General features: G+C 55.2%; 5 protein-coding genes, 3 long non-coding RNA genes and 13 other non-coding genes across 22 annotated transcripts; 13 read left to right on the top strand and 8 right to left on the bottom strand.

Annotated features, from left to right (window-relative positions):
• Positions 1–20,134: 20,134 nt before the first annotated feature.
• On the top strand, positions 20,135–22,665 carry LOC103167360. Its single transcript, XR_005660706.1, has 5 exons — positions 20,135–20,280; positions 20,372–20,424; positions 21,262–21,396; positions 21,674–21,771; positions 22,536–22,665. It is a non-coding gene; the product is annotated as an uncharacterized LOC103167360 (long non-coding RNA).
• LOC114816292 lies at positions 21,454–21,588 on the top strand. The gene has a single exon (XR_003764057.1). It is a non-coding gene; the product is annotated as a small nucleolar RNA SNORA9 (small nucleolar RNA).
• Positions 21,997–22,136, top strand: LOC114816293. The gene has a single exon (XR_003764058.1). It is a non-coding gene; the product is annotated as a small nucleolar RNA SNORA9 (small nucleolar RNA).
• Positions 22,666–25,724: 3,059 nt separating the features above from the next.
• Positions 25,725–44,101, top strand: MYO1G (myosin IG). The gene is made up of 22 exons (XM_029077314.2): positions 25,725–25,985; positions 27,670–27,878; positions 28,276–28,369; positions 29,196–29,361; positions 30,139–30,192; positions 32,584–32,679; positions 33,359–33,475; positions 34,318–34,524; positions 34,824–34,969; positions 35,713–35,827; positions 36,353–36,523; positions 36,703–36,773; positions 37,310–37,384; positions 38,276–38,408; positions 40,191–40,357; positions 40,624–40,831; positions 41,193–41,416; positions 41,644–41,788; positions 42,832–42,936; positions 43,139–43,252; positions 43,362–43,516; positions 43,907–44,101. The coding sequence occupies exons 1-22, from the start codon at positions 25,891–25,893 to the stop codon at positions 44,061–44,063; spliced, it is 3,024 nt and encodes a 1,007-aa protein (XP_028933147.1). The 5' UTR covers positions 25,725–25,890; the 3' UTR covers positions 44,064–44,101.
• Positions 44,102–45,080: 979 nt separating this feature from the next.
• On the top strand, positions 45,081–45,152 carry TRNAC-GCA. Its single transcript has one exon. It is a non-coding gene; the product is annotated as a tRNA-Cys (tRNA).
• Positions 45,153–47,436: 2,284 nt separating this feature from the next.
• On the bottom strand, positions 47,437–47,508 carry TRNAC-GCA. Its single transcript has one exon. It is a non-coding gene; the product is annotated as a tRNA-Cys (tRNA).
• Positions 47,509–48,023: 515 nt separating this feature from the next.
• Positions 48,024–48,095, bottom strand: TRNAC-GCA. The gene has a single exon. It is a non-coding gene; the product is annotated as a tRNA-Cys (tRNA).
• Positions 48,096–48,650: 555 nt separating this feature from the next.
• TRNAC-GCA lies at positions 48,651–48,722 on the bottom strand. Its single transcript has one exon. It is a non-coding gene; the product is annotated as a tRNA-Cys (tRNA).
• An 802-nt stretch (positions 48,723–49,524) lies between these two features.
• TRNAC-GCA lies at positions 49,525–49,596 on the bottom strand. The gene has a single exon. It is a non-coding gene; the product is annotated as a tRNA-Cys (tRNA).
• A 595-nt stretch (positions 49,597–50,191) lies between these two features.
• Positions 50,192–50,263, bottom strand: TRNAC-GCA. The gene has a single exon. It is a non-coding gene; the product is annotated as a tRNA-Cys (tRNA).
• Positions 50,264–50,777: 514 nt separating this feature from the next.
• Positions 50,778–50,849, top strand: TRNAC-GCA. The gene has a single exon. It is a non-coding gene; the product is annotated as a tRNA-Cys (tRNA).
• Positions 50,850–52,257: 1,408 nt separating this feature from the next.
• TRNAC-GCA lies at positions 52,258–52,329 on the top strand. Its single transcript has one exon. It is a non-coding gene; the product is annotated as a tRNA-Cys (tRNA).
• Positions 52,330–52,913: 584 nt separating this feature from the next.
• Positions 52,914–52,985, top strand: TRNAC-GCA. Its single transcript has one exon. It is a non-coding gene; the product is annotated as a tRNA-Cys (tRNA).
• A 1,082-nt stretch (positions 52,986–54,067) lies between these two features.
• Positions 54,068–54,139, top strand: TRNAC-GCA. The gene has a single exon. It is a non-coding gene; the product is annotated as a tRNA-Cys (tRNA).
• A 1,618-nt stretch (positions 54,140–55,757) lies between these two features.
• Positions 55,758–55,829, top strand: TRNAC-GCA. The gene has a single exon. It is a non-coding gene; the product is annotated as a tRNA-Cys (tRNA).
• Positions 55,794–72,845, top strand: LOC120638772. Its single transcript, XR_005660710.1, has 3 exons — positions 55,794–55,829; positions 64,624–64,628; positions 72,835–72,845. It is a non-coding gene; the product is annotated as an uncharacterized LOC120638772 (long non-coding RNA).
• Positions 60,535–64,423, bottom strand: LOC103167989 (cathelicidin-6-like). The gene is made up of 4 exons (XM_029078183.1): positions 64,228–64,423; positions 63,708–63,812; positions 63,002–63,073; positions 60,535–61,439 (listed from the first exon to the last, which is right to left on the bottom strand). The coding sequence occupies exons 1-4, from the start codon at positions 64,393–64,395 to the stop codon at positions 61,284–61,286; spliced, it is 501 nt and encodes a 166-aa protein (XP_028934016.1). The 5' UTR covers positions 64,396–64,423; the 3' UTR covers positions 60,535–61,283.
• LOC103166107 lies at positions 69,488–70,804 on the bottom strand. Its single transcript, XR_003763723.1, has 4 exons — positions 70,644–70,804; positions 70,420–70,524; positions 70,117–70,188; positions 69,488–69,716 (listed from the first exon to the last, which is right to left on the bottom strand). It is a non-coding gene; the product is annotated as an uncharacterized LOC103166107 (long non-coding RNA).
• Positions 72,846–75,238: 2,393 nt separating the features above from the next.
• LOC100081342 (cathelicidin-6-like) lies at positions 75,239–80,634 on the top strand. Its single transcript, XM_029078000.1, has 5 exons — positions 75,239–75,262; positions 77,649–77,927; positions 78,455–78,565; positions 79,531–79,614; positions 80,427–80,634. The coding sequence occupies exons 1-5, from the start codon at positions 75,254–75,256 to the stop codon at positions 80,535–80,537; spliced, it is 594 nt and encodes a 197-aa protein (XP_028933833.1). The 5' UTR covers positions 75,239–75,253; the 3' UTR covers positions 80,538–80,634.
• Positions 80,635–82,338: 1,704 nt separating this feature from the next.
• LOC114816237 (antibacterial peptide PMAP-36-like) lies at positions 82,339–84,684 on the bottom strand. Its single transcript, XM_029078332.2, has 4 exons — positions 84,506–84,684; positions 84,119–84,226; positions 83,035–83,115; positions 82,339–82,695 (listed from the first exon to the last, which is right to left on the bottom strand). The coding sequence occupies exons 1-4, from the start codon at positions 84,638–84,640 to the stop codon at positions 82,603–82,605; spliced, it is 417 nt and encodes a 138-aa protein (XP_028934165.1). The 5' UTR covers positions 84,641–84,684; the 3' UTR covers positions 82,339–82,602.
• A 10,296-nt stretch (positions 84,685–94,980) lies between these two features.
• Positions 94,981–111,865, top strand: CDC25A (cell division cycle 25A). 2 transcript variants are annotated; one of them, XM_029077308.1, is made up of 15 exons: positions 94,981–95,270; positions 96,910–96,995; positions 98,301–98,343; positions 99,224–99,260; positions 99,748–99,840; positions 100,929–101,048; positions 101,751–101,885; positions 102,399–102,473; positions 103,300–103,473; positions 105,249–105,344; positions 105,644–105,706; positions 105,817–105,915; positions 106,991–107,121; positions 108,054–108,165; positions 110,395–111,865. In XM_029077308.1, exons 1-15 carry the CDS (start codon positions 95,131–95,133, stop codon positions 110,533–110,535), a joined length of 1,545 nt encoding a protein of 514 aa, XP_028933141.1. In that variant the 5' UTR covers positions 94,981–95,130; the 3' UTR covers positions 110,536–111,865. The 2 variants fall into 2 exon arrangements, with proteins under 2 accessions (XP_028933141.1, XP_028933140.1); XM_029077307.2 differs by lacking the exon at positions 100,929–101,048.
• The last annotated feature ends 13,125 nt before the right edge of the window (positions 111,866–124,990 follow it).

The raw sequence follows: 124,990 nt of genomic DNA, 5'->3' as shown, positions 1-124,990 counted from the left end.
CCGGGGAGGGGAGAAAGAGTGGCTAAGGAAAGACAGTGATGCTAGTTTTGTTTTTTGGGGTACGTGACAAGCACTGTACTGAGCACCGGGGTGGACATAGGCTAACCAGGTCAGACTCCGTCCCTGCCCCACGTGGGGGTCCCAGCCTACAACCCAAGCGTGCTCTGTTGTTTTAGATCAGAAACAGAGACCAAAGTGTAGAAAATGGTTAAATACCATAATAATAACTATTATAATAATTACAATAATTACGGTGTCTGTTAAGCGCTTACTCTGTGTGGAGCGCCGTTCTACGCCCAGGGGTAGACAAGAGTTATTCAGGTCGGACACAGGCGGACCCGGGACTTCCAGTCTAAAGAGGAGGGAGGACAAGTCTTGAACCCCCGTTTTCCAGCCGATGATCGGGAGGCCCAGAGAAGGGACGTGACTTGCCCAAGGTCACACAGCCGGGGATGTGGCAGGGTCGGATTAGAACCCAGGTCCTCCGGCTCCCAGGCCCGGGCTCTTTCCACTAATAATAATGATAACGTTGGTATTTGTTAAGCGCTTACTATGTGCCAAGCACTGTTCTAAGCGCTGGGGTAGATACAGGGTCATCAGGTTGTCCCACGTGAGGCTCACAGTCTTCATCCCCATTTGACAGATGAGGGAACTGAGGCACAGAGAAGTGAAGTGACTCGCCCACAGTCCCACAGCTAACAAGTGGCAGAGCCGGGATTCGAACCCATGACCTCTGATTCCCAAGCCTGGGCTTTTTCCACTGAGCCACGCTGCCTCACTAGCTCTTTCCACGTTGCTTCTGGGGGGAAGGGAAGGGAAAATCTGAAAAAGAAACAAAGGGGCTGATTGGGAGTGGGGGTTGGGGGAGATAGAAGGGAGGGAGTTAGTAGCCTACATCCGAGAAAGTTTGTAATAATAAAAATAATAATAATTATGGTGCTTGTTAAGTGCTTACTCTGTGCCAAGCACTGAACCAAGCACTGGGGTGGATACAAGCAAATCGGGTTGGACCCAGTCCCTGTCCCACGTGGGCTCACGGTCTCAATCCCCATTTTATAGAAGAGGTCACCGAGGCCCAGAGAAGCGAAGTGCCTCGCCCAAGGTCACACAGCAGACAATAATCATGTTGGCATTTATTAAGCGCTTACTATGTGCAGAGCACTGTTCTTAGCGCTGGAAGTGGTGGAGCCGGCATTAGAACCCATGACTTCCGGACTCCCAGGCCCGGGCCGACTGAGGTCCACATCAGAGGAGTCTTCAAAAACCCAACTCCACCTAGGCTGGGTTTCTCGTGTCGCCGTCGTCGCCGTTGACGTCTCTCAAACTTGGTAAACCCCGGGACGGTTTTTGGCTTGCATTAAAACGGCAACGGAAAAAAAAAAATCACTGCCCCCAGAGCTCCCTTCTCAGTTTGTAGTGGCAGGCGGTTTCTGCTGTGAAAAGAAAGAAAAAAAGAAAACTCCCCTCCCTTGATTTACGGTCTGTAGCTTTCCCTCTCCGCCAAGGCCGAGCCGACTACCCTTTGACCCCGGAGCCCCAGGGATAAACCAGCTTGGGCGCGTTCGCACAAAATCCCTTCCCTTCCTGTCCGGCCTTCCTGCCAAAAATACAGAAGTTTACATCAAAAGATTCCGCAGCTCCCTCGGCAGGCTGCAGTTACACTCACCCCAAAGAGGGGGGAATAAAAAGAAAAACGTGGAAGCAGCTGGCTTGTTCCGGGAGCCAAAGGGACGTAAGACGACGCTGCCTGGGCCAGGAAGCCTCCGAGGACGGAGGCGCCTGGATTTTGCTCCGAGTTTGGCCCTTGGGCGTACCCTGCCCCGGCCCGAGCGGGATCCATCGCTGACCAGAGGGGCCCTGCGATCAACGGACCGTCACCACCATCTCGGGGAAGCACGGATATCATGAAAAAACTCCAAAAGAGCCACCCCACCTTTAAAATCGAAATGTACGCAACCCCTTGTATCGGGGGAACTAGAAAGCTCCGATTTCCCCAAACCCTAGAAAGTGGGCGCGTACTAACAAATGCTGGAGGAGGAAGAGGGAAGATTTCCACCTCACTGCCTCTTTGCCATTTGAAGTGAACCACCCTACATAGGTTGGCACAAGAGTTCTTCAGACATTAGATCTCCATAACATCCATGTCGATCGACCAATGGGTATTTACTGGGTTCTTACTGTGCACGGAGCACTATACTGAATGCTTGGAAGAGTACAATCCAACTCACATTCCCTGCCCACAACAAGCTCACGGACCAGAGGGGGAGACCGACATTAATATAAATAATTTATGTATATGTACGTAAGTGCCGCGGGGCTCGGGAGCGGTTCACGAATACCAATGCCCACAGGGCCCGGATCCGTGAGCAAAACTAGCAGCTAAATAATTTTCCCGGGATAGACGCACACAAACACGTCACAGAACCGAAATACAGCATTTCAGTCACTGCCGAAAACTCCGACTAACGCTGAAAAAAATCCCACCTAAGGCCCGTGCGTCGGATTAAGGATCAAACAGCGGAACGTTGTTTTTTTGTTCTAAACGGAAACTAAAATGTCCTCTTGGTCAGTCTGCTTAACCATCAGGATTATTAGTGCACATATCTATAATTCTATTTATCTAGTTTGATGTTATTGATGACTGTCTACTTGCTTTGTTCTGTTGTCTGTCTCCCCCGCTTCTGGACCGGGAGCCCGGACTGTCTCTATCTGTGGCCGAACTGTACTTTCCAAGAGCTTAGTACAGTGCTCTGCACACAAGAAGCGCTCAATAAATACGATTGAATGAATTCTTCTAAGGGAGTTCAGGAGGCCGCACTCCCAAACGTGCAGTCATCTGCATTTTTCCCGGTTTTTCAGAAGTGAGCGAGCAGCCATTCGGCGGTAACATAGTAAGCGCTCAATAAATACGACTGATGAATGAATGAATGAATGGAACGAGACCCCTGGAAGCACGGCGGCTGACCCCCCACCCTCTTCAGGCCCCTCGCCAAGCGGAACGAGGGGCCAGGTGAGGTCTGACTCTTTCTCCACCCCGGTGTCCCGGGGAGACCGGCTCGAGCAGAGATGAAAAGCCGCCTCAGCGCCGGCCTGCAAAATGGGGATTCGATCCCCGTCCTCCCTCCGAATTAGAAGCAGCGTGGTCTAATAATAATAATGTTGGTATTTGTTAAGCGCTTACTATGTGCAGAGCACTGTTCTAAGCGCTGGGGTAGACACAAGGGAATCAGGTTGTCCCACATGGGGCTCACAGTCTTAATCCCCATTTTACAGATGAGGTCACTGAGGCACAGAGAAGTGAAGTGACTTGCCCATAGTCACACAGCTGACAAGTGGCGGAGCCGGGATTCGAACCCATGACCTCTGACTCCAAAGCCCGTGCTCTTTCCACTGAGCCACGCTGCTTCATAACGTTGGTATTTGTTAAGCGCTTACTATGTGCAGTGCGTTGTTCTAAGCACTGGGGTAGATACAGGGTAATCAGGTTGTCCCATGTGAGGCTCACAGTCTTAATCCCCATTTTACAGATGAGGTCACTGAGGCACGGAGACGTTAAGTGACTTGCCCACAGTCACCCAGCTGACAAGTGGCAGAGTCGGGATTCGAACCCACGACCTCTGACTCCAAAGCCTGGGCTCTTTTCACTGAGCCATGCGGCTTCTCTAGTCTAGTGGGTAGAGCCTGGGCCTGGATTCGCATCCTGGCTCTGCCACTTGTCTGCTGGATGACCTCGGGCAAGTCACTCACTTCTCCGGGCCTCCGTTTCCTCATCTGTAAAATGGGGAGGAAGAGTGGGAGCCCCACGTATGAGAGGGAATGGGTCCAACCTCATCTGGTCGTATCCACCCCAGTGCTAGAGCCTGGCACATAGCTAGCGCCTAAACAATACCAGTATTATTTATTAGACTGGGAGCCCCATGTGGGACAGGGACTGTATTTGACCTGATGATCTTGTATCTAGCCTAGAGCTTAGAACAGTGCTTGGCACATAGCGTTCTACAAACACCATCATTATTATTTTTCAGACTCTCAATCACCTTCCTAAAAATGAAGGGGAGGCTGAGTTGATATTTGGACCTTATTCTCCCTAACGCTCAGTACAGTGCTCTGCCCACAGTAGGCACTCAATAAATCCCATCGATTGGCTGAAGCGGCAGATTCCCCCAAGCCACCCGGAGGTCTTGATGGCAGAGTCATCAAGCAATTCAGGACTGAGGGCTAGACCGATCTTATTTATATTATAAACACGTATTATTTATATTATTGTAAAGACTATATACTCTGGGCTGTGAGCTCGTCGTGGGCAGGGAATGTGTCTATCGACTCTGCGGTATTGTGGTCTCCCAAGCGCTCAGTACGACGCTTTGCACGCAGTAAGCGCTCCATAAATCTGATGGATCGACTGATTAGCTCTCCAAGTCAGACATTAAATTTAGCTAATTGCTACAAATAAAAGCAGAGCTTCATCTCCACCCATCGGGACACATCCCCCTTTGTTCTATCCCAAGCTCTGGCACCGGTCCAGTGGGGAGAGAACAGCTCTGAGACTCCAGAGAACTGGGTTCCCGAAGTGTCTACCAACTCCGTCGTACCGGACTCTCCCAAGCGCTCAGTACAGTGCTCTGCACACAGGAGGCGCTCAGTAAAAGCCACTGAGAGATCGATCGATCGATTCTAGTCCCGCTCCTGCCCGTAGCTGGTTTTACGCGGTCGAAGACCACCCGGGGGCTTTGCAATAGACAGCTCCCCTCGCCCACTACTTTCCTTGCCCCTCCGGGGGATGGTGACTGGCAGGCAGAAGAGAGTGCCCAGGGGCGCTTGGCAAGCCCCCGGCACCGAAAAACCCAAACCGAATCCTCGGTGCAAGTTCTTGGGCCTTCAGCATCCTAAGGAATGACGACGTCTTTAACAGAGGCTCCGCCGGGGGTTTCGGAAGGAAGGCCCCTCCCGCCCCTGCCCCGAGAGACGTTTTTTCTGTTACCTCTCCAGGTATGACTCAAAAAGGCTCATCTCCATGGAAGCGTTTCCACTTTTGACTGCTTTCGTTGCCCAGCCATAACCGAAGGACAATAGGCTCCGAACACACAATCGCCTCAGCTCCGGTTTAATCGGGGAATAAAAAAAATTGGGCGGCGGGTGATTTGTCTCCGGGTATTTGAAAAGCGTTCTACACACAATGGGAAAGAAAATTTCTAAAAGGAATAGACCATTTCCTTCCAGCTTTTCCACTGCAGAACTTGACATAATCGCTCCCGAGTATTTAGGCCAGGGTAATACTTCAGTTGCTTCGATTTTCTCACAGCCGCTGAGAGTTGGGAAGTGATAACACCAGTAAGCGCTCAATAAATAGGACTGAATGAACACCAGACCCCCACCCTACGAAGCGGCCCCGGGATAGGGGAGGGGTCCTGGAGCTGCTTTTGCAGAAAAGCATCTTATCTTACACGCTCTGGGGGTCGAGGCAGAACCCCAAACACGGATAGTTTCTGTAAATGGCGGCCATAAGCATCCGCCCGCGTCCTGCATGAATCGATCAATCCATCCTATTTACTGAGCGCCAACTGGGCGCCAGACTGAGCGCTTAGGAGAGTCCAAGCAACAGAGGTGGTTGTCACAGTTCCCTGCCCACAGCGAGCTTACAGTCTGAAGTCAGTGAACATCTCTAAGCCATCTCTTTGGTGTAAAACTCCCCGGTAACGTATTTTGCCTCCTCGAGGACAAACCTCCTCGGCGCTGTACGTCTGGGGATGGAATTAAATGGGCACAAGGTTCAGATGATGTCACCCGCCCCCGGGGAATCAGTCATTTCATTCATTTAATCGTACTTATTGAGCACCTACTACGCGCACTGTACTAAGCGCTCCCTAACTGCTTACTGCTCTGGAAAACAACACACGCTTTGGTTACCCAAAAAATCAACTCTAAACCTTGCCCACAAGCACGACTGATATTTCAGCACAAAAGCGTGAGGTCATTTTAAGGTGGCTTTCAAATATTTGCCACTAATAGGCTTAAGAGCATCCGCTTGGGGTTTTATTACAACCACTTGTCTTTTGTCTGACGCCTCTGACCCGGCACCGTGTCCGGCGGCCCTCTTTTCGGCAAAGGAGGGCAGAGGAGAAACTACAGGCTACGCAGGGAGTTTTTCTTCGAGGCATTTTTGAAATCCTTCTTCATGTAAGCCGAGGACAAAGGAGGGGGGCCAAAAAAAAAGTCATTTCGTATTTCAATATTCATGAAGTGCAGAAATTTTCAACTTGGAACCCCAGGCGACAAAGTTCTGCTGCTTTTCAAGATACTGTCTTGAAGTTGCTGAAGTCAATTTCAAAAGCTTTAAATTACACACACCACCTTCCTATCCACCCACTGTAACTATTTTAGAACAACATCAACAACAGCGCCAGTTTCTCAGGTACCTCAGACACCCAAAACCAGATGATAACCGTAATCAGATACTCATTTCGCCCTGAATTTTTAGATCGAGACTGTTTTACTAGCCTGAAATTAAATGTTCTGAGGTAAACCCTTCAAAACACTTGTTGAAATAAAAAACGGCAAAACATCGGTTCTATACAGTTAACAATCCACCTTAGGCTTTCCCAAGCCTTATCTCCCTGTGCTGCTGACTCTCATAATTCGGAGGTAATTTCTGTCTTCTAGACCCACCTCCCTTCCTTTCTCTTCTCTAGACTGTAAGCTCCTTGGGGGCACGCAACGTATCTACCAATTTGGTTACCCTGCCCTCTCCCAAGTGCTTAGTACAGTGCTCGGCACACAGTAAGTGCTCAATTTCCTCTTCCATCCCAGCACGTCCTCTAACGCCAACCCTCTCTCTCCCTCCTGCGTGACCCTTCCACCTGGCTCCGTCCCCTTCATTCACCCCACTCTCCGCCCCACGGCGTTTATGTCCATGATTTATTTTAATGTCCGTCTCCCCCTCTAGACTGTAAGCTCCCTGTGGGAAGGGTACGCGTCACCTAACTCCGTTATCTTGGCCTCTCCCAGGCGCTTGGTGCAGTGAGCGCTCGATAAACGCCACCGATGACTGACTTCTCCCCCTCTTTCCTAAAATGAGCAATCCTTGCCCTCCGAGAAAACGTTCAGCGCCATGTCCGAACGCTACCAGACTGGCAGGGCCTGGGAGTAGTTCTCACGATCGCTTCGTAAACAAGCCCCAACAGGAAAACTACATTTTGTGAAGGAGCCGACCTGCAACGAGCCCTTCCCCGTCGTGGTAATAATGTTCGAAGTTCGGCTTCAGCAGAATCGGCCCCTTTCGTTCTCCATCTCCTCACCCGCACCTGCCCGAGTTAATTCATTCGCTCAGCACCTACTGTGCGCAAAGCACTCTACTAAGAGGTTGAGGGAGGACAACAGAATAACAGATACAGTCCCTGCCCTAGTAGCAACAAGGCTCAGTGACAGGAATCGGTCAACTGCCCTACCCCAAGCTTCAACCAATATCCTGCCAGTTGGTGAAAAGTTATCTTTACAGAGTGAGGGTACGTTTAGTTGGATTTGCCAGGAGGAGGGGAATTCAGAGGATTTGTCCAGCCGGACCGGTGGCTCTCTCCAAAATTACCTCAGCCGCTCTCCGCTTCCTCCCCTGCTTACGGAACCCACGACCAAAATAGAAAGCCAAAGTCCTGACTTCCTACGGGGGTCACCGGACGGGAAGATATCAATCCCGAACATTTGAAACCCATCATCCATTGTTCTCTTTCCTAGCACAATCTCACAAATAACTGCCTTTACAGATCAGTCTCGTGGGGGGTGAGGGAATTAACATTTCATCATGGGGGCTTTGACATCTAAGCAAAGAACTTCTCCCTCCCCTTTATCTTTTTTTGAAAAGCTTCCTGGGAAGGGGAAGGATAAGTGGCTTGGCCTAGTTCATTCATTCATTCCATAGTACTTACTGAGTGCTTACTATGTTATACAAGAGACTATCCCTGCCTACTGACGGTCTTCAGTCTAATCGGGGGAGACGGACAAAAACACGACAACTTCATCACGATAAATAGTATCAAGGGGATGGACACCTCATTAACAAAATAAATAGGGTAATAGGGCCAGAGCCCAGACCTGGGAGTCACAAGGACCTGGGTTCCGATCCCGGCTCCGCCACGTCCGCTGTGAGATCTTGGGCAAGTCATAACTTCTCTGTGCCTCAAGCTACCTCATCTGTAAAATGGGGATTAAGACAATAAGGCCTTATGGGACATGGATTGCGTCCAAGCTAATTAGCTTGCCGGCACTAGAAATGGGGATTAAAGTGGGGATTAAATCCTCGTTCTATTTAGAAAATTAGCCCCATGAGGGACAGGGACCATGCCCGACCTAATTAACTCGTACCTACCCCAGCGCTCAGAACAGTGTCAAACACCTAAGAAGCACTTAAATGCCATTATTAAATGATTCTTTACGGGCAAAGGGGTAAATCTGCTTTTCTCAGAGGGGTTGGGACTTTCTGGAAAGTTGAGGAAGAGGGAGTAATAGTATTTATCAAGCACTTATTGCACACTGGGCACTGTTCTAAGTGCTGGGAGAGAATAACCAGGTGGGAATTAGACCAGGTCCCTGTCCTCAAGGGGACTGTGGTGGGCGGACCCCAGGTACGGAATGATGAAACTCTGAATAGAGGTTGGTGGTGACGGCCTCACGGTGGAAAGGCTGGCAGAGGGAAGAAAACTGGGATATAGGAAAAAGGGGACGGGATCAGAGTCCAGCTCCTCCACTGGTCTGCCGGGCGACCTCAGGCAAGACACCTTGCGTCTCTGGGCCTCTGTTCCGTTGCCTGTAAAATGGGGATTAAGACTGTGAGCTCGTGGGACGGGGACTCTGTCCGACCTGATGACCCTGTAACTATCCCAGCGTTTAGTACGGTGCCTGGCACATAGTGAGAGCTTACCAAATCATAAAACGCGAGCAAGCAGACACCACATCGGGGGAACGCAATGTCTGGAATGCGGAGAAGGTACCGAGTGGATTTACAGATTCGGCCAACCGAGGGATTGAAAGCCCTCGATCGATCAGTGGTATTTATCGAGCGTCGTGAGCACGGCACTGCATTAAGCGGTTGGCGGAGTAGGTCCAGTCGGCAGACATGAGCCTCGCCCGCCTCGGCGGCTCAGGCTATAGAGACGAAGGCCGACGGTCATATTTCCGCTCGCGTCCGGACCCGCAGCGAGCTCTAGCACCCAGCACATTTCCAGGGGTTGGCAGTCACACTGGACCCAGCCGGATCCCTGGGCATCTGGAATGGCCCTCGAGACTCGGAGCACCGTGGGGGGCGGGGACGATCCGATCCGTCTGGATTGCACTTACCCCGGCGATTAGCACATAGTAAACGCTTAACAAGTACCATAGTTATTAGTTTCCCCGCCTCACTCGGGTAAGGAGGGTGAGAATCCTTCAATCCCCAACAACCTGGGGCGCAGAGGGAGAACCGCAAAAGGGGAAGGGAGACTAGGGGTAAGTGAAAGAGACAGAGGTTAGGATAAAGAGCTCCGATGGAGAAAAAGAAGATATTTAGGTTAAATGCTAAGTATTATGTGTCCTCTAGGTCCATTAGAGAAGCAGTGTGACCTAATGGAATGAGCCCGGGCCTGGGAGTTGGAGGACCTGGGTTCCAATCCCAACTCTGCCATCTGCCTGCTGTGGGACCTTGAGCCAGTCGCTTCACTTTCCTGGCCTGTTTCCTCATTTGGAAAATGGGGATTAAGACTGTGAGCCCCATGGGGGACAGGGATAGCATCCAACCTGATTGCTTGAATCCACCCCAGTGCTTAAACTTAGTAAAGCGCTCGGCACATAGTAAGCACTTAAATACCACCATTATTATTATGAGAATTGGCACATCCAGGTTCTAATCTTAATCTAATCTAACTGCTGTGCAACCTCGAACCAGTCGCTTTGCTTTCCCGTGCCTCAGTTTCCTCAACTGTTACAGGGAGATTAGGTTCCTGTTCTCCTACCTGCTTCGAATGTGAGCCCCATGTGGGACAGAGACCTCGTCTAACCTAATTATCTTGGATCTACCCCAAAGCCTGGCACATATTAAGCTTGGAAAAAAAACATTGTTGTTCTTCATCCAGGGCAGTTTCCAAGGGAAGATTAATCATCAGGGCATTTCAGCGCTTACTGGGTGTAGAGCGCTGAACTGAGCACTTGCACTGTCCTAGCATTAATATACATTAAAAGCGGCGTGGCCTAGTGAATAGAGCATGGGCCTAGGAGTCAGAAGGACCTGGGTTCTAATTCTGCACTACATGTCTGCTGTGTGACAAGTCACTTCACTTCCTCTGTGCCTCAGTTCTCTCATCTGTAAAATGGGGATTAAGACTGTGAACCCCATGAGGGACAGGGACTGCGTCCACCCTGATTAGCTAGTATCTATCCAAACACTTAGAACACCGCCCGGCACGCAGTAAGGGCTTAAATACCACTAAATAGTGAAAGAAGGAAAAGATTAGCGTGTATCTACCCCAGTGCTTAGTACATATTAAGCACAAATACCATAAAGACCATTAGAACCCCAACTTGGTTATATTGTACTCTCCTAAGAGCTTAGTACAGTGCTCTGCACAAAATAAATCCTCAATACGATCGATTGACTCGAGAATCTCCAGTGGCACCTAACCGAATTGCACCGTTTCCATTTCTGCTTATGTTTCTTTCCTTAAGCGCCCAAATCAGGGTCTCTTTGCTTTCACCTCAACTAACCTCCCTCTTCCCCTCGCTCCTTCCCTCCTCGGAATTTCTTTTAAGATCTGACTCCTCCACTCGGATGCACGCTGCTCCCGGTCTCGGTGGTCTCCTGCCTCGACGGAGCTCGTCGTGAACGACAGGGATCGCAGGCCCCGCGAACCGGAACCTAGTTTCCCCTCAGTCGCTTAGTTCCGCTTGGTTTGAAATGTCCGTGGGCTTCAGAGGGGAGCGTGGAGTCAGGGAAGGGATGAATTAGACCGTCGCTGAGGCTCCCTGAGCTCTATATTTACATACTTCTATGATTTACATACTTCTATGAGAAAGAAAATTCCACTTTGCCAAGAAATTAAATGGGTTTAATGAAAGTGAAATTAAGGATTTCAAACGTTTCATAAAGGAGTCGATTCAAAATGGAACCAGCTGCGAAGGAGCGATAACCATAACAGTCTGAGGTAGACGGAGAAGCGGCGTGGCCTGGTGGAAGAGCCCGGGCCTGGGAGTCCGAAGATTTGGGTTCTAATCCCGGCTCTGCCACCTGTCTGCTGTGTGACCTGGGGCAAGTCACTTCACTTCTCTGTGCCTCAGTTTCCGCATCTGTAAAATGGGGACTCAAAACCTGTTCTCCCCTTCATTCGATCATATTTGAGTGTTTACTGTGTGCAGAGCACTTTACTACTCTCCCTAGACCGTGAGCCCCATGTGGGACGGGGACTATGTCCAACCTGATTAACTTATATACAATCCCAGCGCTCAGAACAGTGCCTGACAATGTCTAACAATTACCATTATTATAAATATTAAGTTATCATCTAACTCTCGGGCAATATCTCAGCTCCAATATCTCGTCTTTAAGGGTTACTGGACCTAAGAAGAAGCCTTACGGGACAAAAGACATGGGAAAAAACTGTGCACTCTTGATTCATCCATTAATTATTTCACCAATCCTAAGAATGAAGGTGGCTTGATGACGGTTCTACGTAGGCACACGGTACCGAGTCACGGCCCACCTATTCTAGCACAGGTTTTCTGCTGCGAGTGGGTGGTCTTTTGGGAACACAACTCCCGCGTTACAGAAGAACGCACCGTTCAGGCTAATGCCAGAGAAATCCCTACTATTCCCCTCTAAGCCCCCCAGAGCCCTCTCCGATCGTCAGCGCCCCTCCCCCCTGGGGTCAGGGACCCTCCCAATGCTTAGTACAGTGCTCTGCACCAAGCGCTTAACGTCATCGCTACTACTCCTTCTAAAAGTAGCTTAACGCGGTTCTGACGGCACATTTCCAAATCCTCCTCCGCGGATCACGAAAACACTTCACTTCTTCAAAAGGATTATCCCATTTTTAAGACGGAAAGAGGGTTTTTTTTTAGGAAATAAAATGCCCAAATCGGGCTTTCTTCCTCAGCAATGTGGCGCTGTGAACCAGGTCTTTTCTTCAGCCCCGTTTGGGAAAAACGAAGAGCCAAATTTCACGAGCTAAGGATGACTCCGCAACGAACGAAGAAGCGCTTCTGAAATGCCCAGTTTGGTTCGATCCGCATAATGTTTAGCACGTACATTGGGTACATATTTCTCAGAAATGTTTCTGGTGTTCTTTGCTGCCATCTATGTGATGGCTATTGCAGGTAAGAACAAGACACCACCCCCAAACTTCATCCAACGTGTTACAGGTGTGTTATCGGACATCCAAAGAGAACAAACTTGGTTAATAACATCTGGGTCAAATTTTTCCGGGGATTAGGCGACTACATTTTTTTCCTCCAGTGCGGAGCTTCTCTCCTAACGTAGGGTTTACAGATACCCCTAGGATAGAATACACGATCGCCATCGACCTGGTGTATTCCAAGTTATGGCCTTAGTGAGAAGTCTGGGTTTTTAATGAGGTTTTTGGCAAGATCGGCGGTAATTATAAATATACACGATTCTGGTTATGTTACTTGAGCAAATGAAACGTGGAGGACAAGCCATCCAGAAACTATCAAGAAACCCTTTGAAGCAAGACACTGACAGATGCCCTGAAACTTCGGTTGGGTTGCGGGGGGAGAGCGAGGGGTCTATCTGAAATGGGCTGCCCCACACAGAAAAGTACTTTAAAAAAGAAAGCCGTCATAAGAAGAGGCAGAACAAATATACGACGTAGAGAAGCAGCGTGGCTCAGTGGAAAGAGCCCGGGCTTGGGAGTCAGAGGTCATGGGTTCGAAGCCCGGATCTGCCCCTCGTCAGCTGGGTGACTGTGGGCGAGTCACTTCGCTTCTCTGGGCCTCAGTGACCTCATCTGTAAAATGGGGATTAACCGTGAGCCTCACGTGGGCCGACCCGATGACCCTGTATCTACCCCAGCGCTTAGAACAGTGCTCTGCACATAGTAAGCACTTAACTACCAACATTGTTATCTGCATGCGTATGAATGTTCACAGACAAAACAATGGAAACTACAGGAACTCAAGCAACACAAGATGAAAAGTTTACTTCAAGCGACTTTATATTTTATTACCACCACCCATCCCCCAGAGCTGGTCATTCAGCTGTTGGTATATTCCCTGGCTGAACCCATCTCTCCAGTCCCACAATTAGCGACATCCTGGGAATGTGACTGTCAGGGCTCAGGCGACGCCAACTAAGCTCCCGCCTGGAGTGCCGAAATATTTTACAATCCTCCAAATCCCTCACCTGGGAGCCTATGACAAGCCAACGGCCCACACCAAATGGGTCGGAAGAGCCTCACTCAGCTTGGACCAAAGATCGAGGCTAACAGCAGCTTTTTAGAAATGAACCTTTTACCCATTTGGCTCTTACCAAGCCGCGCATTTTTCAAGGACCCCCCCCAACCTTCGACCACCCCTTTCTCTGCCCCCCCCCCGGGTGGGTTTTCTGGTTATCGAAGAACCGCCAGCTCTCACACGCTGGAGGCGAGGCCAGCTAGATTGAAAGTTGTCTCGATTTATATACATTATATACAATGTACGTGCATCATATGCAGTGTACCCGCATCATCACCATAATAATAATAATGTTGGTGTTTGTTAAGCGCTTACTATATGCAGAGGACTGTTCTAAGCGCTGGGGTAGTTACGGGGGAATCAGGTTGTCCCACGTGGGGCTCACAGTCTTAATCCCCATTCTCCAGATGAGGTCACTGAGGCCCAGAGAAGTGAAGTGACTCGCCCACAGTCCCACAGCTGACCAGTGGCAGAGCTGGGATTCGAACCCATGACCCCTGACTCCGAAGCCCGTGCTCTTTCCACTGAGCCACGAATGTACATGCAGCATATGCAATGGACACGCATTACATGCAATGGACACGCATTACATGCAATGGACACCCATTACATGCAATGTACGCGCATTGCATGCAATGTACGCACATTGCATGCAATGCACGCGCATTACATGCAATGCACGCGCATTACATGCACTGTATATGCCTTATATCCAATTTATATGCACGTTTATTAGACAGTTCAAGGAGACGGTGTTTAACCCTTGGGTGTGGGTGGGATTTCTCCATGCAAATTGCCCCCCAATCTTGTCTGGCCTCAATTCCCGATCGGTCCACTCCAAGCGCTTCGCCCAGGGCTCCGCACACCGCAAGGGCTCCCTGAAGAGATGAATTTCCTCCGCTTCCCAGGGTTTCCCCCGTAGCCCTTCCGAACCGTCGGCTCCTTTCACCTTGCCCGCTTCGGTTCCCTCACTGACGCCTCGGGGTTCCGGCGCTGCCGACTCCCCCTTCAGAAAGGCTTGACTGGAAGAACCCCAAGCGTCGCCTCTCCATCTTACCTCGCGCCTCTCCGACGATTTCTTCCGGGCGTCGTCGTCGTCGTCCCCCCTCAGCCCTTCCCGCCTCCGACCGGGGGGTCGTCGCCTCTTACCTTCTTCCCTTTCTTGCCCTCCTCCTCCATGTCTCTCTCGGGCGGCGGCGGCGGCGGCTCCTCCTCCTCCTCCTTCCTCCTCCCCGGGGCATCCCAGCCGCGGCTCGGCCGCCCCCGCGCCCCCCGCCGGCTACATGCCCCCTCCGGGCCCCCTCAGCCCCGACCGGCCGCCGCCTCGCCGGGGACAGGCCCCTCCCCCCCCGCCCGCCCGCCCGCCCGCAGCCCCGCCCCCTCCCGCCAGGAGCCAATAGAAACCGCCGCCTCCAGCGCGCGCCGCCCCCTCCCGCCAGGAGCCAATAGAAACCGCCGCTTCCAGCGCGCGCCGCCCCCCCCTCCCGCCCTCCGGGAGCCAATAGAAACCGCCGCCTCCAGCGCGCGCCGTCCTCTCCCCCTCTCTGGGCGCGCGCGGCCCCTCAGCAAGAGCTCGCGGCGCCGGCCTCGGCAGCAACTTTTCAATCCTACCGCCATCTTTGGGGCGTAGACTTCCCAGCGGGCCCCGCGCGCCCGGGAGGACTGACGTCAGTCCTCCCCCGCCGACGCTCAGGTTGCCATGGTTAGGACGTGAGGGAACAGGATGAGGGGGGCATCTGCCAAGCGCTTACTGGGTGCCAAGCACCGGTCTAAGCGCCGGGGATCAGGTGGGCCCACGTGAGGCTCCCAGGCTTCATCCCCATTTTGCAGATGAGGTCACTGAGGCCCAGAGAAGGGAAGCGACTTGCCCAAAGTCACCCAGCTGACAAGCGGGATTAGAATGATAATCATGTTGGTATTTGTTAAACGCTGACTATGTGCAGAGCACTGTTCTAAGCGCTGGGGGAGATGCAGGGTCATCAGGTTGTCCCACGTGAGGCTCGCAGTTAATCCCCATTTGACAGATGAGGTCACTGAGGCCCAGAGAAGTGAAGTGACTCGCCCACAGTCACACAGCTGACAAGGGGTGGAGTTGGGATTCGAACCCATGACCTCTGACTCTCCAGCCCGGGCTCTTTCCACCGAGCCACGCTGCTTAATACAGTCGATGATAGTATGATGGCTACTATTTTAATAATAACGACAGTGTTTGGTCAGCGCTTACTATGGGCCAAGCACTCTTCTAAGCGCTGGGGGTAGATACAAGATATTGTTTTAATAATAATAGTGGTGTTTGTTAAGTGCTTACTACGTGCAGAGCACTGTTCTAAGCGCTGGGGGGATACAAGGGGATCAGGTGGTCCCCCGTGGGGCTCACGGTCTTCATCCCCATTTGACAGATGATGGAACTGAGGCCCAGTGAAGTGACTTGCCCAAACTCACACAGCTGACAAGCGGCGGAGCCAGGATTAGAACCCATGTCCTCTGACTCCCCAGCCCAGGCTTTTTCCCCTAGCCATGCTGCTTCTCTATTATTGTTTAATAATAATGATGGTATTTAATAATAATAACGACAGTATTTTTAAGTACTATTTTAATAATAATTCTGGTGTTTGGAGTTGGGGTAGATACAAGGTATTCAGGTTGCCCAGGTGGGGCTCACAGTCGTCATCCCCGTCTGACAGATGAGTTCACTGAGGCACAGAGAAGTGAAGTGGCTTGCTCAAGGTCACACAGCAGACATGGGTGGAGTCGGAATTAGAACCCAGGACCTCTGACTCCCAAGCTCGGGCTCTTTCCACTAAGCCGTGCTACTTCTCTAGCGTAGTATAGTTTTATATAGTTATAGTATTCTCTCCCAAGTGCTTAGTACAGTGCTTTGCACGAAGGAGAAGCAGCATGGCCTAATGGCTAGAGTCCAGTCCTGGGAGTCAGAAGGTCACGAGTTCTAATCCACACACCATCACTTGTCTGCTGTGTGACCCTGGGCAAGTCACTTCATTTCCCTGGGCCTCAGTTCCTCCTCCGTAAAACGGTGATGGAGTCCGTGACCCCCACGTGGGACAGTCCCGATTTATTTGTGTCCGGCCGAGGCTTAGTGCAGTGCCTGCCACTTAGTAAGCGCTTAAAAATTCCATCATCATTATTAATACATGATATTGATTGAGTTCTAGGCTGTATTCTCCCTCCCCCTCTAGACTTTAAGGCCCCTATTGGATATGTCTACCAACTCTTGTCTTCGCCCAAGCGCTTAGTACAGTGCTTTGCACCCAGTAAGCGCTCAATAAATACCATTGATTGATTGATTGATTGATTGAGTGGAACGGGCGCCTCTGGACAGGCTCAGGGCGCCCCCTGCTGGTCGAGCCCGTCTACTGGACGTGCCTTGCAGTGGTATTTGTTAAGTCTTTATTATGTGACAAGCACTGTACTAAGCGCTGGGGTAGGGAAGCAGCATGGCGTAATGGATAGAGCACGGGCCTGGGAGTCAGATAATCATAATAATATTTGTTAAGTACTTACTATGTGCCAAGCACTGCTCGAAGGTAGATACAAGTTAATCAGCTTGTCCCACGTGGGGCTCCCAGTCTTAATCCCCCTTTTACGGATGAGGGAACTGAGGCCCAGAGAAGCGAGGTGACTTGCCCAAAGCCACACAGCTGATAAGTGGAGGAGCCGGGATTAGAACCTACGTCCTCTGATTCCCAAGCCTGGGCTCTTTCCACTGAGCCCCGCTGCTTCTGGTCATGGGTTCTGATTCCGACTCTGCCACTTGTCTGCTGTACGGGCTTGGGCAGTCACTTCACTTCTCCGTGTCTCAGTCACCTCATCTGGAAAATGGGGATTAAGATTGGGAGCCCCTTGCAGGACAGGGACTGTGTCCAACCCAATTTGCTTGTATCCACCCCAGCTCTCGGATCAATTCGCTCGTATCCCCCACCAGCGCTCAGAACAGTACCTGGCACATAGTGAGCGCTTCACAAATACCTCAGTTATTATGATTATAAGCTCTGCCACTTGTCTGCTCTATGACCTTAGGCAAATCGCTTCATTGCTCTGTGCCTCAGTTATCTCATCTGTCAAATGGGATGAAGACCGTGAGACAGGGACTGGGTGCAAGATGATTATCTGGTATCTATCCCAGCACTTAATACAGTGCCTGCCACATAAGTGCTTAAATATCATTAAAGAAACAAAAACTCCTAGGGTTCCTTTGGGCCTCTGCTGGGGTGGGAGGAATAATTAATTAATTATATCTTATTTGTGCAAATCCCCCCCCCCCCCAGAAGGATAACCGATGAGGCGACAGCAGGAAGCTTAAACCAAAGCCTGCCAAGCGGTGTGCTTAATTTGAAAGGAGAACGGTGCCAGCTCTCAAGTGATTATGTAATTTGACATTTTAAGTCTGCAGTGACTTTGAAAATGTGGTGGTCTAGTTGTCATTATCCCCAGTGACAAGAACATCACTGGATTCGGAGGTTGTCGTGCTCAGAGATCTGCCAGGCAAAGCAGCCTTCGGTTTCTCTCTGGTTCCACGTCACTGAAATATGGGACAGCTTTGACTCATCTCCAGACAGACCTTTCCGGACAGATGAGGAGAGGGACAGTCCCCTATCAATCAATCGATCAATCAGTGGTATTTATTGAGCGCTGACTACAAGATCATTGTTGTAAGACTGATACGTGTTGCTGGAGCATCCGTTGTGCCTGTTTATTGTTACAGTGAACTCTTCCAAGTGCTTCGTACAGTGCCTTGCACGCAGTAGGCACTCAATAAATACGATTGAATCTTCATAGCCCTAGAAGGAACCCTTGAAAATGTTTAGCCGGGTGGGAGATCACACTCGCCACTTCTGGGCCACTAGGGTTGGTCAGTGTCCAGGAGGACAGGGATGAAAGGAAAAAGTATGGCCTTGGGGAAAGAGTCGGGGCCTGGGAGTCAGAGGATCCTGGGTTCTACTTCCAGCTCCACCAAATGTCTGCTGTGTGACCTGGGGCAAGTCCCTTCACTTCTCTGTGCCTCAGTTCCTGCAACTGTAAAATGGAGATTGCTAGAAAATAAGAATTATAATTATGGTATTTGCTAAGTGCTTACTATGTGCCAAGCACTGTTCTAAGTGCTGGATAGACTCAAGGTAATCAGGTTGGACACAGTCCTTGTTCCACATTAGGGCTCACAGTCTTAATCCCCATTTTCAGATTTGGTAACTGAGGCCCAGAGAAGTTAAGTGACTTGCCCAAGGTCGCACAGCAGACAAGTGATGGAGTCGGGAATAGAACCCAGGCCCTCTGCCTCCCAAGCCTGTACTCTTGCCACTGAGTCACACTCTCCCTCTTACTTAGATTCATTCATTCAATTGTATTTATTGAACGCTTACTGGGTGCAGAGCACTGTACTAAGCGCTTGGAATGTACGATTTGGCTACAGATAAAGACAATCCCTACCCGATGACGGGCTCACAGTCTAAGCGAAAAATAAATGGTGGTATTTGTTAAGTGCTTACTATGTGCAAAGCACTGTTCTAAGCGCTGGGGGGGATACAAGGTGATGAGGCCGTCCCACGTGGGGCTCACAGTTTTTATTAATAGTAATAATAGTGTTGGTATTTGTTAAGCGCTTACTATGTGCAGAGCACTGTTCTAAGCTCTGGGGGAGATACAGGGTCATCAGGTTGACCCACGTGAGGCTCACAGTCTTAATTCCCATTTTACAGATGAGGTCACTGAGGCCCAGAGAAGTGAAGTGACATGCCCACAATCACCCAACTGGAAAGCGGCGGACATGCGATTAGAACCCATGACCTCTAACTCCCAAGCCCGGGCTCTTTCCACTAAGCCACAACTTAGATGGCAAGCCATGTGTGGGATAAGGACTCTAAACTAGTTGTGGGCAGGGGATGTGTCTGTTTATTGTTACAGTGTACTCTCCCCTGCGCTTAGTACAATGCTTTGCACACAGTAAGCACTCAACAAACACTACTGAATGAATAAATACGACGCAACGAACGAAAGGGGACTGTGACCTGAATATCTTCAATCTTCCCCAGCTCTGTAAACAGTGCCTGACCCGAAGTAAGTGCCTACCAAACTCCACTGTGACTAGTAAGCGCTTAACAAATAACAACATTATTATTAGAAAAGCAGCATGGCTCAGTGGAAAGAGCCCGGGCTTGGGAGTCAGAGGTCATGGGTTCGTATCCCGACTCTGCCCCTTGTCAGCTGTGTGACCGTGGGCAAGTCACTTCACTTCTCTGTGCCTCAGTTCCCTCATCTGTAAAATGGGGGTTAACTGTGAGCCTCACGTGGGACAACCTGATTACCCTGTATCTACCCCAGCGCTTAGAACCGTGCTCTGCACATAGTAAGTGCTTAACAAATACCAACATTATTATTATTGTTCTCTATGCCTCAGTTTCCCTCTTCTGTAAAATGGGGATGAAGACTGTGAGCCTCACGTGGGAAAACCTCATTCCCCTGTATCTCCCCCAGCGCTTAGAACAGTGCTCTGCACGTAGTAAGCCCTTAACAAATACCGACATTATTATTATTACCATTATTAATAATAGCAACGGTAATAATGAGAAGGGCAATAAATCCCAATTGTTTTCAAAAAAAGAAGAAAGCAGGCCCGGCGCGGGAAACCAAAGCACGCATGCGCAGCCCGCCCTCAAGGGCGGGGATTGGCGTGATGACGTCAGACGCCGGCGGGGCGGGAAGCGCGGTGGAGACCTGGCCGCTGCGGGAGTTGGAGGGTCATTTTGGGAGGAGGTCTTTAATCCGCATCCATCCTTGATGCCGGTGATTTCCCGCCGACTGCTGCCTCAGGATAAGGATCGGGGGGCGGCCGCGGACCGGGTAGGACCTTCGGCCCCGCATCGAGGGTCTGGAGGGCCACGTGGTGCGGGTGCCCGGTCGCCCCCGCTCATTTGTTCTTGCCCCCTCCTAGGTGCCAGCGATGGAGGAGCCCTCGAAGCCACCCGGATGATGCCTGCTAGCCTGGTGAGCGCCTGGATGCGGGTGCCAGGGAATCCCCTGGCATTGCCCCAGCTTAAAATACTCCCCGCCGGCTCGTGGGTAATAATGTTGGCATTTGTTAAGCGCTTACTATGTGCAGAGCACTGTTCTAAGCGCCGGGGGAGATAGAGGGTCATCAGGTGGTCCCACGTGAGGCTCACAGTGAATCCCCATTTTACAGATGAGGTCACTGAGGCCCAGAGAAGCGAAGTGACTTGCCCACAGTCACGCAGCTGACACGTGGCAGAGCCGGGATTCGAACCCATGACCTCTGACTCCCAAGCCCGGGCTCTTTCCACCGAGCCATGCTGCTCGGTGTGAGTTCCCATTAACTGTGGGCCATAGTGGGTCAGCAGCCCCCTTGAACCCATTCACCCGTGGATCTAGGCTGAGCCCTGCCTGCCCTACCAGCGCCCCTCCCCGCCCCCCCGGATTTTTGTGTTATCTCTTAAGCGCTTAATGCAGGCACTATACTAAGCGCTGGGGTTAGATACCAGGTAATCCAAATTGGACAGAGTCCACGTCCCACGTGGGGCTCCCAGTTTTAATCTCCGTTTTACACAAGAGACCACAGAGGAGTGAAGTGACTCGCCCGAGGTCACTCAGCAGCAGAGCCGGGATTAGAACCCGGGTCCGGGCTCTAGCCACCAGGCCACGCTCTACCTGTTTGAACCCGGGCTGCCTGGTGCTACAGAGACAGAAATAATAATAATTGTGGTATTTAAGCGCTTACCGTACTAATAGCCGGGGCTGCTACAAGCAAATCGGGTTGGACACAGCCCCTGGCCCACTTGGGGCTCAATTTCAATCCCCATTTAACAGACGAGGTACCTGAGGCCCGGAGAAGCAACGTGACTTGCCCAAGGTCACACAGCAGACATGCGGTGACGCCGGAATTAGAACCTACGACCTTCTGCCTTCCAGGCCCGTGTTCTGTCCATTACGCCATGTGGTTAGGTAAGGAGTAGTGGGGAGGGGGGCGTGGGGATGGATCCGGGCTGAAAAGCCCCTTTCTCGCAAGCCTACCAGCATGTCTCGGCCTGACGTGGCCCTGGGTATTCCTTTGGTGCTTGCCAGAGCAGCCTTGGGGTGGTTTGAGGCTTCTCCCTGCCCCCTTCCAGGGAGAGGTTATAGAAATCTCAGACAATCGTTTATCCTCCTGGGACCCTCCCCTTTATAAATCATGATGGTATTTGTATGGTATTTATCTGAACCTTTCCTTTATTCCCTGCAGGTGCTGAACACCTAATACCACAGCCTCAATCTCCCAGCCCAATTGCTTTTCCCCCCAAGCCTCCCGGCCCCTAACCCTAAAGACCGTCGTTGTTTCGGGTCAGTCCCTCCTCTTTCTCCCCTCCTGTAAATAGGAGGTGGGTCGTCCCAGACCGGGTGGATCAGGGCCACGGGCTCTCCAAACGATCATATTCATTGAGCGTTTACCGTGTGCAGAGCGCTGTACTGAGCTCTTGGGAGAGGACGATATGACAGAGTCGGTCGGTGCGTCCCCCTGCTCGTCTGGGGTGGGGGTGGCAGGAGGGACCAGCACAGAGATGTGCTGCGCGAGGCTTCCAGCATACCAGAGTCCCTCCTCTGTGACCCTGAGCATTCCTGAAGCGCTTGCCACAGTAGCCTTGAGATGGTTTGAGGCCTTGCTCTGCTCTACCTTCGGAGCAAGGTTATAGGAATTTCAGGCACTAGTAAAGTTTGGGTCCCTGGAGGTGCTGGTGGGCTGAGACGTTTGGGCTGCCAAGGCCTCTTGGTTGGCCAGGAGATAACTAGGGTACTTGTCGAAGCGCTTATAATGTGTCAAGCACTGGGGCAGAGTCCCTGTCCCATAGGGGCCTGCAGTCTAAGTAAGAGGGAGGGCAGGCGTTGAATTCACGTTTTTCAAAGGAGGAAACCGAGGCACAGTGAAGTGACCTGACCAGAGTCACACAACAGGCAGAGTCGGAATTAGAACCCAGATCCTTGGCTCCTAAGCTTGGGCTCTTTCCACTGGGAATGACTCAGACTCCTCCATCTCTTGGGTAGTGGGATAAGAGTGGTGAATTGAGGCCTTGGATTCGACAATCTGATCGCTTTTTTTTTTTTACCAGGTGGGAGACCTGCTGACCTGCTTAGGTGGAGAGAAGATCGAGCAAGCCGTCTTCTAGTGACACAACTCCTCCAGGCTTCCGGACGAGTCGGTAATAAGCACAGAAGACAATAAACAATTGCTAAACCATTGCTGGCTTTCTGGTTTTCCTTTCTCTAATCAATCGATCAGTCGGTAGTATTAAGTATTTTGTCCAGTGCACCGTATTGAGTGTAACTAAACTGTAAGCTCATTCTGGAGAGGTAACGTGTAGTTTCCCAGTGGTTAACGTGATCCCTCCCTGCGAGGGACTTACGGTCTAAGGGCGGACTGGCACAAAAATAAATTCCCGATAAGGGGAGCAATTCGAGGTTCAGCTCCCTTGGAAATGACATCTTCTCGGGAGGGTGGGGTGGAGGCTTGCGTTTCCCTGGGACGGGAGGGGGATGTTTGTGACGGGGAGGAGGAACTGCTCAGCAAGAGGTTTGCTGCCAGACGGTTTTGACTAATATGCCAGTTGTGGTCGAGATACCGTGAGCCGGGGGCCGTCCAACCTGATTATCTTGAATCTTCGTGTTTAGTAAGCGATCCCGGCCACCCCTAGGACAGTAGATGTCATTTGTTAGCTTACTATGGCTGTTCTAAGCGCTGGGGTAAGTACTGGCTAATGAGGAGCACAGTCCCTGTCCCACTTAGGGCTCACAGTCTTAATCCCCATTTTGCAGATGGGGTAGCTCAGGCACAGAGAAGTGAAGTGACCTGCTCAGGGTCACACAGCGGATAAGTGGTCCTCCGGATTCACTGCCATTTGAATCCTGGTGTGTGGGAGTGAGTCACCCTTGCGACTCCCGTCCCCGTCTCTCACCTCTTCCCCCCCCCCTTGCCCAATCCGGATTTCCCTTGAACTTCCCCTTCTCTTGAGGGTTGCCAGCTCCTCGGCCCTTGCCCTACACCAAAGACATCGAGGCCTAAGGGTCAGGAACTGACCAGAGGGCTTATGCACTGTCTCATTGCTTTAGCTTGGAGCCCCAGTGAAGCGGTGTGACCTAATGGAAAGAGCCTGGGCCCGAGAGTTGAAGGATCTAATAATAATCATTGTGGTATTTTTTAAGCTCTTACTATGTGCCAGGCTCTGTACTAAGCGCTGGGGTAGGTACCAGGCAATACATCGATTCATTCCTGTGTCAAATGGGGTTGGATACAGTCCCCCTCCCACATGGGGCTCACAGTCTTAATGGCCATTTTATAGATGAGGTAACTGAGGTGTGAAATAACCCGCCTGAGGAAACTGAGGTGTGAAGTGACTTGTCTAAGGTCACAGAGGGGTCAAGTGGCGGAGCTGGGATTAGAACCCAGGTCCTGACTCCCAGGCCTGTACACTATCCCCTAGGCCACACTGCTGCTCTGGAGCACTGGACCTGGGTTTTAATCTCTCCGCTAGTTGTCTGCTGTGTGACCTTGAGCCAGTCACTTCACTTCTCTGGTCCTCAAGTTACCTCCTCTGAAATGGGGATTGATACCGCGAGCCCCACGTGGTACGTGGACTGTGGCCTGTTGGATTAGCTTGTATCGAATCCAGCACTCAGTACAGTGTCTGGCACATACTAAGCTCTAAAAAATACTTCACGGACATGTACTCCCACCTACAATCTAGTCGATCCGTCAGTCAATCGCATTTAATAACGTTGGTATTTATTGAGCGCTTGCTGTGTGCGGAGCACTGTACTAAGCACTGGGGAGAGTACGATACAACAATGTAACAGACACATTCCCTGGCCTCAACGAGCTTAGAGTATAGAGGGGGAGACAGACATTAACCACTGTACATGTACTAGAAAAAAAAAAACCCAAAAGCCACCCACATACTGAAAGTCAGATCTGTTCCTTGCCTGTAGCCCACAAGAAAAACCCCTGCTCTCAAGTATCTCTGTCCCCTCCGTAGTCCTACACTACTTGAAGGCTGTTGGAAGCTCCGTCGAGGTCTGCAGAGTGACCTTGGGCAAGTCATTTCACTTCTCTGGGCCTCGGTTCCTTTATCTGTAAATCGGGGTGAAGACCACGAGCCCCCTTTTTTTATTGCCATTGTTCTCGTCTGCCCGTCTCCCCCGATTAGACCGTAAGCCCGTCAAAGGGCAGGGACCGTCTCTATCTGTTGCCGATTTGTACATTCCAAGCGCTTAGTACAGTGCTCTGCACATAGTAAGCGCTCAATAAATACTATTGAATGAATGAATGAATGAACATCTTAAGTGGCATCTACCCCGGCGCTTAGCTCAGTACAGTGCCTGGCACGTAATGAGCGCTTGACGGTTACCATCAAGAGCAGAAGTCTAAGGCGGGCTGTTAGGGGAGGGGCTCGAATTTCCGGGGTTTGCGGCCAGGCACGGGTAATTCTAAGGCATGACGGCAGAGGGAATAAGGGAGGGGGCGACCAGCGCGGCCCAGCCCAAACCAGAGCGGGCCATCCGGGCGTCTCTCTCGTTGTGGGCTCGGCCAGTGCCCCTGCTCCCCATGCCCGGCCTCACCCAATACCCACAGTCCCCGCTCCCGGCCCCTCGGGGACTACAGTGATCTCTGCCTCGACCGTTGATTCCTCTGGGCCACACATCCACCTCCCCTGGTGCCTCAGTTTCCCCTCTGTGAAGTGAAGGGAGGCACTGAGGCTTTCGAAGTGACCCCCCACCCAGGGCCTGCTGCTGAAGTAATTAGGGGATAAGAAATGGGGGGGCACCTCACCCCCCAGCCTCCCCTGTGCCCAAGGCAGCAGGGGAAGGGGCGGGCAGGAAGTGCCAGTTCTCTATGGCACCTGGAGGTGGAGGGGAGAGGAGCGGGGCAAGGAGATTTCAGCCCTGGGACTGGGATGGGGTGGGGCTGGGGTGCCTTGGGCTGGACTAGCACCCCCTTCCCCTTTTCTCCCCTCCACAGGAGGGCCCCAGACCACCCTCGTGGGACGTGGGGAAGTATAAGGGTTAGAGGCGAGGCCCTCTGTTTCCGGAGCTGTGGAGGGAAGGGAGAAACTGAGGCCCAGAGAGGAGATGAGTCTCCCCTGGGAGTCGGTCAGGTTGTGGGGGTGGGGGGGGACCATGCGTTCACCATCCCGCCCACCCATCATAGCTGAGGGTAGGAAGCAGGAAGCAGGCTCAAAACACCTCGAGGTGGAGGCGGGGAGCCCCGAGACAGACAACCCACTTCCTCTCTGACAGAAGGCCCGGGCATCCAGTCTCCCCGCGAGCTCCCCGGTGGTCCGCAGCCCGGTACCCCACCAACCACCTGGGCCCCCGGACCTAGTCCCCGCCACAGGATCTCTGCGGGAGCTCCCCTTGCCCCCCCGACCGCCCCGCCCTCGGCCCCGGCAGAGAGGCCCCCAGCCCGACGGCATGGAGCAGGAGGAGGGTCCCGAGTTCGGCAAACAGGACTTCGTCCTCCTGGACCGGGTCACGATGGACGACTTCATGGAGAACCTGAAGCTCAGGTAGGACCCTGGAGGGGCTGGGGAAGGGGGCGGGAGAGAGGGGAAGGAGCTGCGGGGGGGGGAGGGTCCACCCCACGAGGGCTCACCCGAAGTCCCAGTCCTCCCACCAGCCGCGGTGGCTCCGAGCCCCTCCCTAGAGGACCTGGGGGGAGAAACGGCACCGCCAGGGACGGTTCACCGGCCGGCTCCAGCTCCCCCAGCCTCTGCCCGCCTCTTCCTCGAATCCGCCAAGCCCGGGGTCCGGCCCCCACCCCCCTGCTGCAAAGGTGGGGGCCCAGAGGGAACCTGCCTGCCTTTCCCGCCCCTCCCCTTGACCCGGGTTGTCACGCCGAGGCCGTCGTCCGGACCCTGGACAACATCCCCTCTCCGCCACCTTCCTCAGGGAGGATGCCCTGCCTGCCTTGACTGCGTACGGACGTGTGTGCTTCTGACCGTGTATATGGGGTGCGTCCGGGGATGCGTGTGCCACTGTCTGTGGCTGTTCACCTGGAGGAAGGAGCACCAGAGTGTGGCTGGCACGTGGATGGTGGAAGAAGGGGCAGGCTGGGACGGGGTCCCTGACCAGGGGAAGGTTTGATGGCTTGGGGATGAGTGGGGAGAGGTGTGGGGGACTTCGGATGTCCCCGGAAGTTTCTTCTCCTCCCGACCGCTGTCGTCCCCAGCCCACCCCCGGTCCCCAGCCCCGGCTCCCTGGGCTGGATGGAGGGAGCCCCAGCCCGGCTCCCAGCCCGTCCTTTCCTTCCCTCGTTCCCTCTCTCCCTTCCCGGGAAGGGGCCAGGGGAGCATGGACGGGGAGGGGCTGAGGGCTGGCTAGGCCCAAGGATGGATGGGTGGTGGTGGGAGCGGGAGGGGGCTCTGGGAATGAGGCTGGGCAGGGAGGGAAGACCGAGAGCCCATTCGTTCTCCTGGCGGGGGGACAGAGGGGCTCTCTGTCTGCTGTGGGGCTGGAGATCTGTGCTCAGAAGGTGCAGATGAGGGTGCTGCGTTGCCTGGGGTGTGGATGTCCTGGTGTCCGGGGTGGAGGGCCGACTGATACCCCGGGAGACGAGGGACCTCTTATCTGGGGTGAGGGTGCTCTCGACCTGGGTGATGAGATACTGGTGCCCGGGGAGACGGGCACTGGTCGCAGGGAAAGGACATCCTGGTGCCCGGATTGAGAGGTGCCTGGTGCCTGGGATGATGGGATGCTGGTGCCCCGGGTGAGGGTGGGGGCCTGTGCCTCAAAGTGATGGGTCCCGGTGCCTGGGAAAGGACATCCTGATGCCCGCGTTGAGTGCCTGGTGCCTGGAGTGATGAGGTGCTGGGTCCCTGAGGTGTGGGTGTTCTGGTGCCCGGGTTGGGGGTGTCTGCCGATGGGGGTGACGAGATATCGGTGCCCAGGGTGAGGATGTCCTGGTGCCCAGAGCAATGAGGTACCGATCCCCGGGATGACGATTATGATGATTATCGTACTTCCATTCATTCAGTCGTATTTATTGAGCGCTTACTGTGTGCAGAGCACAGTACTAAGCTCTTGGGTGCTTGTTAAGCCCTTACTATGTCCCAAACACCGTTCTAAGCACTGGGGTAGATACAGGTCCATCGGCTCGGACACGGGGCTCCGAGTCTAAGTGGTACCCGGGGCGAGGGGGCCGGGCCCCAGCTGCCCTGATCCGCAGGAGTGAGAGCATCCGGTTGCCCCCAGGTTCGACAAGGGCCGGATCTACACCTACATCGGGGAGGTGGTCGTTTCGGTCAACCCCTACCGGGAGCTGCCCCTCTACGGGCCGGAGGTCATCGCCCGCTACCAGGGCCGGGAACTCTACGAGCGGCCCCCGCACCTCTACGCCGTGGCCGACGCCGCCTACAAGGCCATGAAGCGCAGAGCCAAGGACACCTGTATCGTCATCTCAGGTCAGGCAGGGGACCACCCCCCCCCACACCTCGCTCCATCCTGCTCCCCCCAAAACCCACTCCTCATCCTCCCACCTCTCTGCTCCTGCTCCTCCTCCTGCCTCCGCCGCCTTCCTACTGATCCCCCAGGCGCAAACACTCCCTTCCCAGATGCCCTGCTGCTCCCCGAGGGTCAGAGGTCACAGTGGGGCCTCTCAGGGACGGACATTCATTCTTCACACATCTGTAATTTCCCCACCTGCCGTTTCTTTTCATGTCTTTCTCCCCCTTGAGATCATCAGCTCCTCGCGGTTAGGTCTCACGTCTACCCACTCTATTATACTGCGCTTTCCCAAGCGCTCAGTACAGCGCTCTGCACACGGCGAGCGCTCAGTAAGTACCACCGATGGATTGATAGGGGAGAGCGGGGCCGGGAAGACGGAAGCCAGCAAACACATCATGCAGTACATCGCGGCCATCACCAATCCCAGCCAGAGGGCCGAGGTCGAGAGGTGAGTCAGCCCACCCACTCGCCCCACGGGCACCCGTCCGAGGGGACTCCCCAGAGCCGGCTGCGTCGCTGTCCTGGGAACTCCCGACTCCCTCTCCCTTCTGCGTCGTCCGCGCGCTTGGATCCGCGCCCTCTGGGCCCTTGGAATTCACCCCGACCTCAGGACCGTGGCACTTAACGTCCATGTCTATAAATAACTTCTTTCTTTATTTTTAAAATAGTATTTGTTAAGCGCTTCCTATGTGCCAGGCACGGTTCTAAGCGCCGGGGTGGATACAAGGTGATCAGACCGGACACAGTCCCTGTCCCCGTGTCGCAGTCTTAATCCCCGTTTTAAAGACGAGGTCACCGAGGCGCAGAGGAGTGAAGCGACTTGCCCGAGGTCACCCGGCAGACGAGTGGCCGAGTCGGGATTAGAACCCAGGTCCTTCGGACTCCCAGGCCTGGGCTCTATCCACTAGGCTGTGCCGCCTCTCCGACTAGCACTGTCAATATTTGTTGATAATAACAACAAATTATCTCCTCCCCTAGACTGTAAACTCCTTGCGGGCAGGGAACGTATCTATCAACTCTGTGATATTGGACTCCCCCAAGTGCTTAGTACGATCATTCATTCAACGGTATTTATGAGGCGCTACTGTGTGCGGAGCACTGTACTAAGCGTTTACAGTGCTCTGCACACAGTAAGCTCTCGATAAACACCATTGATCGACTGATTGATAGAGCGGGGCTGTATCCCCACCCCCTCCAGAATCTCCCCCGACAAGCGAGTGAGCCCAGCCCCCTCTAACCAACCCACCCCCACCCCCCGGCCTCGCCGTCCCCAGGGTGAAGGACGTCTTGCTGAAATCCACCTGCGTGCTCGAAGCCTTTGGAAACGCCCGCACCAACCGCAACCATAACTCCAGCCGCTTCGGCAAGTACATGGACATCAACTTCGACTTCAAAGGTGACCCCACGGGCGGACACATCCACAGCTATCTGCTGGAGAAGGTGAGACTTCGTCCGGCTCGGGGAGGACCCGGGGCCAGGGGGCCAGGTGGAGTGAGACCCTCCCCGCCCACAGTCTGAACTGGGTGTCCAACGCGGGAGGAGCCCCACGCTGGACACGGACGGGAGAGTCAGGCAGTGGTATTTATCCAGCGCTTACTAGGTGCGGAGCACTGTACTAAGCGCTTGGGAGAGTACAGTATAACAATAAGCAGACACATTCCCTGCCCACAGTTAACTCAGTCTCTGAAGAGTGGAGAGAGGAAATGGGCATCTTGTCCGGGGAGACCAGACAGACGCAAATAACCCCATTCCACAGAGCCATCCCAATCAATCAGTCAGTCCTTTAGGGTAACTTACTGAGTTGTATTAAGCGACTGGGAGAGTAAAATACAGTAGAGTGAGCCCTGCCTTCAAGGAGTTTACAGTCTGGAGGGGGAGGCAGACAATAACAAAGTGTCATACTTCCTCTTTCCTGCGGAAAATCTCCATCCAGGGCCGGCAGCTGGGATGGGAATCAAGGCAGACTCCACGGAAAGGAAGTTTGGAGGGGGTGGTGGGGATTTGGAAGAAACATTTGAGTAGAGAGGTGTGGAGGACATTCCGGGATGGAGGGGACGGCAGGCCCGTCTCCCATTTGGGGCCCTTACCCTGGGTGTCTGCCGTACTCATCATAGCGCCTTAAGGCACGATTGGGAAACTGAGGAGTGAACAAAGTCATGGGGTTCCCTCCGTCCTCCTCCGCCCTGGATCCTCACTCTGTCCTTTTCCCCACATCAGTCACGGGTCCTCAAGCAGCACGAGGGGGAGAGGAACTTCCACTCCTTCTACCAGGTGAGAGGCTAAAGGGAGCCCATTGTGGGGGAGGTGAGGAGAGGAAGGGGTGGAGCTGATGGGGGGAGGGAAAGGAGGCAGGGGAAGAGGGGAGAGGGAAGAAGGAAAGGAGGGAGGAGAATGGGGGAGAGAGGAAGGAGGGAGGGGAGAGAAGGGGAGAAGGAGGGGGAGAGGGGAAGGAGGAAGGAGGGAAGAGAAGGATGGGTAAAAGGGGAGAGGGAACGAGAGAGGAGGTAGAGAGGAAGGAGGGGGGAGAGGGAGGAAAAGGAGGATGGGGAGAGGGGAAGATAGGAAGGAGGAAGAGGGAAAAGAGGGAGAGGGGCAGGCGGGAGGGGAGAGAGAAGGGGGAGGAGAGAGGTAGAAGGGAAGGGGAAAGGGGATGGGGATGGGGGAGAGGGAAAGAAGGGAGAGGGAAAGGAGGGAGAGGTGAAGGACAAGGAGGGAGGGGAGAGGGAAGAAGGAAAGGGAGAGGAGAGAAGGGAGAAGGGAGGGGGAAGGAGGAAGTGGGGGAGAGGAGGATGGGTAAAAGGGGAGAGGAGAAGGAGGGGGGAAAGGGGAGAGAGGTAGGAGGGATGGGGGAAAGGGGGACGGGCAGTGGGGGAGATGGGAAGGACGGAGAGGGAAAGCAGGGAGAGGAGAAGGAGAGAAGGGGAGAGAGAAAGGAGGGAGGGAGAAGAAAAAGGGGGCAAGGGGAGAGGGAGAGGAGAAGGAGGGAGAGAGGGGGATTGAGGGGAGAGGGAGAGGGAAAGTCGGGAGAGAGAGAGGGTAAGGAGGGTGGGAGAGAGGGTAAGGAGCGGGCCAGACTGAACTGTGCCCTGTGTCCTCACCGGGCCTGAGCTTTGGTACTGCCCTGCCCACTCCAGCCTGTCCCGGGATGGGTGCTGAGTCAGAGCACAAATCTTTGTGGGTTCCCCTCCCACCCGCCCTGGGGACTCTGAGGAGCCGGAGGAAGTGCCCCTCCTCCCCTCCCCCTCCAGCGGATGTGGGGAAGTGGGAGGCCCCACTCCACCCTCAGCGAGCCCCCACCCACCCTACACACATCCTGCCCCCACCGAGCCCACCTCTCCCTCCCCGGGCTAAGGAGAGGGGGCAAAGGGGAGCCCGCCTGGGCCCGTGGGAGGACAGTTGGCATAGAACTGTGGGAGGGTGCGTCCAGTATAGAGTGGGTGTGGGTCTGTGAGTGTGACTGCCTGTGTTTGGGGGCGGGGGGGTGTCTGGGTGCTGTGTGAATGTGCGTGTCAGAGGGCGTGTGTCTTCACATGTGTGGGTCTGTGGGATGTATGAGTGTACGTGTCTGAGTGGGTGCGTCTGAGTGTGTTCGGCAGTGTGAGTCCGTGAGGGTGGGTGTGAGTCTGTGTGTATCTGAGAGTGTGTGTGTGTGTGTGAATCTGTGGGAGTATATGGTGTCCGTGAGAGTGTGTCTGAGCACATCTGTCTGTGAACGTGTCTGAGTATATCCGTGAGCGTGTGTCTGAGTGTGCGTCCCGGAAAGCGTGTGTCGGGGCAAGCGAGGCTGGGTCTCTAAAAGGGTGTGCCCGTGAGTGTCTGAGTGTGTGTCTGTGAGGGTGGGTCTGAGAGAATATGCCGGATTGTGTGTCTGTGAAAGTGTGTTAGAGTGGTGTTTGTCTGTGAGAGTGTAAGTGTGGGTCTCTGAGAGTGTGTGTGTCCCATACAAGCCCAGTGGCCTCAGCCCCCCACCATCGGGGGGAGAGTTGACCAGAGAGATGGAGGAACCCAGCCCCTTCCCTCGGGCCCCCAGATAGCCCAAGGGGTGGGGGCGGGGTCTGTGGGTTGGGCTCGGGGCAGCCCCCTCCCACACAGTGACAAGACCCTCCTGGGGTGGGACCCGGAATCCCCAACCCCTGCCCCCTTGGTAGTGTGGGTCTCGGAGGCTAAAGTCCCCGAATCAGAAGTCCCGGGAAGTGGAAGCTGGGCTGAGTCATAATGATCATCGTGGTATTTGTTAGGCGCTTACTCCGTGCCAAGCGCTGTACCGAGCGCTGGGGCAGGTACGAGATAATCAGGTGGGCCACGGTCCCTTCCCTTATGGAGGGAAGTAGGAGGGAGAATTGAATCCCCATTTTACAGATGAGGAAAATGAGGTCCAGAGAAGGGAAGTGACTTGCCCAGGGTCACCCAGCAGGCAGGCGACAGAGCGGGAATTAGAACCCAGGTCCTCTGACCCAGGCCCGGGTTCTTTCCACCAGGCCATGTTGCTTCCCTGCTGAGATTCATTCAGTGGTATTTATCGAACGCTTACGGTGTGCAGAGCTCTGTCTGAACAGGCACGTCGGCTGGGGGCGGGCAGAGGCAGGGGACCGACGGACGGACGGGGACCCGTTCGGGCCTCTCACTCCTCTCATTCTCTGCTTCCTCTCTCCCTCGTCTCAGCTCCTGCAAGGGGCCAGCGATGATCTGCTGAGATCCCTGCACCTGCAGAGAGACCCGGCCCTGTACAACTTCACCCGCCAGGGCGCCCAGCTCGGCGTGAGTGGGGAGGGGAGGGGGCGGGGGGTCCCCCCCGGCAGAGGGCCGGGCTTGGGGAAATCTCCGCTTCCCCTTCTGGGAGTCCCGTCTCCTCCGGGGAATCTCCCGGCCCCAATTCACCTGGGACCTTCCAGCCTCTGGGAGCCCTTCCTTGGGGCTCAGGAGACCGAGCCCGGGCCCGGGAGTCAGAAGGACCTGAGTTCTTCTCGCGGCCCTGCCACGTACCCGCCCGCGTATGCTTGGGCAAGACACTTCATTTCTCTGGGCCTCAGTTCTCTCATCTGTCAAATGGGGATTAAGACCGGGAGCCCCATGTGGGACAGGGACTGTGTCCAACCTGATTTCCTTATATCTACCCCAGTGCTTATTAATACTAATACTACTACTAATAATAAAATGGTACTTGTTAAGCCAAGGCCTTGTTCTAAGCTCTGGAATATGTGCAAGTCAATCAGGTTGGACACCGTCCCCGTCCCACTGCTTAGAATAGTGCTTGGCAAATAGTAAGCATTTCAGAAATATTATTTAAAAAAAAAAAGAAAGAAAATCAGGCATCTCTGTTACCAATGACGGTGATGGGCGTAGAGGTCCATCCGGGGCTGGCCACGGGGGTAGAAGGCCGAGAAGAGAGACCAGGCTCACCCCCCTTTCACTCCGTCCCCCCCCCATGCCTCCCCAGACTTCAGACAGCGACGAAGTCAACCACCGAGCCGTGGCCCAGGCCATGAAGGTCATCGGCTTCAGCCCGGAGGAGGTGACCTCTATCCACAGGATCCTAGCCGCCATCCTCCATCTGGTGAGTTGTGTGTGTGTGAGAGAGTCCCTTCAGTTGGGGGGCACAAACAGCTCCCCGAGGACCCTTTCCCTCTTTGACCTTTACCCATCTCTCCCCACCATTCCTGGCCAAGAAGCAGCATGGCCCAGCGGGTAAACGCCGGGCTTGGGAGTCAGAGGGACCTGGATTCTCCTCCCTGCTCCGCCACCTGTCTGCTGTGTGACTTTGGGCAAGTCACTTAACGTCTCCGTGCCTCAGTGACCTCATCTGTAAAATGGGGATTAAGACCGTGAGCCCCACGTGGGACGACCTGATTACCTTGTATCTACCCCAGTGCTTAGAACAGTGCTTGGCACATAGTAAGCGCTTAACAAATACCAGCATTACTTACTGAACTTCTCTGGGCTTCAGTTCCCTCCTCTGTGAAATGGAGATTAAGTTTATGAGCCCCAGGTGGGACAGGGACTGAGTCCAACCTGATTAACTCGTATCTACCCCAGCACTTAGAAGAATGCTTGGCACATAGTAAGTGCTCAACAAGTATTATCATTATTATCTGTACGTCTATGCTATTTGCTCGTACGTGTTATTAGTATTTATGTCTTTGTATCGACTCTCACGTATTCTTAATATTGTTTGTCTCTGGATTGTGAGCTCGTGTTGGCCAGGAATGTGTCTTCCAACTCTGTTGTCTTGTTCTCTCCCAAGTGCTTAATACAGTGCTCTGCACTCAGGAAGTGCTCAGTAAATACCATTGATTGATAGATTATGATTTGGGAGCCGATGGGGAGGAGGGCCGACGTTGCGGGGGAAGACTGGAGGGCCCCCGAACCCCTCGTCCACCGTGGCTCTGCGTTTTCCAGGGCAACGTCCAGTTTCTGGAGACGGAGGAGGGTCTGGCGGTGGTGGACGAGGGCCCGGTGGAGCAGGTGGCGGAGCTGACGGCCACGAGCCGGGACCTGGTGCTCCGCTCCCTCCTGGCCCGCACCGTGGCCTCGGGGGGCCGCGAACTCATCCAGAAGGGGCACAGCGCCTCCGAGGCCGGCTACGCCAGGGACGCCTGTGCCAAGGTACCCGGGGGGTCGGCCGGAGGGCAGGTGGGCGGGACGCCCCGCCGGGAGCCCGGCCCCTCACCCACCCGGGCACCCCTTCCCCCCGGCTCCCACCTCGGAGAGTCCAGATGTCTCCGCCCAAGTCCCCCCAGCCCAGGGGCAGCGTTCACCCCTCCCCTGGCCTCGGCCCTACCCCCACCCAACTGAGACCTGGCTGCGAGGGATCAGACACCCACATTGGAGAGTGTGCCCCCCACCCCCTCGTTGACTGCACCCCCCAACCCCCCACGCCCCCGGCCTCTCCCCCTCTCCCCCAGGCAGTGTATGAGCGTCTGTTCGGCTGGATCGTGGGGCGGATCAATAAGGTGATGGAGGCCCAGGGCCGGGACCCCCGGAGAGACGGCAAGGACACGGTCATCGGGGTCCTGGACATCTACGGCTTCGAGGTCTTCCCCGACAACAGGTACCGATTCCACCCCCCGCCCCACGGCCCCCGGACTCTCCCGCCGCCCCCTCGCCCCGGTCCCGGCTCCACCTCTGAGGATGCCCGCCTGTGAGGTTGGCGCTGCGGCTGGGGAGGAGGACATCTGGGTTCTCCCCGGCCGAGGGCCCCTGGGAGGTGGTGAGGAGCAGAGGAGCAGCGTGGCCTAGTTGAAAGAGCCCGGACCTGGGAGTCAGAGGGCCTGAGCTCTAATCCCTGCTCCACCACATGTCTGCTGGCTGACCTTGGGCAAGTCATTTCTCTGGTCCTCAGTTATCTCATCTGTAAAACGGGGATTAAGAACGTGAGCCCCACGTGGGACCCGGACTGTGTCCAACCTGATTAGCTTCTATAATAATAAACGTGGTATTTGTTAAGTGTTTACTATATGCCAGTCACTGTACTAAGCGCTAGGGTAGATAATTGTATCTATCCCAGAGTCTGGCACATAGGCATTTAACAAATTCCTCTCGTTGTTTCAGTTTTCCCAGCTTTCCCCCGGGGGAGGTGGCCCAAACAACGCCTAGGGCTAGTGGGAGATAGTTCATTACGGGCAGGGAACGTATCTGCTAATTCTCTTGTATCGGACTCTCCCAAGCGCTTAGTACAGTGCTCTGCATATACTAAGCGCTCGATAAATACCATCGATCGATTGAGCAGGGAGGGAGGGGCCGGGGTGGGAGCCAGCCTCCGCCGGCTGTCCATCCGTCCGTCCGCCCCTCCAGCTTCGAGCAGCTCTGCATCAATTACTGCAACGAGAAACTGCAGCAGCTGTTCATCCAACTCATACTGAAACAGGAGCAGGAGGAATACGAGCGAGAGGGAATCGCCTGGCAGAACGTGAGTGCCCACCGGGAGACCCGGCGGCGGGGCTGTTGGGTGGCACTGGGGAACGGGCACCGTCGGGGGGCTGCGAGGCCTGGGGGGTACGGGCTGGGCCCGGGACCGGGAGAGGAGTGTCGGGGCCTGCGGTCGGGTAGGCACGGGCCCCGATGCCCCGGGAGAGCGGTGACTGATAATAATGACGGCGGTATCTGTCAAGTGCTTACTGTGTGCCGGGCACTGTACAGAGCACCGGGGTAGATACAAGAAAATCGGGTTGGACGTAGCTCCTGTCCCACCTGGGGCTCCCGGTCCCAATGCCCGTTTTATAGACGAGGTAACTGACGCTCAGAGAAGCGAAGTGATTTGCCCAAGGTCACACGGCAGACAAGTGAGAGAGCCGGGATCAGAACCCAGGTCCCTCTGGCCACCAGGCCCGGGCTCTACCCACTAGGGCCCGCCACTCCCAGAGGGTGAGAAGGACGTGTCCGGACGGGGCCCGAGCTGTGCCCCCCGGTGACCCCCGCCCCTCCCCGCCCCTAGATCGACTATTTCAACAACGCGGCCATCGTGGAGCTGGTGGAGAGGCCTCACCGTGGGGTGTTGGCCGTGCTGGACGAAGCCTGTGCCACCGTGGGCACCGTCACCGATCGCCTCTTCCTGCAGAGCCTGGACGCTCACCACCGGCACCACCCCCACTACAGCAGCCGTCAGGTGCCCGGCTCCCACCCCCCAGTCCTCCCGGCCCCCGCCGGCCCACGGTCCCCGCACCCGTGGCCGCAGCTGCCGCTCCCGTCCCCCGGCCCCGGTGCCAGCTGCGGCCCTGGTCTGCAGAGGGCCGGGCGGGCGCTCCGGCCCGAACGACGGCCCCTGACCTTCGCCCTTGCCCACAGCTCTGCCCCATGGATAAGACCCTGGAGTTTGGCCGGGACTTCCTCATTAAGCACTACGCTGGAGATGTCACGTAAGGAACCCTCTGGGGACCCTCTCCCCGACCCCCCACCTCCCATCCCCACCCCTCCGCCCCATCTCCCTCCCGGCTGCCCTTTCTACGTCACGACTCATTCCTTCCTAATGATTATTAATAATAATAACGGTCCCTGTTAAGCACTTACTGTGTGCCAGGCACCGTTCTAAGTGCTGGGGTAGATACAAGTTAATCAGGTTGGACACGGTCCCTGTCCCACATGGGGCTCACGCTGTTAATCCCCATTTTACAAGTGAGGGAACTGAGGTCCAGAGAAGTGAAGTGACTCGCTCGAGGTCACGCAGCAGACCGTGGCGGAGCCGGGTTTAGAACCTAGTTCCTGCCGACTCCCAGGCCCGGGCTCTAGCCACTAGGCCACGCTCCTTCTCCCTCTTCTTGGGCAACCTCCCGACCCCCAACCCCTCTCCTGCCTCCCAGCCCCCGGGGCCCACCAGCCCGGAGACTGGCCCTCCAATCCCTCCTGACCTGCACGGACCCCCATCCCCTGACTCTGACTCCCCGTTACCCCTCAGGTACTCTGTGGAGGGCTTCATCGACAAGAATAAAGACTCACTCTTCCAAGACTTTAAGCGGCTGCTTTACAACAGGTGAGGGGCGGAGAGGATGGTCCGGGGGGCCGCCTGCCTGAGGGAGGGGGCCTGTAAAGGGCAGGGCTTGTGTCCCGGAAGACTGGAGGGTCTGGGGGCAATAATGGTGGATCAGCGTGGACTAGTAGAAAGAGATGGGGCCTGGGAATCAGAGGACCTGGGTTCTAATACCGACTCTGCCATTTACCTGCTGCGTGACTTTGGGAGCGTCACTTCACTTCCCTGGGCCTCAGTTTCTTCATCTGCAAAATGGGAATCCGATACCCATTCTATTCATTCAATAGTATTTATTGAGCGCTTACTATGTGCAGAGCACTGTACTAAGTGCTTGGAATGGACAAATCGGTAACAGATAGAGACAGTCCCTGCCCTTTGACGGGCTTACCGTCTAATCGGGGGAGACAGACAAGAACAGTGGCAATAAATTCTACTTAAACTATGAGCCCGTGCGGGACCTACCCCAGAGCTTAATACAGTGCTTGGCACCTAGTGAGTCCTTTTTAGTTTTTTTTACGGTATTTGTTCAGCGCTTACGATCTGTCAAGCGCTGTTTCCGCACTGGAGTAGGTAACAGTTAATCAGCTGGGATACAAAGTCTCTGTCCCACGTGGGACTCACAGTCGAGAAGGAAGGAGAACGGGGACTGGATCCCCACTTTACAGTTGAGGAAACTGAGGCACAGAGAACTAAAGTGCCTTCCTCAGGTCACACAGCAGGCAAGCGGTGGAGCTGGTATTAGAACCCAGGTCCTCCGGTTCCCAGGTCTGCTTCCAAATACCATTTAAATACTACTATGTATTATTATTATTATTATCATCATTGTCTTGGAGGTCTGGGAGCTAGAGGGGCCTGGGGGGTGGCCCCTGACTTTCCCTGGCCTGTGCCCGGCAGCACAGACCCCGTCCTGAAGTCCATGTGGCTGGACGGGCAGCAGGACATCACGGAGGTGACCAAGCGCCCTCTGACTGCCGGGACCCTCTTCAAGAACTCCATGGTGGCACTGGTGGAGAACCTGGCATCCAAGGTACCTACCGCCGGGCACTGCCCCCTGCCAACCCAGCGCAGCCCATCCCACCACCCTCTCCACGGGGGCACTGCCCAGGGAGGTCCCAGAGAGGGGGCAGGTCTGATCCTCGTAGACTCCGTAAGGGGGAACAGAAAAATGCCACCTGGTAGGCATCTTGGTGGTGGTGGGAAACAAACCTCTCCAATCCTGGAGGGGATGGGATAAATCAGGCCTGCGAGTCAGAAGGACCTGAGTTCTAATTCCGGCTCCGCCACTCGTCTGTCAGTCAGTTGTATTTACTGAGCGCTTACTGGGTGCAGAGCAGTGTACTAAGTGCTTGGGAGAGCTCAATATAATAATAATAATAATAACGTGGGTATTTGTTAAGCGCTTACTATGTGCAGAGCACTGTTCTAAGCGCTGGGGTAGATGCAGGGTAATCAGGTTGTCCCCCGTGAGGCTCCCAGTCTTCATCCCCATTTTACAGATGAGGGAACTGAGGCACAGAGAAATGAAGTGACTCGCCCACAGTCACACAGCTGACAAGGGGCAGAGTCGGAATAGTCTAACTGACACATTCTCCGCCCACAGCGAGCTAACGGTCTAAGGTCTGCAGTGTGACTTTGGGCAAGTCCCTTCCCTGTGCCTCACTGACCTCATCTGTAAAATGGATATTAAGACTGTGAGCCCCACGTAGGACAGGGACTGTGTCCAGCCCAATTAGCTCGTATCCACCCCAGCACTTAGAACAGTGTCTGGTACACAGTAAGCATGGAACAAATACCATTTAGAGGAGCATCGTGGACTAGTAGATAGAACATGGGCCTGCTTTTTTTTCTTTAATGGTGTTGGTTAAGCACATAGTAAGCGCTTAACAAATACCATTAAAAAAAAATCAATGAAGTCCCGCCCTGCCTACTGAGTAAGCTCCTCTAACGAGAGGCTGTTTCATGCTGCTCTCCGCTGGTTGACGGTCGCCCAGTCAGTCAATCAACTGCAATTTTTGAGCGCTTACTCTGTGCAGGACACTGTACTAATGCGGCCCGTGGCTCTGAGCTAATAATAGTAACATCAATCGTACAGTAATAGTAATTATTATATTTATTAAGCTCTTACTACGTGGCGAGCGGTGTTCTGAGCGCTGGGGTAGATTCAAGTTAATCAGGCCTGTAAATAAGAAGGACCTGGGTTCTAATAGCAGCTCCACCACCTGTTACTTGTTTTGATGTGTGTATATCTATAATTTTATTTATGTATATCAATGCCTGTTTACTGGTTTTGATGTGTGTATATATTTATATCGAGGCCCGTCCACTTGTTTTGATGTCCGTCTCCCCCGCTTCCAGACTGTAAGCCCGGTTTGGGCAGGGATCGACTCTCTTTATTGCTGCCCTGTAGATTCCAAGCGCTTAGTCCAGTGCTCTGCGCACAGTAAGCGCTCGAGAGAAGCAGCGTGGCTCAGTGGAAAGATCACGGGCTTAAGACTCAGGGGTCACGGGTTCTAATCCCAGCTCCGCCACCTGTCAGCTGTGTGATGTTGGGCGAGTCATTTAACTTCTCGTTGCCTCACTTCCCTCATCCGTCAAATGGGGATGAAGACTTTGAGCCTCACATGGGACAACCTGATTACCCTGCATCTCCCCCAGCGCTTAGAACAGTGCTCGGCACATAATAAGCGCTTAACAAATACCAACGTCATTATTATTATTAATAAATACGATGGAATGAATGAATGACTGACTCCCCGCCCGGCTACCCGCCTCCCTGGCTGACCGGCCCCCGGGGCCGCCCCCTCCGCAGGAGCCGTACTACGTTCGCTGCGTGAAGCCCAACGAGGAGAAGGCGCCCGGTCAAATGGACGAAGTCCGCTGTCGCCACCAGGTTTCTTACCTGGGGCTGCTGGAGAACGTGCGTGTCCGCAGGGCCGGCTTCGCCTCACGCCAGCCTTACTCCCGCTTCCTGCTCAGGTAACGCCACCCTCGATCGATCGATCAGTCCGCCCTTCCCGCGGCACTGGGCCGAGCCCTTGGGAGAGCACACGGGGTGGAGGCGGAAGGCACGCTCCCCTCCCACAACGAGGTTACGGTCTAGAGGGCTTTTATCATCCGTGGGACTTGTTTTAAGCTCTTGGGAAGTGGAGAACACATTCCTGGCCCACGGGGAATTTAAGTTCTAATGGGGGAGGAAGCCATAAGCCGATGCCCCTCCCTCCCCGTGGCCTCCCACCCCCCAGGTACAAGATGACCTGCGAGTACACGTGGCCCAACCACCTGCTGGGCTCAGACCGGGCGGCCGTGGAGGCCCTCCTGGAGCAGCACGGGCTGCAGGAGGACGTGGCCTTCGGGCACACCAAGCTCTTCATCCGCTCTCCGCGCACCCTGGTCGGCCTGGAGCAGAGCCGGGCGAGGCTCATCCCCATCATCGTGCTGCTCCTGCAGAAGGTGGGGCTGGGGGTGGGGCAGGGGGAGCTGGGGGCCTGGGGCAGGAAGAGCTGGGGGGGGGAGTTGGGGCAAGAAGAGCTGGGGAGATTGGGGCGGGGAAATATGAGAGGATTAGGACTGGAAGAGCTGAGGGACAGGGAACCAGGGACTTGGGTGGTCAGAGATGGTCAGTCCGGGAGCCCCGGAGAGCAGGAGGCCCCGGGGGCCCGGCGGGGCTCGGACTTACTTTGGAAGCCGAGGTCCAGTCCAGTCCTACGGCCCGAGGTGGGGTCCGGGACTCAGCTCCGGAGGGAGGCCGGGGGTCCGGGCCCGGCCCGGCCCCGGGAACCTGCTTTCTCCCCGCAACCTGCCGCCCTCCCAGGCCTGGCGGGGCACGCTGGCGCGGCGCCGGTGCCGGAGGATGCGAGCCGTCTACACCATCATGCGCTGCTTCCGGCGCCACAAGGTCCGGGCCCACCTCGTCGAGCTGCAGCGCCTCTTCCAGGAAGCCCGCCAGCCGCCCCTTTACGGACGCGACATCGTCTGGCCCCCGCCCCCCGCCGTCCTCCAGCCCTTTCAGGACACCTGCCACGGGCTGTTTCGCAGGTACCGAACCGCCCGCCCCCCATCCCCTACTTTCTGACCCTTTCCCCCGGTCCTCCCCATCCCCACTGCCCGTCTGCCCTCCACAGAGGAGGCAGGATCTGGCGTTCCGGGGTCTCCCCTTGACTTCGGCTCCCGGGGTTGGGGATCGGCCCTTCCCCGGCCCCGGCGCGTTTCCCCCCATCCCGGCCGGACCCCTTTCCATCGCTCCCCGGTTCTGTCGCGGGCAGGTGGCGGGCCCGGCAGCTGGTGAAGAACATCCCCCCGTCCGACATGGCCCAGATCAAGGCCAAGGTGGCGGCCCTGGGGGCGCTGCAGGGCCTGCGCCAGGACTGGGGCTGCCAGCGGGCATGGATGCGGGACTACTTGTCTTCGGTGAGTGCGACGGGCCCTGGAGGCGGGAGGAAGCAGCCCACGATGTGTCGTGAGAGGAAGAGTTAGGGGCCTTGGATGGTCCATCCCCCTCAACCAAGTAGGATGTCCGGGAGGGAGACCGTCAAACGACTTTTTTTTTTTAAATGGTATTTGTGAAGCACTTACTATGTGCCAGGCACTGTTCTAAGCCCTGGGGTGGATATGAGTTAATCCAGCTGGACACAGTTCATGACCCACATGGGGCTCACTGTCTTCATCTCCATTTTACTGATGAGGTAACTGAGGCACAGAGAAGTGAAGTGATTGCCCACGGTCGCCTAGCAGACGAGGGGAGGATGGGTCCCGAGTCCAACCTGGGGGGCTGCTGTTCATGGTTGGGGGTGAGGGGGAGGGGGAGACAGGCCCAGAAGGGCTGGGAGGGGTGAGAAGGGGAAGGGTCTCTGGGCCCTGGGAGCTCTTCCCTTCCTGCCCAGTTCTGAGACTGAGATCCATCCCGGCTTAGGCCAGGCCCCCGGGGCGCCCTGAGGCACGACAGAGGGAGGGACAGATGGACAGGAACATGGACGGACGGCTGTGGTCCCGGGGGAGGGAAGATCAGGCGGAACCTGGTGGGGACAGGGGAGTGTGGGAATGCGGTCCAGGGTGCCCTTTCAGAAATATCCCTCTCTCTGCAGACACAGTCTGCTCGCCCCGGAACCTTCTTCCTGCCCACTCTTCCCGCTTCCTGGGCCTCTCCGCCGGACCACCCCCTCCCCGATGCCTTGGTCGGGCTCGGGATGGTTGCGGTGGAGACACCGTCAGAGGTCATCCCTCTGCTTCCGCCCTCACATCCATCCTTTTCAGTTTGTCCTCTGTCCTTCCGTCCCTGTGTCCGTCCTCCCGTCGTTCCCGCCCCGTCCGTTCCCCTCTGTCCTCCTCCGTTGGCCCCACCCTCTGGGCAGACCACCCGCCCGTCCGCAGTAAGCGTTCAGTAAATCCCACTGACGGTGTCCGCCCGTCCGTCTGGCCGACCCCGCCTTTTCTCTCTGTATGGCCCTCCCCAGGTGACGGACAACCCCCAGGCGGCAACCCCTTTTGCGCAGAGGCTAAAGAGACTGAAGGAGAAGGACGGCTTTGGGGCCGTGCTCTTCTCCGGCCACGTCCGCAAGGTCAGGGCGGGTGGGGGGAGCGGGAGGAGGAGGAGGTGGAGGGCGTGGGGGGGCTCAGGCCCCAACCTCGGTCCCCTGTTAGGGGCCCCTGCCCTGAGAGGCACCGAGGGCCGATGTCCCGGGCCTGGCGGATGGAGAGGGTGGTCCGGGATGGACCGGGCCGGACCAGCAGGGAAGAACGTCCCCCCTCTCCCTCCCCAAGGTGAATCGTTTCAACAAGATCCGGGACCGGGCCCTGCTGCTGACCGACCGGCACCTGTACAAGCTGGAGCCCAGCAAGCAGTACCGGGTCATGCGAGCAGTGCCCCTCAGCAGCGTGAGTCTGGGGTGGACCTGGGCGGGGGGCCCCCCAGGGGGGCGGTCTCGCGGGCGGGGGACGGGGGCAGCGGGCGAGGGACACGGGCTGGCCCTTTTCTTCCCTCCAGGTGACGGGCGTGAGCGTGACGAGCGGGCGGGACCAGCTGGTGGTGCTCCATGCCCGGGGCCTGGACGACCTCGTGGTGTGTCTACATCGCACCCAGCCCGAGCTCGACAACCGCATCGGGGAGCTGGTGGGAGTGCTGGTCGGGCACTGCCAGGGGTGAGACCCGGATTTGGGTTGGGGCGTTGCCGGCCTGAGGCCTGGGCTGTGGGTTGACGCTCCAGGATTTGACATTCGCGTGGGGTGGGCACTGCTATCAAGAGGCCTGGCTTATGGGTTGACACACCTCAGCGCTGGCTTGGGTCTGAGGCGGGCACTCCCAGCCAGGCAGTCGGTAAATTGTATTTATTGAGCGCCTACTCTGTGCAGAGCATTGTACTGAGCGCTCGGGAGAGTACAGTACAACAGTAAACAGAGGTGAGACCCACGCAGCCCATGAATCTGCCCCAACAGCGCTCAACAAATACCACAGCTATGAATTATCAGCACTAAGCAAAGAGGGCGACGGAGGCCGTGGGGCAGGGTTGCCCTGATGCCCTCTCGTTGCAGAGCGGGGCAGGCCCTGGAGGTGCGGGTTTCCGACTGCATCACCCTGAGCCAGCGGGGGTGCCGCCGCCTGGTTACCGTGGAGCTGCAGCCCACCCAGCCCGTCCCCGACTTCCGCCGCAGCCGAGACGGTTTCGTCCTGCTCTGGCCGAGCCGCTGAGCCAGGGCGTTGCCCGATCCTTGGTACGGGCCAGCCTGGCGAGGGCGGGAGGGTGGGCGCGAGTGTGTGAGTGTGCGCGTGTGGGTGCGTGAGTTGGGGGAGGGCGGAGAGGGCGGGGGGTGGGCGGAGGGCAGACCGGACAGACTCATCAAGCTATCCATCGGCGGTATTTATTGAGCTCCTACCGTGTGCGGCGCGCTGTACTAAGCGCTCGGGAGAGTACAGTATAGCAGAGTCGGTAGACCACATTTCCTGCCCGTGATGAGCTTACGGTCTAGAGGGGAAGTTTAATGAGATTGTATCTACCCCAGCTCTGGCTCATAGTAGGCCCTTAACGGATACCATTAAAAGAATAATAAATCAATAAATGACGGATATGGACGTAAGTGCTGCGGAGCTGGGTGGGGGAGACGAATGAAGGGAGCAAATCAGGGCGATACCAGCAGCGGGTGGGAGAAGAGGAAAGGAGGGCTTAGTCAGGGAAGACTGCTGGGAGGAGACGCTTTCGATAAGGCTGTGAGGGTGGGCAGAGTCACTGTCTGACATGAAGAGCTCGCGGAGCGGGGGGGGTGGTCTAGGGCAGTGAGTGGAGGAGGCTGGCTGTTTTGAGTCTCTGGGGACCCCCCTCTGCCTGGTGAGGTTCCCCCTCCTCCCTCCCCGAGGCCCTGCCTTTGCTAGATCCTTGGACCCCCTCATTTCACCCCCTTCTTCCCCCCATCCCGAGTGGTTCTGAAGGACCCAAGCCCCCTGTTGGGAAGGGGATCAGCTCGGGCTCACGGTACCCGGTGCCAAGGGCGGGAAGGGCCCCTCGAGCGGCACCCGGTTGGACGATTTGGGCCAGAGGTGGCCGCTCTCTGCCACGGGCACCCAGGTGATTGGCAAGCGCCTGCAAGGGGAGGCGGGGCAGCCATTACTGAGCAAGCCCGGACTGGTGGCGAGGAGGGCACCGGGTCCTGCTTGGGCACCGGTCACAGCTGCGTAGGACTAGATAACTGGTCGGGGCTGTCTCAGCACAGAGGGGGTATAGCTCAGTGGTAGAGCATTTGACTGCAGATCAAGAGGTCCCCGGTTCAAATCCGGGTGCCCCCTTCCAGTTGTTCATTTTACTGCCCACTCTCCCCACCCGCTAAAGTCCATCAGGAGGCTCTCGGGAGATTTTGCCCCGACCTGAGCCCGTCCTAGAGGCCTTCTGATAGTCTCATGCCCATGCCAGGCTGAGCCCCCCTGGAACATGGGAAGCAGTGTGGCCTAGTAGAAGGAATCATGGGCTGAGAGATAGAAGACCTGCGTTCTAATTCTGACTGCCTTTTTTTTTAATGGTATCTATTAAGCACTTACTATGTGCCGGTCGCTGTTCTAAGCCCTGGGGTAGATACCCCCTAATCAGGTTGGACACAGACCATGTCTCACATTGGGCTCCCAGTTTTAATCCCCATTTACAGATGCGAGAACCGAGGCACAGAGAAGTTAGAGTGACAGCAGACAAGTGGCAAAACTGGGACTAGAACCCGGCCAAATGCTTGCTGTGTGACCTTGGGCAAGTAACTTCACTTCTCTGGGTCTCAGTTTCCTCGACTATAGAATGGAGATTCAATAAAATGGGGATTAAATCCTACTCCCTCCTGTTTAGACCTTAAGCTCCATACGAGACAGGGACTGTGTCCAACCTGATTAACTTATATCTACCCCAGCGCTTAGAACAGTGCTTGGCACATAGTAAGTGCTTAACAAAGGCAATCCTACTAGTGGTACTGCTATCATTACTTAATAATAATAATTATGGTATTTGTTGAGCACTTTCTAGGTGCCAGGCACTGTACTAAGCACTGGGGTGGATACAAGCATCTTGGATTGGACACGGTCCCTGTCCCAGGTCTCCATCCCCATTTTACAGAGGAGGTAACCGAGGCACAGAGAAGTGGAGTGACTTGCCCAAGGTCACACAGCAGACAAGTGCCGGAGCCTTCTACTACTTTTACATGGTTTTGTGGATAGAGCACATGCCTGGGAGTTAGTTAGAAGGTCCTGGCTCTGCCACTTGTCTGCTGTGTGACCTTGTGCAAGTCACTTCGCTTCTCTGTGCCTCAGTTCCCTCATTTGTAAAATGGGGATTAAGACTGAGCCCAGGTGGCACAGGGACTGTGTCTAACCTGATTTGCTTGTATCCACCCCGTTGCTTAGTACGGGGCCTGGCACCCAGTAAGTGCTTAGGAAATACCAAAATTATTCAGCGCTTAGAACAGTGCTTGGCACGTAGTAAGCGCTTAACAAATACCATCATTATTATTACCAATAATAATAATAAAATGGAGCTGAAGGCCAAGGAGGCCTGTGAATCACGGAAGATAGAGTGGTGAGGGGAACTGATTAATTGTTAGGGAGGAAGGAGAAGCTGCTGAGTTTTAGCAGGGCTGGGTGTGGCTTTAAGAAGAAAAGGATTTAATTGGCATCTCTAGGGCTCTGTCATCCTCCTGGCTGGTGGGGACTCGGGTTCTGTGATAGTTGCATTTCCCCCCTCAGACCTCACCGCCACCTCATCGAGGCAGCCCAGTGGGCTGCGCCCTACTTGCCCCTCCAGTAGAGGGTGCCAGAACCCCAACCACCACCGGCCACATTGCTGAGAGAACTGGTGAGATACAGGCTCCCCTGAGAGTGATGGGAGGTGAGTGAGGGAGGGAAACTGATCCTCATTCCTAAAGGGACTAAAACACAGGCCGGATTTGAACAGGGGCCTCTTGCTCTGCAGGCAAAGGCTCTACCCCTGAGTTATGCCCTCTTACCCCACCAAGCCCCCTAATTAGCTCCTTCTCCCCACACAGCCACGCCTGGTACTGATGCAACTCATCAGCTTCTCCCAGCTCTTCCCCCAGCTCTCTTTCCTCAGTAAGTCGTCTGGCATGGGGGATGAGCAGAGCACCCACGGGGCCGGAGGACAGTGCCCGGCACCTGCTCTGTACACAGTAAGGGCTCAATAAATACGATTGAATAAGTTGAATGAATGGTGCCTGGCATCAGATACCATCCCTGCCTTCCAGAAGCTCACAGCTTCATAGACATGAGATGGGGACAGACACACGGAGCCACGGGAAGGATGAGGGAGATTCATGGGCAGGGGCTTCCTTCCCCAACCGGGTCAGGGAGGGTGTGGGCTTCCTAGGGACGGCAGGGTCCCAGCCAGCGACAGTGGCCAGGGATTCTGCCCCCTCCCTCCAGCTCCTTCAATTTCCCACCCCAACCCATCCTCCCTCTCTTCCAGAATCCCACCTGGCTGGGGCTGGTTCCAAGAGGAGAAACAAGGCTTGGGGGTCGAGCTTTTGTGAACCTCTGGGGGCCCATATTGACAAGGAAGTGGGAGCTAAAATCTAAAGAGGCTAGGGGGCACCCGGATTCGAACCGGGGACCTCTTGATCTGCAGTCAAATGCTCTACCCCTGAGCTATGCCCCCTTGCCGTACCAAATGTCCTAATTAGCTCCTTTTCCCCCCGCAGCCACGCCTGGTACTGATGCATTTCATCAGCTCCTCCCAGCTCCTCCCCAGCTCTCTTTCGTTCATTCATTCAATCGTATTTATTGAGCACTTACTGTGTGCAGAGCACTGTACTAAGCTCTTGGAAAGTACAATTCAGCAACAGAGACAATCCCTGTCCACAATAGGCTCACAGTCTAGAAGTGGGGAGACAGACGTCAAAACAAGTAAACAGTCAGTCAACCAGCTGGTATGGGGTGAGTAGAGCACCCACAGGGCCAGAGGACAGTGCCCACTGCCCGGGCATCAGATACCAACCTTGCCCTCCAGGAGTCTACAGCTTCATAGAGATGAGACGGGGATACGTACCTCACTCCAACACCCCAACACCCAAACAGGACATGGGGTGTGAGCTTTGGTCAACCACTGGAGGCCTGTGCTGGCTAGTAGTGAGAGGGACTTGGGGGCCATGGGAACTAAAATGGAAACCAGGCAGGGGGCACCCGGATTTGAACCGGGGACCTCTTGATCTGCAGTCAAATGCTCTACCCCTGAGCTATACCCCCTTGCCATACCAAACCTCCTAATTAGCTCCTTTTCCCCACGCAGCCACGCCTGGTTCTGCTGCAGCTCATCAGCTCCTCCCTGTTCCTTCTCCAGCTCTCTTTACTCAGTCAGTCAGTCAGCTGATATGGGGTGAGCGGAGCACCCACAGGGCCAGAGGACAGTGCCCACTGCCCGGGCATCAGATACCATCAGATACCATAGAGATGAGATGGACACACACACACAGAGCGATGGGAAAGATGAAGGGAGGGTTCAGGGGGAGGGGCTTCCTTCCCTCCAACTGACAGGGTAAGGGAGGGTGTGGGCTTCCTCAGGGCTGGCAGGGGCCCAGCCATAGACAGTGGCCAGGGCAAGTGCTGAACCACCCCCGCCCCAGCTCCCTGAATTTCCCACTCCAACCCACCTTCCCCCTCCCCCGATTCCACCTGGTTGGGGCTGGTTCCAAGAGGAGAAACAAGATTTGGGGACTGGGCTGTTGTCAAACAAGTGGAGGCCCTTGCCAGCCTGCAGTGAGAGGAAACTGGGGGCCGTGGGAACTAAAATGGAAACCAGACAGGGGGCACCCGGACTTGAACCGGGGACCTCTTGATCTGCAGTCAAATGCTCTACCGCTGAGCTATGCCCCCTGGAATATGCTGTAAGCCTTACAGAGGGTGCTAATAAATGTCTCTGACGCTGACGTTGCTGACGCGGTGAGGCCTAATTACCACCTTTTCCCCATGGAGAAGCACCTGACTCTGCCCCCGCCCCCTCCGGCCCCCAGACCTCACTCCCCTCAGCTGCCCCAGACCCCCCAACCCTGGCATCCCGGCCGGGGCTGGAGCCGGAGCAGAGAACGAGCACTTCCGGGGAAGGGGCCAATCTGGGTGGGCGCTGGACCCTGGGAGGATGGAAGAGAAGCCGGGGGGACCGGGACCAGGTGGGAAATCTGACAGAGACAGGATGGAGCCCAGGGCAGAGCCCAGCAGTGAGTCCAGGAGCCCAGACCCCCTGCTCTCTCTCCTTCTTAGACTCTCGAGGGTTGGTGATGGTATCTGATCTAATTACCCTGGGATTAGCACTGTGCTTGGCACACAAAGTCAGCACTTCCTAGATGCCATCATCTACATCAGGAGGGAGCCCAGGATGGAGTGAAAGCATTACATTCCTCTTTGGGGGAAGAGAATCTGGTGCTACCCCAGAGACCTCTCCAGGACTTCCGACCTGGGCCCAGAGGTCATGATCTGGAAACCAATTACTCTTCCGTCTTCCACAAGGGTCAGTTGATGTCAGTGTCTGAGACGTCGAGGATGATATTGGATATTCCATGGGGAGACCAGAGCTGGGACTGGTCCTGGTCTTTGGGGGTGGAGGGGGAGGAGGGACTGAGGGTGGCTGGGAAAGGAAAACTGACCCGAGCTCAGGGGAGGACTAAAATATAAGGCACCCAGGGGGCACCCGGATTTGAACCGGGGACCTCTTGATCTGCAGTCAAATGCTCTACCCCTGAGCTATGCCCCCTTGCCGTACCAAGCCTCCTAATTAGCTCCTTTTCCTCATGCAGCCACGCCTGATGTGATGCACCTCATCAGCTCCTCCCTGTTTCTTCTCCAGCTCTCTTCCCTTAGTCGGACAGTCAGTTAGCTGCGATGGGGTGAGCAGAGAGCACCCATGGGGCTAAAGGAGAGCGCCCGGGCATCAGATGCCATCCTTGCCAACCAGGATCCCACAGTTTTGTAGAGATAAGATGGACACACACACACACACACACACACACACACACACACAGCCATGGGAAGGATGAGGAAGAGTTCATGGGGAGGGGCTTCCTTTCCTACAACCAGGTAAGGGAGGGTGTGGGTTTCCCAGGGACAGCAGGGTCCCAGTCACAGACAGTGGCCAGAGCTCCTGCTCCCCAAACCGCCCCCCATCCAACAGCTCCCTGAATTTCCCACCCTAACCCACCCTCCATCTCTCCCAGAATCCCACCTGGCTGGGGCTGATTCCAAGGGGATAAACAGGATGTGGGGCTGGGCTTTTGTCAACCACTGGAGGCCCAAGCTGACCCCTACTGAGGGGGAACTGGAGGCCTTGGGAACTAAAATGGAAAGCAGGCAGGGGGCACCCGGATTTGAACTGGGGACCTCATGATCTGCAGTCAAATGCTCTACCCCTGAGCTATGCCCCCTGGTACGTGAAGGCACTTCCACAGAAGATGCTCATAAATGTCTCCGACGCTGACGTTGCTGACGCAGAGAGCCCTAATTATCCCCGTTTCCCCTTGGAGAGTCACCTGATTCTGCCCCGGTCCCCTCCAAACCCCCACTCCCCTCAGCTGCCCCGGGCCCCCCCACCCTGTCACTCCTGGCTGGGGCTGGAGGCGGAGCAGAGAACAAGCACTTCTGCCGGAAGGGGCCATGCTGGGTGGGTTCTGGCACTTGGGCAGATGGAGGAGAAACTGGAGGGATCGGGACCAGTTGGAAAATATGTCAGGAGACAGGACTGTGAGCTTGTTATGGGTAGGGAAATTGTCCTCCAACTCAGTTATAGAGTAGTTTCCCAAGCACTTAGTACAGTACTCTGCAGGGGCGGCTTTAGATGCTTCTCCAAGGGCAAAGGGAGTAATTAGGGCTCACTGTGTCAGCAGTGTTGGCGTCAGGGACATTTATTAGCACCTTCTGTGGAGGTTCTTGTGTGTGTGAGGGGGCATAGCTCAGGGGTAGAGCATTTGACTGCAGATCAAGAGGTCCCCGGTTCAAATCCGGGTGCCCCCTGCCTGGTTCACATTTTAGTTCCCACAGCCCCCAGTTCCCTCTCACTATGGGGTGGGCACAGGCCTCCCGTGGTTGATAAAAGCTCAGCCTCCAATTCCTGGTTCTCCTCTTAGGACCAGCCCCGACTGGGTGGGATCCTGGGAGGGAGAGAAGGTGGATTGGGGTGGGAAATTCAGGGAGCTGGGGGAGGAGCAGCCCTGGCACTATCTCTGGCTGGGGGCCTGCTGTCCCTGGGAAGCCCACACCCTCCCTGACCTGGTTGGGGAAGCTGGAAGGGAAGGAAGCCCCTCCCCCTGAACTCTCCCTCATCCTTCCCATAACTGTGTGTGAAAGGGAGGAGGTTTATGTCCCCATCTCATCTCTGTAAAGGTGTGGACTCCTGGAGGTGGAGGACAAGGATGGTATCTGATGCCCGGGCAGTGGGCACTGTCCTCCGATCCTGTGGGTGCTCTGCTCACCCCAGACCAGCTGACTGACTGAGGAAAGAGAGCTGGGGGAGGGACAGGGAGGAGCTGGTGAGGTGCATCAGTACCAGGCGTGGCTGCGTGGGGAAAAGGAGCTAATTAGAATGTTCGGTGTGGCAAGGGGGCATAGCTCAGGGGTAGAGCATTTGACTGCAGATAAAGAGGTCCCCGGCTCAAATCCAGGTGCCCCCTGCCTGGTTCATGTTTTAGTCCTCCCAGAGATTGGGTCAATGTTCCCTTTCCAACTCTGTCACTACCTGCCACCCCCAAATCCCAGTGCCAGTCCCAGTTGTGGTCTCCCCATGGAAATCGGGTTAGCATCATCCTCTCGGTCCCTGACTGACAGCAATTGACCCTCCTGGAAGACAACAGAGTTGTCGGCCTCTGCAGCACTTACTTCACTGGCCCTCTGAACCCAGGCCGGAGATCCCAGGCATCCTCCGGGGCAGCACCAGATTTTCCTCCCCCAAAGAGGAGTGTAACGCTTTTACTCCCTCCTGGGCTCCCTCCTGATGAAGATGATGGTATTTAGTTGGGTGTTAAGGCCTGGGGTAATGAGGTGAGACACTTTCGCCAAGCCTTGTGGACTCACAGTCTAAGAGGGAGGGAGAGCAGGGATCTGGACTCACTGTTGAGCTCTCCCATGGGCTCTGTCCTGTCTTCTGACATATTTTCCAACTGGTCCTGGTCCCCTCGGCTCTCCTCCATCCTCCCAAGGGTCAGCACCCTCCCAGCATAGCCCCTTCCCCGAGAAGTGCTTATTCTCTGCTTCGGTTCCAGCCCTGGCAGGCTGGGGTTAAGGGGGGGGGGGCAGGGTTGGAGGGGGTGGGGCAGAGTCAGGTGCTTCTCCAAGGGCAAAGGGAGTAATTAGGGCTCACTGTGTCAGCAATGTTGGCGTCAGGGACATTTATTAGCACCTTCTGTGGAGGTTCTTGTGTGTGTGAGGGGGCATAGCTCAGGGGTAGAGCATTTGACTGCAGATCAAGAGGTCCCCGGTTCAAATCCGGGTGCCCCCTGCCTGGTTCACATTTTAGTTCCCACAGCCCCCAGTTCCCTCTCACTATGGGGTGGGCACAGGCCTCCCGTGGTTGATAAAAGCTCAGCCTCCAATTCCTGGTTCTCCTCTTAGGACCAGCCCCGACTGGGTGGGATCCTGGGAGGGAGAGAAGGTGGATTGGGGTGGGAAATTCAGGGAGCTGGGGGAGGAGGAGCTCTGGCACTATCTCTGGCTGGGAGCCTGTTGTCCCTGGGAAGCCCACACCCTCCCTGGCCTGGTTGGGGAAGCTGGAAGGGAAGGAAGCCCCTCCCCCTGAACTCTCCCTCATCCTTCCCATAACTGTGTGTGAAAGGGAGGAGGTTTATGTCCCCATCTCATCTCTGTAAAGGTGTGGACTCCTGGAGGTGGAGGACAAGGATGGTATCTGATGCCCGGGCAGTGGGCACTGTCCTCCGATCCTGTGGGTGCTCTGCTCACCCCAGACCAGCTGACTGACTGAGGAAAGAGAGCTGGGGGAGGGACAGGGAGGAGCTGGTGAGGTGCATCAGTACCAGGCGTGGCTGCGTGGGGAAAAGGAGCTAATTAGAATGTTCGGTGTGGCAAGGGGGCATAGCTCAGGGGTAGAGCATTTGACTGCAGATCAAGAGGTCCCCGGTTCAAATCCGGGTGCCCCCTGCCTGACTTACATTTTAGCCCCCCCAGAGCCTGGGTCAGTGTTCCCTTCCCTACTCTGTTACTACCTGCCACCCCCAAATCCCAGCTCTGGTCTCCCTCTCCGTCCCAGACATCAACAGCAAATGACCCTCATGGAAGAGAGCAAGAGTTATCACCCTCTGGACCACAGCTTTAGGGCCCAGGCCGGACTTCCCAGCCGGGCCCTTGGGGCAGCAAGGGATTCTTCTGCCCCAAAGAGGAGCATAGAACTTCGACTCCCTCCTGATTCCCACCTGATGAAGATGATGGTATTTAGAAAGTACTGTGTGCCAAGCACTGTACTAAGGTAAGCAGGGTGATCAGGTGAGACGCCTTCACCGTGCCTTGAAGGCTCACAGTCTAAGAGGGAAGGAGAGGAGGGCTTTATCTTGGACTCCATCCTGTCTCTGACGTATTTTCCAGAAAGTCCCGATCCCCCAGCTTTTTCTCCATCTCCCCAGGGTCCAGCACCCACCCAGTGAGGTCGCTTCCCCCCAAAATGCTTATTCTCTGCTCTGACTCCATACCCTGCTGGAGTGATATAGCCTGGGGACTTGGGGCAGCTGAGGGTAGTGGTGGTCTGGAGGCCAGAGGGGGCTGGGGCAGCATCAGCTGCTTTTTCAAGGGGAAAAAGGGATAAATTAGCATATTTTTGACACACAATCAGGAGGACTAATTCTCTGGAGAAGACACTAATGCTATGTGTCTTTGTTGTTATTGTGTACTTTCCCAAGCGCTTAAAACAGTGCTCTGCACACAGCAAGCGCTCAATACAAGCAAATTAACGAATGAATGAAGAGGAAAATCCCAGGGAAAATGAGGAAGAGGCAGAGCAGCAGCTAGATGGATAGAGACCATAACATCCATAACGGAAGAACCATTAGAAAGGTTGAGGATTATGGCAGAAGACTGGACGTTCTGGAGAAAGTATATCCATGGAGTTGCTATGAGTTGGAAACGACTCGGTGGCACATAATAATAATAATAATAAAAGTCATTATGGCAGCAGTGACATCGTCAGAGACATTTATTAGCACTTATTGGGGAACCCTTTTCAGGCATCAGGGGGTATAGCTCAGAGGTAGAGCATTTGACTGCAGATCAAGAGGTCCCTGGTTCAAATCCGGGTGCCCCCTACCTAGTGGACATTTTGCTCCACTCCTTTCTGGAGATTTTCTTCTCTCCTAAATCCCTTTTCCCGTCAATGATGGTTTTGGGACAGTTTGGGGGCCGTCCCAGTGGGGCTTAGTTGCTCCATCTGGTAGTTAGAGGAGGGAATGCAAGCCCAAGTTGTGTTGCCCCTAGGATAATGATAATAATAATGACGGTATTTAATGACGGTATTTGTTAAGCACTTACTACGTGCCGAGCACTCTTCTAAGCACTGGGGTAGATACAAGGTCATCGGGTTGTCCCACGTGGGGCTAACAGTCTTCATCCCCATTTTCCAGAGAAGGGAACTGAGGCCCAGAGAAGTGAAGTGACTTGCCCAAAGTCACACAGCTGATAAGTGGCAGAGTGGGGATTAGAACCCACAACCTCTGACTCCCAAGCCCTTGCTCTTTCCACTAAGCCACGTATTTGTTAAGCACTTACTATGTGCCAAGCACTGTTCTGAGCACTAGATATGTCCAGGCACCGTACTAAGCGATAGGGTAGGTACAAGCAAATTGGTTGGACACGGTCCCTGTCCCACGTGGGGCTCGCAGTCTCAATCCCCATTTTATAGATGAGATAACTGAGGCACAGAGCAGTAACTTGCCCAAAGGGACACAGCAGACAAGTGAGAGAGTAGGGATTAGAATCCATGACCTTCTGACTTTCAGGTCTTTGCTCTATCCACTACACCATGCTGCTTCAAAGAATAATAATAATTATTATAATGGTATTTCTTATGCACATCCTATTCTCCCTCCTACTTAAAACGTGCATCCAACCAATTATCTTGTTTCTACCACAGTGTTTGACTCGTAAGAAGCGCTCAACAAATGCCACAGTTATTAGTATTAGATGTAAGACAATCAGATGAGAAATATTCACCTTCCTTCAAGGGCTCACAATCAAAGATGGAGGGAGAGTGGGTGTCTGGGCTCTAACTTTTCTCAGGTGGACTTGTCAGTGTGGTTCACACAGGTCCAGGTCCCGGCCCCCCACCCCATCTTCAATCAATTAATTCATTCAGTCGTATTTATTGAGCACTCACTGTGTTCAAAACACTGTACTGAGCGCTTGAGGGAGTACAGTATGACAACAGACACATTCCTGCCCACAACGAGCTCCCAGTATAGAGGGGGAAACAGACATTAATGCCAATAAATAAATAACAGATATCTATATGGGCTGTGGGGATGGGAGGGAGGATGAGTGAAGAAGCAAGTAAGGGGGGCGCAGAAGGGAGAGGAGGGCTTAGTCAGGGAAGGCTTCTTGGAGGAGAGGGGCCTTCAATAAGAATTTGCAGTGGGGGAGAAGAATTATCTGTCTGATTTGAGGAGGGAGAGCATTTTAGTCTTCTCCTCTGTCCCCCCAGGCCAGGGTCCAGCATCCACCCAGGGTGATCCCTTCCTCCCAAAGGGCCTGCTCTCTGCTCTGGCCTGGGACAGTGAGAGAAATGCTAATTTGGGGGAGGTGGAAGGGGTGGGGCAGAGTCAGGTGCTTCTCCAAGAAGAAAAGGAGGTGATTAAGACTCACTATTCCAGCAACGTCAGCGTCAGACACATTTATTAGCATCTATTGTGGAACTCGACTTGTCTGCCGGGGGGCATAGCTCAGGGGTAGAGCATTTGACTGCAGATCAAGAGGTCCCCGGTTCGAATCCGGGTGCCCCCTGTCTCGTTCATGTTTTATTCCCGGCCTTCTTCATCCCCACCCCCCAAATCCCGTTTCTCTCCCAGCGTGGTTTTGGGACAATCCTGGTGGGGATTAATGGAGAAACGCTCCATCTTGTGGTTGGAGGAGAGAATTTATTCAATCGTATTTATTGAGCGCTCACTCTGTGCAGAGCACTGTACTAAGGCAGGGGTGATCTCTGCTTTCGGACGGAAACGCTGCGATGTAGGCTGCGCCCCTCCCTGAGGGGCTGGGGGGAGCCTGTGGAAAGCTGGAGAAGCAGCCCCAACTCTTGTCTCGTCAGTGTGTGAGGAGAATTATATTAACCGTGGCCCGTGTTAAGTGCTTACTATGTGCCAAGCACTGTACTCCACTCTGGGGTAATAATAAAAATAATAATAACGATGGTATTTGTTAAGCGCTTACTAAGTGCCAGGCACTGTCCTAAACGGTGGGGTGGCTACAGGCAAGTCGGGTTGGACGCGGACCCTGTCCTGCGTAGGACTCACAGTCTCAATCCCCATTTTACAGGTGAGGTGACTGAGGCGCAGAGGAGTGAAGTGACTTGCCCAAGGCCACACAGCAGACAAGTGACAGAGCCGGGAAAAAAACAAGATAATCAGGTTGGACCCAGTCCCTGCCCCTCATAATAATAATAATGTTGGTATTTGTTAAGCGCTTACTATGTGCAGAGCACTGTTCTAAGCGCTGGGGTAGACACAGGGGAAGCAAGTTGTCCCAAGTGGGGCTCACAGTCTTAATCCCCGTTTTACAGATGAGGGAACTGAGGCACAGAGAAGTGAAGTGACTTGCCCACAGTCACACAGCTGCCAAGTGGCAGAGCTGGGATGGGGCTCACAGACTAAGCATCTACCCCAGCACATAGTAAGCTCTTAACAAATACCATTTTTTGGAAAAAAGGAGGAAGGAGAAGAAGGATTGAATGCCCATTTTATGGATGACGAAGTGGAGACGCAGAAAAGTCAAGTGAGTTGTCCAAGGTCACAAAGCAGGCAACCAGCACTGTACCTCTATCTCATCTGTCTTGACTCCTCGCCCACCTTCTGCCTCTGGCCTGGGTCGCCCTCCCTCCTCAAATCCGCCTCTCCCTCCCTTCAAAGCCTTATTGAAGGCCCATCTCCTCCAAGAGGCCTTCCCTGACTAAGCCCTCCTTTCCTCCTCTCCCGCTCCCTTCCGCGGCGCCCTGTCTTGCTCCCTTTATTCATCCCCTCTCCCAGCCCCACAGCGGTTATGTCCCTGTCTCTCATTTAGTTACTTATATTCATGTCTCTCTTCCCCTCTAGCCTGTAAATTCGTTGCGGGCGGCGAATCTGTCTTTTACTGTTATATCGTACTCTCCCTAACACTTAGTACAGTGCTCTGCACACAGTAAGCACTCGATAAACACAAGTGGCTGCCTGAATAGAGGGTTAAGGAAGGGATCCGATGTCTGGACACTCAATTTAGGACCCGCCCCGGGTAGAGAAGCGGCTTGGTTTAGTGGAAAGAGCCCGGGCTTGGGAGTCAGAGGACCTGGATTCTAATCCCGCCTCCGCCACTTGTCTGCTACGTGACCTTGTTCAAGCCACTTCACTTCTCTGGGCCTCAGTTACCTCATCTGTAAAATGGGGATGAAGACTGTGACGCCCCACGTGGGACAACCTGATTACCTTGTATCTACCTCGGTTCTTAGAACGGTGCTTGGCACAAAGTAAGTGCTTAACAAATACCATTATAATGATTAAGCTCTCCAAATCAATCCCTGTTTACTGACTGAATGAGGGAAGAGAGTCCAGGGAAACAGGCTGGAAATGTGGGGAGAAGTGATAAGGTGCAGCAGCAGAAAAGGTGCTAATAAGAGTCATTAGTGCATTTGACTTTAGATCAAGAACTGGCTGGTTCAAATCAATCAATCAGTGGTATTCACTGAGCACTTACTATGTGCAGAGCACTGTACTAAGTGCTTGGGAGATAACAATACAGATGGGGTCCCTCCCCAGTAGGAGCTTAGAGTTTGCACATAGTCTGCGCACCGTAAGCGCTCAATAACTACCACGCAGGTGCTCCTTGCTTTATTCATTCATTCAATCGTATTTATTGAGCGCTTACTGTGTGCAGCGCCCTTGGAATGTACAGTTCAGCAACAGATTATCAGACTATCCCTGCCCAACAATGGGCTTACGGTCTAAAAGGGGGAGACAGACAGCAAAACAAAACAAGTAGGCATCAATACCATCCAATTAGATAAATAGAATCATCGATATATACATCATGAATAAAATAGAGTAATAAATAATATATACACATAGACACAAGTGCTGTGGGGAGGGGAAGAGGGTAGAGCAGCGGGAGGGAGTCGGGGCGACGGGGAGGAGGGACAGAGAGGGAAAGGGAGGGCTCAGTCTAGGAAGGCCTCTCGGAGGAGGTGAGCTCTCAGTAGGGCTTTGATGAGAGTTTTAAGTACCGCAGGAGTCGGGGGCTGCATCCCTTTCCCAGCTCACGTGAAGGCAGAGCACAGTGAAATGGGGTGACCTACTGGAAAGTACACAGGGCTTGGCTTCTGTCATTTGCCTCCTGTGTCACGCGGGCAAGTCACTGCCCCTCTCTGCGCCTCATTTTTCTTAACCGTAAAAATGGAGGTCCGATACCTGTTCTCCCGGTGGCCTGGCCTAGTGGATAGATGGCAGGCCTGGAAGTCAGATGAACCTGGGTTCTAATCCCGGCTCCACCACTTGCCTGCTGTGTGACCTTGGGCAAGTCACTTCACTTCTCTGGGCCTCAGTCCCCTCTTTTGTAAAACGGAGATTGAAACGGTGAGACCCATACGGGACCAGGACTGTGTCCAACCCGATTAGCTTGTATCTACCCCAGTGCCTAGTACAGTCCCTGGCACCTGTAAGCGCTTAACAAATACCACAGTTATTATAAAAATGTGTTGCCTCCTGTTCCTTCCGGACCTTGAGAAAAGGGAATTGTGTACTGCAGGGGAGCTGGGGACTTCCTGAGTTTCTTTTCCCCCTCCAGCCCTCACCCTGGTCTTGGCTAACACTTGGCAGCACTGGGGTAAAATGGGGTGGACTGGGGAAAGCTTCACAGGATGGGATGCAACTGGGAGAAGGAAAGGTGGAGAAATGGTTTGAAAATATGCCCGGTCTTGGCCCAAAGGAAGTTTCCTGACTATCCTCTCGTTTCCCTTTTCCCCTCCTCCCCTCAGCATCGTCTCTGCACTTGTCCGTGAACCGGACACCGGGGTGGAGGAAGCGGGGGGTCACCTCTTGGGCAACTGAATCCTTGGGAGCAGCTGGTCGTTGCCTCGGATGCTAGATTTCCTTCTCAAACCTGCTACATTTCCTGTGTTGCTATCTCAAGGGGAGCAGGCCGTTCTGTTTCTCCATCTATTCTCGTTGTGGGCAGAGAACGTATATACCAAGTCTGTTGTATCAATAATAATAAAAATGATGATTTTTTTAAGCGCTTACTCTGTGCCAAGCACTGTTCTAAGCACCGGGGTAGATACAAGGTAATCAGGTTGCCCCACGTGGGGCTCACAGTCTTAATCCCCATTTTACAGATGAGGGAACTGAGGCACAGAAAAGTTAAGGGACTTGCCCAAAGTTACACAGCTGACAAGTGGCAGAGCCAGGATTAGAACCCACTACCTCTGATTCCCAAGCCAGTCCTCTTTCCACTAAGCCACGCTGCTTCTCTGACCTCTCCTAAGGGCTTAGTAGGGTGTTCTGCACACAGTAAATACCTCAGTAAATAAAGCAGTAAATAAAAGCGCTCAGTAAATACCCCTGATTGATGGATTGATTATACACTCATTTATTCGCCTGTTCCCATTGTATGTGTATAATTTGAGTCTGTTTTTCTCTCCCATTAGTTTACAAGCCCCTTAAGAACAGGGACCAAGACACAAAAGGGACCAATCCATCAGTGGTATTTATTGAGTGCTTATTATGTGCAAAACACAGTACTAAACCCTTGGGGCTTACAATCTAGAGGGGGTGACAGACATGCAAATAAAATGTGGATATGGACATTGTGGGACTGAGGGTGGGGTGAATAAAGGGGACAGGTTCAAGTACAAGGGTAATTCAGTAGGGAGAGGGAGTATGGGAAATTAATTCATTCAATCGTATTTATTGAGCGCTTACTGTGCACAGAGCGCTGTACTGAGCGATTGGGAGAGGACAGTAGAACAATAAACAGACACATTCCCTGCCCGCAACGATCTTACAACCTGGAGGGATTGAGGCTTAGTCGGGGAAGGCCTCTTAGAGGAGATGTGCTTTTAATAAGGCTTTGAAGGAGGGGAATGTAATCGCCCCTCGGATCCGAAGAGGGAGGGCGATCCAGGCCAGAGGCAGGACTTGGGCAAGAGGCCGGCGGCGATATTGGTGAGATCGAGATACAGCGAGTAGGTTGGCATTAGAGGAGCGAAGAATGGGTTGCGATGTAGTAGGAGAGTAGCAAGGTGAGGTAGGAGGGGACATGGGGATTGAGGGCTTTAAAAGCCTATGGTGAAGAGCATCTCTTGGATGCGGAGGCGGATGGGCAAACCCCTGGAGGTACTTGAGGAGTGGGGAGACCTGGACTGAACGGTCTGGGGCCGGGTCGGGGAACGCCGCGGCTGAAAGGCCAGGATGGAGAGCCCACCACACCATCTGGACGTGTCGAGTCCAAAAAAAAATCAAGTCTCAGCAACACAGCACAAGGGTTTTTTTTATTGCAGTATTTAATACAGATCTGTATGGGTGAGGACAGCGTAGCCCGTCGCCCTAAAAGTCGACTCAACCTCATCACCGAAATGTGGGAGAGATAGCTGCTTATAGTCTGGGGTGGGAGTTGGTGTCCTTTCACAGGGACGACAGAATCCCGGCTGGCAGGGGAAGGTATGGCTGAAATTGACCAGAGGAGAAGGGTGTGGCCGAAGCATGATTTAGGAAAACCAGGTAGATTAATGCAAAATGGAGACTGAAAACCAAATGGAGTAAGGCTGGCTAAGAGTTGGTTTGCACAGACGTTAAGAGGAGCGGAAGTTAAGGGGGATCTTGGGTGGGGGACGGAGGAGGGACGGTCCGATCGGCCAGCTGAATTAGACCGAAGCGGTTCAGGGTCACGAGAGTTTCGCCCCAAGGGTCGGAGAAAATCAGATCGGGTCAAACCGGCCTGCCTGATGCTTCCCGTGGGCCCCCGGGGCTGTGGAGGTGACTGGGAGGAGGGAAATGGGTCCCAGAGAGGGGCCACGGGATGGTGAGGGAGGAAAGGGGGAGCAGAGATATCACTGGGAATGGATGACGGCAGAGCTTTATCGACCGAGAGTTCATTAGCCAGAGGGGCCGGAGGATTCTGGGTGGGTGGGGAGCAAGGCCTCTCCTACCGCTCAAAGGGAAGCCAGGGCCGGGCGAACGGAGAAGTGGCCAGTCCTGACTTGACCGAGTGGCCTGCGGCTTAGCCCTGAGGTATCGGCAATTGTAAATTCATGTTCAGCCTTCGAAGCTTCTCGATCAAATCCCGAAGCCCAGGGCCGATCTTTTTAATTTTCTTCTTCAGAAAATTATTGGCTTTTCTGAAGAACCTTCCTAAACGCCTCTTGGTCCGGACAGGCTGAGGAGGAAACAGAGACAGGGCTTGTGAGGTCCGGGATGGGCGAACCTCCCCAGAGAGTCCGGCCGGATCTCGCCCAAGGCAGGGAATGTGACTGTTTATTGCTGTATTGTGCTCTCCCAGGTGCTTAGTACAGTGCTCTGCACACAGTAAGCGCTCAATAAATGCGACTGAATGAACATACGGATGAATGGAAGCAGGGTTGGAGCAGAAGACGATATAACAGAGTTGGGAAACTCAATCCTTGCCCACACTGAGCTGACAGTCTAGAGGGCCTCTATCTATTTATCTATGTAGATAGATCTGTGTCCAACCCAGTTTGCTTGTATCCACCCCAGCGCTTAGTACAGTGTCTAGCAAACAGAAAATGCTTAACAAATACCACAATTACCTACTGATAACAATAATAATAGTATTTATTAAGCGCTTACTACGTGCCAGGCTCTCTACTAAGCGCTAGGCTGGATACGAGGAAATGGGTTGGACACAGTCCCTGTCTCACGTTTCTATCTATTTCTCTGTCCCTCTATCTATCTACCTGTCTTTCTGTCTCTCTGTTCTGTCCATTCATTCAGTAGTATTTATTGAGTGCTTACTCTGTGCAGAGCACTGTACTAAGTGATTGGGATGGACAGTTCGGCAACAGATAGAGACAATCCCCGCCCAGTGACGGGCTCACAGTCTAAATGGTCCGTTCATCTGTCTGTCCTGTTGGTCTGTTCGTTTATCGTATATTAACCCCAGGGCTTAGTACTGTGCCTGGCTCATAGCGCTTAGTAAAGTGCTTTGCGCATGGTAAAATGCTCAATAAATAGGGCTGAATGAATGAATGGAGTGTAGTAAGTGCTTACCAAATACATTGGAAGGAAAAAAAAAAGAGGGACCTGGGAGGAGGTGATTGAGGGATGGAGAAAAGGTCAAGTTCATTCATTCAGCCATTCAGTCGGGATTTACTGAGCGTTTACTGTGTGCAGATCACTGTGCTAAGCGCTTGGAAAGTACGATTCGGCAACAGGTAGAGATAATCCCTACCCAACAACGGGTTCACAGTCTAGAAGGGGGGAGACAGACAGCAAAACAAGTAGACGGGCATCAGTAGCATCAGTAGAAATAAATAGAATTATAGATATATACACATCGTTAATAAAATAGAATAATAAATATGTACATATATACGCAAGTGTTGTGGGGTGGGGAGGAGGGTAGAGCATCCCAGGAGTCTTTCTGGTAACAACTGGTTGTTAAGGCAGAGGCTCCATCTCTCTTAGTACAGTGCCTGGCACATAGTAAGTGCCTAATAAATAGCATTATTATTATAATGATGGATAGATCAGTGTGGTAGTCATTTAGCTCTTATTGTGTGCCAGACACTGTACGGAGCCCTGGGGTAGATCCGAGGAAATCGGGTTGGATACGGTTCTATCCAGATAGATAGATAGACGGTAGATAGATGATAGATAGAATCTCTCTAGACTGTATGCGCCCCTTGAGCGAGCCACCCGGCGAGACCCAGAACCCGGGGAAGTGGTCCCGGACTGTGCCCGGGTACCGGGGACACTTACCCCGTCGCAAGTGACGTTAACCGAGGGATCGTCTTTGTCCATGGAGATGGTGCCCGAACATTCTCTCACCAGCTGAGGGAGTCGGTCAGACAGTTAATCATATTTACTGAGTGCTAACTGGGTGCAGAGCACTGTATTAAACACTTGGGAGAGTACAATGGAACAGTAAACAGACACATTCCCTGCCCACAACCAGTTTGCAGTCTGGAGGAGACTGGGGAGAGGCCGAGAAGGAGGGTCTGAGAACCCAGGGGTCCTCGACAGCCCCCACCCTTCCACTCCACACTCCAATTCCTACAAATCCATAATAATAATGGTACTTATTAAGATCTTACTGTGTGTCAGGCACTGTTCTAAACGCTGGGTAGATAAAAGTTAATCAGGTTGGACACAATCCCTCTCCTATATGGGGCTCCCGGTTTTTAATCCTCTTTTTACAGATCAGGGAACTGTGACCCAGAGAAGTGAAGTGACTAACTCAAGGTCACCCAGCAGACACATGACGGAGTCAGGATTTAGAACCCAGGTCCTTTGACTCCCAGGCCCGGGCTCTGTCCACTAAGCCTCGCTGGAGTTCTGGCTCCGGGAGTTCAGCTGGGGTAGCCCGGACCGTCCCTCCCTCCCCCACCCCCCGCCCCGGTCATCCTGGCCGGGCGGCTGGCACCAAAAGGCAGGAGCCCCCAGCCCAGCCTCAGAGAATCCTCACCCCGCCCTCCTTGAAGTCACACTGGTCCAAGGGGCGCATCTCCTCCTTCGTGCACACGGTCTCTTGGATGGTGAAGTTCACGGGGAAGGCGTTGGCGTTGTTTCTCTGGGGATGAATTGAGACTCAGCTGTTTCCTTTGCTACACATCTCTGCTGTATCTTCGTTAAAAATACTACTAATGATGGTATTTGTTAAGGGCTTAATAATAATAATAATTGTGGTATTTGTTAAGCACAGAGCGCTGTCCTGAGCGCTGGGGTGGAAATGAGCAAATCGGGTTGGACACGGACCCCGTCCCTCACGGGGCTCCCAGTCTTTATCCTCATTTTACTGAGGTACGGAGAAGTGAAGTGACTCGGTCCAGCAGCAGCCAAGTGGCGGAGCTGGGATTAGAACCCAGGTCCTTCCGACTCCCAGGCTCAGTCCACTACGCCTCACCGCTTCGGAGTCTGATCCCACGTTCCCTCTACAGATTCCCCTCCCATCCCCTCCCCCGGCCCTCCCCCGGCCCCGGACTCACAGTCCCTTCATGGAGCTTCAGCTCTTGGAGCCGGAAGAGATTGTCCGAGTCGGACGCTTTGTTGTAGGAGGCGATGGTGCGGGCCAAAGCCTCCTCGTAGCTCAGGGACTGAGCGGTGGCCAAGGTGGCCACGGCGGCCAGCAGCAGAGCCTTCCACACGGCCTCCATCCTGCTCCCTCACTCGTCCTCTTTGACATTCTCTCTCCTCCAGGGTGGATTTATGGCCAAATCCTCAGGGCCTTGCACAAGGGGGCCAGGAGGCCGGAGAGGCCTGGGTTTCCTGGGCCGGTGACTCTTCCCTCCCTCCGGCATTGGCCAACCCCGGCCACAGGGATCTCTGGACACGTGGAAGAGGAAGTTGAGGCAGGAAGGCACGGGGAGAGACCACCCCGGGAGAGATCGTGTCTGGGCGGCCGGATGCGATTGGGTTAAGGACGGTGAGGAAACGGGACCACAAGGGGGTAGAAATCTGTGACCCTCAAGTTTGGCGCCAATTTCTTCTCTGATTTCCCAAGGCCACCACACTGGGGGTGTTTCTCAAAAGTGGCCCGGGGGCTACCCAGCCCACACTGTAATCCTTGAACCTGACCCCCGCCCCGACTCCCCACCAATTCCAGGGGGGACCCGTCACGGGGATGGAGGGATCGGACGGGTCGCTCCGTCTGCACGTCCCTCGAGGCTGGTCCAGCTTAGGGAAACCGAGGACAGCCGGGCCACCCCTCCCCCTCCACTGTCATGGAATCTTTGTACTCTCCCAAGCATTTAGTACAGAGCTCTGCACCCAGTAAGCGCTCAATAAATACAACTGAATAAATGAATGAGTCAGACCAACCTCAAGCCATCTGGGCCATCCCCCTGCCCCCAGATAGGATGGCGCTTCACCCGGGTGGGCTCCCTCTCCCACTGCAAAAAGGCATCGTTATCAATGACACAATAATGGTATTTATTAAGTGCCTACTATGTTCCAAGCAGTGTACTAAGCACGTGGGTAGGTGCAAAATAATCAGGTAGTCAGTCGATCCTATTTATTGAGCACTTACCGTATGCGGAGCCCTGTATTAAACGGATACATTTCCTGCCCACAATGAATTTATAGTCTAGAGGAGAGACAGACATAAATATAAGTAAATAAATTACGTATATAGACGTAAGTGCTGTAAGACACAGTCCTTGTCCCTCATGGAGCTCTCAGTCGACAGATGAGGATACTGAGGCACAGAGAAGTTAAGTGAATTGTCCAAGGTCATGCGACAGACAAGTGACAAAATTGCAATTAGAACCCAAGTCCTCTGACTCCCTGTGTACTGTCCACTAGGCCGTGCGGCTTCCCAGTTGTATCAATCAGTAGTATTTATTGGGCGCTTACTAGGTGCAGAACACTGGACTGAGGGTTTAGGAGAGTACAATAGAACAATAAACAGACACATTCCCTTCCCACACCCAGTTTACGGACTAGAATGGGGGAGCACGGGGAACGCCCAATCAACCATGGAGAGGGGCTAGTGAATCCCCCATTTTACAGACGAGAAAGCTGAGGCACAGAGAAGTTAAGCGACTCGCCCAAGGCCAAACAGCAGGCAAGTGGTAAAGCTGGGATTAAAACCCAGGTGCTCTTTCTCCCAGATCTTTCCACCAGGTGCCTAAACTGCCCAGCCCCGGGGACCTGAGCCCCGGGAAAGAAGGACCTGAGGTAGGAGAGAAATAACCGAGGCCCGGAGAAGTGAACTGACTAGCCCGAGGTCACACGGCAGATGAGTGGCGGAGCCGGGACCAGAATCCTGGTCCTTCCGCCTCCCGGGTCCACGTTCTATCCACCGGGCCGTGCTGCTTCTCACTCTGTGCGGGGCTCCGGGCTGAGTGTTGGGAAAGAGGATGGCAAGGAGCAGCATGTCTAGGGAAGCAGGGTGGCCCAGCGGATAGATCCAGAGCCTGGGAGTCGCCTCTCTGTGCCTCAGTTACCTCATCGGTAAAATGGGATTAAGACCGTGAGCCCTGTGTGGGACAGGGACTGTGTCCAACCTTATTTACTTGAATCTACTCCGGCACTTAGAACAGTGCTTGGCGCATAGAGAAGCAACGTGGCTTAGTGGAAAGAGCACGGGCTTGGGAGTCAGAGATCGTGGGTTCTAATCCCGGCTCTGCCACTTGTCTGCTGTGTGACCTTGGGCAAGTCATTTAACTTCTCTGTGCCTCAGTTACTTCGTCTGTAAAAATGGGGATCAAAAATATGAGCCCCACGAGGGACAATCTGATTACCCTGTATCTACCCCAGCGCTTAGAACAGTGCTCTACGCATAGTAAGCGCCTAACAAATACCATAATTATAATTTTTATTATAGTAAGCGCTTAACAAGTACCATTATCATTATTGAGCAGATACCAGACACCTGAGCCTAGCCCCCTCAGGGCCCAATCTCCCACCAGGCAGAGAGAGGGGAGGGGACGGGAAGGGAATCTGCCCCTGACTGGAGGCTTCTTGAAGCTGTCTCCAGGGGATCCACTGGGAATCTCTCCCACCACCTCAAGTCCCATGTTTGCCCCACCCCTTCCCCACCAGCAGTGGCCCAATAATGTCGGTATTTGTTAAGCGCTTACTATGTGCCGAGCACTGTTCTAAGCGCTGGGGTAGATACGGGGTAATCAGGTCGTCCCATTGGAGGCTCACAGTCTTCATCCCCATTTTACAAATGAGGTCACTGAGGCCCTGAGAAGTTAAGTGTCACCCAGCTGACAGGTGGCGGATCCGGGATTAGAACCCAGGACCTCTGACTCTTAAGCCCGGGCTCTTTCCACTGAGCCCACCCGAATCTGCATGGGGTGTTTGCATGTCGTGAATCTCTATCTCCGTTTTCACGACGACGATGATGGTATCTCTTAAGCGCAGACTGTGTGCCCAACACTGGTGTAGATATGAAATAATCAGATCGGACACCGTCCCTGTCCCAGCCGGGGCCTCGCGATCTAAGAGGGATGGAGACGGGGGACCTCATCCTTACTTTCCACCTGAAGAAACTGAGGCACAGCTAGATCGAGGGGCGGGTCCCAAGTCAGGTGGCCGGCAAGCGTCCGAGCCGGAATTTAAACCGGGACCTCTGCCCTGCCCTTGTGGAAAATTGCATTTTTGAGCGTGTCCCACCTCCTGTATCAGTGGTCCCGCTGGCTGGGTCACACCCCAGAACTCACAGATTCCTCATATCCTGCCTCTCCCTAAGAAGAGATGGGGTGGGCAGAAGCAGTGTGGGCTAGTGGTTAGAGCCCGAGTCTGGAAGTCAGAAAGACCTGGATTCTAATCCTGACTTTGCCACTTGTCTGCTGTGTGACCTCGGGAGAGTCACTTCGCTTCTCTGGGCCTCAGTTACCTCATCTGGAAAATGAGATTTAGACTGTAAGCCTCATGTGGGACAGGGACGTGTCCATCCCAATTAGCTTATATCAGCGTGGCTCAGTGGAATGAGCACAGGCTTGGGAGTCAGAGGTCATGGATTCGAATTCCGCCTCTGCCACTTAGCTATGTGACTGTGGGCAAGTCACTTAACTTCTCTGTGCCTCAGTTACCTCATCTGTAAAATGGGCATTTAGATTGTGAGCCTCACGTGGGACAACCTGATGACCCTGTATCTACCCCAGCGCTTAAGACAGTGCTCTGCACATAGTAAGCGCTTAACAAATACCAACATTGTTACTACAGCATCTCAGTGAATACCATTGAACGAATGAATGGATTTCCTTGGTAGTAACAGTATTTATTAAGTGTTCACTTGGTTTTTTTATGGTATTTGTGAAATGCTTACTATGTGCCAGGCACTATTCTAAGCGCTGGTGGAGATACAAGATAATCAGGTTGGTTACAGTTAGAGAAGCAGCGTGGCTCAGTGGAAAGAGCACGGGGTTTTGGAGTCAGAGGTCACGGGTTCGAATCCCGGCTCTGCCACTGGTCAGCTGTGTGACTTTGGGCGAGTCACTTAACTTCTCGGTGCCTCAGTGACCTCATCTGTAAAATGGGGATTAAGACCGTGAGCCCCACGTGGGACAACCTGATTCCCTTGTGTGTACCCCAGCGCTTAGAACGGTGCTCGGCACATAGTAAGCGCTTAACAAATACCAACATTATTATGTCCCACAAGGGGATCACCATCTAAATCCTTATTTTACAGATGAGGTCAGTGAATACAGAGATATGAAGTGATCTGCCCAAGGCCACACTGCAGACAAGTGCGTAACTCAGGGGAAAGAGCCCGGGCTTGGGCGTCAGAGGTCATGGGTTCTAATCCCGACTCAGCCGTTTGTCAGCTGTGGGACTTTGGGCAAGTCACTTCACTTCTCTGTGCCTCGGTTACCTCATCTGTAAAATGGGGATGAAGACCGTGAGCCCCACGTAGGACAGCCTGATCACCTTGTATCCCCCGCCAGTGCTTAGAACAGTGCTTTGCACACAGTAAGGGCTTAACAAATACCATTATTATTATTATTATTATTATTATTAAGTGGCAGATGCGGGACCAGAACCCCAGGTCCTTCTGACTCCTAGGCCTGTGCTCTATCCACTACGCTACGTTGCTCCTCACCGTGTGCAGAGGACTGTATTAAGTGCTGGGAAAGAGTACCCAGGTGAAGCAGGGTGGCTTAGCGGATGGAGCACGGGCCCGGGAGTCAGAAGGTCACCGGTCCTAATCCGGGCTCGGCCACGTGTCTGCTCTGTGACCTTGGGCAAGTCATTTCTCTGGGCCTCATCTGTAAAATGGGGATTGAAGGTGTGTGCCCTCTGTGGGACAGGGACTGTGTCCAACCCAACTACCTTGTATCTACCCCAGTACTTAGGACAGTGCTTGACACATAATAATAATAATGTTGGTATTTGTTATGCGCTTACTATGTGCCGAGCACTGTTCTAAGCGCTGGGGTAGACACGAGGGAATCAGGTTGTCCCATGTGGGGCTCACGGTCTTAATCCCCATTTTACAGATGAGGTAACTGAGGCACCGAGAAGTTGTGACTTGCCCACAGTCACACAGCTGACAAGTGGCGGAGCCGGGATTTGACTCCAAAGCCCGTGCTCTTTCCACTGAGCCACGCTGCTTCTCCAGGAAGCACTTAACAAGCACCACAATAATAGTAATTATTATTATTATTACTGGTGGGAATTAGACACGGAGAGAGGACGGCGAGGAAGGAGAACGCAGAGACCAGAGTGACAGTGGGCAACAGTGGAGTTTATTCATGTGGGTTTCCTTACCCAGCCAAGCTGGGGCAACTTGGGGGGGATGGGAGGGGTGGGGGAACCGGGTTGCGGGGAGGGGGTCACCAGCAGGACCCTGCAGAGTCAGGATGAGGTGACAGTGTCGGGGGGAGACGGTTCGGGCTGCCTCTGCCCCCAGGGCCTACTTTTCATTACTCCCTGGTAAGATGATGATGTTGTTGTTTTTTAATATATCTTTCACCTTCTTCACTCCGTTCTTTATGAGTTTGATGCGTCGCTTGGTCCGAATAGGCTGGAAAGGAAGGAGACGCAGAGATGGGATGGGGGAGGGAACCAGTTGGAATTTCTGGAGGCAGCAGTGCTGGTCTATATTGCCCTGGTAAGAATTTGGGGCTCGTAGCCCCTGGGCTGAGTGACTGACACCTCTCCCCCGGTCCACCCCCGGCTCCTGCGCCTCTGCGTCTGAAGAACCCCGAGGGCCCGGGAGGAGGGGATGGCGTGGGAGCCCGAGACAGGTGCCGCCCTTGCCCACCCCCTACACAGAGAGGAGGATCTTCTCCCTCCAACGCCCAGCGCTCCTCCGCTGAGACCCGGCCACTCCTCAGAACCCTCGCCACCCCACCGGCCTTTTTACCCAGCCCTGGGTATGGGACGGTGGTCCTAGCTGGTGCCCGGATGTGAGGGACACTTACCCTGTCGCAAGTGAGCGTGACCACGGGGGCTTCCTGTGTTGGAAGCACAGTGCCCGAACAGTTTCTCACCACCTGGAGGGAGGCAGAAGAGGGGGTTCAGGGGCCTCGCCCTCTGACCCGCACCTCACCCTCGGACGGGTTCTCTGGGGACGCCTCCCGTTTCGCTCCCGGGATTCGGCCAGGTGCCCAGAGAGGAGCCAGGTGGCTTTGGGCCACACTGGCAAGCAGGCCGAGACCCCTCCGTCGCCCATTCCCTGTTGCAGAACCTCCCCCTCCCGGACCCTAGCCCCAGAGAGACCTCACCCCTCCCTCTTTGAAGTCACACTGGTCCGGGCTACGATTCTCCACTTTGGGGCACACGGTTTCCTGGATGGTGAAGTTCACGGGGATGGCTTTGCGGGACTCGAGCTGAGGAAGGATTCGGGGCAGAGTCAGGTGGCTCCAAGGGAGAGGCAGAGACGCTTCTGACTCTACGGGCCGGGGTCGGTTCCCCCCACCCCGCCCCTCCACCCTCCACCCTTGCTCACGGGCCTCTCTTGGGGTTTGAGCTCAAGGAGCCAGAAGAGAGCGTCTGCGTCCGATTCTCTGTTGTACTCGGTGACGGCGGCAACTACAGCCTCTTCGTAGCTCAGGGACTGAGCGGTGGCCACGGTGGCCACAGCGGCCAGCAGCAGCAGCTTCCACGTGGTCTCCATCCTGCTCCCTCACTCGTCCTCGTTGACGTTCTCCCTCCCCGGGGTGGATTTATAGCCGCCTCCTCGGGACCTTGCCCAAGGAGCTCGGGAGGCCCGAGAGGCCTGGGTTTCCCGAGGCGGTGGCTCTTCCCTCTCTTGGGCGTTGGCCAACCCCAATCTCCGGGAATTCCAGACTCGTCGAACGGGAAATCAGGGAAGGGAGGCAGCCCCAGGAACGGCCATGGGCCCCGGGACTGAGCGGCTGGATGCGACTGGGCTAATGGTGGTGAGGAAACGGGGCCACGGGGAGTTAGAAATCTGTGTCCCTCTATTTTGGCTCCAATTTCCTCTCAGGTTTCCCGAGGCCACTGCACTGGGGTTGTTTCTCCAAGATGGCCTGGGGGTGCTACCCAGCCCAAGCTACAATCTTTGGACTGGATACTTCTGCTCCTAACTCTGGGAGGATCAGTCAGGGGATAGGAAAGGCTGGCATTATTCTCTCTGCCAGCCCAGCTTGGGGGAAACACAGACGGCCTGGCCTCTCCTCTCTTTCCCTTGACATGGAGTCACATCAACCTCAGGCCACCTAGGCCATCCGCCTGCCTCCGCACGGGACGGGCTGGGGTGCCTCTTTAATGGAAAGAGTAGCGGCCTGGAAGTCAGGAGATCTGGGTTCTAATCCCAGATCCCCCATTCACCCGCTGGGTGACCTTGGGCAACTGACAAGTACCTCAGTTTCCTCATCTCTAAAAATGGGGATGAAATTCCTGTTAGACTGTGAGTCTCACATGGGACGGGGATTGTGTTCAACCTGATAAACTTGTATCTTCTCCAGTGTTTAGAACAGTGCTTGACTCACAGTAAGTGCTTAAAGACCATAAAACAACGAAACAAACACAAAAACATGAACACAAACCGACAATTACTGCCTCACCCTCAAAATCTTATCGAAGGCATTTTTCCTCAGAGAGGTCTTCCCTGACTAAGCCTTCATTTCCTCGTCTCCCTCCCTTCTGTGTCACCCTGATTTGCTTCCTTTATTCATCCCCTTGTCCCAACCCGATGGCATTTATGTCCACATCTGTAAATTATTCATTTACATCACTGTCTCCCCCTCTAGACTGTGAACTTGCTGTGGGCAGGGAATGGGTCTGTACCTTCCCAAGTGCTTAGTACGGTGCTCTGCACACAGCAAGCGCTCAATAGATATGATTGATTGATAAGGCACTTAAAACCCCAAAGATCATTATTACCGTAAGCTCCCTGGTGACCCCAGAAGCCTCTGCCAAAGCAGAGAGTGGTTTAGCCAAAGTCTCACCAGATCGTGATGGCTCAATGAGGGAGTCGAGTGAAAGGACTATAAGCTTGTTACGGGCAGAGATTCTGTTGTACTGGACTCTCCCAAGCGCTTAGTAGAGTGCTCTGCACACGGCAAGTGCTCAATAAATACTACTGATTGATCAAATGATTTAAGGAGTGGAGGCAATGGGCATGAGATTGGGAATTTTGGGAGGGAATGAGAGACGGAGACGGGGAGAGAGGAGGATGGTCCTATGCTACTGCCTGGGGACGGTTCCATTTCTCAACTGTAAACTTGTTGTGGGCAGGGAATGTGTCTACCAGCTCTGAGTGCTCACTGTAAGAGCTCAATACATACTGTTGATCGATTGTTGTGGGATCCAGAGAAGTGATAGGGCTGTATGACCTTGAGCCAGTCACTTGACTTCCCTGGGTCTCAGTTACCTCTTCTGTAAAATGGGACTTTAGACCATGAGCCCTATGTGGGACAAGGAACTTGTATCTACCCCAGTGCTCAGTACAGTGCTTGGCACACAGTAAGCACTTAACAAATACCAGAGAAAGAAACCGTGAGCATGTTTGAAGAGACCATAGAGAGTGACTGGTTGAAAGAGTGGCCAGTGCGGGGAGAAGCGTGGGCCCATATTTTCTAGAAGTTGAGAAGGAATGGTGGGTGGTCTTCGGCTTTGGAAGCAGAGGGGTGGGGGTTTGGAGAAGAGGAGCAGGTAGGGTGATCCAGGCTGAGGGAAGTGCACATCCAAAGTCTCAGAGGCAGGAGGGAGGGGGAGGCAGGGAATGTCACTGTTTATTGTTGTATTGTACTTTCCCAAACTCTTAGTACAGTGCTCTGCGCTGTAAGCTCTCTGTCCCTCAATCTCCCCTATTCGCCACGGACCCCTGACCCACGTCCTGCCTCTGGCCTGGAACCCCTCCCTCCTCAAATCCACCAGGCAATGACTCTCCCCGCCTTCAGAGCCTTACAGAAGGCCCATTTCCTCCAAGAGGCCTTCCCCAACTAAGCCCCGCTTTTCCTCATCTCCTACTCCCTTCTGCATCACAGTGACTCGCTCTTGGCTCTTCCCTTTGCTCTTCCCCCTTCCCTGCCGCACAGCACTTATGTATTTATCTGTAATTTTATTTATTTATATTGATGTCTATTTACTTGTATTGACGTCTGTCTCCCCACTTCAGAGGGTGAACTCGTTGTGGGCAGGGATTGTTACTCTTTATTGCTGTACTGTACTTTGCCAAGCGCTTAGTACAGTGCTCTGCATACAGTAAGCGCTTAATAAATATGAATGAATGAATGAATAAAAAAAGGGCAGGGATCGGGGAGCAGGTTGGTGAGGCTGGAGCAGAAGGTGGAATCTGGGACAGAAGTCAGGAACCGGCCAAGATGACATCACCCCAGTGAGCCAGCAGTCACAACCTTGGTTCCTGACACTGCGGGACACAACCCTACGGAGTTTCCCAATCTCGGGTTGTCCAAGGGCCCGGCCTCTCCTGAGCCGACCGAGCCCAGTAAATGAGATTTTTTCCACCTCATCGGAACAGCTGGAAAGGGGGAGAGGGAGGTGGGAGTGGTTCTGGTCTTTTCTTGTATTTAAGGATCTGCAGGGGAGGGAGTTACACAACCTCTTTCAGTCACCCGTGCCACTTTCCCATCCTTCTCTGCCAGGAAATTCTTATCTCAATCCCTCCTCCTGCTGCAGCAGAGGCCCACTTCTTCTTGTACCTTTCTGGGGGGTCACGACCTATAGCGGGGGCAATAGAAGCTGTGATGGATAGCACCCACTGTCCTCTGAGCCTGGAAGCAAACTGGCCCCGGGGGGAGACTGAGAAAAATCAGCTCCTGAGGTCACTGTAAAAGCCTCCCTTCTCTCCCACTCTGATTCCCAAGCCCGGGCTGTGACTCCCAATCCCCGGCTCTGAGCCACGCTGCTTCACAATCGAACCAACGTTCCCTGCCCCTGATGGACTGTCTCTATCTGTTGCCGACTTGTTCATCCCAAGCGCTTAGTACAGTGCTCTGCACATAGTAAGCGCTCAATAAATACTATTGAATGAATGAATGAATGAATGAACGCCCATCCCAGAGTGGAGGCGTATGTGGTTTTTCCTTGTTCTGTCCTAATAATAATAATGATAGAAATAATCATAGTACTCTTTGCGATGTGCTTACTGTGTGCCAGACACTGTACTAAGCACTAGGGTTGACTCGGGATAATCAGTTCGGACACAGTCCTTGTCACCCAATTTGTATATATTTTGATTACCCTATTTATTTTGTTAATGAGATGTACATCACCTTGATTCTATTTATTGCTATTGTTTTAATGAGATGTACATCCCCTTGATTCTATTTATTGCTACTGTTTTTGTCTGTCTGTCTGCCCCGATTAGACTGTAAGCCCGTCATTGGGCAGGGACTGTCTCTATCTGTTACCGATTTGTACATTCCAAGCGCTTAGTACAGTGTTCTGCTCATAGATAGTCAATAGATACTACTGAATGAATGAGTGAATGAATGAAACTCAGCTGCAGGGATATTCATTTCCTGGACCCTTTTATCCATCCATCCTATTTATTGAGCGCTTACTGTGGGCAGAGCACTGGCCTAAGCGCTCGGGAGAGGACAATACAATAGAATTATTGTAAGCCCCGTTTGTGAGGTGCTTACTATGTGCCAAGCCCTGTTCCCTTCCCTCAAGGAGCTTACAGTCTAGAAGGGAAGGCAGACATTAATATAAATTAATTAGGGATAAAGACTTTAGGGCTTTGGGACTGAGTGAGGGGTGTGTAAAGGGTGAAAATCCAAGTGTAAGGGCGATGCAGAAGGGAGTGGAAGAAGAGGAAAAGGGGGGCTTAATCAGGGAAGGCCTCTTGGAGGAGATGGGCCTTCAATTAGTCTCGGAAGGTGGGGCTCGTCTGTGGGAATTGATGCCCTAGCTCTTTAATGATGATCCTCTCTAACAATGCTCTAGCTGGTTCAAGCGTGTTTGTGGTTATCGGTTAATCAATCGATGGTATTTATTGAGCGCTTGCAGAATGCAGAGGGCTGTCGAAGTGATTGGGAAGGTTTTCCTGCTCTGCCTCCAGAGATCATCCAAAACAGGACAGCTTCAACTTAAGCTCTCCCAGAGGGGTCCTTTTGAATCAGGCAAATGAACAGAGTGTGTTCTCTCTCCTCTTATCTGCTAAAGATGAGTAAAGGTTTGCAGTTTAGATTACTTACCCTTGATCTCTACAGGAGATGCCCTAGGGCTTGAGGGACGGAAGTTGAGTTTGGCTTTTACTCGCCTCCTTTTTTTACAGGTTTAGTAAATTACTCAACAGCAGGTGGGTTCCTCTCTCTCTCTGGGGTGGAGGTATTTGTTAAGCCCTTCCTATGTGCCAAGTCCTATACTAAACGGCTGGGGTAGATACAAAGCCATCAGGTTGGACCCAGTCCCTGTCCCACATGGGGCTCACAGTCAAGATCTCCATTTTATGGAAGAGATAACTGAGGCACAGTGAAGTGATTTGTCCAAGGTCAAACAACGGACATGGGGTAGAGCCTTCTGACTCCCAGGACCTTGCTCTACCCACTAATGATAATAATAATAATTGTGGTATTTATTAAGTGCTTACTGTGTGTCAGGCACTATACTAAGTGCCATGTTTACTTTGGATATTACTTTCTTCCTTTTCATACAGGTTTAGTGAATAAAGGACTGGGTTCAGTCTGATTATCTTCTATTCATTCATTCAGTAGTATTTATTGAGCGCTTACTATGTGCAGAGCACTGTACTAAGTGCTCGGAATGTATAATTCGGCAACAGATAGAGACAATCCCTGCCCATTGACGGGCTTACAGGTTAATCAGGGGAGACGGACAGACAAAAACAATAGCAGTAAATAGAATCAAGGGGATGTACATCTCATAAACAAAATATATACAGATTAGTGGACGAGCACAGTGCTGAGGGGAGGGGAAGGAAGGGGGGAGGAGCAGAGGGAAAAGGGGGCTTAGCTGAGGGGAAATAGTAAAGTGCTTGGTAATGACGGTAACTAAGACAGTGGGTAGAAGGAGAAGGGGAATATACATGGAAATCAAGATATGGATGTATCTTTAAATTATATACTATAAATTTATTTAATGTTGATATTAATTACAGATGAGGGAACTGAGGCACAGAAGTTAAATGATTTGCCCCAGGAAGCGCTGGGGTAGACACAAGGTAATCAGGTTGTCTCACGTGGGGCTCACATTTTTTAATCCCCATTTTTACAGATGAGGTAACTGAGGCACAGAGAAGTTAAGTGACTTGCCCAAGGTCACACAGCAGACAAGTGGCGGAGCCGGGATTGGAACCCACGACCTCTGACTCCCAAGCCCGGGCTCTTTCCACTGAGCCACGCTGCTTCTCATAAATGAAAATGACTTGACGGCACGTAATAATAATAACTGTTGCATTGTCCCAAATCCTCAGTACAATGCTCTGACTGAGTGATGATTGATGGGAGCACAAAGAGACTAAGTGACTTGCCTAAGGTCACAAGACAGGCCCAAGATGGGATTAGAACCCAGGTCTCGACATTCAGTCCCGAGGTCTTTCCACTAGGCATGGTGCCTGCTGGCTCTCTCCCAATCTAGGCAGCTGGAGCCTATCGATCAGTCGATCAATCAGTGGCATTTATTGAACGGCTCATTGTGGGCGAGGAATGTGTGTGTTGTTATGCTGTACTCTTCCAAGCGCTTAGTACAGTGCTTTGCACACAGTAAGCACTCAATAAATGCAATTGAATGAATTTAAGAGGAAGCGCTTAATAAATATAATTGAATGTATTTATGACTGTGATTAAGACTGTGAGCCCCCCAATCTGATTACCTTGTATCTACCCCAGGGCTTAGTACAGTGCTTAGCACATAGTAAGCGCTTAACAGATACCAATATTATAATAAAGCGCAGACAGACCCCAGGTTCATAGGCGGCAAAAAAAGGGAGGGCGAAAAGGCTGGGGAAAAGAGGCCGACCAAGGAAGGCTTCTCGGAGGAGGACGTGTCTTCTGTAAAAGTCATAATAATAATGGCATTTGTTAAGTGCTTACTATGTGCCAGGCACTGTACTAAGCACTGGGCAGGGTACAAGCAAATCGAGTTGGACGCAGTTCCTGTCCCAAGTGGCGCTCACAGTTTCAGTTCCTGAATACTTATTTTGTGGTGTTTTTTGTCTCCCCGGCTTAGACCGTGACACCGTCGTTGGGCAGGGATTGTCTCTATCTGTTGCCGAATTGTATTTTCCAAGAGCTTAGTACAGTGTTCTGCACAAAGTAAGCGCTCAATAAATACGATCGAATGAATGCATCTGAAGAGGGATTGTCTGGAGCATTTGCTGCTTAATCTGGCGTTTCTAATCAAATGTTGAAAGATGTTTGTGCAATAGTCCAAAAGCCTCTCCCACCCGCCAGGAGACCAGGGAGGTGGAAATTCCCATTCTGTCCCCTCTGCCTCCTGGGGCCGGCACTGGAGAGGGGCTTCGGCCCCGACCTCTTCCTGACCCCTGTGTCCCCCCCAGCCCCTCCCCGCCGGATCCTATGAGATAAAAAGGCCCAGGCAGAGGAGGCTGGCAGGGAGATCGAGGCGGCAAGTGAGAAAGATGAAGGGTCTCTGCGTTGTGCTGCTGTCACTGATGCTGTTGCTGCCGGACCTGCCCAAGCCCGTTTTGGGGGCCTCCACGGAGCCCCAGGGCCTGAGCTACGAAGAGGCCCTGGCCCGCGCCGTCAGCAACTTCAACGACGGCTCGGCGGAGGAGAAGGCGTTTCGACTTCTGCTGACCGAACCCCAGCCCCAGTGGGTGAGTTCTGGCGGGCCGATGTGGAGAGAGAAGCAATCAGGGCTATTTAGGGAGTGCCAGAGCACTGTACCGAGCGCTCGGGACGATGGAACACAAGAGGTAGACCCGTTCCCTGCCCGCAGCGAGCTTCCAGTCTAGAGGGGGAGGCGGACATTAATAGAATCAATAAATGACGGATATGGGCGTGAGTGCAGTGGGGCTTAGGTGGGGGGAATAAAAGGGGTCAGATCCAAGCACGAGGGGGACGCGGAAGGGAGTGGGAGAAGGAGAGATGAGGGCTTAGTCGGGGAAGGCTCTTGGAGGAGGTGGGCTTTTGATAAGGCTCTGAAGGCGGGGAGAGCAATGGTCTGTCGGATATGAAGAGGGAGGGAGTTCCAGGTTAGAGGCAGGACGTAGGTGATGTGTGGGTGTGTAGGGGGGTGAAGATGACACGAGTTCTCCTGGGTCTGTGACCCAGGGGTGGAGGGGAGAAGGTTGGCAGGTCGAATGGGACTCCGAGACGGAGAGCTAATCTAGTCCACCCTCAGGACCCGAAATCCAAGGAACCTCAGCCCCTGATCTTCAGCATCAAAGAGACGGAATGTCCGGCGGAGGACAGGGACCTTGACCTGGAAAAGTGCGAGTTCAAAGCCAATGGGGTAAGCCTCCCGCCCCCGCCCTCCGCTCCCTTTCTCCACCCCAGGGCCCACCTGACTCTCTTCTGACTCCTGTGTCCGGCAGGGATTTGGGGGCGACGGGGTCCCTCAGCATAGCCCTGGGCTTCGTTCAGAGAGAACGGGGGAGGGAGAAGACGGACCCCCTGGGCAGACGGACAGTCCAGGGCCTAGGGAGAGGGCTCCCGTTGGCGGGGTTTGGACTGTAGACTGTAAGCTTGTTGCGGGCAGGGAATCTTTCTGTTTATTGAGCTGTTGTCACTCTCCCAAGTGCTTAGTCAGTGCTTTGCACACAGTGAGGGCTCAATAAATTTGATCGAATGAATTAATGATCAATAAGTACAATTGAATGTATGAAAAATAAAAACAATAATGATGGTATTTAAGCGCTTACTCTGTGCAAAGCACTGTTCTAAGCACTGGGGTAGCTACGAAGTGATCAGGTGGTCCCTCATCGGGCCCACAGTCTTAATCCCCGTTTTACAGATGAGGTAACTGAAGCACAGAGAAGCTAAATAATAATAATTATGGCATTTGTTATGCATTACTTTACGCCACTATAATTATGGTATTTATTAAGTGCTTACTATATGCCAAGCACTGTTCTAAGTGCTGGGATAGATACAGGGTCATCAGGTTGTCCCACATGGGGCTCACAGTCTTAATCGCCATTTTACAGACGAGGTAACTGAGGCCCAGAGAGGTGAAGTGGCTTGCCCAAGGTCACACAGCAGCCAAGTGGCGGAGCCGGGATTAGAACCCAACGCCCGGTGACTCCCAAGCCCGGACTCTTTCCGGTTAAGCCACTGGCACTCAGGGGGCGCTCAGTAAATACAGGCTGGGGAAGCTGCACGGCGACCCAGCTGCCAAGGCCATCCCCCCCCAGCCCCAGGTGCCCCCCGGCACCCTTCCCCCCCAACCTGAGAGTCCCCTTCCTCTCCCCCCTGCAGCTGGTGAGGGAGTGTTGGGGTTCTGCCTCGGCTGTACCCGGAGCGGCCGTGGGGGTCATCACGTGTGAGCCTCAGGATGCCCAGGTGAGTTTGGGGGGCTGAGGGGGGTGGAGCTGTCTTCCCCCGGGGTCTCCACCGTGGAAATCGAAGGAGGAGAGGGTCCCTCTGGAGCTGGGTTTGGGGGGGGGGGGTGGAATCTCTCTGCATTGGCCCAGCTCCTTAATAATAATAACTCGATTTCCCTGCGTCCACCCCAGCGCTTAGTACAGTTTCTGGCACGTAGTAAGCGCTTAACAAATGCCATCATCATCATCGTTATTAATGCTACTACTAATAATAATTACAGTGATATGTGTGAAGCGCTTATTATGTGCCAGACACCGTACTAAGCTGTGGGATAGATACAGGATAATCGGGTTGAACACAGCCCGTCCCACATGGGGCTCACATCTCGATTAGACCGTAAGCCCGTCCATGGGCAGGGATTGTCTCTCTCTCCGTTGCCATATTGTACATTCCAAGCGCTCAGTACAGTGCTCTGCCCATAGTAAGCGCTCGATAAATACTATCGAATGAATCTTCATCCCCGTTTGACGGATGAGGTGACTGCGCATTGAGTAGTGAAAGGACTTGCCCAAAGTCACACAGCAGGTAAGCGGCGGAGCCAGGATCGGAACCCAGATCCTTGGACTCCCAGAACTCAACTAGGCCGCGCTGCTTCTCTGTTAGCGGCATCCCCCTCGCTCCCCCGCCCGGAGCTCCTCCTGACCCCTGCTCATTCATTCATTTAGTCGACCGTATCTGTTGAGCGCTCGCTGTGTGCAGAGCGCTGTACTAAGCGCTTGGAAGAGCGCAGCACATCAACAGACAGTGTCCCTCTCTGCTTCCTCCCCCAGCCCATCCGCGTCAGGCGAGGACTCCGGAAGACTCTGAGGAAGCTCAAAAAAAAGTTGAAAAAATTTCTCCCGAAATCCCCTCGTTACTTCCAAGTGAGCAAAGACTTCTGAGGGGCGTCCCTGATCCTGGAGAGGCCTTCGGGGGTCCCCCTCTCCGCAGCCGGCCGCCTCCGTGTCTCCGGGAAATAAATTTTCTGTTCATCTGTCCCGCGTTTGGTCTGCTTCGCCTTATTTCCCCTTCCCCTGGGACCACTGGGGTCTGGATTCTGGGTGATCCACTGGGCTCCCTCCCGGGACGGCCTCTTCCCTGCTCTCTCAGAGCGCAAGGTTCGCCCCTCTGAAGGCCCAGTGCTGCTCTCCTGGGGCTGATCCCCACCCCTAATAATAATTAATAATAACAATTATGATATCTGTTAAGCACTTACTATGTTCCAGGCACCGTACTGACCAAGGGGGTGGCTACAAGCCAGTCGGGTTGGACACAGTCCCACGTGGGGCTCACAGACTCAGTCCCCATTTTACAGATGAGGCAACCGAGGCACAGAGAAGTGAAGTGACTTGCCCAAGGTCACACGGCAGACAGAGTGACAGAGTCGGGATTAGAACCCATGACTTTTTGACTCCCCAGGGTCACCCTCAGCTGCCTTGCATGGAGGAGCAGCGTGACCTAGTGAATGATAATAATAATAATGATGGTATTTGTTGAGCACTCACACTTAGTTTGGGTGTACTAAGGGTTGAGACACTGTCATGGTGGATAAAGCGTGGACTTGGGAATCAGAAGGACCTGGGTTCTAATCCTGCCTCTGCCACTTGTCTGCTGTGTGACCTTGGGCTAGTCACTCCACTTCTCTGAGTTTCCTCATCTGTGAAATGGGGTTTAAGACTGCGAGGCCCACGTGGGCCGGAGATTTTGTCCAAGCCAACTGGCTTGCATCCCCCGCCCAGCGCTTAATACGTTGCCTGGCACATAGTAAGCGCTTAACAAGTATCATGAAGAAAAAGCCCCTTCACCTCCCCAAAGGGACCGATCCTTCTCTGCCCCACCTTGGGATTCGGTCTGGGGCATTCAGGGGCTGAACTCCTTGTGGAGAGGGAACATCTCTATTGACTGTAATATTGTAATCAATCGATCAATCTGGGACTCTCCCAAGCACCTAGTACAGTGCTCTGCACAAAGTAAGTGCTCAATAAGTACCATTGATTGATTGATTGGAGTCTGGGCCTCAGCTGGGGGGTAGAGAAGGGGAAGCCACAGAAAGAGGAACCCACCCCGCCCCCCACCGCCCCCCAAACCGGGAACGCTTGGAGCAGTGGGCGAGTCACTGGCAGGGGACCGGAGGCAGAGCAAATCGATCTGTCAATCGCTCGATGGGCTTTATCGAGCGCTTACTGTGTCCAGAGCGCTCCGCTAAGCTCTCGGGAGACTATAATGCAACCGGGGTGATAGGTTCCCTGCCCACCAGGAGCTTACAGTCTCGAGGGGGAGACAGATATTAATATAGAGAGATTAGCTATAGACAGGGCCCCAAGTGCAGGGGAGCTGAAGATAGGTTCTAATCCCGGCTCCGCCGCATGCCTGCTGTGTGACCTTGAACAAATCGCTTCACTTCTCTGTGCCTCAGTCACCTCATCTGTAAAATGGGGATTAAGAGTGTGAGGCCCCCTGTGGGACGGGGACCGTGTCCAACCTCATTAACCTGTAACTACCCCAGCGCTTAGAACGGTGCTTGGCACGTAGTAAGTGAGCCAAGTCCATCATCATCCACCTCATCTCGGCGTGTTCCATCTGGGAGCGGAGGACTAAAGCCTGGCGTGTTCCCGGGGATTTCCCCCTGACCCAAATCTGGCGGCGAAAGCTGGAAGCGGAAGCCCCTAGCCCCCCTCCCCAACCAAAGAAGGCTCAGACCTGTGCCGTGCTTAAATTTTTATTCCCGATTCAGATTGCCCCATAGCCTGATTTCTTTCCTTCCCTCCACCCCCCAGTCGTTCTCAAGGATCACGGTCTCCCCGAGCTGGCTAGGCCGGGGGAAGGGGTGGCCCAGCCCGGAGCTCGGGGTGAAAGCTCTCCGAAGGTCTGCAGAGGGGGAGGCAGGACGACGGTGGGCACCGGGGCTGGGTGCCCCCTCTTCTGGGTCCTGAAGGAGAGAGGGACCCGGCCGGGCTCCCTGGGTCCTCAGATTTCCACTTTACCTCTGATCTCGATGGTCCATTTGGACCTCCGGAGCCGCCTCATTATTTTGCGGAATATCCTCTTGGTGCGGGTGGGCTGTGGGGTTGGGGGGAAGGCAAGACCGGTGATCAGAGGTCGGATCGGTGGCGCGGCAGGGACCGGAGCAGGGGGAAGCTTGGGAGCTGAGGGAGGGCCGACGCCACGGCCCATTTCCCACGGGACTTCCTCACGGGAACCTCTAGTCTTCACCTCCTTCACCCCCCCGCTGACCTCTCCCACCTACCCCGCCCCGGGGGGAGGGAGACTGGCTGCCTTCCCCTGCAGACTCCAGGCGTAGACCCCCGGGTATCCAGGCAGGCCTGCCGTCATGGCAGCAGGGGTGGGCCCCGGAAAGGGAGGGGGGCGTGACCCCGGATTCCCCAAGGAGAAACTCACCCCATCCTTGGGCTCACACGTGACAACCACAGCCGGAGGTCCCCCTCCAGTGGAGATCGAGCCCAGACAGTCTTTCACCAGCTGCGGAAGGAGAGGTTTAGGACGGGAGGAGAAGAGGCCCAGACTCCCCCCCTCAACCTCACGAGGGTCTCTCGGAGCGGGGCGGGGACTGGAAAAATGTGTGTGTGTGTGTCCCCGCACCACCGAGAGTGATTTGCTTCCTGCTCTCCATCGATCTGGGTTCTAATCCTGGCTCTGCTACTTGTCTGTTGTGTGACCTTGGGTAAGTCACTTTACTACTCTGTAAAATGGGGATTGAGACTGTACAGCTCAGGTGCGACATGGACTGTGTCCAACCTGATTAGCTTCTATCTACACCGGTGTTTAATATGTCCTATAATCCATCATTTCCCGTAGTGTCCGATTAGACCGTAAGCCCGTCAAAGGGCAGGGACCGTCTCTATCTGTTACCGATTTGTACATTCCAAGCGCTTAGTACAGTGCTCTGCACATAGTAAGCGCTCAATAAATACTACTGATGAATGAATGAATCAATAATATAGTGCTCGGCACATAGTATGAGCTTAAACACCATTAAAAAAAAGCCACTTCACTTCTCTGTCCCCTCAGTTCCCTCATCTATAAAACGGGGATCGAGACCGAGCCTCACGTGAGACGTGGACTGCGTCCAACCTGATTATCTTCCATCCACCCCAACTCTTAGTACAGTGTCTGGCACCGGTAAGTGCTTAAAACCATTAAAATAATAATAACAATAATTATGGCGTTTGTTAAGCACTTACTATGTGCCAAGCACTGTTCTAAGCGCTGGGGTAGTTACAAGTTAATGAGGTTGGACACGGTCCCTCTCCCACGGGGGCCACACTCTCAATCCCCATTTTACAGATGAGGTGACTGAGGCACAGAGAAGTGAAGCGATTTGCTCAAGGTCACACGGCAGGCACGCGGCGGAGCCTGGATTAGAACCCAGGTCCTTCTGACTCCCAGCCCCAGGCTCCGTCGACTAAGCCGCGCCGCTCAGCTGGGGAGCGACTGTCCGGCAGGGGAGAGGGAACACACTTACCCCATCGGCTTTGAAGTCGCACCGCTCCGGGGTGGGGCTCTCCGCCTTGGGACACACCGTCTCCTGGATGGTGAAGTTCAGGACCTGTGGGGTCCCCAAGTCCGCGTCCTGGGGAGACAGACCGGAATGGGGGGAAAGGGCCAACCACATCCTCCCCCCGCTACGGGCCGGGCTCGGCGCTGCCTCGGTCTGCCCTCCCGCCCCCTCCCCGCAACGCCCAGTCGGTAAGGAAGGTCAGCGGTCGGCCGGAATCATATTTATTGAGCGCTTACTGTGTGCCGGGCACTGCACTAAGCACCCGGGAGAGAACACGGGCCGGGCAGGGGAGGCCGGGGGGTCCGGAGGGCCACCCAGGCCCTCCCCTCCGCCCTGGGACTCCGGACTCACCCACTCGGGCCGGGGCTCAGCCGACAGGAGCCGGAACACGTTCTCCTCGGCCGAGTCCTGGTTGTAGTTGTCGACGGCGATGGCCAGGGCCTCGGCGTGGCTCAGGCCTTGGGTCTGCGCCGTGGCCCGGGGCATGGCCCCGGCCAGCCCCAGCAGCAACACCGTCCAGCCCCCCTGCATCTCTCCGGGCCCGGGGACCCCGCTCCCTGGCCTTTAACCACCCCGGTGGTCCCCCCGCCTCGGGGCCTCTCCCTCCGCCTCGCCGACTTGTGTAAGCGGTTTCGATGGCACAACCGACCCTTCCTCTTCCTTCCTCACCCCTCCGGCCTGGCGTCTCCACTGCCCGTCCCCGCCGCTGGGACCGGAGGAGATCACAGGGGTCGGCGGGATGGGGAGGAAGAGGTAATCGTGAGGGACTGTGGTAATGCTTCCCCTCCCGAGGGCTTGGGACACAGGACCAGAATTAGCCCGCCAAGTCGCCCCCCGCTCTTACTCAACCCACCCTCGGTCCCGCCACCCGCCCCGGACCCCTACCCCCACCAGGGGTTGGCCTCCTACGGCCCCGGGTCTGTGCTATAATGGATAAGACGTTGGACTGCGAATGGGAAGCTGCTAGGTTTAAAGTCTGGTTGGGTCACGGATTCTGCACAGAGAGATAATGAGAATGTTGGTATTCGTTAAGCACTCACTATGGACAGAGCACTGCTCTAAGCGCTGGGGTAGATACAGGGTCATCGGGTTGTCCCACGTGGGTCTCACAGTTAATCCCCATTTTCCAGATGACGGAACTGAGGCCCAGAGAAGTGAAGTGAGTTGCCCACAGTCACACAGCTGACAAGTAATAATAATAATAATAATGTTGGCATTTGTCAATAATGTTAATAATGTTGGTATTTGTTAAGCGCTTACTATGTGCCGAGCACTGTTTTAAGCGCTGGGGTAGATACAGGGTAATCAGGTTGTCCCACGTGGGGCTCACAGTCTTCATCCCCGTTTTACAGAACTGAGTCCCAGAGAAGTTTAGTGACTTGCCCAGAGTCACACAGCTGCCAAGTAGCAGAGCCGGCATCCGAACCCATGACCTCTGACTCCCAAGCCCGGACTCTTTCCACTGAGACATGCTGCTTCTCTTGTACAGCATGCTGTAGTGGATAGCGCACAGGCCTGGGAGTCGGAAGGTCGTGGGTTCTAATCCCGAATCTGCCATTTGTCCGCTGTGTGGCCTGGGACAAGTCACTTCACTTCTCTGGGCCTCAGTTGCCTCATCTGGAAAATGGGGGTCGAGACTGTGAGCCCATGTGGGACGGGGACCCTGCCCGACTCGTTTTGCTTGTAACCACCCCCGCGCTTAGTGTGGCGTCTGGCACATAGTAAGCCCTTAATAAATGCCATCATTATTATTATGAATAAATTACAGATATGGACATATGTACATATCTCTCCTCTAGACTGTAAGATCAGTGCTGTGGTCACTGAGCACCTCTACCATCTCTGTCCCAAGCGCTTAATACAGACAATTACTCTCGTGGCTCAGTGGAAAGAGCCCGGGCTTGGGAGTCAGAGGTGATGGGTTCGAATCCTGGCTCTGCCACCTGTCGTCTGTGTGACCTCGGGCAAGTCACTTCTCTGTGCCTCAGTTCCCTCATCTGGAAAATGGGGATTAAGACTGTGAGCCCCACGTGGGACGACCTGATCACCTTGTATCCCCCTCCAGTGCATAGAACAGTGCTTTGCACATAGTAAGCGCTTAACAAATACCGTCATTATTACTATTATTATTATTATTACTCTCCCCCAGTTCAAGGTTTTACTGAAGGCACATCTCCTCCGGGAGGACTTTCCGACAAAGTTCTCATTTCCTTTCCTCCTACTCTCATCCTCATCACCCTGATTCGCTCCCTTTAATCACCCCTCCCTCATCCCCACCGCACTTTTGTACGTTATCTGTAATTTATTTATATTAATGTCCGTCTCCCCCTCTAGACTCTAAGCTCATTGTGGGTAGGGAATGTGTCCGTTTTATGGTCCTCTCCCAAGTGCTTAGTCCAGTGCTCTGCACACAGTAAGCACTCAGTAAATACGATTGAATGAATGAATGCCTCGTACTCATTAAGCGCTCAAAAAATACGATTTTTTTAAGGGCATTCTGTGGATTGTGAAGTTGGTGCGGGGTTGCGGATGGCCCTCTCGGAAAGGGAGCTGTGGTGGTGGGCTAAGAGAGACCTCTTGTGCCGTTCTGGGTAAAGTGGGATAGCTAACCCTGACGCAGAAAAAGCGGGACGTCTCACACAATGTCGATAAAGCAGGATGCCTCCCTGGACCGTTTAAAGCTGGACAACTCATCGCTTACCGGAGGTCAAGTCGGACATCTTGGGCTTTTTTTCTTTGTCTTTACGGTATTCGTTAATCGCTTCTATGTGCCAGGCACCGAGCTAAGCGCTGGAGCAGATCCAACCTAATCAGGTTGGACGCAGTCCCGGTCCCACGCAGAGCTCAGGGTCTTCATCCCCATTTTACAGATGAGGGAACAGGTGAGAGGGCCGAAGGGACGTAGCCGATCTCGGGGGGTGAGAGGAGGCAGAGGGCTCGGATGGGGACGAGGAGGGGGAGCCGAGGGGGTGAAGCCCGAGGCTCTGGGGGCACCGCCGGGTGCCAGGGGACCCCGCCGAACCACGAGGGGCCGGCGATTGCCCAACGAGGAAAGAAGGGTGGGGAAACTGGGAAAGGCCATGAGGTAACAGCCCCCTGCTCAACCAGGGGTGGAAATCCCTGAAGCTGGACAGAGCGGCTTTGGATTTTTTTCTTTAAAGGAGTCCCGAGTGGGGAAGTGGGACATGGGGTACCCAACAGGGTGAGGCTGCCAGGGCATCTGCCAGGCCACGGCCATTTGGGGGATTGTGTACGTTACCTCATCTGTGAAATGGGGAATAAGGCCGTGCGCCCCGTGTGGGACAAGGACTGGGTCCAACCTGATTGACCCGTGCCTTCCCCAGTGCTTGGCACATAGTAAGCGCTTAACAAATACCTCCTCCAAGAGGCCTTCCCAGACCGAGCCCCGCTTTCCCTCATCTCCCACTCCCTTGTGCGTCGCCCTGGCTCGCTCTCTTTGTTCTCCCCCCAGCCCAGCTCCACGGCACTTAGGTCCCTATCTGAAATTTTATTTATTTTTATTCATGTCTGTCCCCCCACTCTAGACTGTGAGCCCACTGTGGGCAGGGAAGGTGACTGTTTATTGTTGTATTGTACTCTCCCAAGTGCTTAGTTGAGTGTTCTGCACACAGTGAGTACTCAGTAAATATGATTGAAAAGAATGAATGAAGTGACTCTCACTGTCTGGATGCCCTCTCCCCGACCAGCTCTAAAGATCCTTGAGGGCAGGGATCTGGCCTGCTGACTCTATCGTGCTCTCCCAAGTGCTTGGTAAGCGCTCAATAAATACCACTAATTGATCGATTGGTCTGATAATTGCACCACTGGGTCCCAGCTTCTAGGCCCTGAATCCCCAGCCCCGGCTTCCTCTCCGCCTCCATTCCCTTAGCATTAGTGATGGAGGGAATAAATAGAACTCACTGTTTGACTGATTTCCCTTCTGCGGGGCCCCAGCCTCACCCTGGGGGGTTGAGGGGGCTGAGGGTGGGTGAGCCTCCTGGGAAAGGGGTTTGCTTCTCGCCTCCCCCTCCGGCGGACTGGCTGCGCGACCTTGGGAAAGCGCCTAGCCCTCTCTGAGCCGCAGTCTTCCCAAACTCCGGGGAAACGGGGAGGGGCACACTCGGCCGACCCCTGCTCCCTTGCGAAATGCCCTCTGAGGGCCGGAAACCCGTCTAACTCGGCTAGGATTTGATATTCGGCAGCGTGGCTTAGTGGGTAGAACGTGGGCCTCGGAGTCAGAAGGACCTGGGTTCTAATCTCGACTCTGCCGCCCGTCTGCTGGGCGACCTTGGGCGTGTCACTTCACTCTGGGCCTCGGTGACCTCATCTGTAAAGTGGGGATTGAGACTGCGAACCCCAGGTGGGACAGGGACCGGATCCAATCTAATTAACTTGGAACAGTGCTTGGCACATAGTAAGCGCTTAACAAGTGCCATAATAATAATACTCTCCCAAGCAATTAGTACGGTGCCCCGCACACGGTAAGCGCTCAATAAATATGACCGATTGATGGATTGCAGCCGAAATGTAATCGATCGATGGATTGCAGCTGCCGGAGGAAGGGGGCCGTTGGGTCCTAGCCGCGGGGGTCGTCGTAGGAGATCGCCTCTCAAAACTCAGAGCTGTCATCCCCCCACGGAGACCCCAGCCTGCCGGAACAACTCAGAGGGACCGGGGACAGGGCCCAAGAGGATCCCCGTGACCTCCGACCGCAAACGAAAACCCTACAAGACAACCGGGAGTATCGATTATATTTCAGAAAGCGGCAACCGGCAGCGGCGGGAAGCGGGGTTGCGCGGGGAGGCGGAGAGGGGTCCGGGCGGCCTGCCGGGGGGGGGGGGGGACCTGCAGGGGGATTAGCCGGCGGCGGGGCGAGGGGCGGGCTGGCCCCGGGGACCCTTCTACGGCGGGGAGGAAAGGCTCCCGGCCTTCCTTCGGATGTCTGCTTCCTTCATCCGACAGCGGGTCCTCCGCCCTCTGCACGCGAAGTTGGTGGCGGGGAGGCGGTCACGATGGGGGGAACGGCACCGGACTCGGGAAACGGACGCCGTCTTCGAGGGGCTTGCGTTCTCAGGCGGCTGGACGTCCAGGCTGCGGGCCGCGGGGCTGGGGCCCGGAGCCCACTCCCCTCCTCGGTTAACCTCCCTTCCAGAAAACCGTTCCCAGGACCCCCCACCAAGACGGCCCCTTCTTAGTCTTGGATTTCCCCCACAGCAAGGTTCTCCGTGGCGCTCTCACCTGGAAGGGAGGTGAGGTTGGGGGAAAAGAGGAGAGGGAGAGGGACATGATCGAGTCGCCCCCGCTCCCGCCCTTCTCCCGAGAGCGTGTCCCCTCCCCTGGTGGGGGACGACCAAAAGAAGGTGCGGGTCAACCCAGCTGGATTCGCCCATCCCCTTCCCCGCCATGGCGGTCACCAGGGCGACTCCGTTGGTGACCAGGTCACCGGCATTCCCTCTCGCTCCCCCGTACACCTGCAGGGGGATTCCCACTTCTGCAAATGGGCAGGGATTGTCTCTATCTGTTGCCCAGTTGTACATTCCAAGCGCCTAGTACAGTGCTGTGCACGTAGTAAGCGCTCAATAAATACTACTGAATGAATGAAATGGGGTGCTGCTATGTGGAATTCATCTACGTTCATGTCTGTCTCCCCCTCTAGATGGGAAGCTCGTTTGGGGCAGGCAATGTGTCTAACAACTCTGTTGTATTGGACTCTCCCAAGAGCTTAGTACAGGGCTCTGCACCCAGTAAGCGCTCAAAAAATACCACTGATTGATTGATTGATAGAATTCACCCCACCCTCAGCCCCACAGCACTGATGTACCTAGCTATAAATTATCTAAATTCATTTCTTTCTCCCCCTCTAGACTGTAAGCTCGTAGTGGACAGGGAAGGGGGCTACCAACTCTGTTTTAGTGGACTCTCCCAAGTACGTAGGCCGGTGCTCTGCACATAGTAAGAAGCAGCGTGGTGGAGGCGGAGAGACCACAGGCCTGGGAGCCAGTAAGTCGTGGGTTCTAATCCCGACCCTGCCGCTCGTCTGCCGTGAGACCTTAGTCAAGTCACTTCACTTGTCTGGGCCTCAGTTACCTCATCTGGAAAACGGGGATCGAGACCGTGAGCCCCACGCGGGACAACCCGATTCGCCTGTATCCGCCCCCGCGCTTAGTACAGTGCCCGGCACATAGTAAGCGGTTGACAAATACGGTAACTATTGCTATTAGTAAGTGGGCAATAAAAGCCATTGATTGATTGATAGGAACCCTGCTTGGGGGGTGGGCTCTGTAGACCTGGACCCCCACGTACCCTTATCGATCCTCCCTTCCTCTCCTCCGGAGAGGGGCTCCCCGGGGGGAGAATCAGAGACCTCTAGGCCAGGGGTCTGGGCATAGGAAAGTCGCCCCGTCCCCAGACAAACAGGGCAGACGAGGAATTACCCCGCTGCCCTCCCACCTGGGTAGTCCCCTGTGCGGAGCCCTTTCTCCTGCTCCCCACAGGGCCCGACCCCCCCCCCCGATCCTCGCCCCGCAGCAGGAGAGGGAAGGGTTTGGGGCCTCCGGGTCAGGACTCACCAGGGGCGGCGGCTGAAAGTCCAGCCCCTCCGGGGGGACCGGCCCGGCCAGGGCCTCCACCGCCAGGAGCAGCCCGAGGAGCAGCAGGCCAAGCTGCCGTTTTTCCATCCTGTCCCGGGGCAGGGAGAGGGGCACTGGGGGAAAAAGATGGGCAAGGGAGTGGTCGGGGATGTGGGTGCTCGGGGAGAGCTGGAGGGTGTGCGGTTGGGAGACGAGGGCGGCGGGGGTGTCTGGTCGGGCTCCGGGGCCGGACTTTGGGTGGCGAAAGGAAGGCCAGGAAAGGTTGAAGTGGAAATCTCCAAACCCTCACCCCTGCCCGCTATTTCCGCTGTGGGTTTTCTACACCCGCGGCATTGGGGTAACGTCTGCTCGCACGGCCTGACCCTTCCCCCAACCCCGTCCCTGAGGTACCTCAGAGGGGAAGACTGATCCCTAGGGCGGGAGGGCCTGTGCCCGCTGGCATTCTCTCTTGGGGGTCTCATTCATTCATTCGCTCATACTGCTGGGGTGCCCCCCTCCGTCATCATCATCAGGATCTATTGAGCACCACCAGGATGTAGTCAGCTTTGCCAGAACCCGTGTTTTTATCACCTCGTATCTACCCCAGGGCTTAGAACAGTGTCCGGCTCTTAGTAAGCACTTGAATACCACAATTATCATCGTGATTATTATTACAGTTTAAGAAGGAGGGAGAACAGGCATTTTATCCCCATTTACAGATGCGGAAAAGGAGGCTGGATTTTTTTATTTGAAGAAAAATAGCCTCGGCCGTCGAGCCAAGCGTGGACCGGAGCTGGGGAGGGACGGGAGTCAGGGAAGTCGGCGAGGTGGCTAAGCAGCAAAAACTGTTCCTTTCGATGCCGGGTCATGTTGCTGTCTAACAGATGCACTGTTATGATTATCATGATTATGCTTGTTATTCATTCGCTCATATTCATTCAATAGTATTTATTGAGCGCTTACTATGTGCAGAGCACCGTACTAAGCGCTAGGAATGGACAAATCGGTAACGGAGACGGTCCCTGCCCTTTGACGGGCTTACAGTCTAATCATATTGAGCGCTTACTGTGTGCAGAGCCACTGGATAAGGAACCTATGTGCTGACTATGTGCCAAGCACTGGTCTGAGGAACAGGGAACAAGCGCCCCCTGTTGTCTCTTGCTTAGAGAGGCCGCGTGGCTCAGTGGAAAGAGCCGGGGCTTGAGTCAGAGGTCGTGGGTTCGAATCCCGACTCTGCCGCTTGTCACCTGTGTGACTGTGGGCAAGTCACTCAACTTCTCTGTGCCTCAGTGACCTCGTCTGTAAAAGGGGGATTAAGACTGTGAACCTCACTTGGGACAACCTGATGACCCTGTATCTATCCCAGTGCTTAGAACGGTGCTCCGCACATAGTAAGTGCTTAACAAATACCAACATTATTATTATTATCATAGTATTGGGAATCGCCCTTTCTGTCCACATTCAGGGAAATGATTTTGGTCACTTTCCTCAGGAACATCAATCAATCAGCTGTATTTATTGAGTGCTTACTGTGTGCAGAGCACTGTGCTAAGCGCTTGGGAGAGGACACTAGAACAGAGCTGGTACGGTATTTGTATTATTATGGCATTTGGTATTATTATGGTATTTGTTAAGTGCTTAACTACGTGCCAGACACCTCTAAGCGCCGGGGTGAACACAAGCAAATCGGACTGGACCCAGTCCCTGTCCCACATGGGGTTCACCATCTCAATCCCCATTTTACGGAGGAGGTCGCTGAGGCCCAGAGAAGTGAACTGACTCACCCAAGGTCACACAGCAGGCAAGTGAGGGAGTCGGGATTAGAACCTACGACCTCCTGACTCCCAGGCCCGTGCTCTAGCCACTATGCTTAACAAATACCAACATTATTAATATTACCTCTCAGTAGGGAACTTGTTGGCCCCCTCAGCCTTCCCCGGAAGGCCTCCGCCCTGCAGCCCGACGTCCTCAGTGCTGGCTCTGGAAACATTCTCCGACTTGGGCTTCGCTGACGCCGTCCGCTCCTGGTTCCCCTCCTATGTCTCTGGCCTCTCGTTTGCGACTCCTCTTCTGCCCCCCACCCCCCAACTGCGGGTGACTGACCGAGGCAGCAGCTAGGCTCGCCGAAGCCATTCAAACACATTCCGGGGAGCGTCTGGAAGCCGGGGCCGGTCCAGCCTCCCCGGCCAAAGTGGCCACGGAGGCTCTCAACGATTCTGGGACCCCTCACTGCCTCTCCCCGCCTCCCCAAGGCAACATAATCTCACTTCAAAGGGCGTCGGGGTGGTGAAGTGGGGTGACGGAAAAGGGGTGCGGGACACGCCAGGAGGGATGGGGCATTTGTATGGGGGTGTGCTATTTAATTACTTCAGATATCTGTTGAGCGTTTACTCTGTGCTGAGCACCTGAGTGCTGGGGTAGCTACGAGATAGTGAGGGTCACACAGAGTCCCTGCCCCAGCGGAGGCTCACGTTCTAAGTATGAGGAAGCACGGGTACGGAATCCCCATTTTGCAGAGGAGGAAACTGGGACACGGAAAAGTGCAGTGACTCACCCAGGGTCACACAGCGGGCAAGTGGCAGGGGCTTCTCGGGGAGGCGGGAGTGGCGGGGAGGGGGGCTTCGGAGGAGGGGGAGGCTGGGGCGATCCGTAGGGCGGGCTCCGCTGGTCCGGAGGAATCTCGGAAAGCCCCGGTTCGGAGGAATGTCGGAAAGCCCCGGTTTGGAGGGGTCACGGCCTACTGTAATTTTATTTATTAATATCGAAGTCTGTTTATCTGTATCCATGCCTGTCTCCCCCCGGGCTGTGAGCTCATCGTAGGCAGGGATTGACACTGTTTTTGTTGTATTGCACTGTCCCAAGCGCTTAGTACAGTGCTCGGCACATAGTAAGCGCTTAATAAGTCGGATTGAATGACTGACTGAATTATATATTCCAAGCACTTAGTAGAGTGTTCTGCACATAGTAAGCGCTCAATAAATACTATTGAATGAATATCGAATGAATATTATTGAATGAATGAACCCTGGCTCTCTGTCTCCCGGGCCCAGGCTCTTTCCACCAGGCCACGCTGGGCAGATGAGGCGCCCAGTTTGGCCATGTTCATTCCATCGCATTTATCGAGCGCTTACTATGTGCAGAACACAGTATTAAGCGCTTGGAACGTACAGTTCGGCCACAGGTAGAGACCATCCCCGCCCTACGTTGGGCTCACACTCCGAACGAGTCCAAATGTGAAGTCCAAGCGCTTAATACAGCGCTCCGCACATAGTAAACGCTCCATAAATACTATTGCAGTCTGAGGTGCCGGCCAGCCGACCGGACAAGCCAGTCCTCCAAGTCCCCAGCCTCTGAGTCTCTCCAACACCCTCGACCGATCGATCAATCGATGGACTAAGCGCTGAGTCCAGCAGAGCACTTATTGAGCGCTTACGATTCGACCGTGAGCCCGTCACTGGGCAGGGATGGTCTCTATCTGTTCATCCATTCGATAGTATTTATTGAGCGCTTACTATGTGCAGAGCACTGGACTAAGCGCTCGGAATGGACGAATCGGTAACAGACAGAGACGGTCCCTGCCCTCTGACGGGCTCGCGGTCTAATCACGTCAAGGTCACGGGTTCGAATCCCGGCTCTGCCACTTGTCAGCTGTGTGACTGTGGGCGAGTCGCTTCACTTCTTGTCCCTTCACTTCTCTGGGCCTCAGTTCCCTCATCTGTCCAATGGGGATGAAGACTGCGAGCCTCCCGTGGGACAACCCGATCGCCTCGTCTCCCCCCCACCCCCAGCGCTTAGAACGGTGCTTGGCACATAGTGGGCCCTTAACAACTACCACCCCTATTATTATTATTGTCCCGCGTGCGGCTCCCCGTCTTCATCCCCATTTTCCAGATGAGGTCACCGAGGCCCAGAGAAGCGAGTCGCTTCTCTCACGCAGCTGACAGGTGGCCGAGCCGGGATTCGAACCCGGGACCTCGGACTCCCAAGGCCGGCCTCTGGCCGCCGAGCCACGCCGCTTCCCGAATGAATGAATGAATGAATGAATGAATGAATGAACGAATGAATGAACGTGGTGGCCGGGCGGACTACAACTCCCAGGGGGCGACGCGGCCCGGCGTGACGTCACGTCCGGCGGAGGCGTGGGGGGGGGGGCCCTCGGGAGGGGGGCGGGGCTGCCATTCAGGGAGAGGGGGCGGGGCCCGCGGCGGGTGATTGACGGCTGCGGTTTGGCGCCAAATAGGCGGCCCGGGCCCGGGTGGCGGGAGGGCGGCCGTTCCCTCGGCGCCGTCGGGACCGGTCGCCTGTCGCCGACAGACGCCGCCTCCCCGCGCGCCTCCCCCCCCGGTTGTTTGGGTTCAATCGCGACTCCCCCCTCCCGGGTCCGCACGTGTCGGGGAGGCCGCCCCCATGGAGCCCCACCGCCGCCGCCTGCTCTTCGCCGCCCGCAGCCCCCCGCCCGCCGTGGTCAAGGCGCTCTTCCCCGCCGGGCCCCGCTCGCCCGTCACCGGCCTCGCCGTCACCATGGACCGGCTCGGGGGCCTGGGCAGGTGAGGGTCGCCGTCCCCCCCCCCCCCCGCCCCCCACCTCCAGCCACGTGCACCCGGGCCCCCCCACCCAACGCGCCCCGGCCAACGCTTCGTGCGGCGCTCGGCACCCGGGCGCTCCGTAAACGCTCAGGGACCCAGCTGAACCCCATGCACGCTCCTCGCGGCCCCCCTTGTGGACCCTCCCCCCTCCATCTCCATCCACGTGCACCCGGGGACCCCCACCCAACACGCGATCGTTGCCCCGTCCGAGCGCTGAGTGCGGCGTTCTGCACCCGGGCGCTCAGTCAACGCCGATGAAATGAACCCAGCCGAACGCCGTGCACGCACCTCCCTTCCCCCCGCCCCTCCTCCCTCTCCATCCGCGTGGACCTGTGCACCCCCACCCAAGACGCGATAGTTGCCCTGTCCAAGCATGGACCTGGGGACCCCCACCCAAGACACGAGAGTTGCCCTGTTGAAGCGCTCTGCACCCGGGCGCTCAGTAAATGCCGATGAAATGAACCCAGCTGAACCCCACGCACGCACCTCCCTCCCCCCTTGTGCACCCTCCCCCCCCATCTCCATCCACGTGGACCTGGGCACCCCCACTCAAGCCACGATCGTTGCCCTGTCCGAGCGCTTGGTACGGCGCTCTGCACCCGGGAGCTCAGTAGATCCCCATGCACGCCCCCTCTTCCCCCTTGGGCACCTAGGGCCCCGCCGCCCCCCTCCCAGATTCAGCCCGGATAAGGGGTGGCGGGCTGGGACTGGGTCTACTACCTGGCCTGTATCTACCCCAGCGCTTAGAACAGTGCTCAGCACATAGTAAGCACTTAAATACCGTAATTATTATTATTGCGGCCACTCATCGCTCTCCACGCTGCCTCCCCCCCTTTGCGTTCATTCGTATTTGTTGAACGCTTGTTGGGTGCGGAGCCGTGGGCTGAGCGCTTGGGAGAGGACAGGACAACGGTAAACACTCATTCGGTCGTATTTATTGAGCACCTATTGTGGGCAGAGCTCCGTACCGAGCGTTTGGAAAGTACAATAGAGCATTAAAGAGAGAATTCCTGCTCACAGTGGGCTCACAGTCCCCATTCCCTGCCCATCAGAGCTTTCAGTCTAGAGACAGCTTTGCGGTCCGTCCCTTATTGCGCCTCGGTTGCCTTATACTTTTCCCCTGCCCCCAGAATAAGATTACCCGTCCCCACCCCCCAAGAAAAAGCAGCTGGTGGCAACTGAGGGGAGGATTTGGGGGCCGGAGACCCGGGGTGGGCTTTGCCGCTTCCGGGCCGAGCCCTTAGTGGTTAGCGTGTTTGCCAATTCTCTTGTACTCTCTCAAGCTCTTAGTACAGTGCTCAGCACATCATAAGCGCTCCGTAAAGACCGCTGATTGAGTGGAAGATGGGTGACCCACGTGAGACCCAGAACCCTGCGATCAAGGACCTGGTTCCTCGGCCTCTGACCCCTCCTCCCCACCGAGCCGATCGTTAAGATCGGAAGAGGGTGTCTTTTATCGTATCGCACGCTTCCAAACGCGGAGTACAGTGCTCTGCACGTAGTAAGCGCTCGATAGATACGAATGAAGCGTCCCGTGAGGCCAGCCCCTCCTGCCAGACTTGAGAAATTGCCGGTGAATAATCTCATCCCTTTGTTGCAGCGGATGCGAGCAGCAGCTGGAAACGAGAAACGGCGGCGGCGGCGGTGGGCTGCCGCGAACGGACTCCTCCGAGTCTACGGATTCAGGTACCCATCCCGGGTGGGAATGAGCCCTCCGTCCCTCCCCTCCCCAGGCTGCCTCAGTGCCGGATTCCTCCCGGGGCTGCGAAGGGGTTAGGAGTGGAGAGAGGGGCCGAGGCCTGGAGGCCCCAGCTGCTTCTCCAGCTGCTGTGGAGGTTTGGACTCCCTGGATCCTAAATCAGGGGTGCCCGCTCCACATAGGGCGAGGGGGGCTCCCACCGCTGTCCGACGGGGCCTAAGGGTTTCCAGACAGGGCCGGAGAGGCTCAAAATGATGGCTTTCCAGCCTGAAGCCTGTCGCCGTCCCTCAGATTCTTGCCTCCTGTTGCCCCCGTGCAAAATGGAGGGGAGCTGCCATGTTCCTTGTTGGGTGCTATTTCCTGCCATGGGCTTCGGGAGTCCGGTTTGCCACTCCCTTTTGATTCTTCGTCCCTGGGGGAGCTTGTGGGCAGGCAGTGTGTCCACCCGCTCTGTTATAATGTACCCTCCCAAGCGTTTTGCACATAATGCTCAAGTACCATTGATTGCCCCCACCGAGGCAACAGGCTCTGGGGAGAAACCACTGGCTCATGAGGAAACGAGGAACAGGTCTGCTTTCCCATCTTCCACACTTTTTTGTGGGGGGGGGGGGGTTGGCTTTTCTTTCCCTTCCCCCAGATGGTTAGGAGGAGGAAAGTGTGCCGATGAACAGTGAAGGAGAAAGGGAGGCAGGTGGGAGAGGTTGATGGGGGCAATTCACTTCCCCTTAAGAGTGGAAGCTCCTTGCTGGCGGGGGGAAGTACCTTATTGTACTCTCCCAAGCACTTGGAAGCAGCCTGGCGTAGTGGCTAGAGCACGGGCAGAAGGTTATGGGTTCTAAATCCCGGCTCCACTGCTTGTCTGCTTTATGACCTTAAGCAAGTGGCTTCGCTTCTCTGTGTCCCAGTTCCCTCATCTCTATAATGGGGATTAAGACTGTGTCCATCCTGATTACCTTGTATCTACCCCAGCACTTAGAACAGTGTCTGGCACGTAGTAAGTGCATAATAGATGCCGTAATTATGTTGTTAAGGCTGAGTGCAAACAGGTGCACAGAAGCAATCATTGCCTCCCTTACTTGAGCAGAATCCTCCCCTTCCTCTGGGGTTATGGTCGCTTCCACCCGGAATCGGACCAGCTTCTCGCTTTAGATTTGGATAATGAACGTTCCCTCCCCTCTCCGCCACTTTGAGGAGCGAGGCTTGAGGCAGAAAGCAGGAATACAGCTGGCTGTGGACAGCCTCCCTGTAAGAACAGGGTGGAGTGAAAGAAATCCTTTTCTGGTTTTCCGCAGGCTTCTGTCTGGATTCTCCCGGGCCCCTGGACGACAAGGAAAAGTACGTTTGGGCTCGTCGTAATGTTTCCGTCTGGCAAACGGAGACCCGAAACCAAGCCCGTTCCCATAGGCTGAGATCTCGAAGGCAAAAGTCGAACGTGCCGTCTAGCTCTTGTAATAACTGGGGCGTTATTACTGTGTGCTGAATGCTAGGGCAGGGGGATGGTGATTAGATCAGTCCCTCTCCCACATGGGGGTTTCAGTCTCTTAATCCCATTTTATAGATGGGGAAACTGAGGGCCCCCGGCAGGTGGGGTGGGGACTTGAACCCAGGTCTTGTGACTCCCAGGCCTTTTCAATTAGCTGGGCCTAGTGAAGCGCTCCGCACACAGTAGGCATCCAGTGAAAAGCAGCGTGGCCTAGCGTGAGCCCATCTTTGGGCAGGGATTGTCTCTATCTGTTGCCGAATTGTACATTCCAAGCGCTTAGTACGGTGCTCTGTACATAGTAAGTGCTCAATAAATACTATTGAAGGGATGGAGCACGGACCTGGGTTCTAGTCTCAGCTCTGCCACTTGCCTGCTGTGCGACATGGGGCAAATTGCTTCTCTTCTCTCTGCCTGTTTCCTCACCTGTAAAATGGGGATTTAAACTGTGAGGCCCACTGTGTTCAAGCTCGTATCTGCCCTAGTGCTTAGTACAGTACCTGGCACATAGTAAGCGCTTAATACCGCTTAAAAAAAAAAATAGTTCCACGCCGAAGGCCCTGGTTGGGGATAGCAACTGGATTTCTGCCGGATTGGTGGCTGTTCCCGAGCCCAAAGCTGCGGGGCGTTGGGATGAGGGGTCACCTGAAACGGAGGTGTAGTCAACCTCGATTGCTGTCTCGACACCCCGCCGCGGCTAACCTGACCCCGACTCCCCCTCTGCTCTCCTTGCAGCCTCTACAAACCCATGAGACGAATCAATTCCCTTCCGGTAAGCAAGCTTCCCCGGCGGAGGGAGGGGGCGGTCCAAGCCCGTGGCCCGTGGGCTCTGCTGCAGGTGGGGGGACCCCGCGGGGGCGGCCTTGGCAGATGGGCCTGCTGCTCTCCCCTCCTTTGCCTCAGAGAGAGGAAAGCCCGGGAGTCTTGGCCGGGGAGCCTTCACCCCAAGGAAGATCAAATCAAGGCGATAACGTCTCAGGCTGGTCGACCAGCAAGCCGAAGGACTCCTGTAAGATGAGGGAGGGATGTGGGCATCACCGAGCTAGGTTGCCCACCACAAAGAACCCCCTCCCGTTATCCCCCGAAAGCTGGCTCCAGTAGGTGGTTAGCGGGCCAGCCACAGAATGACCAGCCGTGAGCCGCCTCTAATAACGATAATGGTAGCTGTTAAGCACTTCCTATGTGCGAGGCATCTTTCTCGTGGCCCCTCTGACCGCCCGTGCTCTCGCTGACCCAAATCTGCCCCGTCCACTTGACAGCAAAGGCTGCTGGGGTGTAGCCCCGCTCTGAAGAGCCACCTGGACCCCCTCGACTGTGATGTCTTCCAGCAAGGCGATGAGAACAAGGAGAACGTGAGTGTCGGGTGGCTGGGGGGGGGGGGGGGGGGGGCAAAGGTTGCATCAGTGGCACGTGACAGTTCATCCCGGACCGCCGATCCCGGGCCCGTTTTGACTCCCGGGAGGCCCTTCCCGGTCGCCCGTCTGTAATGATCACGTCCTGTGCGCGAACAGTCAATTGATCGATGGTATCTTGGTTGCCCGGTCGGCGGAACATTGTGTTGGGGAGAAGATTCTCGATCCTTGCCCTCGAGGAGCTTAGATTCTAGCGGTGAGTGCTTGGGAGAGCAGCCTCGATTTACCATTCTAGCTGGGAGGGGAAGCAGAGTTTAACAAATACCATTATTAGCAGTAATAATTATAAAGAGATGTAAATAAGTGCTAGTTGGAGTGGGGAAATGAGTACCCGAGGACTTCTCTTGTTTTGAGTAAGATTGTGTCCATCAGCTCTATGGCACTCTCCCAAATGCTTAATCCAGTGCATTGTACTCAGTAAACAGCTTAGATTGGGATAAGCCTCGATCTCGGCCCAAAGAAATGTCCGACGGCCGAGATTCTGACCCTCGGCACCTACGGTCTATCTGCGGAAGGAGGCGGACAGACACGCCTGTGTCCCTTACGTCGTCAACTCCCCGAGGGCAGGGATTGAGCCTTCCGAGGACTGTACCCTTCCAGTACAGTAAATGTTATCCACCGATTGATCGGGTAGCCTCCCCCTCTGCTTCGTGTCCCCTGACTTAACCGGGAAAGCTGAGGGGCTCGGAGTAGGTGGTCCTCCGACGGGAGCCTAAATAGAGGGGTGAGCCGAGTTGGAGAAATTCAGGGAGCGGAAAGCGGAGTCGGCGGACCCCGAGGAGGCCGTGGGCCCAGCTGGGGTTTCAGGTCCCACCGGGGGAGCTTACGGTAGGAGGAGTTCCTGTCCCCTAGCCAGCGGGGCCGTTCGGAGGTCTGGGGGCAGCTGGGGGTCCTTGCCTAGGGCCTGGTGGTCAGTGACAGGTTAGTGCCCCTCTCCCTGCCGTGAGGCAAGAGGCCCGCCCTCCCCCCCCCCCCCCCCCCCCCAACGGGGAGGACTCGCGGAGAACGTGGGCCGCCCTGTCTTGCAGGAGGCGTTTGAGTTCAAGAAGCCGGCCAGGCCTGCGGCGCGGGGCTGCCTGCTCGCGCAAGGCCCGGGAGAGGGAAAAGATGCCTTCGCCCAGAGGCAGAACTCGGCCCCCGCTCGGATGGTTCGTCGCATGCCTTCCTGGGGACGGGGGCGAGGGCCGGGGAGGACGGGACCGGTCCGTCCTCTCAGCTTGCCCGGTCACAGTCGGGGCCGACTGGGGGCGTCTAGAGGCGACGGGGCGTGGGGACCGGGACTCCCGATTGAGCCGAGAGCCCCGACTCTGAATCTCCGGCTCCTGAGGGACGGGCTGAAAAGGGCCGGGGTTTGGGTAGGACCTGCGGCCTCACCCTCAGGGGGTAGTTGGGGTTGCCGCCTCTGGGCGCTAGCCCCCGCGTAACTTCGAGTACGGAACCGGACTAGTGAGCGGAGAGAAGGGCAGCGCTTCAGCTGCCCGGAGCCGGAATCTTGGTTCAGCCCGCCTGTCCTTGGAGAGATGGTGTTTGGAACCTGGCAGGGTACCCTGCCGGGCGACGAGTGGGCAACTAAATGTCGGGCCCGGCATCAGAGGGTCCTTTGGCCCAGCCCGCCGCAGAGGCTCTTTCATGTCCCCCTGATCTTGCCGAAGGGAGGCCTGGTCCCCGAGCCCTGGTGGCCCTGGTGATCAGAGGCCTGGTGGGAGTTTTGGGCATAAAGAGCACGGGTGTGGAAATTCTTTATGGGGCAGCTAAAGAATAGCTGAGCATAGTCCCCGAGGCTGGGTGGGAGAGCGTCCCTGCCCCCCGATGAGCCGGGGCGATGACGTGCTCCGAACTCTGCGTTCCAGTTCTCCCCCGGCGACAAGGACGCCGGCGACCTCTCGGACTTCATCCCCGTCTTCCTGCCGCAGTCGCCTCTGCCCTCCTCGCTGGCCGACGAGGACGACGGCTTCCTGGACCTCCTCGATGGGGATGACCTGAAGGTGCGTGTCGAGAGCTCGGTGGGGCTCTGTGGGCACCCAGCGGGTTCTCAGTACGTAGCGCTCCTGCAAGACCTCGCTTAGGGCTGTCCGTAGTCCCGGCCGACTGGGGTCGAGGGTCAGCCGCCAGGCTCCCGTGCCCACCTTCGCGGGGGTCAAGCTCTGTGGCGTTAGGGCGGGTGGTGGGTCGTGGCCGTTGGATTGCAGAAAACCCCCTCCCAGCCCCCAACAGATGAATCCCCCCGTCAACCCCGCGTGGCTTAGTGGAAAGAGCCCGGGCTTGGGAAGCGGAGGACGTGCGTTCTAACCCCGACTCCGCCACCTGTCGGCTGTGTGACTTCGGGCAAGCCACTTCCCTTCTCTGTGCCTCAGTGACCTCATCTATAAAATGGGGATTAAGACTGTGAGCCCCACGAGGGACAGCCTGATGACCTTGTATCTACCCTGGCGCTTAGAACAGCGCTTGGCACGTAGTAGACGCTGACCAAATACCGTTATTATGTCTTCTCCCTTCAGAATGACGAGGAGTCTCCTTCTGGCATGGCGAGTCTCTGGACGGCTCCCCTGGTCATGAGGAGAATGTCTAACTACGTGAGTCTCCCGGTGGGCCTGGAGGGAGGTGGAGGGGCTGAGATTCTGCTGTCCGTTTCTCATCCCTTCCGCTCTGTCCCGGGAGCCTGATCGATTCAGCCCTATTTATTGAGTGCTTACTGTGTGCGGAGCACTGTACTAAGCCCTCGGGACTGTACGACAGAACAGTAGACACATTCTCTGCCCACAACGAGCTCACAGTCTAGAGGAGCATACGGTCCTGAGCTGGAGGCTCTGCGCAGCGTCTTCAGCTCTGGCCACCCCACACTTGGGGGGCTCTGGGGGCCGTGGTGGGCTCCACCTGCCTGGATCTTGGGGTCATCGATCTGGATCTGCGGGAGGGGCTTGGCCTTCTCCTCTTGCCCCCGTTGCAGCTGGACCCTGAGCTATGAGGGAAGAACTGGTATCCAGTCCCCTTCCCTTTGAGGGCTGAACTCACTAGGTGGCTCTGGATCTGAATTTTTTGTGTGTGTGTACTTATATCTGTGTTCTTTTGGGGTGGGTTCTATAGTTTTGTTCTTTTAAGCCCAGGAAGCTCTCCCTCCCACCCCTTCCCCCACCCAGGCATTCTTCTTTCTCCTCCCGGAATCCTGGACCGGTGACATCGGTCGGTCGTAGCTTGAGCGGCCAGTGGCTGCCGAGGCCCCGATTGGGGATGGGAACCCCAAGGCATTGGCCGGCCCTCGGGGGCGGGGCAGGGGCGAACCCGGGTGACCGGCGTCGGCAAGCCGGGCGCCCGGCGGGTGACCGGAGGGTCAGGGCTTGGCTGTGATCTGCTGGCCTGTGGCGCTCACCCGGGCCGTGTGTGTCCGCGTGCGTCACTCAGGGCAAGCGGGACAAGCTGTTTGAATCCCCGTCGACACCCACCCCCTCGGCCCGGCCGGCGCTGAAGAGAGCGGAGCGGTCCCGGGAGGGCGCCTCCCTGACCAACAGCAAGAGGAGGAAGAGCGGCATTGGCCTCTTGGACCAAGAAGCGGTCTGTCCGCCAGACTCGACCCAGGTGAGGTCGCCTGGGTCCCCTGCCCGGAGGAGCGGGCGCCGACGACAGCGCCCGAGGCCTAGTTCAGCCCCAGCCTCCAGTGCCCACACGTCCCTCTGATGGCCTCCCTCTGAGGGAAGGGGGGGGGCGGCCTCATGCGAACGGGACGGTCGCGACCTAATTCCCACCTTCTGGGAGTTTGCTTGCTCAGGTTGGCCTTGTCCCCTTTTTCCGGGTGGGGAAAAAAGGCAGGGAAGGGCAGAGCTGGGGAGGGGGTCCATCTGCTAGATCACGTGGCTCTTCCCAGGGGACCGGACCCCCCTCGCAGATGGGAGCCTGAGGGGAAGGGCTAGAAGCAGGGAGGTATGCGGAGGCCCTGTGGGGGAATAATAATAAGAATATTGTATCATCATCATTAATGGCTCTTAGCTCTCATCCATGTCTGCTCCCCCATGGCTGCCTGAAGTGGCACAGCTGGTGAACTTGGGTTTAAGGGGCCAGCAGGACTGGCAGAGCTGCTGCTGATGGGAATAACGATCGTGGGACTGGTTAAGCACTTACTGTGTGCTAAGCACTGTTCTAAGTGCTAGGGTAGGTACGACTTAATCAGATCGGACCCCGTCCCTGTCCCACATAGGGCTCACAGTCTTCACCCCCATTTTACAGTTGAGGGAACTGAGGCCCAGTGAAGTGAGTTGCCCAGGGTCACCCGGCAGAGGTGTGGCCGAGCCGGGATTAGAACCCAGGTCCTTCTGATTCCTAGGCCCGGGCTTTATCCACTAATAATTGCTGTTTGTTAAGCGCTTACTATGTGCCAAGCACTGTTCTGAGCACTGGGGTAGATACAAGGTAATCAGGTTGTATCACGTAGGGCTCACAGTCTTCATCCCCATTTTACAGATGAGGCCCAGAGAAGTTGTGACTTGCCCAAGGTCACACAGCTGACAAGCGGCGGAGCCGGGATTAGAACCCATGACCTCCGACTCCCAAGCCCGGCCTCTTTCCACTGAGCCACGCTGCTTCTCTGATGGGAGAGGGCGGGGGGGTGCGGTTCAGGTTAATAGTGCGTGGGATTCCTAGTCCTGTCGTGGGCACGTTAGGGTTGCAAGTGGATATCAGGCACCCTCGACCTCCACCTTCTCTCCCCCGAGCCTCTGTTTCCCCTGTGGCCTGCATGAGACTTCCTATATTCCAGGTCCCCCTTCGTGGACTCCTGATCGCCCTTCTCCCGGGGGGCCGGAAGAAGTCACTCATCCCCCGGAGCCCCAGCCCTGCCTGCCTTAAGGGGAGCAGAGCGGATAGGGCCCGGCCTTGGGAGTCGGAAGGACCTGGGTTCTGATCCCGGCTCTGCCACTCGTCTGCCGTGTGGCAAGTAATTTCACGTCTCCGGGCCTCAGCTACCTCATTGGTAAAAGGAGGAGTTAAGACCTTGGGCCCCACGCGGGACGGGGACCGTGTCCAGCCGAACTCCAGCGCTCAGTATGGTGCCTGGCACACAATGAGTGCTTAACAAATACCATTAAAAAGAAAATAATCACTAGGCCGAAGAGCAGCCGCGTAGAGCGACACCTTGGTTGAAAAAACTTCCTGTGGCAAGGCCCGTGGGAGAGATGTGGGTCTCCGAGAGGCCCCTTGGCCGACTGTTGTGGGGAAGCTTCCCCGGGCTGGGGGAGAAGCACGGAATCACTGATTCGGTCGTATTTACTGAGCGCTTGCGAGATTACAATTTGCCTGACGTGTTCCCTGTCTACGAGCATCCAGTCGAGAGAATCCCACCCCCCGACTTGTCCCCACAGAGCCCGGGACCGGCGAGGACCCCGCCGCCCGCCTCGGAGGCCATCGAGAGCATGTTGGACGGTGACCACAGGGACCTCATCGGCGACTTCTCGAAGGTGAGACGCCCGTCCGGAGAGGCTGAGGGTGGCGGTCGGCCGAGAGGCGCCCCGCGGGATCTGGGTTCGAGTTCGGACCCGAACAGGACAAGGAAGGGTAGGATCCCTTCCGGCCCCTGCAGCGGGCCCGAGGGAGCAGGCGGGCTCCAGATCACGATGGGAGGCGTGCCCGGAGCTGTGCTGAAGGGGGGGGTACCCTGAGCGCCGCAAGGTTGGGGAGGGTCTCAACGGCCTCCCCGCTTCCTCTTCTCTGCCCGGGGCGACGTCTCACCTACCTCGCCCTGTCTTCTTCCTTCCAGGTCTACCTCTTCCACACAGTGGCCGGGAAACACCAGGATCTGAAATACATCTCCCCGGAAATAGTAAGTCCCCGGGAAGCCCGGACTCCCCGAGGCTTGGGGGGGTTTTCCACGGCACTGGACCGTGAGGCCAATCCTCCTCTCTCCTCTCCCCCCGCCCGCCCTCTGCGCAGATGGCCTCGGTGTTGAACGGGAAGTTTGCGAGCCTCATCGAGGAGTGCGTGATCATCGACTGTCGCTACCCGTACGAATACGAGGGCGGCCACATCAAGGTGGGGCTGGGGGAGGGGGTGGGGGAGGACGCCTTCTCCGGGCGGGGTCGACGCCTCGTGCTGTCTCGTGGACCGTCGGCCCGTCCCGGAGGCTCCTCTGGTGCTGGTGGGGAGGGGAGAGCAGCCGACCGACCCAGAATGTAGCGCTAAAGCACGGGCTGCTTGGCCCGGGTTGGTTCCTTCATTCATTCGATCGTATTTGAGCGCTTATTGTGCGCAGAGCACTGTACTAAATGCTTGGGAGAGGACGATACGACAAGAAACATACATCCCCTGCCCGCAACGAGATTACATTCTAGAAGGGTCGGTTCATGAAGCTGGGTAACGAGAATAATTGGGGGATTTGCTAGGCACTAATCGTGTGCTAAGCACTGGGTTAGATACCAGATCATCGGGTCAGACCCACAGGGGTGTCCCAGTCTAGGATGGAGAGAACAGATATTAATCCTGCCTCTGTTTGCTCCTGTCAAATAGGGATTCCAGTGGTGGTGGTTTGGTTTTTTAAATGGTGTTGGGTTAAGTACTTACTGTGCGTCAAACGCTGTTCTAAACAGAGACAAGTTGATTAGCTTGGATGTGATCCCTGTCCCTCACAGTCTCAGTAGGTCCCACTCCAGGCAAGTGGTAGAGATAGGATTAGAACTCGGGTCCTCCGACTCACCGGCCGCGTTGCCCGGCTGCGGGGCCGGGGTTAAGCCTCGGGGGGTGGGGTCGGGTGGCTGGGCCCTCGCCCGCACATGGCATAGAGAAGCAGCGTGGTGTAGAGGATAGGGCACAGGCCCGAGAGTCAGAAGGTCATGGGTTCCACCACTGCTCTGCTGTATGTCCTTGGACCGGTCACTTCAGTTCTCTGGGCCTCAGTTGCCTCATCTGGGGGGGTTTAAGGCTATGAGCCCCATGTGGAACAGGGACTGTGTCCAACCTGATTTGCTTGTAGCCACCCCGGTGCTTAGTACAGTTCCTGCCATATAGTAAGCGCTTAAATACCATAATTAATGGGGGGGGGCTGCCTCCGGGGAGGGGAGATTCGGCGGGGGACCCCCAGGCTGGGGCTCACCCGGTCGTCTCTGGCCAGGGCGCGGTCAATCTGCACATGGAGGAGGAAGTGGAGTCCTTCCTGCTGAAGAAGCCCATCCTGCCGGCCCACGGCAAGCGCGTCATTGTCGTCTTCCACTGCGAGTTCTCCTCGGAGCGGGGGCCCCGCATGTGAGTCCGGGACCCGGGATCGGGCGGGAAGCCGGGCGCGGGGCCGGCATCCCTGCCGATTCCGCCGTCCGTCCTCCCAAGCGACCACACTTGTCCCTGTGGAGTTATCTTCAGTCAGTCGGGTTTAGTGGGCGCTTACTACGTGCAGCGTACTGTACGAAGCGCTTGGGAGAGTACGGAGCAACAGAATTAGCAGGCACGTTCCCCGCCCGTAAGGAGCTAACAGGCTAGAGGGGGCGTCGGATGCTGATGTGAATAAATGAGTCATTTATAATAATTTAAAGATACGGACGTAAGGGCCGTGGAGTTGCGGGGAGGGAGGTTCAGAGAGGGAAGACTCAGAATGAGCAGGCCAGAGCGAGTCCGAAACCGAGAACTTAATTTGGGGGATCCTGGACCCGGAACCCCTGACCGTGGCCCCGAAAGTGAAGTGACTTACCCAAGGACACTGACCCGAGCACGTGGGAGAGTAGAGTAGTCACTGTGATCCTCCTGCCCTCGAGGAGCTTTGTCGCACGACCACCCCCATCCCTCCGTTGACCCCTCAGAGGCCAGCTGCCAGGCTGAGGGCCGAGGAAGAAGATGGCGGCCGGGCCCTGGATTGATTTACCGCGTGCAAAGCACTGTACTAAGGACTTGGGAGAGGACAAGAGGGCACCAGACCCATTCCCGCCCACAGCGAACTCACAGTCTAGAGGGGGGTTCTCCTCAAAGCAAGCATCCGGGGCTGCCCGTCGAGAGGGTGGGAGGCCTGGCGTCTTCCTCGTTTCAGCTCCCCGCCGCCTCCCGCCTGCCGTGGGGCCTCTCGGATGTGGTTGGCCCTAGGCCCCGGTGTCCTGGGCCTGCCAGCGGTCCGGCGGGCGAAGGGGTAGGGAGGGAGGGATTCCTGGGGACGTCGCTCGTGCTGAGCCCGGCCCTTCTCCCTCCCCCAGGTGCCGATTCGTGCGCAAGAGGGACCGGCTGGGGAACGAATACCCCAAACTCCACTACCCCGAGCTGTACGTCCTGAAAGGAGGCTACAAGGACTTCTTCTCCAAGTGCCAGGTGAGGGTGGCAGGATCGAGGGCGTGGTGGCGAGGGGTGAAGAGAGATGCCCGTCGGACGATCTGGTCGGGCAAAGGGGAGGGCGGGCACCGGCCACCGTTGCAGACCGAGGCTGGTAGGCGCGCGTGCTCAAATAGCCCCGTTACAATAATGATGATTGTAATATAAGCACCATGTGAAGGATTATGCTAAGCGTTGGGACTTACGGGAGGCTTAGGTCCCACGTGGATCTCGGTCTGAGGGAGAACAGATCTCAAATCCCCATTTGGCAGAGATAGCTGAGGCTTAAGAGGAAGCGAAGTGACCTACCCAGGGTCACACCACACGCGAGCGGGAGAGCCGGGATTAGAACCCAGGTTTTCGGACTCCTAGGCTCGAGCTTTTTCCATTAGGTCACGCTGCCTAGCAACCAGTGGGAGTCCAAAGTGGTTAGTGGGGGCTGGGGAGGGAGGGATTTGTCCGGGATTTGTCTGGGGTGGGGGTCTTTTACGGCGAAGGTGGGCTTTCAAATAAGGAAGGGGATGGGCCCATCTTACCTCAAGTCACTGATGCGGCTCGCTATAGGGTGAAGAACACTGTACTAAGCGCTCGGGAGCGTATCCCATTAGCCAGTAGTGGTATTTATCGAGCACTTATTGGGAGCCGAATACCGCTAAATGCTTGGGAGAGTATAATACAACCGAGGTGGTAGAAACTTCCCCTGCCCACAGAGGATTTGCAGTCTAGAGGGGGAGTCGGATGTTAAAATGAGTTTTACCTATAAACCTAAGTGCTGTGGGGTGAATATCAAATGGTCTCTGCCCTCAAGGGGCTTCTAGGAATGAAGGTATTTATTGAGCGCTTAACTCCGTGCTAAGCGGTGGGTTAGAAGCGAGCTCCCGGACTTGGCTCTAATTGAAGGTGATCAGCTCTTTTTTAAAATGGTATTTAAGCATATACTAGATGGCAGATTTTAGTCCGAGCTCTGGAGTAGATTCCAGGTAATCATGGTGGACACAGTCCGTGTCCCTCATGGAGCTCAGAGCCTGAATCCCCATTTTACAGATGAGGTTACTGAGGCCCAGAGAAGTGACTTGCTCAAGGACACGCACAAAACCAGTGACAGAGCTGGGACAAAGCTCCTGAGTCTCCTGTGCCTTTCTCACTAGGCCACACTGCCTCCCTCTCCTAATAATAATCGGTGGTACTTGAGTGCTTACTCTGGGCAGAGTCCCGAGCTTGGGCTAGTATAGATAATTACGGTATTAAGCGCTTACTACGTGCCCAGCGCTGTGCTAGGTACGGCCTCCCAGGGGAGAGGCAGGTGGACCCAAACGATTGACCGTTAGGGGAAGACGGAGGCTCAGTAAGAGTGTTTAGTACAGAGCTCTTCACTCAAGTGCACGGTGCATACCGAGGATCGACCGGTAGAGCTGTGGGTCGTTAGGGCCGGGGGCAGCATCTAGGATGCTGTAAACTGAGGCGGTGGAGCCTCAGCAGGGAAGGCTTCTCGGAAGAGGCGGGCTTTTGAGAGGGCTTTGAAGATGGGGCGGCGGGGCAGGGTCCGGCGCAAATCAAGCCGTCGTATTTCTCGAGCGCTTATTGCTTAGCGCACGTGGGAGAGTACCAACAGAGTTGGTCGACTCGTTCCCTGCCCAAAAAGGAACTCGTAACTGGGAGAATGGTCACTGGGGAGAAGGAAGTGAGACGATCAGAGAGGAAGGGGAGAGAGGAGTAGTCGTGTTTGTTGATTTAATTCTCCATGGGTGCAGTGCTTGGGAAGTCTGACGTAAAATGACACATTGCCTGCCCACAAGGGGCTTCCACACTAAGGCAGGGGGTAGGCATAAGATTATTTACAAACAGCTTAAAGCGAGAAGTTTAAAGTCTACACGTGAATCGAGAAGAGTGGGTTTGTGTTGGAGGTGGGATTTTTTTAGGGGGGCCTTGGAGGGGCGGGGAGGGCTGAGGGCCTGTCGAGTTTGCCGGAGGAGGGGGTTCCAGGCCCGGGCCCGGCTTGGGTGAGGGGCACAGGGGCAGGAGCGAGGTGCTGTTACCCCGTGAAGGAGGGGAGGAACGAAGAGGTCGAGCGGGGGTGGGTCGGGGGTGGGAACGCGGTGGACCGAGGGCCGGTCAGAGGCGAGGGGAAAGCCGGGGGTCGGGGACGGTCCCCCGGAAGCGGAGGGAGCTGGGCGGCCGGAGTCCCGGGACCGCCCTGACGCGGGGTGGTCTCTCCCCTCCTCCGGCCAGTCGTTCTGCGAGCCCCCCGGCTACCGCCCCATGCACCACGAGGACTTCAAGGAAGACCTGAAGCGCTTCCGCACCAAGAGCCGGACGTGGGCCGGCGAGAAGAGCAAACGGGAAATGTACAGCCGCCTGAAGAAACTCTGAACGCCCCCCACCCTTATCCCCCTCGCCCCCGGACATACACACGAACAACCCCCCCCCACACACACACACACCCGGCTCGTGGCCGGGTGCCCGCCCTTCCACGGGCCTGGGGCTCACTGCTACGGGACTTTCCCCGCCCCCTGCGTCGGACTCGGCCGGATGAAAGCCAACGGTGGCGGCCGCCGGCCCCCGCCACCCACCCCGGCTGTGCCCGTTGTGGCTGACTTCTGTCTGCGCCGCCCTGAAACGCGTGACCAGGAGGGGGTCGGAGAGATGGGGGGACGTGCCGGCGGGGTACCGAGATGCCCTGCCCGAAGAAGCGCCGCGCTTGGAGCACGGCCCCTCCGTTTTAATTTATTGAACTCGACCGCTTTTTAACGTTGGCCCGTGGCTACCTCCCCCCGGGCGCTCGACCGAGGCCAGCCCTTCTGTTTGGGGCCAGTGTGGATTCTTGCGGGGGGACCGAGACGCGGGCGGTGGGTCAAGCCACGGGGGCCGGAGGCGGGGCCGGGATGGAGCCGGTGCCGCCCACGTGGGCCCAGCTGGACTCGGGGGCCACGGAACTTCCCGGCCCGGGCCCCCTCTCCCGCCCTGCCGTTCTGGTGGGGACGGGGAGCGCTTGGGGGGCCGGGGGGCGGCTGTGTCATGTGACCACCTGTCTGGAAGCGGGGGGAAATGGGTCAGTCTCGGTCATGCCCGTTTTTTTCCCCTCCGCCATTCTTCTGCAGGTTTTTTTTTTTTTTTTTTTTAAACCGGCCCCGGGCTCCTCGGAAAGGTTTTTAAAAAACTGGGCGTAGGCCTGGTGGGGGGGGGGCATCAAATCAGTGTTAGAGCGAGTCACCTTGGGAGGTCGGGAGCGAGGCGGGAGGCCCGGAGGTCTCTGAGCCGAGCTCTTGTCGCGTTGGGTTTTTGGAAGGGAGCGGGGAGCCCCCAGCCCGGAGGGACTTGTCAGGGCTTGGGTCTGGAGGGTTCCCGGCCTGCCCCCCCGGCCACGGCTGACCCCCCTGGCATCCGCCGGGGTCTCTCCTCTCCCCTCCCTCTGCCGCTCCCCCGCCCACCGCGGGCGGGGAGAGGCACCCGGGACTGGCGCGGGGCAGGAAACAATCGCTCGGTTTTGGGTTTAGGAGTCGCATCTGAGAGGGAAGCCAAACTTGGAGAAAACAGGGTGGGAGAGAAGGGGCGGGGGGCAGGCCGGACACCTCCCTCCACCCCCCGGAAGGGTCCGCCCGGCTCGGCGGGTAGGGTTGGGGCAGCTCAGCCTGCTGTGGCTTCTGGCCTGTTTCAGACTCTGCGAATAAACAACCTAAAACCCAAATGCTTCAGCTCCCCACACCTCGTGTTGCTTTTTACCCCCTGCCACCCAGGAGCCGCCCCTCCCCGTCCAGAAAGGCACGGGTGAGTCTCATCCCCGCTCCCTGTACCTGCCATTATCGGAAAGGGGCAGTGGGGACCACTCAATCCCGCATCCCTCCTACCCGGGAATGGGGGAGAGAGGCTCTCTTTCCCTCTCCACCCCCCCCCCATTAACATTAGAAGCAGTGTGGTTTAGTGGAGAGAACCCAGGCACGGAAGTCAGAGGTCGTGGGTTCTAATCCCGGCTCCGCCACTTGGTGACTTTGGGTAAGTCACTTAACCTCTCTGTGCCTGTTACCTCGTCTGGAAAATGGGGATCAAGACTGAGCCGCACAGGGACAAACTTGATTACTCTGTAACTACCTCAGCGTTTAGAACAGTGCTGGGCACACAGTAAGCGCTTAACAAATACCGTCATCATCAACAAGGCCACAGGGAGGGAGAGCCATTCCAGGAATTGAAAGTTCCATGTTTTCATTAGAAAACCCCTCCTGGGGGGGGGGTTAATGATAATTGTAGACTCAAAGCTCTTTGTGGGCAGGGGTTGATGTCTTCTGCAGTTTCAGCTTGCCCCAACCCTTGTGTTTTTGGTAATTTTTTTTTTAAATGATATTTGTTAAACATTATGTAGTGGATAGAACCCGAGCCTGGGGGTCAGGTTATGGGTTCTAATTCCGGCTCCGCCACCTGTCTACTTCACCCCCACCGTGAGGCCCAAGATGGTAGAAGCAGTGTGCCTTAGTGGAAAGAGCCCGGCCTTGGGAGTCAGAGGTCATGAGTTCTAATCCCGGCGCCGTCAGTTTGCTGCGCGGCCTTGAGCAAGTCACTTCTCTGAGCCTTGGTTACCTCATCTGTAAAAGGGGGATTGAGAGTGTGAGCCCCGCGTGGGACAGGGACTTTATACAACCTGATTTGTCGTGTGTTCGCCCCCACCGCTTAGGACAGGGCCTGGCACGTAGTAGGCGCTTGAATACCAATATCATCATCAACAAATAATCTTTATTTTAATAAAATAAAATAAAAATAGGCTGTTTGGCAACTGCAGTCCTCCCCCTGCCCACTAGGTGGGGCCGGTGCTTCAGCTTGGCTCATTCATTCATTCAACCTTATTTATTGAGCACTTCCTGTGTGCAGAGCACTGTACTAAGCGCTTGGAAAGTACAATCCAGCACAAAGACAGCCCCTGCCCCCAACGGGCTTACAGTCTGGGGGGGCGGAGACAGACATCACTACAAACGTATCAATATAAATATGTACATACGTGCTGGGGGTGGTGGGGTGACACAGAAGGGGGTGGGAGAGGAGGAAAAGTGGGGCTTAGGCTGGGAAGGCTTTGGTGGTGAGGGGAGAGTCATTGGTGGGAGGAGGGAGGCCAGAGGCAAGACGAGGGCGAGGGGTTGGTGGCGAGACGGGTGAGAAGGAGGCGTGGTGAGGTTAAGCGAAGTGCGCGGGCTGGGTTGCAGATGGATGGTGACCAGAAGGCCTCCAACCACTCTGGGCCCAAATGGACCACTTGGATAGAATTGGGGCCCGGGCCTGATCCGGACTGGACCACCTTCTGGGAGAGTGGTGGGGGGCCGGTGGGGGGTTGTCACCCTTCCTCCTTCCCCACCTCCTGCTCAGCCCAGGTGCCGAGATCTAATCCCACCTTGCTGAGTAACCCGTCCGGGCCGCCTCGGTTTTTTCCCCCAGGGAAATAGGAGGCACCCCTGCCCTCCTCCTCCGGGCCCGGGGAGCGTTCGGGTGCCGCGGGATCGGCTCCCGTCTGCTCTGTCCGTGGTGGACTATGGGAGCAATTCAGGTGGGTGAAACCCACGTTTTTAATTTTTTGTTGTTTTCGGGGAGGTTTTTTTTATGGTATTTGTTCTGCACTTATGTGCCAGATAGCATATTAAGCACTGGGGTAGATACAAACTATCCCAGCCCTAAATGTGGGGCCTGGCACATAGTAAACACTTAAACACCATTAAAAAAGAGGGAAAAAGAAAGCACGAATAAATGCCACTGATAAATTGATCACCCTGAGAAAAATCCTGTCCCTTTATAGTATGAAGAGCTTCCTGTGCACAGGGCACCGTACTAAATGCTGGGAAAGAGTATACAGGTGGGAATTAGATACGAGCCTGTCTCTCTAAGGGATAGAGGCCGGACCTATGACTCAAAAGGACCTGGATCACCACTTGTCTGGTGTGTGACCTTGGGCGAGTCACTTTTCTATGCTTCGGTTCTCTCATCTTAAAATGGGGAATAATAATAAAATGGTATTTAAGTGCTTACTATGTGCCAGGCACTGTACTAAGCACTGGGGTGGATACAAGCAAATCAGGTGAACACAGTCCCTATCCCATGTGGGGTGCACAGTCTCAATCCCCTTTTGCAGATAAGGTAAATGAGGCACAGAGAAGTTAAGTGATTTGTCCAAGGTCCCACAGCTGACAAGCGGCGGAGGGGGGATTAGAACCCATGACCTCTGACTCCCAAGCCTGGGTTCTTTCCACCGAACCATGCTGCTTCTCACCAACTGGCTGCGTCTACCAACTCTGTTGTAGGGTGCTCTCCCAGATGCTCAGTACAGTGCTCCGCACACAGTAAGCGCTCAATAAAATGAGGGATTAACAAATACCGTAAGAAAAAATTAGATAGGGATGCTGTCCCTAGAAAGGCTGGCAATCAATGAATATAGGTGGGGGAGAGAACTGGCGACTGACGCATCTGGGGGTGATGAAGCAACACATCTACCGTCGCTGTTCTTTGGCGCTCTCCCAAACGCTTAGTACAATGCTCAGCACGCAGGAAGCGCCCAAAAAATACCACTGATTGAGGCGGTGGCGGACAGGGCGCAGCGCCCCCTACTGGAGAGTGGAGCGATTACGCGACCACTCCCTCTCCGCCCCCCCCGGGGTCGAGCAGCAGTGCGCATGCGCCGCGGACTCGGGGGCGCGCCCCCCCTTAAAGGGGCCGACCCCCTTTTCATGATAATAATAATAATGTTGGTATTTGTTAAGCGCTTACTATGTGCAGAGTACTGTTCTAAGCGCTGGGGTATATACAGGGTAATCAGGTGGTCCCACCTGAGGCTCCCAGTCTTCCTCCCCATTTTCCAGATGAGGTAACTGAGGCCCAGAGAAGTGAAGCGACTGGCCCACAGTCACACAGCTGACAAGCGGCAGAGCCGGGATTAATAATAATGGTGGTATTTGTTAAGCGCTTACTATGTGCTATGTGCTGTAAGCACTGGGGTAGACACAGGGAAATCGGGTTGTCCCACGTGGGGCTCGCAGTCTTAATCCCCGTTTTCCAGATGATGTAACTGAGGCCCAGAGAAGTGAAGCGACTCGCCCACAGTCACCCAGCTGACAAGCTGCGGAACGGGATTCGAATCCATGACCTCTGACTCCCAGGCCCGGGCTCTTTCCGCTGGGCCCCGCTGCTTCTGCCTCCATGGGCCTCGTGGTGGGTGCGAAGCTTGGGATTTCAGGCCCCGACGGGCTGGGCGTCGGGCGAGGGCCGGGGAGGGTGACCTCATGGCGCTTACTCACCGGGAACATCCTGCAGGAAGGGCGAAGCCCGCTCCCATCCCGGGCCCGTCCCGAAGGGAACTCCAACCGGAGGCACCCCCGTTGTTCGGGGGAGACCCCAAAAAGCCCCCGGACCCCGGGAGAAAGCCGGAGGGGAGTTGGAAGGGGCAGCGGGGTACAATCTCAGAGGCCGCCGTCTGCCCCAGCGCCTCCCAAAGCTATTCAGAAACAACGTGGCCTAGCGTGAGCTCGTTGTAGGCGGGAATTTGTCTGTTCTTACAGCGTCCTCTCCCGACCGCTTAGTACGGTGCTTTGCACACAGTAAGCGCTCGATAATTACGATCGATAAGAATGATAATGACGATAATAATAATATTGTCCTCTCCCAACCCCTTAATACGGCGCTTTGCACACAGTAAGTGCTCCGTAAAGACGATGAATGAAGGAATGGTTAGAGCCCGGCGCCTAATTCCGGTTCCGCCGCTTGGCCGCTGAGCGTGACCTTGGGCGAGTCACGACTTCCCTGTGCCTCAGTTACCTCGTCTGTAAAATGGGGGTGAAGACTGTGGACCCCACGCAAGATACGGCAGACTGCGTCTAACCCGGTTCGCTTGTAAAAATAATAATAATCTTGGTATTTGTTAAGCGCTTACTAGGTGTCGAGCACTGATCTAAGCGCTGGGGTAATCGGGTTGCCCCACGTGGAGCTCACGGTCTTAATCCCCATTTGGCAGATGAGGTCACTGAGGCACAGAGGAGCGAAGTGACTGGCTCAGAGTCACGCAGCTGATAAGTGGCGGAGCCGGGATTAGGACCCACGACCTCCGACTCCCAAGCCCGGGCTCTTTCCATTAAGCCACGCTGCTTCTCGTCGACCCCAGCGCTTAATACGGTGCCCGGCACATGATAAGCGCTTAACAAATGCCATGGTGATTAATTATTATTACTAAACCCTGGGACACCTCCAGATGCAATCGGATCTGACGCAGCCCCTGTCCCATCTGGGGCTCTCCGTCTGAGGGAGAGGGAGAACAAGTCCCGAATCCCCATCTGCAGCACGGCGAGGGGCCTGGGAGTCAGAAGGCCTTGGGTTCTAATCCCGGCTCTGCCGCTTGTCTGCCGGGTGACCTCGGGCGAGTCACTCCACTTCCCTGAGCCTCCGTTCCCTCCTCTGCAAAACGGGGATCGAGACTGTGAGCCCCATGTGGGACGGGGACTGCGTCCAGCCCCATTTGCTTAGTACGGTGCCCGGCACGCAGTAAGCGCTTCACAGATACCGTCATCATTATTGGCCGAGCCGCCTCTCCTATACGTGCCCGGCCCCGAAGAGTCTCGGAGTAGTCTGGACGCTCCTCCGATTCGGTCCCCGACTCCCTGCCCGTCCAGAGCTGGGCGGGGCCCACCCCCGAACCCCTTCCTCCTGCCCTGCTGGGAGCGGGTGGCCAGGTTTGGCCCGTGGGGGTGGCACGGGAGCGGGCCAGCGGGCCTGGAGAGAATGAGGCTCATTTATCCGTCGCGCACCCGCCCGGTGCCCGCTCGGCTGGATCCTTGACTGGAAAAAAGCGACAGGCCCAGGCAGCTGCCTGCGCCGGCAGGGGAACACGGCTGCCCGTCTGGCACCGAGGCCGTTCGGAAATCTGCCCCGGGGGCCTCGCCCTGCCCCGGCAAACCCCACCGAGCGGGCGTGTGGTAAGAGGTGCCGTCCCCGGCCCCGGGAGTTGCTGCGCCCGGGAGGGCCGACCTGCCCCGGCCCCACGGCACTGAGGTCCAGATCTCTAATTTTATTTATTTCCATTAACGTCGGCCTCCCCCTCTCGACCCTAAGTTCACCGTGGGCGGGGGATGCGTCCGTTGGATTGCTGTGCTCTTCCAAGCGTTTAGTACAGTAGCACGCAGTAAGCGAGAAGCAGCGTGGCTCGGTGGAAAGGGCCCGGGCTTGGGATTCAGGGGTCATGGGTTCGAGTTCAGGATCTGCCACTCGACAGCTGTGTGACTGGGGGCAAGTCACTTCACTTCTCTGGGCCTCCGTTACCTCATCTGTAAAATGGGGATTAAGACTGTGGGCCTCACGGGGGACATCCTGATGATCCTGTATCTCCCCCAGGGCTTAGAACAGTGCTCTGCACGTAGTAAGCGCTTAACAAATACCAACATTATTATTATTATTATTAAATACAAATTGACAGACCGACTGGCTCCTCCTCCTCCCCTCCCGGCTGACCCTTCCCACCCCGCTGCTGCAGAGAAGCAGCGTCGTCGTGTGCAGGGAACGTGTCCGTTAGATGGTTCTATCGTCCTCTCCCGAGCGCTCGGTACAGTGCTCTGCACACAGTAAGCGCTCAGTAACTACGACTGGAAATCAGAGGACGCGGGTTCCCATCCCGACTCCTCCGCTCGCCTGCTGTGTGGCCTTGGGCAAGTCACTTCACTTAGAGATGCAGCTCGGCGCAGCGGATAGAGCCCGGGCCTGGGAGTCAGAAGGTCATGAGTTCTAATGCCGGCTCCGCCACCTTTCTGCTGTGTGACCTCGGGCAAGTCGCTTCACTTCCCTGTGCCTTAGTGACCTCATCCGTAAGAAGGGGGATTGAGAATGTGAAGCCAAGGTGGGACAGGCCCCGCATCCGACCTGGTTGACTTGCGTCTACCCCAGCGCTTAGAACGGTGCCCGACATAGTAAGTAACAACTACCAAGTACCACAGTAATAATAATTATTATTCTCCGGTCCTCAGGTTCCTCATGTGTAGAATGGAGGTTCTATACCCGTTCTCCCTCCTCCTTCGACCGCGAGCCCCACGTGGGACGGGGACTGCGTCCGACCCGATGATCTCACGTCTACCCCAGCGCTTCGTTGGGAGGTTGGTTCAAAGTAAGCGCTTCACGGATATCACGGATATCATTACTGTGGATGGTGCCTCTAACCCGGGCCTCGGCCATGCCGGGTGCCAACTCCCGGTCACGGTGGTTGCCCGTGGCTCCTTCTGGTTTGCCGGTGACACGGCTCCCGAACCCCGCCCCGGGTCCTGACTCCTTCCCGCCTTCTCTCCTCCGCTGCTTGGGCGGTGGGGAGAAGGGGTGCAGGGGGGCAAGGTCCACGGTGTGGACTCTGGGGATGGAGGTCAAGGGTAGCTGCGGAGGTGTGTCCACTCCTCTAAGTCACCCGGTCAGTCGATGGGATTTATTTATTGTGCGCAGCGCGCTGTACTGAGCGCTCGGGAGAGGACAATTGAACAGTAAACGGGCACGTTCCCTGCCCACAACGAGCTTAAGCGGGGAGGCAGACGTTAAGAGAAATAAATAAATGATGGGAATGGACGAAAGTGCCGTGGGGCCGGGAGGGGGGGATGAGTAAAGGGAGCGAGCCAGGGCGACGCAGAAGGGAGTGGGAGCTGAGGAAAGGAGGGGTTAGTCGGGGAAGGCCTCTTGGAGGAGATATGAAGAGGGAGGGCGCTCCAGGCCGGAGGCGGGACGGGGGCGGGAGGTCGGCGGCGGGCGGGATGAGATCGAGATACAGCGAGAAGGTCGGCGTTAGAGGAGCGGAGTGTGCAGGCCCGGGTCGTAGCACGAGGTGAGGTGGGAGGCGGCGAGGGGATTGAGGGCTTTAAAACCGACGATGAGTAGTTTCTGTTGGATGCGGAGGTGGATGGGCAAGCACTGGAGGTTCTCGAGGAGTGGGGAAACCTGGCCTGAACGTTTCTGTAGAAAAATGATCCTGGCAGCGGAGTGAAGTTACGGACTGGAGCGGGGAGAGACAGGAGGCAGGGAGGTCAGCGAGGAGGCTGCTACGGTAATCAAGGAGGCGTAGGATGAGTGACTGGCTTAACGTGGTAGCAGTTGGGATGGAGAGGAAAGGGTGGATCTTAGCAGTGCCGTCAAGGTGGGACCGACAGGATTTAGCGATGGACGGAATATGTGGATTGAATGAGAGAGAGGAGTCAAGGATAAGGCCAAGGCCACGGGCTCGTGAGACAGGAAGGATGGTGGTGCCGGCTACGGTGACGGGAAAATCCGGAGGAGGACCGGGTGTGGGTGGGTGGGAAGATAAGAAGGTCTGTTAAGAGCCTGGCACGTCCCTCGTGCCCGTCCCCTAGGGCCGCAGGAGGGACAGAGTGGCATCACATCTTCTCCCAGAGGCCTTCCCTAAGTTCTCATTTCCTCTTTTCCCATTCCCTTCTGCGTCACCCTTGCATCTGCATTTGCCCCCACTATTCACCCCACCCTCAGCACTTCCACACATATCCGTGATTTCTTTATTTTATATTACTGTCTGCCTCCCCCTCTAGAACTTTCAAACTCCTTGTGCGTAGGGAACCTACCAACTTCTTCTTAAAAAATAGTATTTGTTCAGCACTTAATATACGCCAGGCACTATTCTAAGCGCTGGGATAGATACGGGGTAAATCGGGTTGGACACAGTCCCCGTCCCACCTCGGGCTCACGGTCTCGATTCCCGTTTTACAGAGGAGGGAACTGAGGCACAGTGAAGTCACTGAAGTGAAGCGATTTGCCCGAGACCACACAGCAGACAAGTGGCGGAGCCGGGATTAGAACGCAGATCCTTCTGACTTCCAGGACCGGGGTCCATCCGCTAGGCCAGGCTGCTTCTCCTTTGCAAAGGTACTAAGGCAGGATAGATTTTTTTGGGGGGCCGGGGGGGACACGGCACCTAACCCCAGAGAATCTCCAGCTGCCCCCCCAGGTTCTCGGTGGGGAATGGGAGTGAAACTGGGAGAGAATGTGGGTTGATTTCTCTCCCCCCTCACCAGCCTCACAGCTAAGTTTGAGACGTTCAATTTGCCTGAGAGGGAAAATCCTTTAATCTCCTGCTCTAAATCAGGGAATGACAGCCGGGGAGGGAAAAGGGCAGGGGGGGGATTAGGACAGGGCAGAGAGAGAGGCTGTTCTCCCCACTTTAACAATAATAATAATAGTAATAATTGTGATATTTGTTAAGCACTTAGTATGTGCCGTGCACTGTACAGAGCGCTGGGGTGGAAACAAGCTAATCAGTCCCTGTTCCACGTGGGGCTCACGGTCTTAATCCCCATTTTACAGATGAGGTAACTGAGGCCCAGAGAAGTGATGCGACTTGCCCAAAGGCACGCCGTAGACAAGTAGCGGAGCCGGGATTAGAACCCATGACCTTCCGGGCTCTATCCGTGCTGCTTCCCCTAGAGGGGAGGAGACAAAGGGACAGCTTTCCCCCGCTTTTCTTTTTTTATATCTTTTTTTGATTCCTTCTCACCCTGCCTCCTCTCCCCATGTCAGGCAAGAGCATGGAGCTGGAGATCGGGAGACTCGGGTTCCCATCCCAGCTCCGCCAGTGGCCCGCTGGGTGATCCTGGGCTATTGGCTTAATCTCTCTGGGCCTCAATCTGTAAAAGGGGCTCAAAATACCCCATCTCCCCACCTCTTAGGTCAGGAGCCCCGGGGATTGGGTCTCTGAACCGATTCTCAGGTATCTATCCCCACGTTTAGCCCAGGGCTTTGGCTTGTAGGCAGTGCTGAGACGTGGAAAGAGCGTGGGCCTGGGAGTCAGAGGACATGGGTGGTAATCCTGAGAAGCAGCATGGCTCAGTGGCAAGAGCCCGGGCTCGGGAGCCAGAGGTCACGGGTTCGAATGCCGGATCTGCCACCTGTCAGCTGCGTGACTGTGGGCAAGTCACTTAACTTCTCTGGGCTCCAGTTCCCTCATCTGTAAAATGGGGATTAAGACCGTGAGCCTCACGTGGGACAACCTGATGACCCTGTAAGCGCTTAGAACAGTGCTCTGCACATAGTAAGCGCTTACAAATACCATCGTTATTATTAATCCTTGCTCTTTCCCTGGCTTGCTGTGCGATCTGGGGCAAGTCACTTCACTTCTCCGGGCCTCAGTTCCCTCGTCCCTAAAATGGGGATTCGATTTCTGCTCTCCCCCCATTTTAGACAGCCAGCCCCACTTGGGAGCGGAGACTGTGTCCGACCTGATTATTTTGCCTCTCCCCCTGCATTTGGTTCAGTGCTTGGCACCGTTACTGTATAATTAGCGGTGGCTTGAGTTCCTTACTTCATTTCTTGTTTTGTCTATTCGATTCCCTCAATTACGCTATTGCTGCATTTCATTTCCTCGCTATTATCTTCCTTCTGGATTTATCTCTGCTGGGCTATCTTAGAGAGTCTTTGGCCTTCGGATGGGATGGTGGATTTACCCTCTGATGTTCTGACTTTCTTTTCTGCCCTTTTAATCTTCGATTCTTGGACCCGGCCTCCGTGGCCGCGTGAATATTCACTCTTATTGATCTGTATGTGGATTTATAGATTCATCTGTACTTTCTCCTGCTATTTCGTCCTGAATATTTGGACTATATCTACACCGTGAGCCCCTTGTGAGCAGGAAACGTGTTCTACCAACGCCGTGGGACCTTGGGCAAGTCACTTTATTTCTCTGCGCCCAGTTTCCTCATCTGTAAAATGGGGATGCAATACCGGTTCTCCCTCCTACTTAGATTCGGAGCCCCATGTGGGAGCTGATTATGTCATATCTACCCCAGCGCTTAGCACAATGCTCGGCACATAAGAAGTGCTTCGCAAACACCTCAACACCTGTTATTTATTGCTATTGTTTTTGTCTGTCTCCCCCGATTAGACTGGAAGCCCGTCAGTGGGCGGGGACTGTCTCTATCTGTCGCCTTTTTGTGCACTCCAAGCGCTTAGTACAGTGCTCTGCACATAGGAAGCGCTCAATAAATACTATTGAATGAATGTTATTATTACATTGTATTCTCCCAAGCACTTAGTACAGGGCCCTTCATCCAGTAAGCACTCAATTTAAGATTGATTGATGTTTGTACTCCATCCTGCTATTTCCTTGTTCTTCCTCCTGCTCCCACTGTGCGCAAAACATTTGCGTCACCCTTGGGCGCCGCAAATGTTTAAGCCAAAGGCACCCCCTCCGATGATGGGTGTCCCGCGCGCAAGTTGGGCGGGGGGAGTTATTGAAAGCCAGGCAGAAAGCAACGTAGGCTAATGGGTAGAGCCCGGGCCTGGGAATCAGAAGGATCAGGGTTCTAATCCCCATCCACCACCTGTCTGCTATGTGAAGGCCGTCTCCTCCAAGACGCCTTCCCAGACTAAGCTCCGCTTTTCCTCCTCTCCCACTCCCTTCCGCGTCACCCTGACTTGCTCCCTTTGCTCTTCCTCCCCGCTCCCAGCCCCACTCCACTTACGTGTATATCTCTAATTTTATTTATTTATAATTATGTCTTATTTGTATTGATGTCCATCTCCCCCCGCACCACCCCCAGACTGTGAGCTCATTGTGGGTAGGGACTGTCCTCTTTATCGTTGTATTGTACTTCCCCAAGCGCTTAGAATGAATGAACGGACGAATGAATAGTAAATATGATTTAAAAAAAATAGCGTGTCAAGCGCTGTTGCGAGTGCTGGGGGCAGATACAAGATAATCAGGTTGTCCCACGTGGGGCTCACAGATTTAATCCTCATTTTATAGACGAGGGAACTGAGGCACAGAGAAGTGAAGGGACCAGCCCAAGGTCACACAGGGGACAAGTGGCGGGGGCGGGATTAGAACCCATGACCTCTGACTCCCAGGCCCGTGCTCTTTCCACTGCTTCTCTGTATGAATGAATGGATGAATAATAAAAATAATAATGCTGGTATTTGCTAAGCGCTTACTATGTGTCAAGCACTGCTCTAAGCGCTGGGGAGGATACGAGGTGATCAGGTTGTCCCACGTGGGGCTCACAGATTGAATCCCATTTTACAGATGAGGGAACTGAGGCTCGGAGAAGTGGAGCGGCTTGCCCAAGGGCAAGCAGCTGACAAGTGACGAAGCCGGGATTAGAACCCATGACCTCCGACTCCCAGGCCTGGGCTCTTTCCTCTGAGCCACGCAAAGAATAATGATGGTATTTGCAAAGCGCTTACTACTACTACTACGACCAATAATTATGATGGTATTTGTTAAACGCTTACTGTGAGCTGAGCACTGTTCTAAGCGCTGGGGTAGACACAGGGTCATCAGATTGTCCCACGTGGGGCTCCCATTTTTTAATCCCCATTTTTACACATGAGGTCACTGAGGCCCAGAGGAGCAAAGTGACTTGTCCAAGGTCACCCAGCAGACAAGTGGCGGATCCGGGATTAGAACCCACGACCTCTGACTCCCAAGCCCGGGCTCTTTCCACTGACCCACGCTGCTTCTCTACGCTCATCTCTTCTTCGTGTCAAGCACTGCTCTAAGCGCTGGGATAGATACAAGGTCACCAGGTGGTCCCACGTGGGGCTCACAGTCTTCACCTCCATTTTCCAGATGAGGGAACCGAGGCCCAGAGAAGTGAAGGGACCGGCCCGAGGTCCCACAGCAGACAGGTGGTAGGGGAGGGATTAGAACCCGTGACCTCTGACTCTCAGGCCCGGGCTCTTTCCACTGAGCCACGCTGCTTCTCTAAATGAATGAGTGAATTCATTCATTCAATATTCATTCAATAGTATCTATTGAGCGCTTACTAGGTGCAGAGCACTGTACTAAACGCTTGGAATGTACAAGTCGGCAACAGATAGAGACAGTCCCTGCCCTTTGACGGGCTTACGGTCTAATCGGGGCTTACGGTCTAATCGGGAGTATTTATTGAGCGCTTACTATGTGCGGGGCACTGTACTAAGCGCTTGGAGTGTACAATTCGGTAAGAGAAAGAGACAATCCCTGCCCATTGACGGGCTCACAGTCTAATCGTGAATGAATGAGTGAGTGAATGAATGAGGGAATGAGTGAGTGAATGAGTGAGGGAGTGAATGAGGGAATGAGTGAGTGAGTGAATGAATGAATGAGGAATGAGTGAGTGAGTGAATGAATGAGAGAATGAGTGAATGAATGAGGGAATGAGTGAGGGAATGAGTGAATGAATGAGGGAGTGAGTGAATGAGGGAATGAGTGAGAGAATGAATTGAATGAGGGAACGAGTCAGTGAGTGAGTGAATGAATGAATGAGGGAATGAGTGAGTGAATGAATGAGTGAGGGAATGAGGGAATGAGTGAGTGAGTGAGTGAGTGAGTGAGTGAATGAATGAATGAACGAACGAACCCTGACCTTCCCCCATCTCCCCCCGCGGCCGCGCGCCCCGCCCCGCCCCGCGCAGGCGCGCTCTCCCTCCCTCCCTCCCTCCCTCCCTCCCTCCCTCCCGCCCCGCGGGCCAATCCCGAGGTGGGGGGGGCGGACGGGCTTCCCGCCGACGCGCCCGATTGGTCCGCGCCGCTCGGCCCGCCCGGCGGGGGGAGGGGGCGGGCAGAGGCCGTGGGCGCCGTTTGATTGGGCGCCGCCGGAGGCCCCGCCCCCTCGGCCGGGGCCAAGAGGAGGCGGCCCCTCCCCCTCCCTCCGGCCCCTCCCTCCGGCCCCTCCCTCCCCGCCCCTCCCCTCCCCCTCCCGCCTTCCCTCCGGCCTTCCCGGCTCGGCTCGGCTCGGCTCGGCTGTGCTCGGCTCGGCTCTGCGGCGGCGGGAGCGGGTAGGTGGGGCCGCACCCTTCCCCCATCCCCCTCCATCCCCCCCATCCCCCTCCATCCCCGGGGGGCAGCTGAGACCTGGGG

Source organism: Ornithorhynchus anatinus, chromosome 13 (assembly GCF_004115215.2).
Source record: "Ornithorhynchus anatinus isolate Pmale09 chromosome 13, mOrnAna1.pri.v4, whole genome shotgun sequence".
Taxonomy (NCBI): domain Eukaryota; kingdom Metazoa; phylum Chordata; class Mammalia; order Monotremata; family Ornithorhynchidae; genus Ornithorhynchus; species Ornithorhynchus anatinus.
The sequence above is the reverse complement of the archived record's forward strand: the minus strand, read 5'-3'. Positions and strand labels throughout refer to the sequence as shown.

Excerpts from the sequence above, each read along its gene's own strand:
- LOC103167989 (XM_029078183.1), bottom strand. The coding sequence starts at position 64,395 with ATGGAGGCCGTGTGGAAGGCTCTGCTGCTGGCCGCCGTGGCCACCTTG. Across the intron at positions 63,074-63,707 it reads GTGACTTCAAGGAGGGCGGG|CTGGTGAGAGAATGTTCGGG; the intron begins GTGAGGATTCTC and ends CGACTCCCTCAG. Across the intron at positions 61,440-63,001 it reads TTAACGTCACTTGCGACGGG|CCTGTCCGGACCAAGAGGCG; the intron begins GTAAGTGTCCCC and ends TTTCCTCCTCAG.
- LOC114816237 (XM_029078332.2), bottom strand. The coding sequence starts at position 84,640 with ATGCCCCGGGCCACGGCGCAGACCCAAGGCCTGAGCCACGCCGAGGCC. Across the intron at positions 84,227-84,505 it reads CTGAGCCCCGGCCCGAGTGG|GACGCGGACTTGGGGACCCC; the intron begins GTGAGTCCGGAG and ends CTGTCTCCCCAG. Across the intron at positions 83,116-84,118 it reads GCGACTTCAAAGCCGATGGG|CTGGTGAAAGACTGTCTGGG; the intron begins GTAAGTGTGTTC and ends CTCCTTCCGCAG.
- LOC100081342 (XM_029078000.1), top strand. Across the intron at positions 77,928-78,454 it reads CCGAACCCCAGCCCCAGTGG|GACCCGAAATCCAAGGAACC; the intron begins GTGAGTTCTGGC and ends GTCCACCCTCAG. Across the intron at positions 79,615-80,426 it reads GTGAGCCTCAGGATGCCCAG|CCCATCCGCGTCAGGCGAGG; the intron begins GTGAGTTTGGGG and ends TTCCTCCCCCAG.
- MYO1G (XM_029077314.2), top strand. The coding sequence starts at position 25,891 with ATGGAGCAGGAGGAGGGTCCCGAGTTCGGCAAACAGGACTTCGTCCTC. Across the intron at positions 33,476-34,317 it reads TAGCCGCCATCCTCCATCTG|GGCAACGTCCAGTTTCTGGA; the intron begins GTGAGTTGTGTG and ends TGCGTTTTCCAG. Across the intron at positions 37,385-38,275 it reads AAGCGGCTGCTTTACAACAG|CACAGACCCCGTCCTGAAGT; the intron begins GTGAGGGGCGGA and ends TGTGCCCGGCAG.
- CDC25A (XM_029077308.1), top strand. The coding sequence starts at position 95,131 with ATGGAGCCCCACCGCCGCCGCCTGCTCTTCGCCGCCCGCAGCCCCCCG. Across the intron at positions 105,916-106,990 it reads ACGAGGGCGGCCACATCAAG|GGCGCGGTCAATCTGCACAT; the intron begins GTGGGGCTGGGG and ends GTCTCTGGCCAG. Across the intron at positions 107,122-108,053 it reads TCGGAGCGGGGGCCCCGCAT|GTGCCGATTCGTGCGCAAGA; the intron begins GTGAGTCCGGGA and ends TCCCTCCCCCAG.